The sequence below is a fragment of the Macaca nemestrina genome, chromosome 4 (genome assembly GCF_043159975.1).
Source record: "Macaca nemestrina isolate mMacNem1 chromosome 4, mMacNem.hap1, whole genome shotgun sequence".
Classification (NCBI taxonomy): domain Eukaryota; kingdom Metazoa; phylum Chordata; class Mammalia; order Primates; family Cercopithecidae; genus Macaca; species Macaca nemestrina.
In genome coordinates, this window is record NC_092128.1 from 127,233,844 (window position 1) to 127,374,579 (window position 140,736).

Sequence of the window (140,736 nt, forward strand, 5' to 3'; positions counted from 1 at the left end):
AGAGTATCCAGGGGTAACTTTGTCTCTAGTGTTGAACTAGAGGTGGGAGGAAGATTTAATTCCACCACATGCCCTTTGGTGCCTTTTGAATTCAGAACAATTTCCATTATTTATTAAAAATAAAATATCAGCCGGGCGCGGCAGCTCACGCCTGTAATCCCAACACTTTGGGTGACAGAGTGAGACTCTGTCTAAGAAAAACAAAACAGAACAAAACATAATATTTGACTTCACAGGGCTGCTATGAGGATTAAATAAGGTAATGTATCAGGAACTAGTATATAAAGTATCAAATGATATTAAAATCTCGGTTATGAGTTGTTGATGGTATTATTTGGGGAAATGAAACCAACCTATTGAGCACACACCTAGGCTAAAAGATGGTGCCCATACTACAGGGATAAGGCATTGTTAAAAGTTTTAAAAGGTTTTTAGTTCCTTATTCATAACTTTTCTTGGGTTTGCATAAAGTCAGTTGATACAACAAGATTGAATTTGTTTTTATTATTTAATTTTTATCTTGTAATGAGAGTTGTTTTTGTGTAATTCCTGTTTTAAATCTTATGTAGTTCTAAATCAGCTGTTTTTATTTTATTTTATTTATTTACTTTGTAGAGATTTCAACCTCACTATGTTTCCCAGGCTGGTCTCAAACCTCTGTGCTCAAGCGATTTTCCTGCCTCAGCCTCCCAAAGTGCTGGGATTATAGGATAAATCAGCCGTCTAAAACAAAAGTATGGTCTGGCGCCATACAAAAATTAGCCAGGCGTGTTGGTGGGCACCTGTAATCCCAGCTACTCAGGAGGCTGAGGCAGGAGGATCGCTTGAACCCAGGCAGCAGAGGTTGCAGTGAGCCGAGATCGAGCCACTGCACTTCAGCAGGAGCAACAGAGACCCTGTCTCAAAAAAGAAAAAAAAAAAAAAAAAAAGAATATCACTATCAGTCACTCCTTGATGTAACTGGAGATCTGAGATAATATAACAGCTGTGGCACGGCTATGGACCAGAAAGGGGACAGGAGGCTTCCCCAAGGGTAGCTGTAGTTCAGTAATCCGTTAACAAAAGTCTCCCTTCTAAAGTCTCTGTCTTTTTTTTTTTTTTTTTAAAGACAGAGTCTCACTCTGTCACCCAGGGTGTAAGTGCAGTAGCGTGATCTCGGCTTATTGCAACCTCCACCTCCCAACTTCAAGTGATTCTCCTGCCTCAGCCTCCCAAGTAGTTGGGACTACAGGCATGTGCCACCATGCCCAGTAATTTTTTTTTTTTTTTTTTTTTTTAGCAGAGTTGGGGCTTCACCACTTTGACCAGGGTGGTCTCAAACTCCTGACCTCAAGTGATACCCCTGCCTCAGGCTCCCAAAGTGCTGGGATTACAGGCATGAGCCACCGTGCCCAGCCAAAAGTCTCCTTCTTGAGTCTAAATTGCTTCAAATGCATAGAAGCTCCCATAAAATTGAAATACAACATATAGCAAAGTAAGTCATAGGGGCGATGTAGGAATTAATGTTTCACGAAATGCAGACATTTATGTACAGACAGGTGATGTTATAGATAATAAAGCTAGGACAGGTGATGACCTAAGTCTATTTTGCTGAGCAAAGGGTACCAAAGGGCAAAATACTTCAATTAAGAGAACCATTCATCTCAATATTAACTCTGATGTGACTGTTTAAGTTGCATTCCAACAGACATTACCCAGAATACTGAATAATGGAACTGCTAAGAAAGGGAACATGTTACAATTAACATCTTAATGTAGAATTTCAGCCTATTGGCAAATACATTGGTTCCTGGGATATTGAGCTTTGAAGCAACATGTTCTACAATACTCCTAAAGCCACCAGATATTAGGAAAAGCTGAACATTTTGCTCCTGTAGGCGACTTACCAGTTCCCTGAAAAAATAAAATACAACCAAACACTGAGTAATACAAAAGGGAAAAAAAATGAAACACAAAGAGGAAACTAAGATACATTTTCTTCTCCTGAATGCATTTGCCTGAGGTATATTTGACAAGGTATATTGCCTGGGGTGTTAATGTTTTATATATGTTTTTCTCTTTCTTTTCTTTTGAGACAGATTTTCACTCTTGTCACCCAGGCTGGAGTGAAAGGGTGCGATCTCGGCTCACTGCAACCTCCACCTCCCGGGTTCAAGTGATTCTCCTGCCTCAGACTCCTGAGTATTACAAGCCCGTACCACAATGCCCGGTTAATTTTTTTTTTTTTTTTGAGATGGAGTCTCGCTCTGTCACCCTAGCTGGAGCGCACTGGCGTGATCTTGGCTCACAGCAACCTCTGCCTCCCAGGTTCCGGTGATTTTCCTCCCTCAGCCTCCCAGGTAGCTGGGATTATAGGCGCCCACCACCATGCCCAGCTACTTTTTTGTATTTTTAGTAGAGACTGGGTTTCACCATGTTGGCCAGGCTGGTCTCGAACTCCTGACCTCAGGTGATCCACCCATCTCGGCCTCCCAAAGTGCTGGGATTACAGGCGTGAGCCACCGTGCCCAACCTAATTTTTGTATTTTTAGTAGAGACGGGGTTTCATCATATTGGTTAGGCTGGTCTCAAACTCCTGACCTAGTGATTCATCTGCCTTGGCCTCGGAAAGTGCTGGGATTACAGGCGTGAGCCACTATGCCCAGCCTTACATGTGTTTTTCTAAATGCACTTAGAAATCAATGGGTAGGGCTTGGCTGCTTTAGCACGCCGTCCCAGAATTCTACTGTGCCCATGGACCCAGAAAAACACAAGATGAGGACAAACAAGGAAAGCTTAGGTTTTCCCTGGAGAAAGAGGAAAGGCAGAAACAGACAGGACCACACAACTGGCCAGAAAGACCACCTGTAAGTGCCAAAAGAACCACACAGGCCACACCTTTAATTTCAGCACTTTGGGAAGCCAAGGTAGAAAATCACTTGAGGCCAGTAGGTTGAGAACAGCCTGGGCAACATAGCAAGACCCCATCTCTACAAGAAATTTTTTAAAGGCTGGGTATAGTGGCTCAAACCTATAATTCCAACACTTTGGGAGGCTGAGGTGGGAAAATTGGTCACTTGAGCCCACAAGTTCAAGACCAGCCTGGGCAACGTAGTGAGACCCTGTGTCTATAAAAAAAATAAAAAATAAAAAAATCCGGCATGGTGGCCTATGTCTGTAGTCCCAGCTACTTAGGAAGCGGAGGCAGGAGGATCCCTTGAGCCCAGAAGGTTGATGCTGCAGTGAGCTGTGTTCATGCCACTGGACTTCAGCCTGGGTGACAAAGCAAGACCCTCACACACACACACACAAAAATTTCTTTTAATTAGCTGGGCATGGTGGCATGCACTTGTAGTCCTTACTACTAAGGACGTTAAGGTGGGAGGGCCACCTGACCCCAGGAGTTCAAGGCTGCAGTGGGACATGATTATACCACTGTACTCTAACCTGGGCAACAGAATGAGACTCTGACTCTAAAAAAAAAAATAATAGGCCGGGTGTGGTGGCTCACACCTGTAATCCCAGCACAGTGGGAGGCCGAGGCAGGCAGATCACTTGAGGTGAAGAGTTCGAGACCAGCCTGGCCAACATGGTGAAACCCATCTCTACTAAAAATACAAAAATTAGCCAGGTGTGGTGGCGGGTGCCTGTAATCCCAGCTACTCCTGAGGCTGAGGCAGGAGAATCCCAGCAGTTTGGGAGTCCAAGGCGGGCGGATCACCTGAGGTCAGGAGTTTGAGACCAGCCTAACCAACATGGTGAAATCCTGTCTCTACTAAAAATACAAAAACTAGCCTGGCATGGTGGGTGCCTGAAACCCCAACCACTCGGGAGGCTGAGGCAGGAGAATCACTTGAACCAGGGAGGCAGAAGTTTCAGTGAGCCGAGATTGTACCACTGCACTCCAGTCTGGGCGACAGAGCGAGACTCTGCCTCAAAAAATAAAATAAATAAATACATAAATAAAATTTTTAAAAAATGAAAATAAATAAACCACCCAGAGGGCGCTCTAAAGCAATAGTTAGATGCTCTCAGGAGGACTTGCCCTCCCCTCCCACACTGGTGCTGAAATACACCTGGAGCAGGGGCTCCTCTTACCTTATGCTGGGGGTCAGGTGTAGGGGGTGCTCTGCTATGAGTCTCTGCACCTGCTCCCTGGAGGTCTGGATGAGGGCTAAGCGCTCCGTGAGAGCAGATTTGAAAGGCACTGCCCCGCCCATGGCTCGCCGTGTCCTAGGAGGGAGACCCAAAAGTCAGGCCAGCCAGGTCCGCTGTCCTTGAGGTTAACATGCCTTACTGCCCCGGGTCTGCACAACATCCACCAACAGGAAGATGCTACCAAGAATCCCACTGTGCAACAGACAGGCTTTGCTGCTATGAGAGCAAGGCCCTGGAATAAACTTTTGAAGTTTTGCTTGAAAATAACATTAACAAGCTGGGCGCAATGACTCACGCCTATAATGCCAAAACTTTGGGAAGCTGAGGTGGGCAAATCACCTGAAGCCAGGAGTTCAAGACCAGCCTGGACAACATGACGAAACCCCATCTCTACTAAAAAAAATGCTAAAGTCAGCCAGGTGTGGTGGTGCACACCTGTAATCCCAGCTACTTGGGAGGCTGAGGCAGGAGAGTTGCTGGAACCTGGGAGGTGGAGGCTGCAGTGAGACAAGATCGTGCCACTGCACCCCAGCCTGGACGACAGAGACTCTATCTCAAAAAAAAAAAAAAAAAAAAGTTACACAGTCTATTCATAGGTAGTTTTCTTGAAAGCTGTGAGCTGTCATAAATCAAGAAAGAGACCAAAGGCTAACCGTTCTTCCATGAAAGGAAGTGAAAAATAAAATGGTGGCTAGGCGTGGTAGCTCATGCCTGTGATCCCAGCACTTTGGGAGGCCGAGGCGGGCAGATCACGAGGTTAGGAGTTCAAGACCAGGCTGGCCAACATGGTGAAACACCATCTCCACTAAAAATACAAAATTTAGCCGGGCGTGGTGGTGCGCGCCTGTAATTCCAGCTACTTGGGAGGCTGAGACAGGAGAATTGCTTGAACCCAGGAGGTGGAGGTTGCAGTAAGCCGAGATTGCACCATTGCACTCCAGCCTGGTGACAGAGCAAGACACTGTCTTGAAAAAAAAAAAAGAAAGAAAATGACATGGTGCATTACTGGGGGACTGGGGCTGCAGAGGGTGGTGCCCAGCTGCAGGACGGGAGGCGGGAGGGCAGGAGGGAGGGAGGGAGGGAGGGGCTCTGACCCAGGATCCACCAAGAGGCTCTGAACCTTTCTAGGGAACCACCAAGGCCACACTTTCAACTATGACACAAAGCCGCTGGACACTTGGACCCCACCTCCCAGGCCATCTTCTTTGGTTAGTGATGGTTGTCATTTCCCTGATCGAGCTAAGAACATGTCTTATCCATATTTGTTTGCCATAAATATTTATATAAATGAATGAATATATCAAATTTAGCTCTAAGGAATGAAAGAAAAAGCCTAGTACTCATGTTCCATAGCCAGGGTCTAGCACTTCATCCAAAACAGCCACTCTTTAGAAAGTCTTTATCATTTCATGGTTGGGTGCGGTGGCTCACGCCTGTAATCCCAGCACTTTGGGAGGCCGAGGCGGGTGGATCCCGAGGTCAGGAGTTTGAGACCACCTGACCAACAAGGTGAAACTCCGTCTCTACTAAAAATACAAAAATTAGCCGGGCATGGTTGCACACGCCTGTAATCCTAGCTACTCAGGAGGCTGAGGCAGGATAATCGCTTGAACCCGGGAGGTGGAGGTTGCAGTGAGCCAAGACTGTGCCATTGCACTCTAGTCTGGGCAAGAGAGTGAGACTCTGTCTCAAAAAAAAAAAAAAAAAACCAGAAAAGAAATTCTTTATCATTTCGTAAAGTGAATAAATGCTATCCCTACATTTCTGACACCACATCCTCTACACCACAGATTTTGGCTAGCTCACCAATTCCTTCTTCTCTGATGACCATGCTGTCAACATCAAAACATACAGCATTTGCTGAGTAGGAAAGCTTCCTCAGCTCTGAGTGGGAGACCATCCTTGGAAGAATTTTCCTCCTACAAGAAAAAAAGATAAATGTATTTTAGACATCAAATAAAATTATGAAAAGATCCCACCTTGCCTACTAAGCCAGCCTAATTTGTGTCAAAGTCAGTGCAGGCCCCATAAGAGTGTATTCATTAATTCAATCATTTCTTTTTCCTTTTTTTTTTTTTTGCTTCCCACACTATACCAATTTCTTCTTTCTTTCTGTTTTATTATTACTATTTTTTTTAGATGGAGTTTTACTCTGTTGCCCAGGCTGGAGGGCAGTGGCATGATCTTGGCTTACGGCAAACTCCACCTCCCTGGTTTAAGTGATTTTCGTGCCTCAGCCTCCTGAGTAGCTGGGATTACAGGCATGTGCCACTACACCCGGCTAATTGTTTATTTGTTTATTTTTTTATTTTTATTAGAGATGGGGTTTCACCATGTTGGCCAGGCTGGTCTTGAACTCCTGACCTCAGGTGATCTGCCCACCTCGGCCTGCCAAAGTGCTGGGATTACAGGTGTGAGCCACTGCGCCTGGCTGGTACCAACTTTTAAATATATTTGATGTTGAGACTGGGTGTGGTGGGTCACTCCTGTAATCCCAGCACTTTGGGAGGCCAAGGCTGGCAGATCACCTGAGGTCAGGAGTTTGAGACCAGCCTGGACAACATGGTGAAATCTACTAAAAAAAAAAAAAAAATTAGCTGGGCATGGTGGTGAGCACCCATAATCCCAGCTACCCAGGAGGCTGAGGCAGGAGAATCACTGGAACCTGGGAGGCAGAGGCTGCAGTGAGCCAAGATGGCACCACTGCACTCCAGCCTGTTAGACAAAGCAAGACTGTCTGAAAAAAAAAAATATATATATATATATGTAAATATAAAAAAGGTAACTACATAAACAAATATAAATATAAATATAAATATATATATGATGTTGAACCAATATTCATTTATTTTTGACCTAATTGAAGAAAGAAAGCAAGCATTAAAGTAGAGGTGTGCATAAGGCTCTATGCGCACATAGGAAAAATGTTTAGCCTTATCTATGAAACAGGGCTTCACACTGGGCACAGTGGCTCATGCCTGTAATTCCAGCACTTTGGGAGGCTAAAGCAGGAAGATCGCTGAAGGCCAGGAGTTCGAGACCAGCCTGGGGAACACAGAGAGACTGAGTCTCTACTAAAAATAAGAATACAAAAAATTAGCTGGGCATGGTGGTGCACACCTGTAATCCCAGCTACTTGGGAGGCTGAGGCAGGAGAATCACTTGAACCTGGGAGGTGGAGGCTGCAGTGAGCTGAGATTGTGTCACTGTACTCCAGTATGGGCAACAGAGCAAGATCCTGACTCTAACTAAAGGAAAAGAAAAGAAAGAAGGTTTCAAGGAGGCACAGGTATTTCAGCTGAATCTGACAGGTAAGTGGCCCTCTGAGTGGCTTGTCAAAGGGCAGGGTATCAATTTGGTGTGTGCTGGGAGGAGAGGAAGGGAGGTAGAGGCAAGGAGAGAGGCTTGTGATGGCAGAGGGAGGAGTGTGAGCAAAGACAAGGAGGAGGAAGCAGATGACCTGCTGGAAGCTACCCCATGGCTTGGTCCAGGGGCCTGGCAGTGCATCAGGAGTTCAAACTAAGCAGGTCCTAGGGCCAGGCTAAGGAGTTTAGACATTAGGCTTCAGGTACTGGAAAAGACTTTAAGCCTCAGAAGAAAGGTCAGAGCTAAATATAAGGGCTAAATATACACGTCGCCAATGTAGAGGTGCTAGTTGAAGACGTGATCTGATTAAAGGCCAGGGAGAGGCTGGGCGTAGTGGCTCATGCCTGTAATCCTAGCACTCTGGGAGGCTGAGGCGGGAAGTTCACTTAAGGCCAGGAGTTCAAGACCAGTCTGGCCAACATGACAAAATCCCATCTCTACTAAAAATACAAAAATCAGCTGGGCAGGGTGGGGTACACTAGTAGTCCCAGCTACTTGGGAGGTTGAGGCAGGAGAATCACTTGAACCTGGGAGGTGGAGATTGTAGTAAGCCAAGATCACACCACTGCCCTCCAGCATGGGGCCACAGAGTGAGACCCTGTCTCAAGAAAATAAAAAATAACAAAAATAAAGTCCATGGAGAACAGAAAGAGGGAGAAGAGAAGAGCGCTAAGGATAGAGCCTACAGGACCACCACCTTTATGTCCTGACTTGAGCCTGGGAAGAAGGAAAATGGTGAAGGTACAGGAAGAAACTTTGGGAGGCACACTGCTACAGAAGCTGCAGAGGACAGAGATTCATAAAGAATTTTTTTTTTTTTTTTTTGAGACAAGTTCTCACTCTGTCACCCAGGCTGGAGTGCAGTGGTACAATTGTGGCTCACTGCAGCCTCCAATCCCTGGGCTCAAGCGATCCTCCTGCCTCAGTCTCCCAAGTAGCAGAGACTACAGGCACGTGCCACTATGCCTGGCTAATTAAAAAAACAATTTTTTTTGTACAGATGGGGGTCTTGCTATGGTGCCCAGACTGGTCTTGAACTCCTGGATTCAAGCAATCTTCCCACCTAGATCTCCCAAAGTGGTGGGATTACAGGCATGAGGCCCCCATACCTGGCATTTATTTGTTAGAAAATCTTTGGACTAGAATTAGGGTGAAAGGGATCCTCAACGTTGCCTAGACCAGCCTCCCATCAGAGACTAATATGTCAAATACAAGGCTACACAGATGATGTAAATAATCTATATTTAGAATAGACTGTGGTTAAAAACAGACTCAAAGCAGATGAGCAACCCACTGTTCAGCTGATTTTTAACCAATGCAGTTGGCAGAATAATGCCATTTAAAGTTGACCTGGAAAAAAAAATCTTTTAAGTCAGGGGTCAGCAAACTATGGCTTGTAGGCCAAATCCACCCTGCCACCTGGTTTTGTATGGCTCACAAGTAAGAACGATTTTTACATTTTATCTTACTTTATTTTTTTTGAGACAGGATCTCATTCTATCACCTAGGCTGGAGTGCAGTGTTGCCATCATAGCTCGCTGCAGCTTCAAACTCCTGGACTCAAGTGATTCTTCCATCTTGGGCTCTCGAGTGGCTGGGACTACAGGTGTGAGCCACCATGCCTGGCTGATTTTTACATTTTAAACAGTTGAAAAAAAATCAAATAGAAGAATAGTATTTTTTGACATGTAAAAATTAATGAAATTCAAATTTCAGGCTGGCTACAGTGGCTCACGCCTGCTAATCCTAGCACTTTGGGAGGCTGAGACAGGAGGATTACTTGAAGCCAGGAGTTCAACATCAATCTGGGCAACATAGCAAGACCCCATCTCTACAAATGTATTTTTAAAATTAGCCAGGTGTGATGACACACACCTACAGACCTAGCTACTCAGGAGGCTGAGGCAGAAGGATTGCTTGAGCACAGGAGTTTGAGGCTGCACTGAGCTACGACCATGACATTGCACTGCAGCCTGGGTGACAGAATGAGAGCCTGTCTCAAAAGTAATAATAATAAATAAAAATGAAATGCAAATTTCAGTGTCTATTAATAATTCTTTTTTTTTTTTTTTTAAGGAGTCTCACTCTGTCACGCAGGCTGGAGTGCAGTGGCGCAATCTTGACTCACTACAATCTCTGCCTCCCAGGTTTAAGCAATTCTCCTGCCCCAGCCTCCCGAGTAGCTGGGATTACAGGCACATGCCACCACGCCCAGCTAATTTTTGTATTTTAGTAGAGATGGGGTTTCACCATGGTGGCCAGGCTGGTCTCAAACTCCTGTCCTCAGTAGAGATGGGATTTCACCATGGTGGCCAGGCTGGTCTCAAACTCCTGTCCTCAAGTGATCCACCTGCCTCAGCCTCCCAAAATGCTGTGATTACAGACCAGCCTAGCCAACATGGTGAAACCCTGTCTCTATAAGAAAAGATAAAAAATAAAAAGAAAAAGTAAAAAGAAACCAGTCATTTGGCTTCAGTCCAGCAGGAATCAAGCTAATTCATACTACATGCCCAGGTAGGCTCACTGTAAAGGTGTCGAAGTCAGCAGGTCTTTCAGCAGAGAAACAGCACTTAAGGTAATGCAATTCCACTAAGTATGGAGAATGAAGCATAAGTGAGTGAATAGGAAGCCAGAAACAGACAAATAGTGTAAAAGCAGCTACAATGAGATAAGTGGGACAAGCTAAAGAACTTTTTAAGAAGATGCAAGAGAAGGCTGAGTGTGGTGGCTCACGCCTGTAATCCCAGAACTTTGGGAGGCTGAGGAGGGCAGATCACCTGAGGTTGGGAGTTTGAGACCAGCCTGACTAACACGGAGAAAACCCATCTCTAGTAAAAATACAAAATTAGCTGGGCATGGTGGTGCACGCCTGTAATCACAGCTATTCAGGAGGCTGAAGCAGGAGAATCGCTTGAACCCGGGAATTGGAGTTTGCGGTGAGCCGAGATGGCACCATCGCACTCCAGCCTGGGCAACAAGAATGAAACTCCATCTCAAAAAAAAAAAAAAAAAAAAAAAAAAGAAGGTACATGAGGCAACACAACAGAACTAAGAATGGGCAATGCTCCTGAGAACGACTGATGGGCACCAGAACCTCAAAGCCAGTCCCCAAGGACCCGGACACAAGACCCGAGAGAGGAATGCATGGGCGCCATCTTCAAGAGGCTTCCAGTGTTGTTGAGATGATCAGACAAATAATTACTGGCCATGTTTGAAAAACCAGGTGCTTTGGCCGCGAGCGATGATCATGCCTGTAATCCCAGCACTTTGGGAGGCCGAGGTGGGCGGATCACCTGAGGTCAGGAGTTTGAGACCAGCCAGGCCAACACAGTGAAACCCCATCTGTACTGGAAGTACAAAAACTAGCCAGGTGCTTGTAATCCCAGCTACTCAGGAGGCTGAGGCAGGAGAATCACTTGAACCCGGGAGGCGGAGGTTGCAGTGAGCTGAGATAGTGCCAGTGCACTCCAGCTTGGGTGACAAGAGCGAAACTCTGTCTCAAAAAAAAAAAAAAGACAAACCAGGTACTTGAACCTCTTTCCAACCACTGACACTAGCAATAGCTTCAATGAGACTGGCCGGGTGCAGTGGCTCACACTTGTAATAATTCCAGCACTTTGGGAGGCTGAGACAGCAGGATCCCTTGAGCTCAGGAGTTTGAGACCAGCCTGGGGAATATAGTGAGATTACTTCTCTAAAAGAATAATAAAAAAAAATTGGTGGGGCATGGTGGTGCACGCCTGTGGTCCCAGGTATTCAAGAGCCTGAGGTGGTAGGATGGCTGGAGCCCAGGAGTTCAAGGGTGCAGTGAGCCGAGATCAGGCCATAGCACTCCAGCCTGGGTGACAGAGTGAGACACCGTCTCGAAAAAAAAAAAAAAAAAAAGCAAGACCATCAGCCTTGAGTTTGAAAGGAAATTTACATTTCCTCCACTAAAAGTTAGAACTGATTTACACATCCCCAGCTGACCACTAGGCCTAATATACAGCTCAGAATTGTTGACACCTGCCTTCTGGGTTGTAATGTGGTCCCAAGGAGAAAACAGAGTATTTTTGGCTCTTTTTTTAGAGACAAGGTCTCACTCTGTCGCCCACACTGGAGTGCCAATGGTGTAATCATAGCTCACTGTGGCCTCAACCTCCTGGGCTGAAGTGATCCTCCTGCCTCAGCCTCCTGAGTAGCAGAGACTACAGGCACACACCACCACACCCAGCTAAGTTATTATTATTATTATTATTATTATTATTATTGCAGAGATGAGGTCTCACTATATTACCCAGGCTGGTCTTGAATTCCTGGCCTCAAATGATCCTCCCATCTTGCCTCCCAAAGTGCTGGGATTATAAGCTTGAGCCACAGTGCTGGCCAAAATAGAACATTAGAGACACACTTTACATTGAATTTACTTGGAAGGCTGATTCTTTTTCCACACCCTCCCTAGGAGAGCGAGCTGGATTTTAGGACCTTAACTCTGCCCATGAAATGGACCGGCCAGGGGAGATGGCCTTTACCCGTTGGGTTACAAGAGTATCATCTCCCTCCCTGCTTGATTGAGCAGCTGAGCAAACTCGGCCACAGCTCCTTTGAGGTCTTTCCATCCTGCTCTGCAAAATGCTGTACTTCTGATTTCCTCCTTTTTTATTTTTATTTTTATTTTTGAGATGGGGTCTCACTCTGTTGCCCAGGCTGGAGTGCAATGATGTGATCTCGGCTCACTGCAACCTCCGCCTCCCGGGTTCAAGCAATTCTCCTGCCTCCCGAGTAGCTGGGATTGTCACCCCACCATGCCTGGCTAATTCTTTTGTATTTTTAGTAGAGACAGAGTTTCACCATGTTGGCCAGGCCGGTCTCAAACTCCTGACCTCAAGTGATCCACCTGCCTTCACCTCCCAAAGTGCTAGGATGACAGGTGTGAGCCACCACGCCTGGCCGATTTCCTCCTGTTTTCATTGTCTCTACCAGGAGTGACTCACAATCCATGCATGTTTAAAATTCTTGTGGCTATAGGGGAAAAAAAGTCTGCCTAGTAAGTTCAGTTGCTTCAAAGTAAATTGTGTACATCAGAATTCCACACACAGAAAAATCATTGCCGGAGAATGGACTCTGGATTCTTCATATTTGGCTCTAACAGGGAGGGAGAGGGCAGGGCCAGGGGTAGAAGACACGCCGGTGGGAAGGTCTATTCTCAGATTCTCAGACACAGAGGCTCCCAGGCCCCATCCGGACCACTGCCTTCTGCAGCTCAGAACAGAACTTCTGCCTGGCTGGCCCCAGCTACTTCATCTGGGGCAAGCAAAGGACCAACTGATTAAAAAAAAAAAAAAAAAAGCCACTGCTGACAAGGCCTTCTTGCCAATAGTTCCAAAGTACAAAAGCAAGTTTTCCTGCAGGGCCAGCCTTTGGAGGCCTGATTTTGGATAAGAGGAAAAAAGTTCCTTGCCCAAACAAACGCTTTCCCAACTTCTCAATCTCTGCATCTTTCAAGAGACTTCTAAGATCACCTTGCTTCCTTCACCTTTTGTTAGGACTGACCTCTTATCTTCACCTGTGTAAGGAAAAAATAAAAGCCAGTGTGGAGGTTGTGAAGGTCACGCATAGTTGTGAGAACTAAGCTTACTTGCTTTGGTAGTAGGGACAAATTTGTTCAGGCCCCCAGGCATTGAAAGAGTACACAGCAGATTCTGAAAAGGTTCTGAATCAGAGGACAGTCAAAGAGGCTCCCTGTAACAAGGGCTGGAAGTCCCCAGCCCATGCCCTTACACTCTATTTTATTTTATCCTTTTTTTTTTAGATAGTCTTGCTCTGTCACCCAGGCTGGAGTGCAGTGGTACGATCTTGGCTCACTGCAATCTCTGCCTCCCGGGTTCAAGCGATTCTCACGTCTCAGCCTCCCGAATAGCTGGGATCAGAAGCATGCGCCGCCACAAGTGGCTAATTTTTGTATTTTCAGTAGAGATGGGGTTTCACTATGTTGGCCAGGCTGGTCTTGAACTCCTGACCTCAGGTGATCTGCGCACTTCAGCCTCCCAAAATGCTGGGATTACAGGTGTGAGCCACCACACCTGGCCTTATGCTATATTTTATGATTAAAAAAAAAAAAAAAGCCAGCACAGCCATAAAAAAGAATGAAATTATGTCCTTTGCTACAACATGAATGCAGCTAGAGGCCATTATCCTAAGTGAATTAGCGCAGAAACAGAAAACCAAATACCACATGTTCTTACTTACAAGTGGGAGCTAAACACTGGGTACACATGGATACAAAGACGGGAAAAACACACACTGTTGGCCAGGCACGGTGACTAACACCTGTAATCCCAGCACTTTGGGAGGCTGAGGTGGGCGAATCACCTGAGATCAGGAGTTCGAGACCTGCCTGGCTAACATGGTGAAACTCCATCTCTACTAAAAATACAAAAATTAGTGGGGCATGGTGGCAGGCACCTGTAATCCCAGCTACTCAGGAGGCTGAGGCAGGAGAATCGCTTGAACCCGGGAGGCGGAGGTTGTAGTGAGCTGAGATCACACCATTGTGCTCCAGCCTCGGCGACAGAGTGAGACTTTGTGAAACAACAACAACAAAACCAGAACCAGATACTGAGGACTACAAGAAGGCAGCGGAAGGAGGGCAAGGACTGAGAAACGACCTACTGGGTACTGCGCTCAAACCCTGGGTGATGGGATCAATTGTACCCCAAACCTCAGCATTATGTGATATACCCATGTAACAAACCTGCACATGTACTCCTTGAAGCTAAAATAAAAGTTGAAATGATATGTAATATAACCAGCTATTCTGGGAAGCTGAGATCTTCTGCATGCCACATAGTTGACATCAATTTTTAAAATTCAGGTGAGGAGTAAACTGCAGGTTGGGTGTGGTGGCTCACACCTGTAATCCCAGCACTTTGGGAGGCTGAGACGGATGGATGACCTGAGGTTGAGAGTTCAAGACCAGCCTGGCCAACATAGTGAAATCCTGTCTCTACTAAACATACAAAAATTAATCAGGTGTGGTGGCCCGCACCTGTAATCCCAGCTACTCAGGAGGCTGAGGCAGGAGAATCACTTGAACTCAGGAGGTAGAGGTTGCAGTAAGCCAAGATTGCGCCACTGCACTCCAGCCTGGGTGACAGAGCACAACTCTGTCTCAAAAAAAGGAGTAAACTGCTGGCAGACAAACATTTAACAGTCCAATGCATAAAAACATTACAATGACAGCAAACAAACAAAACAAAACCGAAAAAAGACAAATCAGACTCACGTGTCTCCAGCGCTAGATTTCTAGACCACACTATTCTGTTCCTTCCCAAGATAAAAATGCAGCACAAAGTTCTGACTACACATTTCTTCAAGAAAGACTGTTGGATTCTGCAAGAGCAAGAGCCTAGAAAGAGAGAATGAGGAAATGAACATCGTAGTCCACACACAAAACAGGAAAGAGGGAGACTGTCTGGCTTCACTCTCTCTCCTGGTGGGACTAGCACAAAAACGGGTCAGGCAAAATTTCCTAAGACTGCTTGCTTCCTCTGAGAAACGCTTTACTCCTATCCCCTTCAATCACTGTAGAGTCAACATACTCTTTTCTATGGCTTCAATCCTGCAAGGTTCAGGTCTGACAGGAAATCACATATGCCTGATTAGCAGGGTACAAAGGCAAGGGAGAGGGAGAGGGAGAGGGAAAGAGAATCTCTTGGGAGAACTAAATGCATAGACAAAGAAGCAGACTGGAGCGGGTGCGGTGGCTGATGCCTGTAATCCCAGCACTTTGGGAGGCTGAGGTAGGAGAATCGCTTGAACCCAAGGGGCAGAGGTTGCAGTGAGCTGAGATCGCACCATTGCACTCCAGCCTGGGTGACAGAGTGAGACTGTCAAAAAAACAAAAACAAAATCAAAAACAAAAAAATTCACCAAGTGAGGTGGCACATGGCTGTGGTCCCAGCTACTCGAGAGACTGAGGCAGGAGAATTGCTTGAACCCCGGAAGCGGAGTTTGCAGTGAGCCAAGATCGTGCCTCTGCACTCTAGCCTGGGTGATAGAGCAAGACTCTATCTCAAAAAATAAAATAAAATAAAATAAAAATAAAATAAATAAATAAATAAAATGAGGGGACAGAGACAACAGCATCCCAAGATGAATCAGAGGAAGAATCTGCTGCCCAGCTACAAGGGAGCAAAGACAACTGCTGTGTGTGTGTGTGTGTGTGTGTGTGTGTGTGTGTGTCTGAGACAGGGTCTTGCTCTGTCACCCAGGCTGGAGTGCAGCAGTGCAATCACAGCTCATTGCAGCCTAGAACCCCTGGGCTTAAGCAATCCTCCTGCCTCGGCCTCCTGAATATTAGGGACTACAGATGACCACCACCATGCCCAGCTAATTTTTTATTTTTTGTAGAAACAGGGTCTTGCTATGTTGCCCAGGCTGACCTTGAACTCATGGCCTCAAGGGATCCTCCCACATCGGCCTCCTAAAGTGCTGAGATGACAGCTGTGAGCCACCACACTGGGCCTGCAGTTTCTTATAAATATATACTCACCATAAGACCCAGCAAGGCCAGGCGCGGTGGTTCATGCCTATAATCCCAGCACTTTGGGAGGCTGAGGCAAGCAGATCACCTGAGGTCAGGAGTTTGAAACTGGCCTGACCAACATGGTAAAATCCCGTCTCTACTAAAAATACTAAATTAGCCAGGTGTGGTGGCGCATGCCTGTAATCCCAGCTACTAGAGAGGCTGAGGCAGGAGAATTGCTTGAATCCGGAAGGCAGAGGTTGCAGTGAGCCGAGATCACGCCATTGCACTCCAGCCTGGGTAACAAGAACGAAACTCTGTCTCACAAAAAAAAAAAAAAAAAAAAGACCCAGCAATTGCAATCTTGGAGTTTTATCCAAGAGAAACGAACATATATTCATAGCAGCTTTCTGACTACCCAACACTAGAAAAAACCCAAATGTTCATTAACAGATAAATAGCTAAACAAATTGTAGTATATCACTACAATGGAACACTACTCAGTAATAAAAAGAAATGAATTACCGATACATGCTACAACATGGATAAATATTTGAAAAATCATACTAATGGGGCCAGATGCGGTGGCTGACGCCTGTAATCCCACAAGGCAGGTGGATCACGAGGTCAGGAGTTCAAGACCAGCCTGGTCAACACGGCAAAACCCTGTCTCTACTAAAAATACAAAAATTAGCCGGGCGTGGTGGCATGGCATGTACCTGTAATCCCACCTACTTGGGAGGCTGAGGCAGGAGAATCACTTGAACCTGGGAGACGGAGGTTGCAGTGAGGCAAGATCACACCATTGCACTCCAGCCTTGGTGACAGAGTGAGATACTAGTCTCAAAAAATAAATAAATAAAAAATAAAATAAAATTTAAAAATTAAAAAAAAGAAGAGTACACGGGATGGGAGAACTTATTGCAGCTACCTTGGAAAATATAATCTGCCACAGAGGGCAAGTAGAAAGAATGTTGGAGCTTAAGATTTCAGAAATCTAGCTGTCCAAAAGGATCACAAGAGCCGTTCCTGTGGCGGCTTAAGGGGAGTGGAAGCAAAGATCATCAGAGCTGAAGAAGATGTGGGATGGTGATTTCAGGTGAATTCATGCTCATCCATGTGGAACGCTGACATGCTCAGGAAAGTAGAAGGATTTCAGAGAACAGAGGGCAAAACACGATTTCATTATTTTTTTTTTTTAGAAACAGGATCTTTCTTTGTCTCCTAGGCTGGAGTGCAGTGGCGTGATCATAGCTCACTGTATGTAGCCTTGAACTCCTGGGCTAGATCCTTATGCCTCAGTCTCCTGAATAGCTACGGCTACAGTGTGTGCCACCATGGCTGGCTAATTTTGTATTTTCATTTTTTGTAGAGATGGGTTCTTGCTATGTTGCCTAGGCTGGTTTGTAACTCCTGGCCTCAACTGATCCTCCCACATTGGCCTCTCAAAGCATTGGGATTACAGGCATGAGCCACTGTGCTCCACCACAAAACACTTTTTTTCTTTGAGACGGGAGTTTTGAGACGGGAGTTTCACTCTTGTTGCCCAGGCTGGAGTGCAATGGCGCGATCTTGGCTCACCGCAAACTCCACCTCCTGGGTTTAAGCGATTCTCCTGCCTCAGCCTCCTGAGTAGCTGGGGTTACAGGCATGCACCACCACGTCCGGCTAATTTTGTACTTTTAGTAGAGATGGGAGTTTCTCCATGTTGGTCAGGCTGGTCTTGAACTCCCGACCTCAGGTGATCTGCCTGCCTCAGCCTCCCAAAGTGCTGGGATTACAGGTATGAGCCACAATGCCGGGCCCACAAAACACTCTTTTAAAAGCTTTTGTCTATTTTTCTGGAGTGGTGAAATTATCTCTGTGGTGAGGACTTCCTTTTTATTTGGGAAAAGATATTTGCTGTGGGCCTATTGTTTGTGCAAAGATACTAACAGCTAATATTTTTTGAGTGTCCATTCATTCATTCAAAATATATGTACCGGGGCCAGGCGTGATGGCTCACGCCTGTAATCCCAACACTTTGGGAGGCAGAGGCAGGTGGATCACTTGAGGTCAGGAGTTCGAGACCAGCCTGGCCAACATGCTAGAACCCTGTATCTACTAAAAATACAAAAATTAGCCAGGTATGGTGGCGTGCGCCTGTACTTGAGAGGCTGAGGCAGGACAATGGCTTGAACCCAGGAGGCAGAGGTTGTAGTGAGCTGAGATCACACCACTGCACTCCAGCTTGGCGACAAAGCGAGACTCTGTCTCAGGAAAAACAAACAAACAAACAAAACCAAACCAAAACAGCAAAAAAATTTAAAAAGTTCTAGTATCTAAAATGAGCAAAATCGTCGGGCGCGGTGGATCACACCTATAATGCAGGCCCATCGTTTCCATTTTTAAAAAGATGTTTTCTTCGTTTCCTAGCCCCGTCTACCCCGCTACGAAGTTTCAAAGGCTTAATGCTATTACAACCGGCCGTCAGAGGTCAAGCTCGGGGATGCAGCTCCCTAATACGTGGCAGCCTCAGAGGGGCCGACCCTGCCCAGGATGAGCGGCGCCAAGTGGCGGGAGACTCTCCCGGGGTCCCCGAGCCCTGGCTGGGGAAGGTGTTGTGGGACGCACGTGGCCTCAGGTGAGGCCAATGCGCCGCCAGGGCTGCAGCTGGCGCTGGCCATTGAGGAGCTTCTGCGCTACCTCGCGATCGTGCCCGGCACTTCCAGCAGGCCGGGAAGTGGTAAAGCTCCTCCTAGTAGCTTATGGGCGGAGGCGGCCGGGCAAAAGCCCGCGGACAATGATCGGCAAGTTCAGATGATGCCAGTCTGGCAGCTTGTGGCCACCCGCCCGCGAATGCGCGCTCCTGGAAGATCCAGCAACCCCACCTCGAGTTCCGATTGGGTCCGCGTGAGAGGCGGGCCTCTGCGCCGTCACAGGGGCGCGCCTCCGTTGACGTCACAGGGGCGGGCCTTCGGTGACTTTATGAAGGTGGTCCTTCGGCTTCGTTACAGGCTGGCGTTCGGCGTTGTCACCTGGGCGGTACGGTGCTTAGAGTTAGGTAGTCTTCTCAGAGTGGAGCGACCTCCCCGCCAGGTCCTGTGTGTTGCTGGCTGGAAAAGGGTGGCTGACAAACTCCGACCCATTCACAGTGTTTATGTGGTCAAAAATAGAAAACTATGTCCGGGCGCGGCCAGCGGGAGGAGCCCTTCAGGCCAAGAGCGGCATGGCGCGACCCCATCTCTGTAGTCCTACCTCAGCTCCCCAGCTACTTGAACCCCATGGTTCAAGGCTTCAGTGAGCTATGATCCCACCACAGCATTGTAGCCTGCGAGACTGAGGTAAACCCTGTCTAAAAAAATAAAAAAGAAAACTAACCAAGTGCGCACTGCTTAAAGAAAACATGAGGCTGGCTGGGCCCTGTAATCCCAGCATTTTGGGAGGCCGAAGCAGAAGGATGGATGGCTTGGGCGCAGGAGTTCGAGACCGGCCTGGGCAACATGACAAAACCCCCGTCTCTACAAAAGATACACAAATTAGCCCAGCGTGGTGTGCGCCTGGCTTAGCTTTTGTATCTTTTGTAGAGCTGGGGCGGGGGGGGGGGGGTCTCGCTGTGTTGCCCAGGCCGGTTTCGAACTCCTGGGTTCAAGTGGTCTTCTTACCTTGGCCATCCGAGTTTTCGGGATTACAGGCTTGAGCCACCGCGCCTCACCTGGGTTAGGCTATTTAATAGCATAAGAAAGTGTTAAGTGGCTCAGGCCTGTAATCCCAGCACTTTGGGAGGCCAAGGCGGGTGGATCACCTGAGATCAGGAGTTCGAGACCAGCCTGGCCAACATGGTGAAACCCAGTCTCTACAAAAAATACAAAAATTAACCGGGTGTGGTAGAGCATTCCTGTAGTCCCAGCTACTCGGGAGGCTGATACAGGAGAATCACTTGAACCCAGGAGGCGGAAGTTGCAGTGAGCCGACATCCCACCACTGTACCCCATCCTGGGCTACGCAGCGAGACTCCAAAGTTTGACACCAGCCTGGGCAATGTAGTGAAACCCTGTCGCTACAAAACAAAAGACCCAGGTGTAACTGTGTCCACCTGTGGCCCCAGCTACTTAGGAGGCAGGAGAATCACTTGAGGCCAGGAGCTTAAGTCTGCAGTGAGCTATGATCATCTCAACTGCTTTCCATCCTGAGCAACAGAATGAAACCATGTCTCTGGATAGCTAGCTAGCTAGATAATCGATACGTAGTTTTCTATCATAGTTTTTTCCCCTAGATTTGAACATGTTTTTCTAAAGTAGCATTCAACACATCAGCATTTTACAGTGTTATTGTTAATATTATGTTTTTCTGAAATACAGTATCCTTCACAAAAGCAGTTTTGTCTTTCAAAGCACATAGATAGGACCTCAAGTGAATTTGTCTGATGTTGGCGACCTTGGTACCCTTTTGTCCACTTCATTGGAGCAGTCAGTCAATAATTTCAGGTTACTATTGGTCTTAGAAGAAGAGCCCAAAGGCAACAAGCAAGGGTGCTGGTGTCCAGTTACCTTCTAGAAGCATTTTCACCTTCCCCTAAAGTTTCCCTTGATGAACATAGAAGTAGTGTATGTAGAATTGACCCAGTGCTGCCCTGGCAACTTTGTATATTAGGCCAAATTTACATTTTTTACCTTTGTGAGAGGCACCCTGGTAGGCTAGTGGAGTTACACACACAGTCTGATCTCAGCTGCACTGTCCAGAGATGCAACACGGTCCAATCAAATAACATTCTCTGAGCCCGTTTCTTTAGCTGTAAAGTAAGAATAACAATTATACTCATCTAAAAAGACAGCTTATTGTATTTGAGTGGTCTTTTATTTTCTATGAAACTGTCTTTAACACAGTAATTATTTTCATTTCCATACCACATTTGTTTTTTGTTTTGTTTTTGATTTTTTTTGAGATGGAGTCTGTTTTTGTTTTTGTTTTTTTTTTTGAGATGAAGTTTTGCGTTGTTGCCCAGGCTAGAGTGCAGTGGCATGATCTCCACTCACTGCCACCTCCGCCTCCCAGATTCAAGAGATTCTCCTGCCTCAGCCTCCTGAGAAGCTGGGACTACAGGTGCCCACCACCACACCCAGCTAATTTTTTTAAATTATTATTTTTAGTAGAGATGGGATTACATCATGTTGCCCAGGCTGTTCTCAAACTACTGACCTGAAGTGATTCACCTGCCTTGGCCTCCCAAAGTACTGAAATTATAGGCGTGAGCCACTGAGCCTGGCCTTTTTTTAAAATAAGGATTTCTTGGCCAGGCGTGGTGGCTCACACCTGTAATTCCAGCACTTTGGGAGGCCAAGGTGGGTGATCACCTGAAGTCGGGAGTTCAAGACCAGCCTGACCAACATGGAGAAACCCTGCCTCTTCTAAAAATACAAAATTAAACAGACATGGTGGTGCATGCCTGTAATCCCAGCTACTCGGGAGGCTGAGGCAGCAGAATTGCTTGAACCCAGGAGGCGGAGGTTGCAGTGAGCTGAGAACAGGCCGTTGCATTCCAGCTTGGGCAACAAGAGTGAAACTCCATCTCAAAATTAAAAAAAAAAAAAATTCCTAAAATGATATTTTCAGTATTTTATAGATGATGTGTGTGCAGCAATCTTAATAGGACGTTACCTGACACTTTGCAGGACTAGAAGATGATGGTGGCAGCTGATTTGATCCATTTGTCTCTAATTCTCTCTTTTTTTTTTGAGATGGAGCCTTGCTCTGTCGCCCAGGCTGGAGTGCAGTGGCATAATCTCGGCTCACTGCAACCTCTACCTCCTGGGTTCAAGGGATTCTCCTGCCTCAGGCTCCTGAGTAGCTGGGATTACAGGCACGTGCCACCACACCTGGCTAATTTTTGTATTTTTTTGATAGAGATGGTGTTTCACCATGTTGGCCGGTCTGGCCTGGAACTCCTGACCTCAGGTGATGTGTCTGCCTCGGCCTCCCAAAGTGTTGGTATTTCAGGTGTGAGCCATCGCACCTGGCCCAGATGTCTCTAATGCTAATGTGAAATGTATTGCAGGATCATAGCAGAGTGAGTTGCTGGTATATCCACAAGGAAATGAGCATGGAACTCTCACAACAGCTGCCCTGAGTAGAGTGTGTGTGCTGTGCTTGAATACCTCACTGCTCATTTATACACAGGCTTTCTGGTAACTGAGTCAACAGTATCTGTTTCATAAGTAATGTATCCCTATTTTCTCTCCTTCCTTCCTTCCTTCCTTCCTTCCTTCCTTCCTTCCTTCCTTCCTTCCTTCCTTCCTTCCTTCCTTCCTTCCTTTTCTTTCTTCTTTTCTTCTTTCTTTTCTTTTTTGTTGAGACAGGGTCTTGCTCTGTTACCCAGGCTTGAGTACAGTTATGTGATCTCGGCTAACCACAACTTCTGCCTCCCGGTTTCAAGCGATTCTCCTGCCTCAGCTTCCCAAGTAGCTGGGATTACATGTGCCACCACTCCTGGCTAATTTTTGTTGTCTTTTGAGACGGAGTTTCACTCTTGTTGCCCAGGCTGGAGTGCAATGGCACGATCTCGTCTCACTGCAACCTTTGCCTTTTGGGTTCAAGCGATTCTCCTGCCTCAGTGCCCTGAGTAGCTGGGTTTACAGGCATGCGCCACCGCACCTGGCTAATATTGTATTTTTAGTAGAGACGGGATTTCTCTATTTTGGTCAGGCTGGTCTCTAAACTCCCGACCTCAGGTGATCTAGCCTTCTTGGCCTCCCAAAGTGCTGGGATCACAGGCATGAGCCACCGCGCCCAGCCTAATTTTTGTATTTTTAGTAGAGATGGGGTTTCACCGTGTAGGCCAGGCTGGTCTCGAATTCCTGACCTCAAGTGCTCTGCCTGCCTTGGCCTCCCAAAGTGTTGGAATTACAGGCGTGAGCCACCATACCTGGCCAGCTCTATTTCTTTAACCCTACACATTTTGCACATATTAAAAGTATTTGAACATACAATTATCCAGCTTCCCTTGTTTATGTATGCTTGAATTTTGTATAATCTTGAATTTTTTTCCAATCTAAGCTTTATTTTATCCCCTTCTATATTCGTATAGTTTTAGGTGGCTGTCTTCATTGAAAGATTTTTCTCAAAAGCCTTAAAATAGAATACAGTTCTTGGCAACAATTTGAAAGTTATTTGAGGAGAAGGGAAGATTTATAATGATGACTCAAATGAAGCAAACTCAAAAGTAATGAAGCAAGACGGAGGAAAAAGCAGTATTCACTTGAGCACGTCCCAAAAGAATAACATTTCAAATGTAACTAGAAAAAAGTGTGCTGAAGGTCACAATAGAGAAATAATTATTAATACTCAAAATACCTTTAAACCTCCACTCAACTTTTGAATGTTGTTGACCAGGAGGTGGCTGTAACTCTACAATGGTTCCTTCAATAATGACCATTTTCTTTTTCAAGATGATGATGATTCTCCACCTTCTAAGAGACCAAAGACCAACGAGCCACTATAGCCACCACTCTTGGAACCCGCCAATGCTGGGCAACGGAAAGTGAAGGAGTTCAACTCTGGTAAGTTCTCAGCGAAATCTACAACCTTTTCCTTCATCTTCTGGACTCTCAATGTGACTAATGAAAGTTACAACATGCTTTGCAGGGGGAAACGCTTTAGCATGTATTACTGCATTGTAATCTCATCTTTGTAAGGCCAGGAGCATTTTGAAAGTCACATTACAGACAGTGTTTAAATATAGTTTGAATTTACCAAAGCATAGGACATTGTATTATCTCATATTAATTAGTTGGCTTAAAATTAGTGCTAATGACTTAGTAATTCAATGATTTCTCTTAGCTTTAAAACCTTCTTTATTTCAGAACCATTTCACCTCTTGGTTTTCATTTTTGCTGTGTGTCACTGCCTACCAGCTGCTAATTTATTAACTCCCAGTGGTTCATGTGTCCTGTGAAGGGACTGCATGAGATTTTAGTAGCAAATTATGTTGATGATTTGTATTTTAAATAAATAGTTTGAATGAATAGAATATTAAGCTTGTAAAAATTTTAAAATAGTATTTTAATATTCTACTGTGTCATAGTCACAATGATTGGATGTATATTGAATTTATACATACATTAACTTGTTATATGTTTATATTCTTTAGCATTCTGACTTGCAACTATATATCTGTCAAGTCTTTTTTTTTTTTCCCCCCAAGAAGATTAGACTCTTGATTTATTGAGGCATCTGTTAAGTGGCCCAGGCTCTGTGTAGGCGGTGAGGTTAAAACAGGAAGAAGGGTGGTGAGAGGCAGGGGTGCCAGGATTAGATTGGAATACTTGGGGGTGCTCTGAGGCTTCTCAAGTTTCCCTGGTCCTGGCTGGCTGTGCTGCTGGCCTGGGCATCTGATGAGCCTGCAAGGGTGAATCCCGAGAGGTGGGTGGTCCAGGGGCTAGGGCAGGGACTTTGGAGTCACGCTATTGGCTTTGAATTTAGACTCCTACACTTAGTAGCTGTGAACTCTCCGTGCCTCAGGGACCTGCAGAACTGTGCTCTGTCTGAGCCAGGTCCCATTCAGGCACTGGAGATCCATCCAGAGGGAAACCACTATCCACTGTCTTCTCAAGCAGAGCCTTGTCTCCTTCTAGGCCCTCACAATCCAGTGGAGGAGGTGAAACTCATCTGCCTCCGTCCCTCTGGTCGCGCCTCATGCCAAGTGCATCAGTGGACATGGGCCATGCTCCTGGGCTTCCGAAGTTGGAGAAGGTTGCCAGGCTCAGGTAGGTACATTAGAGCAGCTGCTGCCCTCTGGACACAGTGACAAAAGAATACTCTGGGCCTGGAGCCCTGGTCTGGGGCATCGGGCAAGGCTCTTGCACTTCTCGGAGCCCATTTCCCCATCTGGATAGTGTGCTGATTCTATCTCCCTGTGGGCACTGAGGGCTCAGTGTTAGAGAGTCAGCTTCCGGGGTTTGGGCTGTAATTCCCCTTCAGCCCCGTAGCTGGGGGTAGCCAGGGACTTTGTCAGGATTAACCTAGGTGTCATTCTAGCTTCCTGCCCCTGGCTTGGGCTCAGCATCTGAAGTAGTCTAGGCGGCAGGTGGTCCTGGTGGGGGTTGGGGATTTTCCCCACTCTGAGGTCACACCCAGAGCCAGAAATGTTGGTGCCTGCTCTGGGCAAAGGTGCCAGCCTGTGCGAGAAGAGCGAAACTCCGTCTCAAAAAAAAAAAAAAAACTTCCACTATTTCAAGGGGCTCACATCTCTCTAAGGGCCCGGTAATTGGCCTGATCTGGCCTGCACTTGGCCCCCAGGGTGCGGGTAACACCCCACCTTACCTGGCTTCTTTCTGCCAGGGCCAATCTTCAGACCTCAGGACTTTCCAGCCTATCCCACCTCCCTCTCTGGCCAGCCTTGAGCCCTTGTGGGTCCAGCACATTTTCCAGGCTGTCTCCTGGTTGTCCTTCTGCCTCAAGGTCTGGATCATGCTGCTCCCCCTCCCACTCACCAAGACCCACAAGGACCACTCCACACCCAGCTCAGCCCCATCCCCTTGGATAGTCCTTTCTCTTTCCTCAGGTGGCCAGGTGCATATCTTGGTGTCAGGACCTTCACTGCACCTGGGAATGCCTACTGGTCACCTCGGTGACAGAGACCAAGGCATTTACTTGATATGACTGCCCTGGTTCAACTGTCTACATGGCCAGGGAAGAAGTCAGTAATAGGCTTTTGACTTGCTGAAAGGATCAGTTCTCCTGGCCCCATGGTCTAGGGATGGAGGATGCTGCAGGAGATGTACCCCTCGCTTCCCAGCTGAGGACTGTGGGTCATCTCAGGGCAATTTCACAGTCCCCACATGCCCCACCCCCTCAGCTCTGCAAATACCAAGCAGTGCAGCCTGCCTAGGGGACAGTGGGCTCGGGTGCCCAGGTAGTCGCTAGAATGCCCTTGGCAGGCCCCTCACCTAGGTGCTCCCACAGCTCTGTAGCAAGAGTTCTAACCTTTTTTGACTGTGGAGCCTGCTGAGAATAAGCTGTGGACTGTTTTCCAGAAAGGCATGTACATGCTCTCCATGCAAAACCTTGCATTGTGGCCAAGCGCAGTGGTCACGCCTGTAATCCCAGAACTTTGGGAGGCCGAGCTGGTCGGATCACCTGAGGTCAGGAGTTCGAGACCAGCGTGCCCAACATGGCGAAACCTCATCTCTACTAAAAATGCAAAAAATTAGGCGTGGTGGCGGCCACCTTACAGGTGGCCTTACACCTTATAGCCTACTCTGGAGGCTGAGGCAGGAGATTCACTTGAACCCGGGGGGCAGAGGTTGCAGTGAGGTGAGATTGCACCACTGCACTCCAGCCTTGGTGACAAGAGCGAAACTCCATCTCCAAAAAAAAAAAAACAAAAACAAAAACAAAAAACCTTGCATCCTTTCGGGGGGCTCATCACACCTCCCTAAGGGCCCGGTAGTTGAATCCCTTGGACCTGAGGGTGAGAAACCTTGCTTCAGTTCTTCCCTGGGTGATCAGCCCAGGGTAAAGAAGGAGAAGCCAAAAAGGAGGACCCATGAGAAGGGCCCCCTCCTGGAGTTTGAGGCCCACTCCCTCCTCCCCTGCCTGTCCTCTGTCCACGACTCCTCCCTGCTGTGCCCCACTCCTGGGGCCATAACCATTTGGTGCTGTGTTTTTCTACAGGCTCCTGGGCACAAAGTGGGCAGGCTCACCTGGAGGGGATCAGAGTAACATGGGAGGAAATGAGGGGGAAAGCTGCCCTAGAACCGCGCCTCTCTTCCCCCTCATGTCACTGGGGTGCACTCCTCCCTCACCTCACTCAGGCAGTGACATGGGTTCCATGTGAGTGCTGTCCTGCTTCCTCTGCTGCCTGTTTTTTTCCTTAGGGCTATCATAAAACTTTCTGTTTCCCAGCTCTGCCAATCTGGTGGGACATTGGGCTTCCCTCTCACAGAGTCCTGGGGACAGGCCCATCCTGTATCATACCTGCAGAGAGACCCTGTTTTTCTCCACGGCTTGAGGAGCAGCCAGGTTCCATGAGTGAAACGCAGATCTGAACCATACCAAGCTGGGGTTGGGGTCCACACTCTCCTCTACTGAGAAGGAGCTAGGGATTCCAGCTAGGTGAGAGGGAGAGTGGGCAGAGCCAGACCAGACCAGGACTGATCCCCTGGAAAAAGCCTGCCATCAAAGGCCTTGGCGAGTGCTGGGTGCGGTGGCTCACTCCTGTAATCCCAGCAGTTTGGGAGGCTGAGACAGGTGGATCACTTGAGGTAAGGTGTTCAAGTCTAGCCTGGGCAACATGGCAAAACCCCATCTCTACTAAAAATAAAAAAATTAGCTAGGCGTGCTATGTTCCTGTAATTCCAGCTACTCAGGAGGCTGAGGCAGGAGAATTGCTTAAACTGGGGAGGCAGAGGTCGAAGTGAGCCAAGATTGTGCCACTGCACTCCAGTCTGGGAGACAGAGTGAAACTGTGTCTCAAAACAAAAACAAAAACAAAAAACACCATAATATGGCTTTGGCAGAGAGCCTGGCCAGGCAGTGCCTTCCCTTGGGTTTCTCCTGGGTAGGCCTCTGCCACGAGGAGGTGCTTCCTTTTGCCTGTCCATGGCCCACAGCAATGGAATGTCTGCTTCCGAGGGTTGGGTGGGGGACTGCTGGCAGAACTGGAAACTTCTTCAGGTGGGTTTTTTAGTTTGTTTTGTTTTTGTTTTCGAGATAGAGCCTCGCTCTTGTCACCCAGGCGGGAGTGCAGTGGTGCAATCTCAGCTCATTGCAGCCTCCACCCCCCAACCCCAGGTGCAAACAATTCTCATGTCTCAGCCTCCTGAGTAGCTGAGATTACAGGTATGTGCCACCATGCCCGGCTAATTTTTGTATTTTTTGTAGAGATGGCACTTCGCCACGTTGGCCAGGCTGGTCTTGAACTCCTGACCTCAAGTGATCTCTCCTCCTCGGTCTCCCAAAGTGCTGGGATTACAGACATGAGCCACCGAGCCCAGCCCCTTCAGATGGGTTTTGAGGCTTTACTACTAGGTTCCCGTGGCTGCTGCAACAAATTACCACACACTTAGTGACTTAAAACAACACAAATTTATTCCCTTACAGTTCTGAAGACCAGAATTCTAAAGTAAGTCCCACTGAAGCAAGGTGGCAGCAGGGTTGTTGCCTTCCGAGGCTCTGCGGGAGAATCTGTCTCCTGGCCCTGGAGGCGGCCTGCACTTCTCAGCTTGTGCTGCACGTCCTGAATGACTGGAGTTTCCTGCTTCCGTCACTACACCTCCCACCCTCTCCATCACCTTCTCTGCTCTTATAAGGATCCGGGTGAGTACATTAACCCCGCCAGTACAAGCCAGCCAAAGACCCTTAACTTCATTATATCTGCAAAGCCCCTTTTGCCATACAAGGTCATGTTCACCAGTTCCCGGGATTAGGATATGGGCATCTTGGGGGCATCAGCCTGCTACAGCTAGGCTGCAAAACTGTTACACCCTCCTGGTGTTTCAAAGATTGAGAGAAAAAGGGTTGGCATTTTTTGCTTAGGGGTCCCTCTTAAACTTGTACCTTTAAGGTCTGGGGTCCCCTTTAACCTTGTTTTTGTTTTTGTTTTTTCTTTTTTGAGGTGGAGTGTTGCTCTGTCATCCAGGCTGGCAGTAGCATGGTCTCGGCTCACTGCAATGTCTGCTTCCTGGGTTCAAGTGATTCTCTTGCCTCAGCCTCCTGAGTAGATGGGACTATAGGCACCCACCACCATGCCTGGCTGTTTTGTATTTTTGGTAGAGATGGGTGGGGGTGGGGAGGGGAGTTTTTTGGCTATGTTACCCTGAGCTCAAAGCCATCCGCCTGCCTCTGCTGCCGAAGTGCTAGGATTACAGGCCTGCACCACCACACCCAGCTGCTGTAAAGTCTTATTTCCACACAGCTGAGACATGTTTTAGGAAGTTTCCTAAAAGACCCCTGGAGACCTCCTCATTGTGGCCTCCCTGTTACCGTGTTTAATTTGATTGAACTTTTCTGCCCTCCTGCTTTTCAGCTTCTCTAATAGTCTCTCATTAAACCAATTCTAAGAACCGCCAAAGAAGGGAAATTTTTTTTTGAAAGCAGTAAAATGATGTGGACTGTTAGAATGTAAAATATATGAAATAAGTTCTTATATGTTAGTGCTGCTCTGACATAGGGATGTATTATTGAGAATCAGCTTTTGCTCAGTTTTCAGAGAAATGGAATAATCGTATTGCTGATCTACATAAGCAAGTTGAAGAATTGTCTGAAAGAAAATATGGTATGTCTAAACTGGAAAAGTCCTGTAATCCTGTGTTCATGAGCATTTACACAGTGGAGTTACTCTTCATCATGGGGGTACCGTGGACAGGCCCAGGGCTGCCGGTGAGTCATGCCTCCTTACACGTTTCTCCTTGTCAGGTGCTTCGTAGTGTCTAAATATTGGAAACACTCTCTGTTTCTAAATTGCTGCAAAGCTAAGGAAAAGTTGTGTTTCTTTAATTATTAGCATTTCTTTTAAACTTTCAGCATGGAGATTGGGAATTTATTTACATATTTATTGCAAAGCCCTGGATCTTAGGGATTTCACTGAATTATTATTATTATTTTTTGAGACAGAGCCTCACTCTGTCACCCAGGCTGGAGTGCAGTGGTGTGATCTCTGCTCATTGCAACCTCTGCCTCCTGGGTTGAAGCAGTTCTCTGCCTCAGCCTCCTGAGCAGCTGGGTTTACAGGCGCCAGCCACCACGTCTGGCTGATTTTTGTATTTTTGAGAGATGGTATCATGATCTTGGCCAGGCTGGTCTTGAACTGCTGACCCACCTGCCTCAGCCTCCCAAAGTGCTGGGATTACAGGTGTGAGCCACCATGCCTGGCCAAATGTTATTTTTTAAAATGAATTGTTTCTCTTAGTCTGCTTCGTTAAATTTGGAATTCGTCCGGGCATGGTGGCTCACGCCTGTAATCCCAGCACTTTGAGAGGTCGAGACAGGCAGATACTTGAGGTCGGGCGTTCAAGACCAGCCTGACCAATGTGGAGAAACCCCATCTCTACTAAAAATACAAAATTAGATGGGCACATGTCTGTAATCCCTGCTACTTGGGAGGCTGAGGCAGGAGGATCGCTTGAACCCGTGAGGCAGAGGTTGTGGTGAGCCGAGATTGCACCATTGCACTCTAGCCTGGGCAAAAGGAGCAAAACTCCATCTCAAAATAAATAAATAAATAAATAAAAAGTCAGTACTCACCAAGGTGCCCCTATTGTCTCTACTTTTATCTTGCTGCATCACTGAGTTGACATTAGATTTCAAATTCGTCATTGCACTTACACTATTCTGTCCGGAAGCCACCTTTGCATAATGATGAAAGAAATTAGCAATTTGTTATTATCCTCTGTCTGTTGGTATATATCAAGTGCTTACCTAAAAAGAGCAATAACCAGTGGAAAACATCATGTGTTTTACTGTTTTTACTTGGATGACTATTTACTTGTAACCTACTAGCAAACTATAAAATTGTATGAGATGCAGAATTTTAACTGAATTGCTTTAAGTGAACGTTTAAACATGATAAACCATATTGATGGTATTTATGTTAATATACTTAAAGTGAACATTTTTTTCTTTATCATGAGCAATATAACCTACTCCTCAATGAAAATCTAGAATTAAATTTGCTAATGAATTCAGTAACATTTCCATAATATTTTTAGTTACGTGCTTAAGGTTCTCTTAGTGTTTCTCCCACTTTTTAATAGCTTATGCCTTTTTTGCCTTTGGTTTTTTTTGGTTCATTTTAAAGTAAAAATCTCACAACATGTGATACCTGGAAGCAGTGTAACGGTCTCACCTGGTGGTAAGACTGTAGGCTCTGGGGACACAGGCTGGCCATGTCTCTTCTCCTGTCTGAGCTTTAGTGTCCTCTTTTGTGGTCATGAGAACTGAAGATCTATCCTGAAGATTTGATAAGACAGTAAAGTGCTTCACATAATACCAGGCATATACATGCACAGTAAATGCTTCCTTCTTACATTTTTATTGATTGATTGAGACAGAATCTTGCTGTTTCACCCAGGCTGGAATGCAGTGGTGTGATCGTGGTTTCTGCAACATCCACCTCCTGGGTTCAGGCAATTCTCCTGCCTCAGCCTCCTGAGTAGCTGGGATTACAGGTGCCTGCCACCATGCGTGGTTAATGTTTGTATTTTTAGTAGAGACAGGGTTTCACCATGTTGGCCCGGCTGGCCTCGAACTCCTGACCTCGTGATCTGCCTGCCTTAGCGTTCCAAAGTGCTGGGATTAAAGGCGTCAGCCGCTGTGCCCAGCCTGTCTTTTCTTATCACAACCACCCTTGGTGATGAAATGTTAAATAAGTACTAGTGGATATTATTTTGCTTAATGTTGCCTAGTGAATATTAAGTATTCTTACCTTTCAGACATGAACTTATGAATTCAACAGGTGAAGATTTACAACTTGATTAAACAGCTTCAGGAGGTAGGTCTTCAATCTTAAGTCAGATTAGAAGATTATGTGAAATAATTATTTAAGATTTAACATTGAATTCTTTTAATGGTACCCTCCACATGAAATAATATGCCTCTAAGTATTAATTATGTGCCAGGACAAGAGAATTCATGTTGTCAAAATTCTCATACTCTCTAGAACAGTGAACTCATTTTCTTTTTATTAACCCATTAGAAATACATGTAAATATTGCATTTACGGGTAGACAGAACTGGAAGAACAGTATTTGTCCTACTTTTGAGATGCAAGATTTATCTGGCGTAATGCATTGAACAGATTATTATTGAAGTCTACACCGGTCAACTGAACAAGCATTCGTCAAATGTCCATGATACATAGGACAGAATTTTCTTTTAGAGTGTGGAGCCATGCATATTATCTTTTAATTAGATTTAGTTAGATATGTTTTTAAAGAAATAGAAATATAATTGATTTTCTTGTTTTGGCTCTGGAGTGGGGATGAAACAGAATGGGATGACACTGTTTAGATTTACTAAAATGGAAGGATAGCCAGTGAGATCATATCCCGTTTCCCTGGACCTTTGGCTTTTACAGGTTGAGCTATAAGAACAATTAGAAAAAGGGATATCATTTAAACACAATATGTTGAAAATAATAATTTCTACATATTGTGAATAATTGCACCTGCTAGCAGTTCTTTTTTTTTTTAGATGGAGTTTTGTTTTGTTGCCCTTGCAGTGCAGTAGTGTGATCTCAGCTCATGGCAAGCTCTACCTTCTGGGTTTAAGCAATTCTACTTGCCTCAGCCTCCCAAGTAGCTGGGATTACAGGCACCTGCCACCATGCCTTCCTAATTTTTGTAATCGTAGTAGAGTTGAGGTTTCACCATGTTGGCCAGGCTGGTCTTGAACTCCTGACCTCATGTGATTTATCCACATTGGCCTCACAAAGCGCTGGGATTACAGGCATGAGCCATTGGGCTTGGCCATAATTTTTTTAATAATGTTGTTTTATTTTAGAAAAGTAAATACAATGAGAGGACTTAGCTCCAGTTTTCTCTTACTGTTTTTTGTTTGTTTGTTTTGTTTTGTTTTGAGATAGAGTTTAGCTCTTGTTGCCTGGGCTGGAGTGCAATTCTGTGATCTTGGCTCACTGCAGCCTCCGCCTCCCGGGTTTAAGCGATTCTCCTTCTTCAGCCTCCTGAGTAGCTGGGATTACAGGCGCCCTCCCCAATGTCTGGCTACTTTTTGTATTTTTAGTAGAGATGGGGTTTCACTGTGTTGGCCAGGCTGGTCTCCAACTCCTGACCTCAGGTGATTCACCCGCCTCGGCCTCTCAAACTGCTGGGATTACGGGTGTGAGTCACTACAACCGGTTTTAATGGGATATTTCACTGCAGACTTTGATAAACAGAATATTAGCATTTTTGCTGTTGTTTTTATTTCACTCATTATTTAAGGTTTAACATTGAATTCTTTTAATGGTACCCTCCACATGAAATAATATGCCTCTAAGTATTAATTATGTGCCAGAACAAGAGAATTCATGTTGTCAAAATTTTCATACTCTCTAGAACAATGAACTCATTTTCTTTTTAATAACCCATTAGAAATACATGTAAATATTGCATTTACGGGTAGACAGAACTGGAAGAACAGTATTTGTCCTACTTTTGAGATGCAAGATTTATCTGGCATAATGCGTTGAACAGATTATTATTGTTCAATTTTTTGAACAATAATATTTTTATTTTATTGCTATTTTTCTTTAGACTCAATTATATTAACAGAAATAAAGATAAAAGTATAAAAGTTAAAGACCAGTACAGATTTAATAGTTATTCTATTCTACATAATTGTGTTTAAATGATATCCCTTTTTCTTTTTGTCCTTATAACTCAAGCTGTAAAAGCCAAAGGTCCAGTGATGATCCCATACCCTTTTTTCCAGTGTCATGTTGAAGATCTTTATGTAGAAGGCCGTTCCAAAGGAACTTTTTTTTGTGGTGGGGGATGGGGTTTCATTCTTCTTGCTCAGGCTGGAGTGCAATGGTGTGATCTTGGCTCACTGCAACCTCTGCCTCTTGGGTTCATGTGATTCTCCTACCTCAGCCTCCCAAGTAGGTGGGATTACAGGCGCCCACCATCATGCCAGCCTGATTTTTGTATTTTTAGTAGAGACGGGGTTTCACCATGTTGGCCAGGCTGGTCTTGAACTCCTGACCTCAGATGATCCTTCTGCCTCAGCCTCCCAACGTGCTGGGATTACAGATGTGAACCACTATGCCTGGCCAGGAATTTTTTGTAAGAAGGCTGTCTACTAATGGAATTCCTGACCTGGAGAGGATATTGCTGTCAAAGGAATGGATTCATTTTTTTATTAAAAGGTAAGACTCTTGGATTCTTATTGGACTCTCCTCTCTGTTCTGAGTAATAAATTTTTTTTATCGTTGACAAATATTTATTCACCACCAGGGTTATATTTAATTAAGTCTGAGTTATTTTATGGTTTTGTTTTGTTTTTTTTTGAGATGGAGTTTTGCTGTCCTTGCCCAGGCTGGAATGCAATGGTGCGATCTCGACTCAATGCCATGTCCGCCTCCTGGGTTCAAGCGATTCTCCTGCCTCAACCTCCTGAGGAGCTGGGATTACAGGCATGTGCCACTATGCCTGTCTAATTTTGTATTTTTAGTAGAGTTGGGGTTTGTCTATGTTTGTCAGACTGGTCTCGAACTCCCGACCTCGGGTGATCTGCCTGCCTCGGCCTCCCAAAGTGCTGGGATTACAGGCATGAGCACCTGGCCTATTTTAGGTATTTTTATCTTCCACTTTTTAATTTATCTGGGTCCAACATTGAGTAAGTCATGCCAGTGTTAGCTTTTAAAACGTGAAGACTGCCCTCATATGACTGGCACGCAATTGACATTTTCTTTCACAGTTTTCTGCTACTTTTGCTAAAGAAAATAGTATCCATGTCTTGTTTTTAAACCTGAGATTTTAAAGCCTATGGGGGAATAAATGATTGTTTTTATAGATGTGTAGAGGAAGATAGTCTTGAATGCAATGTGATATTAAAGGATCCCATTTAAGATTATTGTAATATGTTTCAAAGACCTGTGGGTTGCAAAGATACCAGTTTACTTGTGAGGACACATCCTCCACGAAGCACCTGATGAGACCATTTGCAATTATTATTTTGTTTGGTTACTGTATAGAAACCTCAAAAGAAGATTTAGTTGTGCTCTAGCATCCCAATTGTCTTGTCTTTTCTTAATTAATTAATTAATTAATTATTGATTTTTTTTCCCTCCTGAGATAGAGACTTGATCTTTCACTTAGGCTTAGAGTACAGTGGCATGAGGTTGGCTCCCTGCAATCTCTGCCTCCTGGGTTCAGGCAATTCTCCTGCCTCAGCCTCCTGAGTAGCTGGGATTACAGGCACCTGCCACCACACTTAGCTAATTTTTGTATTTTTAGTAGAGACGGGGTTTGACCATGTTGGTCAGACTGGTCTTGAACTCCTGACCTCAAGATCTGCCTACCTTGGCCTCCCAAAGTGTTGGGATTACAGGCGTGAGCCACTGTGCCCAGTCTGTCTTTTCTTTTCACACCCACCCTTGGTGATGAAATATTAAATATATACTGGTGGATATTACTTTGCTGAATATTGCCTAGTGAATATTAAGTATTTATTCTTACCTTTCAGAGATGAACTTATGAATTCAACAGGTGAAGATTTACAACTTGATAAATCAGCTTCGTGAGGTAGGTCTTCAGTCTTAAGTCAGGTTAGAAGATTATGTGAAGTAATGTTTAACATTAATTTCTTTTAATGGTAGCTTCTACATGAAATAATATGCCTCTAAGTATTAACTATGTGCCAGGACAGGAGAATTCACGTTTTCAAAATTCTCATACTCTCTAGAACAAACTCATTTTCTTTTTATTAACCCATTTTTAAATACGTGTAAATACTACATTTTGGCTAGACAAAACTGAAAGAACAGTATTTGTCCTACTTTTGAGATGCAAGATTAATGTGGCATAATGCATCGAACAGGTTATTATTGAAGTCTACACCAGTCAACTGAACAAGCATTCATCAAATGTCCATGATACTCAGGACATAAGAAGTTGTTTTTACTAGTATGGAGCCGTGCATATTATCTTTTAATTAGATGATTTAGTTAGATATGTTTTTAAAGAAATAGAAATATAATTGATTTTCTTATTTTGGCTCTGGAGTGGAGTGGGGATGAAACAGAATGGAATCACACTGTTTGCAATTACTAAAATGGAAGGACTGCAGCAAGATCATATCCCTAGTCTCCCCATAGCAAATGTCACATGCTAGCCTTTTTTTTTTTTTTTTTTTTAAGATGGAGTTTTGTTCTGTCGCCCATGCTGAAGTGCAGTGGTATGATCTCAGCTCATGGCAAGCTCACCTCCTGGGTTCAAGCAGTTCTCCCTGCCTTAGCCTCCTGAGTAGCTGGGATTATAGACCCCTGCCACCACGCCTGCCTAATTTTTGTATTTGTAGTAGAGTTGGGGTTTCACCATGTTGACCAGGCTGACCTTGGACACCTGACCTCAGGAGATTCACCCGCCTCAGCCTCCCAAAGTTCTGGGATTATGGGTGTGAGTCACTGCACTTGGATTTAATGGGATATTTCACTGCAGACTTTGATAAACAGAATATTAGCATTTATGGTGTTCTTTTTATTTTACTCATACTATTTTTCTTTGGACTCAGTAACAAGAACAGAATTAAAGATCAAAGTATAAAAGTTAAAGACCAATACAGATTCAATAATTATGCTTTTCTACATATTGTGTTTAAATGACATACTTTTTTCTTTTTGTTCTTATAGCTCCAACTGTAAAAGCCAAAGGTCCGGGGATGATCCCATACCGTTTTTTCCAATCTCGTGTTGGAGATTTTTATGTAGAAGTTCTTCCCAAAGGAATTTTTTTTTTTTTGAGACAGTTTTCACTCTTGTCACCCAGGCTGGAGTGCAATGGCGCGACCTTGGCTCACTGCAACCTCTGCCTCCTGGGTTCAAGCGATTCTTCTGCCTTTAGCTTCCCGAGTTGCTGGGATTACAGGTGCCCAGCACCACGCCAGGCTAATTTTTGTATTTTTAGTGGAGATGGGGTTTCGCCATGTTGGCCAGGCCGGTCTTGAACTCCTGACCTCAGGTGATCTTCCTGCCTCAGCCTCCCAAAGTGCTGGGATTAGAGGCGTGAACCCATGCCCGGCCAGAAATGTTTTTTTTAAAAAGGCTGTCTACTAATGGAGTTCCTGGCCTGAGAGGATATTACTTTCCAAGGAAAGAATTTCCTTCATTATTTAAGGGTAAGATTCCTGGATTCTTACTGGACTCTTAATCTCTGTTCTGAGTAATCCATCTTTTTTATTGTTGACCAGTAGTCATTCACCACTAGGGTTGTATTTAATGAAATCTGAGTTATTTTATGGCTTTTTTTTTTCTTTTGAGACCGAGTTTTGCTCTCATTGCCCTGGCTTGAGGGCAATGATGTGATCTCAGGTCATCACATTCTCTACGTTCCGGGTTCAAGCTGTTCTCCTGCTCGGCCTCCCGAGTAGCTGGGTTTACAGGCATGCGCCACCATGCCCAGCTAATTTTTTGTGTTTTTAGTAGAGATGGTGTTTCACCAGGTTGACCAGGCTGGTCTCGAACTCCTGACCTGGGGTGATCCACCCGCCTCGGCCTCCCAAAGTGCTAGGATTACAGCACTTTAATCCTATCACCGTGCCCGTCCTGGGCCTGCTTCTTTCATTCTCTTTTTCTTTTCTTTTTCATTAGCAGGTTAAAATTGGTGACTTACTCAGACACAAGCAAAAGAATATTAGCCCAGCTTTGGAAATAGGTGTGAGCCCATGTATGATTTTCCTAGTTTCTCCTTCCCCTTCGCTTTTTGCTCTCTTGTTAGTATGTTAATTGTTTTCTCTCTCTCAATCTTTTTTCCCCATTTCTTTGGCAGACATTTTTACTTGTCTTGGAAGAGTAGGTGAAGAGCTCTTTTTAGGACTCTTTGAAAGGGTACAATATGGATGACAGTCTTGGCTAATGGTAACCAGATCCAGGGAGCCGGGGTCAGTGTGAGCTGGAATCAGTTCAAATTAGCAAAACTATGGTACTCAGTGGCAGGAATACAAGTGACCGCAAATTATTCAACACATCTGGAAAGGGATACTGACATCATCCTCAGAATCTGTGGGGAATACACATAGCCCGTAAGACACATTCCTGTTTGACCCTAAAAAGATTCTTTGAAGAATAATACCCTTAGCAATTTTCTAGCCAGCTTGCCTGCTTATTTATCTTTGAGGACAACATGCCTCGTGGAGCTCCACAGTCCCCAGAGGATTCTACATTTGAAAGTGCTGAAGCTGAGAAACTCGGTCTTGGTGGACCCCAAGAGGTCTGCTTTTCCTTTACTCATTGTTCCTTTTTCTCCCCAGCAACTGGCATTGCTGTTTAAATGGGTTGTTCTTTGCCGTTTAATTTGTTTGGTAGTGGTGTGTAGGATTTGGGTTTTCTGAATACTTTCCCAGCTGGTGACTTGAGTGGTGGTTAGGGAGGAGCTGTTTTAGGGCTCTTCTGGAGCTATTGAGTTAGGTGTATGGATACTCACAGCTCGTCTGTTGAGGAGAATGCTGTTCTCATTGTGCTGCCTTTGGTGGTGCTGTGTGTGGCCCTTTAGATGTGGGTGGAGGTGAGTTGGGGCAGTTAATGAGATCTTTTTTAGGTGCTTTTGATAAAGTAGCCTGCACTACAGGATTCACTCTGACTTTTTTCCTTAACCTGCGCGTATTTCTCTGCTAGCCTTTTGCTGTCTTTCTCATGCCTTTGATTTTCCCAGCTCCTCGTGGTTGAATTTACGTAAGTGCTCTGCTGTGGTTTAAGTGTGTCCCCCAAAGTTTATGTGCTGGAAACTCAATCCTCAATGCAACAGTTGGGATGTGGGGCCTAATAAGAGAGCCCTCATGAATGAGTTAATGTTGTTATTATGGTAATAGATAAGTAATCACAGAGTGGTCTTATTATAAAAGAGAGTTCAGCCCCTTTTGCCCTCTTGCTGTCTTGCACTCTGTTGTCCTGCCTTCTGTCGTGGGATGATGCAGCAAGAAGATCCCTACTAGATGCAGGCCCCTCAACCTTGGATTTCATAGCACCCAGAACTACAAGAAATAAAGTTTCTTCCTTTCACCTTTTCCTTTCCTTTCCTTTCCGTTCCGTTCCTTTCCGTTCCCTTCGCTTCCCTTCCCTTCCCTGTTCTTCCGTTCTCTTCCTTTCCCCTCCCTTCCTCTCTCTCCCCCTCCCTCCTTCCCTCCCTTCCTCCTTCCCTCTTTCCCTCTTTCCCTTCCTTCCCTTCCCTTCCTTCCCTTCCTTGCCTTCCTCCCCTTCCTCCTTCCTGCCTTCCCTTTTTCCCTCCTTCCCTCCCTTCCTTCCCTTCCCTTCCCTTCCCTTTCCTTCCTTCCTTCCTTCCTTCCTTCCTTCCTTCCTTCCTTCCTTCCTTCCTTCCTTCCTTCCTTCCTTCCTTCTCATAAATTATGCAGTCTGTGGCATTCTTTTATAGCAGCATGAAATGGACAAAGACCGACTCCATTTTCAAGAGCAAGCCCTTTTGTAGTTTCTGAGCGAATTACGACTGCAAAGGAAGTTCTGTAGGTAGCCTCAGATCCACCACCTAGGAAGCATGCTACCAAGCAGTCCTAGTATCTAGGATTTGATCAAGTGCTGGGCAGCATGATACCTCTGCAATTTAGCACCTCCCTATGTACCTCCAGTTGGCTCAGCCCATCAGGGCTAAAACTACCCGTCATATCCTAGTGTCTCTTGTAGGCAGAAGCCTTGCCTGAACCCCAAGCTGCTTGGCTCACATTCTGTCTTGTGCTTTTTTTGTAGGGGGTTCAAACATACACAAAAGAAATAGGATGAACCTCCACGTACCCAACCCTCCGATTAAGCAGTTACCTCCATTTTTCCAGATTTGTTTCATCTGCTTTAATCTCCCTAAAAATTTATGTTTGTAAGGGAAAAACTGAATAAATAGCTAATTCTCCACCCTACCTCTCATTTTAAGTCACTTTTCAGAGTAGTAAGTTAGTGACCTAGTAACCTTCCCTCTAGTGACCAATAGTTTTTTTTTTCTGAATACCATCATGAACTCATAGATTATTGTTTGCATTTGATGTATTTCAGGCCATTGCAGTCTTTATTGTTTTGGATGCTTACATTGTCTCATTGAGGTTAATAATTATCTCTTCAAGTTGACGCTCCTGTCTTTTTGATGTGATCCTGTTGGACTTTGATGACTTCCTTGCTTTCTGGCAAAAAAGATGTTCCAGGATCAATATACTGTACCATACATGGAGTCAGCCATTTCTCTAGGTGGCCTTGATTCCTTTTAGTAGAGAACACAGTTTGGGGTCTTGGACTGAATGACTTTTGTGAACCTCCTCTTCTGAGACCACAGCCTGCATCCCTGCATATAGCCCATTTGGAACTCTCGCTGGGCACCAGCAGATCTCCTGAAACTGCTATATAGTTCTGCCTCACTCTTACAAAGATTCATCTCTTGAGAGTTTTGTGCTGTGTCCCCAGATGTGGTCTTTCTGGTTCTGAAGCTTTTGTTTCAGTCACCCTGAATTCCACCAGCCCTATACATGCCATACTTTGGATTGCTAACCCAACCCCAGTGGAGCCTCTTTGGTTAGAATAGTTGCCACACCCCATGCCTAATACTCTAGTAAACAAGGTTCGGGCTTAGGTTAACTTTTGCTCCTTTGGGCCCTGTGTTCTACCAGCATTTCATTTATCTGAAACTCCCCCCTCACCTCCAGACCTTATCTGTTCTTTAATGGTTTACTGCTGCTTCCTGGGTTTGCAAGAACCCAGTTCAGGAGTTTCTGTTTTAGTTTGAGATCTTGTAGGCCTGACTCATCAGGTTGGTGTCAGCCCAGCTAGGATTAGGCAGAATTGGGTGGGGGTTGTAGTGCATTTTTGGCCCAGCATGTACCTGTCTGACTAATTATGTGTCTTTTCTTTCCTGTTGCAATTCATGGGCCTTAGCATCTTCTGAATGGTGTTTAGTAGGTCATCCTGTTGATTTCCTACTAGGGAGTAGCATACTCTGGCACTGTACCATTGGCCAAGGGACTTAAGGATAGATGACAGGCTGCAGTTTTGTTAAATGGAACAATATGAAGAGATGGCATTTTGGCAGCAGGGCCCATTTGAATGGTTGGTCCTTTGTCCCTGTGTTGATATAGGCAGATCCTTGACGGGAATTTGGAATGATCCCAAATATTGTAGATCACTGGTACATCAAGTTATCCTCAAGGCTGTCTTTCTAACAGTCTTGAATGATATTTTGTGAATCTTTGGAGATTCTCTGTGTAGGGTTTAATCATTTAGTTTTTTTAGTCGAGCCTGTTTAGTTTCTTTGCAAATAAATAAGAAATCTGAAAGAGATGGCAGGCATTAGGGAAAAAAGCCAGGAGCCTTGTTTCCCCACCCTCTACTTAGGTTCTGGAACTGTACTCATAGGTGAGTAGTGAGGAGCTGGGCCCAAGCACATTAATCCTAGATCTAGCTCTGCTTTGCACTCGCTCCAGTACTTGAATCAAATTCACTTCAAGTCACCCAGAGTAGTATGTAGAGGAGTCATTCAGGAGCGTGCTTATACTTTATGATATCAAATGGGAGATCCAGTAATTTATAGCCTGTTATTTCTGGAGTCTGGAGATGGCTCTGCATAAGCTTTGCTGAAGCAGATTTTATTACATTAGAAGAGAACCTAGCTGGCTGCATCCTATGCTGGAAGCTTTTAGATGCTAATAAGGAGGTCACAGAAGGTAAAGGTCACAAAATGACTCTGGAATCCATTCCCTGCCAAGAAAGAATAATGACGCTCTAGGTTGGCCTCTTTTCGTTTCCCTTTGATTTTGAGTAATAAATTATCTCCTCACTTCCCAGCTGAACAGTTTGGGAGTCTCTATTCCCTAGAAAGACTCTGATCACATGCCCATCAGATTAAATTAGGTGACAACTCTTTGACCTTAATGAATGTTGAAGGATTTCAAAGGGCTAATGGAAATTCTAGAAGTAATTGCAACCTCCGCCTTCTGGGTTCAAGTGATTTTCCTGCCTCAGCCTCTGGAGTAGCTGGGATTACAGGCGTCCACCACCATGCCCAGCTAATTTTTGTAGTTTTAGTAGAGGCGGGGTTTCACCATGTTGGCCAGGTTTGACCTCAGATGATCCATCCGCCTCAGCCTCCCAAAGTACTGGGATTACAGGCGTGAGCCACCGCGCCTGGTTAAACTCCAGTTTTTCATGTTTCCTGCATAGGTCAAGGTCTTAGGGAGTGATTCATTCTAGCAGAACTCCCTGGATTTTAAGGCAGGTGTTCCATTTATTAATTGACAAAGGAGGCATATTTCTCCCCTGGTAACCTAAAGATTTAGGTTGTTTTCCCAGGGACTCTGTTTTCACTGTGAGGGTTCTTGGAAACTAAGCAGAGGATGAGGAAAAGGCTGTGAACAAGCTTGCTGGTCTTTCCCTGTCCTATAAAAGAGCATACCTCTTCTGTAACCAGAAGACCCTTTTGATTAGTTAAGGCTGGGCAGACTGAGATGAGGGTGTGTGTGTGTGTGTGTGTGTGTGTGTGTGTGTGTGTGTGTGTGTGTGTGTGTTGAGACAGGGTCTCACTCTGTCACCCAGGCTGGAGTTCTGTGGTGAGATCAGAGCTCACTACAGCTTCTACTTCCTGGGCTCAAGCGATCCTCCTATTTCAGCCTCCAGAGTAGCTCGGAGTATAGGAATGTGTTACCACACCCAGCTCATTTTCTAATTTTTTGTAGAGATGAGGTTTCACTGTGTTGCCCAAGAGATTTCACTGGTCTTCAACTCCTGGCCTCATGGGATCCTCCTGCTTTTGTCTCTCAGTGGCTGGCATTATAGGTATGAGCCACCTCACCTGACCTGCAATGATTTTTCAACAGTATACTTTCTCTTTTACAGAGCCACCTAAGCTAAAGATTCCCTTGAGAACAAGTACTGTCCTGTGGTTTCATGGCCTTTCTTCCATTTGTGGTTCTTGCCAAGTGGAATTTCAATGACATCTTATCAAGATGGATAAACCCAAGTTTCCTGGTGCTGGAATAGAGAAAATGGATGCACAAGTAAGTCCCACTCAGCACCCATAGCCCAGGCATAGGGACCTCAACACACCTGAGCCCCAGACGTCACCTTTCATTGTGAGTAGCTCTGAGATGACACTTCTGGTTAGTAAATGCCTACTGGCAATAGTTTATATAACAGCAAGTGAAGGAATAAATAGTCACCAAAACATTTTCTGTCCCCAACTCCAGCATTAATTGCATTAGGTAGTTACTTTATGAAGAATTTTCCTATGCCACAGTCCTGACCATATCTTCAAGTGAACAGAAAAATTCTATTAAAAAGTGAACCTTCTGTCTCACTCTGTTGCCCAGACTGGACTGCAGTGGTGCAATTATGGCTCACTGCAGCCTCAACCTCCTGGGTTCAAGCAGTCCTCCTGCCTCAACCTCACAGGTAGCTGGGACTACAGGTGCTTGTCACCACACCTCACTAATTTTTCCATTTTTTAAATATTTGGATTCCACAGGACTGACTTTGAAAACTTGAGTATGCATGGATTTTGGTATACACAGAAATGGGGTTGCTGGAACTAATCTCCCCATATACCAAGGGACAAATTGTATCTGTTTTTACAATTATACTGTAGGGTACAGTATGTTCCATGACAATGGTAATTTTTAATGACAATTTTTAATTGAGTGAAATTACCATAAAAATAATAATTTGCTGAGCTGTTACTAGGTGCCTATAAGTACTATAGATTTTTTAAATTCCCCATATCTCTTCCTTATTTCACTTAACCACTCTATCTTAAATTACTCATGCTTGCTTCAGTAGCACATGTACTTAAGTTGGAACAATAGAGAATTTGGCATGGCCTCTGTGAAAGAATGACATGCAAATTTGTGAAGCATTCCATATTTTTTAAAAAATGAGAAAAAAATTACTTCTAGATTTTCACCGTGTTTGTGCATATCACCTTTTGTTTAGGTTGAATTATATCCAAAGATGATATTTCCGGAAGTGAGATTACTGTGAGTGACGGTATGTGCATTCTTATTACCCTTGATGTAAATTGCCAAGCTTTCAGGCATGGTGGCTGTCAGCCTGTAATTCCAGCACTTTGGGAGGCTGAGGTGGGAGGATTGCTTGAGGCCAGGAGTTGGAGGAGGCAGTATAATGAGTCACTGTCTGTATTATTTTAAAAAAATTTCCAAGCTTTATCCTGGAAGGTTTGTATACAATTTAAACAGCACTGATAGTACAAGAAAATGGCCATTTCACTGCACCTTCACTGGCACAGGTATTATAATTTAACAAGTTATTTTCTGTGTGATAAATAAAAGACTTCATATTACTTTGTCACCTTTTTTTTTTTTTTTTTTTTTTTTGAGACACAGTCTCGCTCTGTCACCCAGGCTATAGTGCAGTGGTATGATCTTGGCTCACTGCAACCTCTGCCTCCAAGGTTCAAGCAATTCTGCCTCAGCCTCCTGAGTAGCTGAGATTACAGGCACACACCACTACGCCTGGCTAATTTTTGTATTTTTAGTAGAGATGGGGTTTCACCGTATTGATCAGGCTGGTCTCAAACTCCTGACCTCGTGATCTACCCGCCTCGGCCTCCCAAAGTGCTGGATTAGAGGTGTGAGCCACGTACCTGGCCTGTTTGTCACATGTTTTATCTTTCGTTGTGTTAGCTTATTAGCTTTGTTTCTTTATTGTCCTTTTTTTTTTTTCTTTTTTTGAGATGAAGTCTCGCTCTGTCTCCCAGGCTTGAGTGTAGTGGCACAGTCTCAACTCACTGCAGTCTTGACCTCCTGGTCTCAGGTGATCCTTCCACCTCAGTAGTTGGGTTTATGGGCACATGCCACTATGCCTGGCCAATTTTTTTTTTAATTTTTAGTAGAGACAAGGTCTTCCTTTGTTTCTTAGGCTGGTCGGGGACTCCTGGCCTCCAGCAATCCCCCCACCAACCCCTCCCAAAATACTAGTATTATAAGGGTGAGCCACCATGCCTGGGCTGTCCGTGTCTTTTCCATTTGTTTATAGAATTAATTTGTCTTTTACTAATGCGATGATTTGTTTAATCTTTTACTAAATTATAAAAATAGTAAATACTTTTAAATAAATAAGTGAAAAATTTCCTTCAGTCTTTAGACCCATAATCTTATCTCAGGAAATAATTGCTATTGAGAAAATGGGCCATGTCCGTCAAGATACATACATGGTAATTGAACATCACTTCACATTTTCATATTTCGTGGACATTTGTGCCAATACCTATTGATCTATCTTAATCCTTTTCATGGTTGCATAATATTTTGTTATGTAGATGTATCACAGTTTACTCATCAGCTGCTGTAGGCATTTAGGCTCCTTCTAATATTTCCTTTGAGCTCTTTATATAATTAAAAGTTAACCCCCTCAGCCAGGTGTGAGGTCACACCTGTGTGGTGTTATAGGCAGGTCAACCTGTAATCCCAGCACTTTGGAAAGTTGAGGTGGGAGGACTGCCTGAGTGTGGGAGATCACCACCAGCCTGGTCAACATAGCGACACTTTGTCTCTACTAAAAATTAAAAAAAAATTGAGCTACACATTGCACTGTACACCTATAGTCCCAGGTACTGGGGAGGCTAAGACTGGAGGATCACTTGAGCCTAGAAGGTTGAGGCTGCAGTAAGCTATGATCACACCACTGCACTTTAGCTTTGGTAAGAGCAAGACTGTGTTTCTTAAATAAAATAAAAATTAGATGGGAATATTGCTCGAGCCCTGGAGGTTGAGGCTTCAGTTAACTGTGATTGCACCACTGCAGCCCAGCCTAGGCGATAGAGCAAGACCCTTTTTCTAAAAATAAAATAAAATAAAAAGTAACCTTCTGTTATATTTCCTAGTAACACTTTCCCTCCTACATTTCTGCTGGAAGCCCTTGCATTTTGTTTGTTTTTCACATACCATTTAAAACTTTTAAGTACTGATGTCTGTCTGTGTCATCCCTCTTTTTTATTTTCTTGTTTTTTTTTTTTCAAGGAATGTATTTTTGTCACTCCAGCTGGATCTACCATGAAAGACTTCTGAATCCAGGAAGAGAGACTGACTGGGCAACATGTTATTCAGGTACAAAAAGACTTGGACTATAACTCAAAAATGATCAAATAATAGTGCATGCATCAAGTGCAATGGGAAGCTCTTCTGGAGGGTGAGAGAAGCTTCCAGTTAAGGTGACATTAAAGCCAGGTTCTGAAAGATGAGGAAGAGTTGTATGAGAGTGGGGAGGGAAGGAGGAGGTGGAGGGATGAGGAATGGGCTGGGATGGGATGGAGTGAGCTGCTCAGGCAAGGAAACCAGCACTGTACAGACCTGGACAATGAAGATGTCACATTTTGTTCAGGGAATGTTGAATGAAGTGTGGCAGGAATGCTTTGTAGAGACAGTATATGGGGTTTTGCCCAAGACCTCATTACAGTTTCTAAGTTTTTGATGTTATCATGCCTCACTGTACTTGTCAAACAGTATGATGATCACAATAACATCGAGCATAGTATATCATTAATTCTCACAAAAACAGGTAGGTGCCACAGTTTTCCCCATTTTATGCACGAAATGATGAAGACTTGGGGTTAATGAACGATTTGCCCAAGCTTGCCTGGATATTAAGACTGAGTCAAATGTTAGGTCTGGTCTGACTTTAATGCTTGCCTTGTTCATGAGCACCGTGCACTGTCTCTCCTATGCAGTTAAGCAGGTAGACAGGTAAGAGAAGAACTCATGTTTCTCTCTTCTCACACTCTAACCAAATATGTGTGTGGAGTTTCTACACCAATTCTCCAACTCTCTGGACACCAACTGTGTATTCCACAATTCCATTTTGACACTACCTGGGGTTAGTGCAGACCTCACAGGTAAGGGGCTCAGTCCCACGAGACCACCCTTACTTCAGATGCCAATTGCAAGTCCTAGGTTGTCACCTGTATTTCGACCAACCAGTTAGATATCAGGGTTTCCCATGACTCTCTTCTTAGTTAGTTATTTCTTCTTAGTTTAGTTATTTGCTAGAACAGCTCACAGAACTTAGAAAAACGAGTTTTTCCTTTTCTTTCTTTCTTTTTTTTTTTTTTTTTTAAAGACAGGGCCTCGTTCTCTTGTCCAGGCTGGCGTGCAGTGGTGCAATCGTATCTCATTGAAGCCTCAACCTCCAGGGCTCAAGTGATTCTCCTGCCTCAGCCTCTCAAGTAGCTGGAATTACAGGGTTCCCACCACCACATCTGGCTAATTTCTTTTATTTTTTGTATAGATGGGGTCTTGTTATGTTGCCCAAGCTGGTCTCAAATTCCTAGACTCAAGTGATTTCCCCCCACCTCTGCCTCCCAAAGTGCTAGGATTACAGGCATGAGCCACCTCATCTGGCCAGCTTATTTTCTGTTACTGGCTCAATGTAAAGGCTCCATCTCAGGAACAGCCAGTGAAAGAGGTGCACAGGGCAAGGTAAGTGGGGAGGGGCACAGAGCTTCCATGCCTTCTGTTGGGCACGCTACCCTCCCAGCACCTCCTTGTGTTCAGCGACACAGAAGTTCTCCAAACCCTGTTGTTTGGGTTTTTATGGAGGCATGATTGATTGACCATTGGTAGCTAAGTCAATCTCCAGTCCCTTTTGCCTCCTGGAGTTCGGCAGGTGAGGCTGAAAGTTCCAAGCCTCAAGAAATGTGGTTGGGGCTGGGCGCAGTGGCTCATGCCTGTAATCCTAGCACTTTGGGAGGCTGAGGCATGTGGATCACTCGAGGTCAGGCTTTTGAAACCAGCTTGACCAACATGGTGAAACCCCATCTCTACTAAAAATACAAAAATTAGCTGGGCATTGTGGCACATCCCTATAATTCCACCTACTCAGGAGGCCGAGGTAGGAGAATTGCTTGAACCTGGGAGGCGGAGGTTGCAGTGAGCTGAGATTGTGCCATTGCACTCCAGCCTGGACTACAAGAGCCAAACTCCGTTTAAAAAAATAAATGTGGTTGGTTCCTCTGGCAGCCAGCCCTCCTCCTGAAGCAGTCTGGGAGCTTGCAGCCACTCTGTCAGCTCAACAGCATCCCACATGCATTCTTACCATGCTGCAGATCTGAAAGACCTTAGAGGCCCTTGTGTCAGGAAACTGGGACTAAGACTAAATATTAAAACAGGAAATGCTCCTGTTACCTCGGTCACTAAGGACTCTATAACAGCTTTAGAAGCTCTATGCCAGGAACCAGGGGCAGAGACCAAATGTATATTTCTTTTCTTATATTTGAGATAGAGTCTCGCTCTGCCACTGAGGCTGGAGTATGGTGATGTGATCATAGCTCACTGCAGCCTTGACCTCCTAGGCTAAAGCGATCCTCCACCTTAGCCTGTCCAGTAGCTGGAACTACAGGCGTGCATCACCATGTCCAGCTGATTTTAATTTTAATTTTGTAAAGGCAGGGGGGGTCTTCCTATGTTCCCCAGACTGGTCTCAAACTCTTGGCCTCAAGCATTCCTTTCTCTTTGGCCTCCCAAAGTGTTGGGATTACAGATGGGAGCCCCCATGCCCACCAATCACAAGGATCTTTATAAGAGAAAGAAGGAGGTAGGAGAGTCAGAGTTAGAGAAGGAGATGTGGTGATGGAAGAAGAGGTCAGAGAGGGAGATTTGAAGATGCTGCACTTCTGGCCTTGAATATGGAGTCAGGGGCCATCTTCAAGATGAGTCAAGGAATGGGGGTGGCTTCTAGAAGCTGGAAAAGGCAAGGGAGCACATTCTCTCTAGAGCCTCCAGAAGGAATGCAGCCCCTTTGACACCTGACTTTAGCCTTAATATATCTAGTTGGGCTTCTGGACCCCAGAACTGTAAGGTGGTAGATTTGTGGTGTTTCAAACCACTAAATATAGGGTAGTTTGTTGTAGCAGCAAGAAAAAATGAACATGAAGCTGGGGCTTTATGTTACAGTTGCTCATGCCTGTAATCCCAGCACTTTGGGAGGCTGAGGTAGGAGGATCGCTTGAGCCCAGGAGCTTAAGACCAGCCTGGGCAATATAATGAGACTTCATGTCTAAAAAAGTTTTTTTAAAAAGGCCGGGCGCGGTGTCTCACATTTGTGATCCCAGCACTTTTAGGAGGCCGAGGGGGTTGGATCACAAGGTCAGAAGTTCAAGACCAGCCTGGCCAATATGGTGAAACCCCATCTCTACTAAAAATACGAAAATTAGCCAGGTGTGGTGCCTGTAATCCCAGCTACTCAGGAAGCTGAGGCAGAGAATCACTTGAACCTGAAAGGCAGACTTTGCAGCAAGCCGAGATCGCACTGTTACACTTCAGCCTGGATGACTGAGACTCTGTCTCAAAAAAAAAAAAAAAAAAAAAAAAATTAGATAGGTGTTGTTGCATGCAGCTGTAGTCTCAGTTCCTAGGGAGGCTGAGGCGGGAGGATTGTTTAAGCCCAGGAGGTTGAGGTTGCTGTGAGCTATGATTGCACCACTGTACTCCAGCCTGGGCAATAGAGCAAGACTTTGTTTCAAAAAGAAAGAAAGAAATGAGCATGGTGGGAATGGGGACAAATGGCAATGTTGAGTAGAGTGGTCAGGGTTGGCCTCATAAGTGAATATTGAGCAAAAGTTTGAAGCAGATGATGGAGCTGGCCAAGGTGCTGAAGGAAGAGCATCGTAGCCTGAGTCAACAGGATAAAGGCATTAGGAGGAAACTCCCTGGTGTGTCTGAAGCTCTGGAAGGAGGTCAGTGGAGCAAAGAGAAAGAGGGAGCAAAGTTGGCGAGGAGGCCAGGGAGTTGCTGGGCTGGGATTGGTACAGATCGCGTAAGCCCTGGGATGCTATTGCTGGAGCTTTGGTTTTACTCTGACTAAAACGGGAACCACCGAGGGGTTCTGAGCAGAGAGGCGACATGATCTGTCTCCTGATTTAAAGCACGCCCTGGCTGCCAAGTTGAGAAAGACTCTGGGAAGATTTGTGTAGAAGCATGGGGGCCAAGCTGTGGCAACATCCCAATGCGAGATGATAGTGGTCCTGACCTGGTGCACAGTGGTGGTGAGAGATGGTCAGAGCATGGATTCATGTTGAAGTCAGTCAATAGGATTTCCTGACAGACTGGATGTGAGCTGCGAGAGAAAGCAGGGGTCAAGGTTGAGTTTGATTCTAATTAAATTATTGATTAAAAAAACCCTACTGCCTTTTGCAATCCTACCAAGTAAAGGAATGTAGATTTAAAAAATCCCAAGTCAGGCCAGGGGCAGTGGCTCACACCTATAGTTCCAACAGTTTGAGAGGCAGAGATGGGAGTGTGTTTTAAGGCCATGAGTTTGAGAGCAGCCTGGGCAACATAGCAAGGCCTCCTCTCTACAAAAATAAAAGAAAGAAATTTAATAAAATAAAATAAATATAGCCGGGAATGGTGGTGTGTACCTACTCAGGAGGCTGAGGTGGGCAGATCTCTTGAGGCTAGGAGTTTGAGGCCAGCTTGGGCCACATATTAAGACTTCTCTCTCTAAAAAAATTAATAATAATTTTTAAAAGCCTGACATGGTGGTACTTGCCTGTATTTCCAGGTATTGGGGCAGCTGAAGCAGGAGCATCTCTTGAGCCCAGTTGGTCAAGGCTGCAGTGAGCTATGATTATACCACTGCACTCCATCCTGGGTGACACAGTGGGACCCTGTCTCAAAATATAAATACAAATGAAATGAAATCCCAAGTCAGACCAGTCCCTTCTAGGCTATGTAGGCCTTGCAACCACATAGTGGCATGATCGGGTTTGTGTGGCTGTGGATAGGAGACCCCTGCCCAATTGTTGTTGGCTTTATAATCAGTTTATTTTTCAGTATAGTAATCAAATATATTTCATCATACTTGATGGTCTCAGATATGTGTGGGTTTTGGAATTCCCCTTGGAACAGGTTGTAACATCTTATTTGCTCCATCATTCCATTATTTTTAAAATCTGATCCGTGTTTAATAAGATCAGAATTGACATTAGACTACCTCGTCAGTTTTGATTATTGAGAAAATGAAATTATGTTGTTTGCACTTTATCCAAGATTGGTGTCATATTGGGTAATTCTAATCAATACTTGAACAAATGCAAAATTAGAGCTTTATCATGAAAAACTATGTCATTCTTGAAGAAGATGCCATTTCTTTTTTTCTTTTTTTTTTTGTTTTAGAGTCTTGCTCTTGTCGCCCAGGCTGGAGTGCAATGGTGCGATTTTAGCTCACTGTAACCCTTGCCTTCTGGGTTCAAGCAGTTCTCCTGCCTCAGCCTCCCGAGTAGCTGGGATTATGGGTGCCCGCCACCACACCCAGCTAATTTTTGTATTTGTAGTAGAGACGGGGTTTCACCATGTTGGCCAGGCTCGTCTCTCGGACTCCTGACCTCAGTTGATCTGCCTGCCTCAGCCTCCCAAAGTGCAGGGATTGCAGATGTGAACCACCATGGCCGGCCTCCATTTCTTTTTCATAGTCTTTAGCAAACAGCTGCTATTGTTGCAGACTTGCTGTTTAGGTACTTAGGAACTTTTCACTAGAAGGCATGTAAAGAAAGATCATGGGTATTTGTAATGAATTTAGCATTCATTCTTTGCATGACTGTCCCCAGAGCTGTAACTTTACTAATGAATTCTTTAGAAACCACTTAACTAGCAACCAAGCCTAACCAGCCACTCACCCTCCTTATTCAGTGCTCTTTTGTTCTTGTCTATTTCTCCTCCAACTTGGCTACACTCACAAAGGGATACAAACTTGCATTTGTTTTCTTTCCTTTTTAGAGACAGAGTCTTGCTCTGTTGCTCAGGCTGCAGTACAGTGACGTGGTCATGGTTCACTGTAGCCTCAAACTCCTGGGCTCAAGCAGTTCTCCCACTTCAGTCTCCCAAGTAGCTGGGACTACAGACGTGTGCCAATTTTTTCATTTTTTATTGTAGAGATGGGATCTTGCCAGGTTGCTCAGACTGGGCTCAAAACTCCTGACCTCAAGTGATCCTCCTGCCTCAGCCTCCCAAAATGCTGGGATTACAGGCAGGCATGACTACCTGTGCCCAGCCCCCTATTATTATTATTTTAAATAATAGCTTTGTTAAAATATTATTCACATGCCATTCACTTTATTTATTGAAATCTGCAATTCAGTAGGTTTTAGAATATTCAGAGCTGTGCATCGATCACCATAGTCACTTTTAGAACCTTTTATTACCCTATAGAGAAATCCATACCCCTTAGCCACTACCTCCTACTCCCCCAACCTGCCTTGGCTCCCAGCCTTAGGCAACCATTGATTCATTTTTTTGTCGCTATAGATTTGCCTAATTTGGACAAATAGAATTGTACAATATGTGATCTTTTGTGGCTTTTTTTCCCTCTTAGCACAATGTTTTCAAAGTTCCTTTATGTCATAGTGTGTATCAATATTTCATCCTCCTATGGCTGAGTAATATTCCATGATAGAGACACGCTGCATTTTGTTTATCTGTTCATCAGTTAGTGGACATTTGGGTTGTTTCCATGTTTTGGCCATTATGAATAATGCTGCTATGAAGATTGTTGTACAATATATATTTGTGTGGATATATATTTTTATTTCTCTGGGATATATGCCTAGGAGTGAAATTGTTGCATTATATGCTGACTGTACTTTTTGAGAAACTGCCAGACTGTTTTCTTAAGTGGCTACACCAGTTGGGTGTGATGGCTCACACCTGTAATCCCAGCTACTCAGGAGGCTCTGATGGGAGGAATTGAGCCCATGAATTCAAGACCAGCCTGGGCAAGATAGTGAAACCCTGTCTTGATTTAAAAAAAAAAAAAATCTAATTAAAATGACAGGAAAAGAAATACCCAAACAAAGTGTTTACACGATTTTATGTTCCCACCAGTAATGTATGTGGGTTCCAATTCCTCCACATCTTCCACATCTTCACTGCCATTATTTTTTTTTCTAGATAGGGGCTTCTCTGTCTTTCAGGCTGCAGCCCAAGGACACCATCACAGTCACTGCAGCCTTGACCTCCCAGGCACAAGTGATTCTCTCATCTCAACGCCTGGCTAATTTTTATATATTTTTGGAGTGATCGGATTTTACCATGTCACCCAGGCTGGTCTCATACTCCTGGCCTTGAGTGATCTGCCCACCTCAGCCTCCCAAAGTTCTGGAATTACAGGCTGAGCCACCATGCCTGGCCTTCACCAACATTTGTCATTATGTTTTTTTTTTTCCTTTTATACCTTAAAGCAGTATAAGAACAAGTGTCTTCAATTATAGGAAACAACATAATCCCAGGGCATTTGGAGGCTAAGACAGGAAGATGTGTTGATGCCAGGAGTTTGTTTTCTGTTTTTTTTTCAGACAGAGTCTCACTCTGTTGCCTAGGGTGGAGTGCAGTGGTACGATCTTGGCCCACCGCAACCTCCGCCTCCCAGGTTCAAGTGATTCTTCTGACTCAGCCTCCCAAGTAGCTGAGACTACAGGTACACGCCACTACTGCCCGGCTAATTTTTGTATTTTTAGTAGAGTCGGAGTCACCATGTTGGCCAGGCTGGTCTCAAACTCCTGACTTCAGGTGATTTGCCTGCCTCAGCCTTCTAAAGTGCTGGGATTACAAGCATCAGCCACCATGCCCAGCCTGATACCAGAAGTTTTAGACCAGCCTGGGCAACCTAGCAAGACCTTGTCTCTACAGAATATTTAAAAATTAGCCAAATGTGGTGGTGCCTGCCTATAGTCTCTCTCTCTCTCTCTTTTTTTTTTTACTTTTTGAGACATGGTCTGGCTCTGTCTGAAACTCCTGGGGTCAAGTAATCAGTCCTCCCACCTCATCCTACCAAGTACTAGGGACCACAGGTGCATGCCACCCAGGTCTTGCTATGTTGCCCAGGCTGGTCTTGAGCTCCTGGCCTCAAGCAATCCTCTCACCTTGGCCTCCCACAGTACAAGGATTACAGGTATGAGCCACCATGCCTGGACCCTATCCTGCCTATTGAGAACCAAAAGAAGGATCCAAATTCTCCTTAGCTCAACTCGAGCCATTTCCTGATTGCATCATCAGCAAGGAGCTGGTTATTGGGCTGTCCAGACCTCCCAAGTGGCACAGAAATGAAGTGAGGGAGTTTTCCTGCTGCTCCACTCTGTGAGGAGTTGGAGGATGATGTTTACTCGTTTGCAGAGAGAGATGCCTTGTAGGCACCTTAGGATGAAGGGGACCCTGATTCCAATGTCGTTTTTTTCTTTAGAAACAGGACCTTGCCCTGTCACTCAGGATGGAGTTCAGTGGTCCAATCATGGCTCACTGTAGCCTCAAACTCCCAGGGTCAAGCAATCCTACCACATCAGCCTTCCCAGTATCTGGGACTACAGGTGAGCACCATGACACTCAGTGAATCTTGTTGTGATTTTTTTGTAGAGATGGGGCCTCAAGTGTGTTGCCAGAGCTGACCTTGAACTCCTGCACTCAAGGGATTTTCCTGCCTTGGCCTCCCAAAGTATTGGTATTACAGGCATGAGCCATTGTGCCCACTGTCTCTGGTTCTTAACCTTCTGCCTCCCTCTTCCACTTTTAAAGAATGCTTGTAATTACATGGACTCTTCTAGATATTCCAGGATAATCTTGTTTTAAGGTCAGGTGATTTTCAACATTAATTTTATCTGCACTCTTAATTCCCCCTTCCTATGTAATTGTGCTGTGTAACATAGGACATGAACAATTGGTGGGGGTGGGGGTTATTACTTTGGCTACCACAGTAACTGTTTTGTGCTAGGTACTGAGCTAAGCACTGGTGAATTAAGCATGAATAACACACTCTCCCTAATCTCCATCCATTCACGGGAGGAGCATCTCACCTGCCATGCTCCTGAGAATCTGGGGAGTCAAGGAAGTCTTCCGTGAGGAGGTGATGCCAAAGCGGACAAGTGACAGAGGAGCTGAAGCTAGCCAGGAAGAGAGTAGAGGTTTAAGGGGAAGCGTATTATAAGCAGAGGGCATCACCCACTTCAGAGAGTCCCAGAGGAGAAAGATGAGGCTCAGCTGGACTCCATAGTAGGTGAAATGGAGAGGGGCAAGCAGTGAGGCTGCCTTGCAAGGCAGGGCAGAGCAGGGGCTGTTAAGGAGTCTGGACTTAATCCCGGAGGCAAGGAGAAGTGATGTAAATGGGGGAGTAACGTGATGAGATTCACGGATTAGAGACATGGTTCAGGCTGCTGTAGTGAAGGCACCAGGAGGAGCAGATGGCTCAGTGGGTGTGCAGGAGACCTCTCACTGAGTTTAGGAAGAGGTTTTTAAAATAGAAGAAGTTTGAGTAATTTAAATGATGGTGGGAAGGAGCTAAAAGTGGGGGATAGGTTAAAGATACAGGAAAGTGGGAGGAAGAACTGACAAGTGAGGTTCCTGAGAGGGCAGGAGAAGAGGAGATTCCCATAGGGGGATTAATACTTTCTTTTCTTTTTCTAAGACAGGGTCTTACTCTGTCACCTAGGCTGGAGTTCAGTGGCATGATCTTGGCTCACTGTAGTGTAGACTTCCCAGGCTCAAGGGATCCTCCCACCCCAGACTCCCAAGTAGCTGGAACTACAGGTGTACACCACCACCACACCTGGCTAATATTGTTCTTTTTTTTGGGTAGACACAGCGTCTCACTGTGTTGCTCTGACTGGTCTCCAACTCCTGGCCTCAAGCGATCCTGCTGTCTAGGCTTCCGAAATTGCTGGGATTACAGGCATGAGCCATAATGCCTGACCTCTGCTAGTTCTGTATTCTCTAGAGATGTCTTTACTTCGTGCTAGTGTGTCCCTCATTATGCTGATCCTCTGTTAAAATTAATACCTTTTTTTCTTTTGAGATGGAGTTTCACTCTTGTTGCCCAGGCTGGAGTGCAATGGCGCTATCTCGACTCACCGCAATCTCCGCCTGCCGGGTTCAAGTGATTCTCCTGCCTCAGCCTCCTGAGTAACTGGGATGACAGCCATGTGCCACCATGCCCAGCTAATTTTGTATTTTTGGTAGAGACTGGGTTTCTCCGCGTTGGTCAGGCTGGTCTCGAACTCCTGACTTCAGGTGATCTGCCTGCCTTGGCCTCCCAAAGTGCTGGGATTACAGGCATGAGCCATTTCGCCTGGCCAAAATCAATACTTTTATATTAAATTGACATATATGTATTTTTTTCTTTTTGATACCGGGTCTCACGCTGTCACCCAGGCTGGAGTGCAGTGGCACAACCTCTGCTCATCGCAGCCTCCACCTGCCAAGCTCAAGCAATTCTCCTGCCTCAGCCTCCCACGTTGCTGGGATTACAGGTAAGTCCCACCACGTAGCTAATTTTTGTGTTTTTTGTAGAGATGGGATTTCACCATATTTCCCAGACTGGTCTCAAACTCCTGAGCTCAAGGCAATCCACCCACCTTGGCCTTCCAAAGTGCTGAGATTACAGGTGTGATCCACCTTGCTCATTCCAGTTTAAACTTTTGAGTTGTTTGTGTCTCCTGATTGGACTCCTACAAATACAGAATTGATGCTAGGAAGGGTACCAGGAGATAGACCCACACAGATAGGATTTGGGAATAGGTTTGGTTATCCAAGGAGCAGTGCTGAACTCCTTCCTAATGGGATATAGGATGCTGGTGATTTCCAGGAAGTGACCTCACAATGACTCAAGCTACCACTTACTATTGATTGTGGTGAAATGCCAGGTGAAGCGTATGCCCTGTGAGCTTAGGGGTGCTACAGTTGACCACTGCCACAGTAAAGATGACTCTGAAGAATGGCATGGGATGGATCCTTTCGAATGCACTTGAGCAGCGGTCTCCAACCAAAGGGCCATAGAACCGGAGGTGAGCAGCAGGCGAGTGAGGGGAAACTTCATCTGTATTTCTAGCCCCTCCTATCGCTTGTATGACCACCTGAGCTCCGTGTCCTGTCAGATGAGCAGCAGCATTCGATTCTCATAGAAGCACGAACCCTGTTGTGAAGCATGCATGCGAGGGATCTAGGTTGTGCACTCCTTATGAGAATCTAATGCCTGATGTTCTGTCACTGTCTCCCATCACCCTAGATGGACAGTGTCGTTGCAGGAAAACAAGCTCAGAGATCCCACTGAGTCTACATTATAGTGAGTTGTAGAATTATTTCATTATATATTATAATGTAGTAATAATAGAAATAAAGTGCACAGTATATGTAATGCATTTGAATCATCCTGAAATTATTCCCTCCACTCCCAGTCTGTGGAAAAATTGTCTTCCACACATTCACTCTGTTTTTTGGTAGAGACAGGGTCTTAATATATTGCTCAGGCTGATCTCAAATTCCTGGCCTCAAGTAATATACCTCTCGGCCTCCCAAAGTGCTGAGATTACAGGCGTAAGCCACCACCCTCAACCAAGACTTATTCCTTAAACCAAATAAAAATTAAGTGAGATGACTTGAGACCAGGTGGTCGAGGCTGCAGCGAGCCCTAATTGCACCACTGCACTCCAGCCTAGGTGACAGAAAATAAAAAATAAAATAAAAATAATGTCTCAAAAAATAAAATAAAATACAAATTACCCTTTTATGACATTCCCAGTAACTTTCCCTCCTAAATGTTCCCCACAAGTCTTTGAATTTTGTTTAATTTTCACACGCATACCATTTAAGACGTTTAAAACTTCCGTCTATCTGTGTCATCCCTTTATTTCAAAAGAATGTCTTTTTGTCACTTCCAGCTGGATCTACCATGAAAGACTTCTGAATCCAGGAAGAGAGACTGACTGGGCAACATGTTATTCAGGTACAAAAATACTTGCACTGTAACTCAAAAATGATCAAATAATAGTGCATGCATCAAGTGCAGTGGGAAGCTCTTCTGGACAGTGAGAGAAGCTTCCAATTAAGGTGACCCTTGAAGCCAAGTCCTGAAAGATGAGGAAGAGTTGTATGAGAGTGGGGAGGGAAGGGGGAGGTGGAGGGATGAAGAATGGGCTGGGATGGGATGAAGTGAGCTGCTGAGGCAGGAAGACCAGCACTGTACAGACCTGGACAATGAAGATGTCACATTTTGTTCAGGGAATGATGAATTAAGTGTGGCAGGAATGCTTTGTAGAGACAGTAGTCTGCTTGTATGGAATTTTGCCTGAGAGACCTGACTACAGTTTCTAATTTTTTGATGTTATCATCCATCACAGTCCTTGTCAGATAGTTTGGAATAGGTATAATGATCACAATAACACCAAGCATAGTATTTCAGTAATTCTCACAGAATCACAGGTAGGTGCCACAGTTATCCCCATTTTATGAATGAAGTGATCAAGACGTAGGAATAATAAGTGATTTGCTCAAGCTCACCTGGATATTAAGACTGAGTCAAATGTTGGGTCTGGTCGGACTTTAATGCTTGCTTTGTTCATGAGCACCACATATTGCCTCTCCTATGCAGTTAAGCAGGTAGACAGGTGACAGAAAAGCCCGTGTTTGTCTCTACTCACACACTTCCGACTGAGCGTATGTATGGAGTTTCTACACCAAATTCTCCAGTGCTCTGGATATTAACTGGCTATCCCATGATTTTATTCTGATACTACCTGGACTTCCACAAATTAGGGGCTCAGTCCCACGAGACTGTCCTCACTTGAGATGCCAGTGGCAAGTCCTAGGTTGTCACCTGTACTTTTGACCAACCTGTTACAAATCAGGGGTTCCCATAACTCTCTTCTTGGGTTTAATAATTTGCTAGAACAGTTTACAGAACTCAGAGAAACAGTTTATTTTCTTTTTTTCTGAGAGAGACGGTCTTATTTTGTTGCCCAGGCTGGTGTGCTATATTTCTTTTCTTTTTTTTTTGAGACAGAATCTCCCTGTGTCATCCAGGCTGGGGTGCGATGATGTATCATAGCTTATTATAGCTTTGACCTCCTGAGATCAAGCGATTCTCCCATCTCAGCCTCCGAAGTAGCTGGGACTACACATGCATGTCACCCATGCCTAGCTCATTTTTGTAGTCGGTGTTTCACCATGTTGGCCAGATGGGGTCTTGTTGTGTTGCCCAGGCTGGCCACAAATTCCTGGGCTCAAGTGATCCTCCCACCTCATCCTTGTAGAGATGGGATTTACTTTATGTCGCCCAGGCTGATGTCAAACTCCTGGGCTAAATCGATTGTCTCACCTCAGCTTATCAAGTAGCTGGGACTACAGGCACACACCACCATGTCGGGCTAATATTTATTTTTATTTTTTTCTAGAGGTGGGTCTCACTATGTTGTTCATGCTAGTTTCAAACTTCGGGCCTCAAGTGTTCCTCCTGCCTTGACCTCCCAAAGTGTTGGGATTATGGGTGGTAGCCACCATGCCCAGCAATCGCAGGGTCTTTATGAAAGAAAGAGGGTAGGAGATTCAGAAGTGGAGCAGGAGATGTGGTGATGGAAGCAGAGGTAAGAGAGGGAGATTTGAAGATGCTTCACTTCTGGCTTTGAAGATGGAGTCGGGGCCATGATCCAAGGAATGGGAGTGGCTTCTAGAAGGTGAAAAAGCCAAGGGAGCACTTCAGAGTCTCCAGAAGGAATGCAGCCCTGCTGACACCTTGACTTTAGCCTTAATAGACCTAGTTTATGTTTCTGGCCCCCAGAACTGTAAGATGGTACATTTGTGGTGTTTTAAGCCACTGAATGTAGAAAACTGCAAACTATATTGCAGCAGCAAGAAGAAATGAACATGAAGCCAGGCATGATGGCTCATGCCAGTAATCCCAGCACTTTAGGAATTTAGGCAGGAGGATTACTTGAGGCCAGGAGTTCAAGACCAGCCTGGGCAACATAGTAAGACCCTGTCTCTACAAAAAATGAAAAAATTGGCCAGGCATGGTGGCTCACGCCTGTAATTCCAGCACTTTGGGAGACCGAAGTGGGCAGATCACCTGAGGTCAGGAGTTCGAGAGCAGCCTGGCCACATTGCGAAACCCTGTCTCTACTAAAAATACACAAATTAGCTGGGCATGGTGGCACGCACCTGTAATCCCAGCTACTTGGGAGGCTGAGGCAGGAGAATCACGTGAATTTGGGAGGTGGAGGTGGCAGTGAGCTGGGATTCCACCATTGCACTCCAGCCTGGGCAAGAAGAGTGAAACTCTGTCTCAAAATAAAATAAAATAAAATAAAATAAAATAAAATAAAATAAAATAAAATAAAATACTAAAAGAATTAGCCAGGCATGATGGCATGAACCTGTAGTCTCAGCTACTCGGGAGGCTGAGGTGGGAGGATTGCTTGAGCCTGGAAATTTGAGGTTGCAGTGAGCTGTGATTGTGTCAGTGCACTCCAACCTTGGTGACAGTGAGATCTTGAAAAAAAGAAGGCAGAAAGTAAAGAAGAAATGAGCATGGTGGGCATGGGGACAGATGGCAATGTTAAATATTACGGTCAGGGGTGGCCTTCTAAATGAAAATTGAGCAAAGACTTGGAGGGGAAGGAGCTGGCCAAGGTGCTGAGGGAAGAGGATTGTAGGCAGAAACAACAGAATAAAGTGTCCGAGGTGTGTCTGAGGCTCTGGAAGGAGGCCAGTGGAGCAGAAGGAGAGAGGGAGAGAATTAGGGGACGGGGCCAGGGAGTTGCTGGGTGGGGATCAGTACAGATCACGTAAGCCCTGGGAAGTTATTGCTGGGGCTTTGGCTTTGACTCTGACTCAGATGGGAACTGCAGGAGGGTTCTAAGCAGAGAGGCGACATGATCTGTCTCCCAGTTTAAAAGCATTCTCTGGCTGCTGAGTTGAGAAAGACTGTGGGAAGATTTGGGTAGAAGCATGGGGGCCAAGTTATGGCAACATCCAGGTGGGAGATGATTTTGGTCCTGACCAGGGTCATGGTGGTGTAGAGAGATGGTCAGAGGGGAGAAGTAGGGGAGGAGGCCAGGGAGTTGCTGGGTGGGGATCTTTAGTGTGTGTTGAAGACAGTCAACAGGATTTCCTGACAGACTGGATGTGAGAGAAGGCAGAGGTCAAGGTTGAGTTTGATTCTTACTGAATTATTAAGTAATTAAAAAAAACACTACTGCCTTTCCCAATCCTAGCAAGTACGGGATGCTAGATTAAAGAAATCTCTTCAAGTTCATTGCAGTGGCTCATGTCTGTAGTCCCAGCTGTTTGGGAAGCAGAGATGGGAGTATCTTTGAAGGGCAGGAGTTCAAGACCAGCCTGGGCAACACAGCAAGATCTGCTCTTTACAAAAATATTTTTCAAAATTAAATAAATGTAGCTAGTCATGGTGATGTGTACTTGTAGTTTCAGCTACTCAGGAGGCTGAGGTGGGCAGATCTCTTGAGGTCAGGAGTTTGAGGCCAGCTTGGGCAACATAACAAGACCCTCACTCTACAACAAAATTAAAAAAATAGCCAGGCATGGTGGCACTCAACTGTAGTACCAGCTGCTGGGGAGCTGAGGCAGGGAGATGGCTTGAAGCCAGGAGGTTGAGGCTGCAGTGAGCTGTAAGTGCACAGCTGCACTCTAGTCTGGGTGACAGAGCAGAACCTGTATCACAGTACAAATAAAAAAATGAAATCTCAAGTCAGAGCCTTTCAGCTCTACAACCCTTGCAAACCCTGAGCCATGCAGTAGGGTTTGCATCGCTGGGAATGAGGAGACCCTTGCCCAGTGTTGTTGCCTGACTAATCAGTGTTTTAAGCATTTATTAATCAGGGTGGGCGCGGTGGCTCACGCCTGTAATCCCAGCACTTCAGGAGACCCAGGCGGGTGGATCACCTGAGGTCAGGAGTTCAAGACCAGCCTTGCCAACATGGCTAAACCCTGTCTCTACTGACAAAATACAATAATTAGCCGGGCATGGTAGTGGGCGCCTGTAATCCCAGCTACTTGGGAGGCTGAGGTAGGAGAATCGCTTGAGCCTGGGAGGCGGAGGTTGCAGTGAGCTGAGATTACGCCACTTCACTCCAGCCTGGGTGAAAGAGCGAGTATTATATCAACATGTAATGGTTTTATTATTAATATGTAATGAATGTTAAATATTTTAAGAATCTTGTATTGTATCAACATGTAATGGCTTTATATGTGAATATTTTTAAAATTCTGTCTTATTTTCTAGTTTTAATATACTTATTTATATAAAGAAATAGTCTTAGAGGTCTTTAATAAAGTTAAAAAATGTAAAGACATCCTAGACCCCAAAAGATTGAGAACTTCTAGTTTAGAAATATTCAGAGTAAGCCACATACAACTTGCTACTTGAACTATTTTTTTTCTTTGTTTTTTATTTTAGGAGATGAGGTCTCACCCTGTCACCCAGGCTGGAGTACAGTAGTACTATCACAACTCACTGCAGTCTTGAGCTCCTGGGCTAAGGATCCTCCTGCCTGAGCCTCCTGAGTAGCTGGGACTATAGGTATACATGACGACACTTGGCTAATTTTTAAATTGTTTTGTGGACGTGGGGTCTCACTTTGTTGGCCTGGCTAGTGTCAAACTTCTGGCCTTAAGTAACCCTTTCACCCCTGCCTCCCATCCTAGAGGTATGAGCTGCCACAACGAGCACTTGTTCAATTTTCTAAACAAATAAAACATTTCTAAAGTAAGGCTGTAGGATGATGGCAGGAAGATAAAAATAGAAAAACAGAAGAATGAGTTCAGATGACTTACACATATTCTTTTGACAGCAAGAAGAACTTTTAGTATATACATTCCTTGCAAACAAACATAAGGCAAATAAACAGTGTTGTATAGGAACGTCAACACACACTACAATATTCCCACTTTGCTGACATGAGTTATGGAAATTTTGTGGTTTACTTGAGTATCGCTATCAGTATTTTGCTTCTCTGATCATTTTTATGAACTTCCTCATCTGTTAACTTCTCTCCAAGGTATGTCATATCGTGACATACTGCTGCTGCACAAACATGGCCAGTGTCTTCCTCTTAAACATGTTGAATGCTTTCTTAATTTCTTTTACCCTCTGTCTCTGTGTTTTGCATTTTTCTTACCTTTATTGTCAGAAACTCGAGAAAGTCAGTCATACTAATTTATCGCCATTTGCTTTATTAATTTATACTTTTCTTATACGGAATTTTGCCCAACAGGCCTCATTACAATTTCTAACCTGTTTTGTTTTATTTTGTTTTTTTCTGAGGCAGAGTCTCATTCTGTTGTCCAGTCTGGAGTGTAGTAGTGCTATCACAGTTGACTGCAGCCTCAACCTCCCAGGCTCAAGCAATCCTCCCGTCTCAGCCTCCCACGTGGCTGAGACTATAGGTGCTTGCCACTATGCCCAACTAATATTTGGAATTTTCCTATACGTGGGTTCCAGAGGGGTGACGGCGAAACGTGAGTAAGCATGGATTTTGGTATATGCAGAGATGGGGGGCTGGAACTAATTCTGTCTGTATACCGAGGGACGACTGTATATGTTTTTACAATTATGCTGTAGGACACATAGTATTACGTAGCCTTGAAAATAATAATTTTTAACTGAGTGGAGTAATGATAATATTGATAAAAGTAGCAGCTGGCCAGGTGTGGTGGCTTAACACCAGTAATCACAACACTTTGGGAGGCTGAGGCAGGAGGATGGCTTGAGGCCAAGAGTTTGAGACAGGCCTTGGAAACAAAGGGAGTCACCATCCCTACAGAAAAATACATGAATTAACCTAGTGTGGTGGCATGTTCCTGTAGTCCCAGCTACTTGGGAGGCTGAGGTGGGAGGATCGCTTGAGCCCAGGGAGGCTGAGACTGCAGTGAGTCATGATCAGGCCTCTGCACTCCAGCCTGGGTGACAGAGTGAGATACTGTCTCAAAACAACAAAAAAGTAGCAGCTAACATCAACTGAGCTTTTACCAGTTGCCTGTTAATACCATGGTTTAATTTCTTATAACTGTTTCTTATTTCACTTAACCACTCTGTCTTCCGTTACTCCCAGATTTTCAGTGTGTTTGTACAGATGACCTTTGTTTAGATTGAATTGTCTCCCCAAGGTATTTGCAGAAGTAAGATTACTGTGAGTCATGGTGAATGGACATTCTCATTACCCTTGATGTAAATTGACAAGGTTTTGGGTGCCTCCCAGCTATAATCTCAGCACTTTGGGAGGCTAAGACAGGAGGATTGCTTGATGCCAAGAGTTGGAGGAGGCAGTTTGGCAGTATGGTGAGACCCTGTCTCTATTATTTTAAAAAATTGTCAAGCTTTACCCTGGAAGGCTTATATACAATTTAAACACCCCTCATAGTATAAGAAAGTGCCCATTTCACTGCATCTTTGCCAGCACAGGGTATTAAAATTTAATGTCATTTTTTGTTTTTTTAAATTGGTAAAAGACCTCATATTACTTTACTTGTCACATTTCTACATCTTTCCTTAGCTTATTAGCTCTATTTCTTTTCTGTCTGTAAATGGTTGTTGTTGTTTTGTTCTTTGAGACAGGGTCTTGCTCTGTCACCCAGGCTTGACTGTAGTGGCATAATCATGACTCACTGCAGCCTTGATCTCCCAGGATCAAACTTCAGCTTCCTGAGTAGCTGAGACTACAAGTGTGCACCACCACTCCCAGCTAATTTTTTTCTTTTTTTGAATAGAGACAGGGTCTCACTGTGTTGTCCAGACCGGTCTCTAGCTCCTGGCCTTAAGCAGTCCTCCTGTGTTAGCTTCTCAAATTGCTGGAATTTTGGGTATGAGCCACCATGCCTGGCCTGGGCTAGTCCTGATTTCTCTAGAGTTCTCTTTACTTTGTGCTAGCCAATCTCTCATTATGCTGTTCCCCTGTTACAATGAATAATTCTCTGGATTAAATTTTACCACTTTAAACTTTTGAGTGGTTTATGTCTCCTGATTGGACTCTGACTAATATGCTCGGAAGGGTCCCAGGAGAGAAACTCACACAGATGGGATTTGGGCATAGGTTTGATTTTCCAAGGGACAGTGCTGAGTTCCTTGCCAATGGGAAATGGGATGCTGGTGATTTCCGGTAAGTGACCTCACAGTGACTCAAGCTACCACTTACTGTTGATTGTGATGAAATGCCAACTGAGGCACATGCCTTGGGAGCTAAGTGGTTGCTGCAGTTGACCGCTATGAAGACTGGTGTGGGAAGGGTCCTTTTGGATGCACTTGAGCGGGGGTCCCCAACCCCTGAGCCATGGAGCTGTAAGGAGCCACACAACAGGAGGTGAGTGGTAGTGAGTGAGGGAAGCTTCATCTGTATTTACAGCCACTCCCCTTTGCTCACATTCCCGCCTGAGCTCCACCTTCTCTCAGGTCAGCAGCAGCATTAGATTCTGATAGGAGCACGCACCCTGTTGTGAACCGTGCATGCGAGGCATCTAGGTTTTGCTGTCCCTATGAGAATCTAATGCCTAATGATCTGTCACTTTCTCCCGTCACGCTCAGATGGGACCATCTAGTCGCAGGAAAACAAGCTTAACATGCCCACTGATTCTACATTATGGTGAGTTCTATAATTACTTTCCTATATATCACAATTTAATAATGGAAATAAAGTACCTAATAAATGTAACATACTTGAATCTTTTGGCCCAGGTCTTGCCTCCCGGCAGCCTCTGCAGCCTCTCCAGGCCCCAAACTTTCTCCAGTCGGCCTCTACAGACCAAGCTCATGACTCACAGTGGTCTATTTAGGCCCGTACCCTACCTCACAGCGGTCTCCGCGGATAAGGCTACTGCCTCACAACAGCCTCCACAGGCCCAGCTCCATCGTTACCACGGCCTCTTTAGAGCCAGCTCCTGCCTCCCAGTCTTCTCTCCAGGCCCAGAACTTTCTCAAGTCGACCTCACCAGACCTAGCTCCTGCCTCTCATTGCCCTCCCAAGGGCCAGCTTTTGCCTCAGGGCCACCTTCCGAGATCCAGCTCCTGTTTTACAGTGGCCTCATGAGGCCCATCTTCTGACTCCCGGCAGCCTGTACAGGCCCAGCTCCTGCCTTACAATGGCCTCTTTAGTCCCAGCTCCTGCCTCTTTGCAGGAGGCCCAAATGTCCTCAACCCCAGGCCACAAAATCCAGGCCCAAAATGTCCACAAGTCGGCCTCTGAAGGCCCTGCTCCTGCCTTTCGTTGGCCTCTCCAGGCCCAGCTGCTGTCCCCAGGTGACCTCTACAGGCTGCGCTTTTACTTCTGGCTGTGCCTGGAGGCCCAACTCCTGCCTCAGAACAACCTCTTTTGGCTCAGCTCCTGCCCAGTTCCTGGTGGCCTTTGAAGGCCCAAAAGTGCCTCAAGTCAAGCTTTTCAGGCCCACCGTCTGCCTCCCAATGGCCTGGACAGGCCCAGCTCCTACGTAACAATGGCCTCTCCAGGCCCAGCTTTTGCCTCACGGACATGTTCTCCAAACAAGCTCCTACCTGCCTCCCGGCCAGCTCGATGGGCCCAGATCCTGCCTCACACTAACCTCGTTAGGCCCAGCTCATGCCTCACTGTGGCCTGTCCAGGCCCAGGTCCTGCCCCCCGACAGGCTGTCCGTGCCCAAAACTTCCTCAAGTCAGCCTCTCCAGTCACAGCTCCTGCCCAACATTGGCCTCTTTAGGCAGGACTCATGCCTTGATGGCCTCTCCAGGCCTCTCCAGGCCCAGCTCCTGCATCCTGGCAGCTTCTCTAGACCAAGAACTTTCTCAGGTCTGCCATTCCAGGCCCAACTCCTGCTTCCCGTCAGCCTCCATAGGCTCAACCTCTGCCTCACAGGAGACTTTCCTGGCCACCTAGGCCAAGCTCCTGCCTTTCAGCAGCCTCTACAGGCCCAGCTCCTGCCTCTCAATGACCTCTCTAGAGCAAGCTCATGCCTCACAGCGGCCATTCTGGCTCGACTTTTGCCTGTCGGCAGCATCTCCAGGCCCAGAACTTCCTCAAGTGGGCCTCTTCAGGCTCAGCTCTTCCTCCTGACTGCATCTCCAGGCCCGTCTCCTACGTCACAACAACCTCTTTCAGCTCAGCTCTTGCCCAGCTCCTGGCAGCCTTTATAGGCCCAAAGCTTTCTCACATCAGGTTCTCTAGCACAACCTGCCTCCCAGCAGCTTAAATAGGTCCAGCTCCTGCGTGACCATGGCCTCTCCAGGCTCAGCTCTTGCTTAACGGGGTCCGTCCTTGGCCAAGTTCCTGCCTGCCTCCCAGCAGGCTCGAAAGGCCCAGCTCCTGCCCCCGACAGTCTCTCCAGACCAAAATCTTCCTCAAGTCAGCCTCTACAGGCTGGTCTCTTGCCTCACACTGGCCTCTCCAGGCCCAGCTCCTGCATCTTGGCAGCCTCTCCAGGCCCAGCTCTTGCCTCGTGGCAGCTGCCCCAGGCCAAGTTTCTGACTGCCTGCCAGCAGCCTCAACAGGCACAGCTCCTCCCTCACACTGGCCTGTTTAGGTCCAACTCCTGACTGTCAGGCCCTATCCAGGCCCAGTGCCTGCCTTCTGACTGACTCTTGAAGCCCAAAACTTCCTCAAATCAGCCTTTTTAGGCCCACCTTCTGTCTACTGTCGGACTCTACAGGCCAGCCTCTGCCTCACAGTGGACCCTGCAGACCCAGATCATGTCTTACTGTGGCATCCTCAGGTGAAGATCCTGCCCTTTGGCAGCTTCTACAGGGCCATCTCCTGCCTTGCAATGGCCTCTTTAGGCCAAGCTCATGCCCCATGGTGACTTTTCCAGGCACAGATTTTGCTTTTTGCAGCCTGTCCAGGCCCAGAATATCCTGAACTTGGCATCTCTGGGACGAGCTCATTCTCCCGGCTGCACCTACAGGCCCATTTCCTGCCTCAAAACAACTTCCTTTGGCCCAACTCCTGCCGAGCTGCTGGCAGCCTCTGTAGGCCACAGACTTCTTAATGTAAAGCTTTCCAGGCCCACCTTCGGCCTCCCGGCAGCCTCAGCAATCAAGCTATTCCCTCATGGCAGCTACAAAAAGCCAAGTTTCTCCCTGCCTCACGGAATCCTCCAAAAACAGCATTTGCCTCACGGCAGCCTCCTCAGGCCACAAATCTGCCTGTCTCCCAGCAGTCTTGACAAGTCCAGCTGCTGCCTCACAATGGCCCCTTTAGGCCCATCTCATGCCAAAAGGTGGACTCTCCAGGCATAGCTCTTGCCTCCTGGCAGCCTCTGCAGGCCCCAATTCTCTAAAAGTTGCCCTCTCCCAACCCAGCTCCTACCTCACGAGGTCAGCCTACAGAGGCCCAAACTCTACCACACAGTGGCCCTTCCAGGCCCACCAGATCATGGCCTCCTCAGGTGAAACTCCTGCCTCACAATGGCCTCTGTAGGCCAAGCTCACATCTCCCGGTGGCCTTTCCTAGCTTAACTTTTGCTTTTTGACGCATACTCCAGGCCCAAAACTTCCTCCATTCAGCCTGTCCAGGCCAAGGTCTTCCTCCCAAAGGCCTCTGCAGTCCCAAATCGTCCTGAAGTCAGCCTCTGCAGGCCCAGGTCCTGCCTCCCAGTGCTGTGTAGGTCAAGCTAATGCCTCACAGCAGACTTTCCAGGCCAAGCGTTTGCTTTTGTGCATCGTCTCCATGCCCTTAAATTACTCCAGTCAGTCTTTCCAGGCCCAGCTCTTCCTCCCAGCAGCCAAATTGTCCTCAATTTGCCCTCTCCAGGACCAACTCCTGTCTTCTGGTGGCTTCTGCAGGCTAAAATTGACCTCACGTCAGCCTCTCTAGGCCCGGCTCTTGCCTCTAAGTAGACTCTCCCAGGTGCACAACTGCCTGAAGTTAGCCTCTCCAGGCCCAACTCCTGCCTCCCAGTGGACTCTTCAGGACCAGCTCATTCTACATAATGGATTTTACAGGCCCAGTTTTTCCCTGTTGATGGCTTCCCAAGGCCCAGAACGTCCTCAAATCGGACTCTCCAGACCCATTTGCTGCCACACGGTGGTCTCTCCTGGCCCAGATCTTCTTCCCGGCTGTGTTTATACGCTCAATCCAACCAGACAACAACCTCTGTGGATGTCCCTTTTGCCAAGCTCCTGACGGCCTATATAGGCCCAAAACTTCCTCAACGCAAGCTCACTAGGACAAATTCCACCCACATGGGGGACTCTGCAGGCCCAAACCATCCTGAAGTTGGATCGTCCAGGTCTAGCTACTGCCTCCTGACGACCTTTGCAGGCCCAGACTCTGTTTCATGGCAACCTCGACAGGCCAAGGTCTTCCACCAGCTGCATATACAGGCCCAACTCCTGCCTCTGAAAACACAACTTTTGTCTCAGCTCCTGCATATATCCTGCCAGCGTCTTTAGGCCAGATACTGTTTCCAGTCAAGCTCTTTCGGCCTCCGCAGTCCAGAGGTGCTCCTGACTTGCGGCAGTTTCGACAGGCACCACTCCTGCCTTCCAGTGGCCGCTTTAGGCCCCGCTCATTCCTCTCGGGGAATGGCCTTTCCAGGCCCACTCTTTGCCTTCTGGCGGCCTCTCCAGGCCTGAAACTTCCTCAGGCCGGCCTCTCCAGGCCAAGTTGTGGCCTCCCGGCCTCCCGTCCAGGCCCAGCTCCTCCTGCTCCCGGCTGCGGTCGCAGGCCCAGCCCCGGCCTCACAACAACCTCTTTGGACTCGGCTCCTGACCAGCTCCCGCTCCGCGGCCTTTGTAGGCCCTAAACGTCCTGAAGCCGGGCCCCACGGTGGCCTGTCCGGGCCGGGCTCCTGCCTTCCGACGGCGTCTCCACGCCCCAGACTTCCTCCAGCCAGCCTCTCCAGGCCCAGCTCCTCCTCCCGGCGGCCTCTGCAGGCCCATGCTGGCCTCGAGTCGGCCTCTCCAGGGCTCGCTCCTGCTCCCGGCGGCCCCTGCGGGCCCAACTCGTCGCCCAGTCGGCCTCCACCGGCCCAGATCCTGGCTCTCCGCGGCCTCTCCAGCTGCCAGACTTCCTCAGGTCAGCCTCTCCAGGCCCAGCTCCTCCTGCCTGCTACTGGCGTCTTGAGGCCCAGCCCCGCTCAAGCCTCTGGGCACCCTCCTCAGGCCCAGGACTTGACCTCCAGTGGGCCTCTTCAGGCCCAGTCTCCTGCCTCCCGAAGGCCTGCAGAGGCCCAGCCTCTGCCTCGAGCGGACTCTCCACGCCCAGCTCTCGCCTGACAGCGGCCTCCCCAGGCCAGAGCTCCTCCTCCATTTCGGCAGCTCCGCTGGGCCCCGCTCCTGCCTCCCAGTGGCCGCACTAGGCCCCACGCGTTCGTCACGGGGAACGGCCTTTCCAGGCCCAGCCTTTGCCTTTTGGCGGCCTCTCCAGGCCCCGAACTTCCACAGGTCGGCCTCTCCAGGTCACGTTGCGGCCTCCCGGCCTCCCGTCCAGGCCCAGCTCTTGCTGGTTCCTGCTGCGGCCGCAGGCCGAGCCCCAGCCTCACGACAACCTCTTTGGTCTCGTCTCTGGTCCAGCTCTCACTCCGCGGCCTTTGTAGGATGCAAACGTCCTGAAGCCGGGCCCCACGGTGGTCTTTCCGGACTCGGCTCCTGCTGTCCGACGGCATCTCCACGGCCCAGACATCCTCCAGCCAGCCTCTCCAGGCCCAGCTCCTCCTCCCTGCGCCCTCTGCAGGACCACGCTTGCCTCGAGTCGGCCTCTCCAGGGCTCGCTCATGATCCCGGCAGCCCCTGCTGGCCCAACTCGTCGCCCAGTCGGCCCCCGCCTGCCCAGCTCCTGCCTCTCTGTGGCCTCTCCAGCTGCCAGACTTCTTCAGGTCAGCCTCTCCAGGCCCAGCTTTTGCCTTTTGGCGGCCTCTCCAAGCCCCGAACTTCCTCAGGCCGGCCTGTCCAGGCCCCGTTGCGGCCTCCCGGCCTCCCGTCCTCCCGTCCAGGCCCAGCTTCTCCTGCTCTCGGCTGCAGCCGCGAGTCCAGCCCCGGCCTCACGACAACCTCTTGGGACTCGGCTCCGGCTCAGCTCCCGCTGCGCGGCCTTTGTAGGCCACAAATGTCTTGAAGCCAGGCCCCACGGTGGCCTGTCCGGGCCCGGATCCTTCCTTCCGACGGCGTCTCCACGCCGCAGACTTCCTCCAGCTAGCCTCTCCAGGCCCAGCTCCTCCTCCCGGCGGCCCCCGCAGGCCCACGCTGGCCTCCAGTCGGCCTCTCCAGGGCTCGCTCCCGCTCCCGACGGCCCCTGCCGGCCAAACTCGTCGCCCAATCGGCCTCCGCCGGCCCAGCTTCTGCCTCTCCACAGCCTCTCCAGCTGCCAGACTTCCTCAGGTCAGCCTCTCCAGGCCCAGCTCCTCCTGCCTGCCACTGGCCTCTTGAGGCCCAGCCCCGCTCACGCCTCTGGGTGGCCTCCTCAGGCCCAGGACTTGACCTCCAGTGTGCCTCGCCAGGCCCAGCCTCTTGCCTCCCGAAGGTCTGCGCAGGCAGAGCCTCTACCTCCCAGCAGACTCTCCACGCAAGCTCTCGCCTGACTGCGGCCTCCCAAGACCAGAGCTCCTCCTGCCTTTCGGCAGCTCCGCCAGGCCCCATTCCTGCCTCCCAGTGGCCTCACTAGGCCCCGCGCATTTGTCACGGTGAACGGCCCTTCCAGGCCCAGACTTTGCCTTTTGGCGGACTCTGCAGGCCCCGAACTTCCTCAGACCGGCCTCTCTAGGCCCCGTTGCGGCATCCCGGTCTCCCGTCCAGGCCCAGCTTCTCCTGCTCACGGCTGCGGCCGCGAGCCCAGCCCCGGCCTCAAGACATCCTCTTTGGACTCGGCTCCGGCCCAACTCCCGCTCCGCGGCCTTTGTAGGTCCCAAATGTCCTGGAGCCGGGCCCCACGGTGGCCTCTCCCCGCCCGGCTCCTGCCCTCCGACGGCGTCTCCATGCCCCAGACTTCCTCCACCCAGCCTCTCCAGGCCCAGGTCCTCCTCCCGGCGGCCTCTGCAGGGCAACGCTGGCCATGAGTCGGCCTGTCCAGGCTGGCTCCTGCTCCCGGCGACCACTACGCGCCTAACTCGTCGCCCAGTCGGCCTCCGCCGGCCCAGCTCCTGCCTCTCTATGGCATCTCCAGCTGCCAGACTTCCTCAGGTCAGCCTCTCCAGGCCCAGTTCTTCCTGCCTGCCACTGCCCTCTTAAGTCCCAGCCCCGCTCACGCCTCTGGGCGATCTCCTCAAGCCCAGCACTTGATCTAGAGTGGGCCTCGCCAGGTCCAGCCTCCTGCCTCCCGAAGGCCTGCACAGGCCCAGCCTCTGCCTCCCAGCGGACTCTCCACGCCCAGCTCTCGCCTGACTGCGGCCTCCCCAGGCCAGAGCTCCTCCTGCCTTTCGGCAGCTCCGCCGGGCCCCGCTCCTGCCTCCCAGTGGCCTCACTAGGCCCCGCGCATTCGTCACGGTGAACGGCCTTTCCAGGCCCAGCCTTTCCTTTTGGCGGACTCTGCAGGCCCCGAACTTCCTCAGACCGGCCTCTCCAGGCCCCGTTGTGGCATCCCGGTCTCCCTTCCAGGCCCAGCTTCTCCTGTACCCGGCTGCGGCTGCGGGCCCAGACCCGGCTTCGGCCTCACGACAACCTCATTTGACTCGGCTCCGGCCCAGCTCCCGCTCCGCGGCCTATGTAGTCCCCAAATTTCCTGAAGCCGGGCCCCACGGTGGCCTCTCCGGGGTCGGCTCCTGCCCTCCTTCGTCGTCTCCACGCACCAGACTTCCTCCAGCCAGCCTCTCCAGGCCCAGCTCCTCCTCCCGACGGCCTCTGCAGGCCCACGCTGGCCTCGAGTCGGCTTCTCCAGGGCTCGCTCCTGCTCCTGGCGGCCCCTACTGGCCCAACTCGTCGCCCAGTCGGCCTCTGTCAGCCGAGCTCCTGCCTCTCCGCGGCCTCTAAAGCTCCCAGACTTCCTCAGTTCAGCCTCTCCAGGCCCAGCTCCTCCTACCTGCCACTGGCCTCTTGATGCCCAGCCCCGCTCACACCTCTGGGCGGCCTACTCAGGCCCAGGACTTGATCTCCAGTCGGCCTCGCCAGACCCAGCCTCCTGCCTCCCGAAGGCCTGCACAGGCCCAGCCTCTGCCTCCCAGCGGACTCTCCACACCCAGCTCTCGCCTGACTGCGGCCTCCCCAGGCCAGAGCTCCTCCTGCCTTTCGGCAGCTTCTCCGGACCCCGCTCCTGCCTCCCAGTGGCCTCACTAGGCCCCATGCATTCGTCACGGTGAACGGCCTTTCCAGGCCCAGCCTTTGCCTTTTGGCGGTCTCTCCAGGCCCCGAACTTCCTCAGGCCGGCCTCTCGAGGCCCCGTTGCGGCCTCCCGGCCTCCCGTCCAGGCCCAGCTCCTCCTGCTCCCGGCTGCGGGTGTGAGCCCAGCCCCGGCCTCACGACAACCTCTTTGGACTCGGCTCTGGCCCAGCTCCCGCTCCGCGGCCTTTGTAGGCTCCAAACGTCCTGAAGTCGGGCCCCACGGTGGCCCGGCTCCTGCCCTCCGACGGCGTCTCCACGCCCCAGACTTCCTCCAGCAAGCCTCTTCAGGCTCAGCTCCTCCTCCCGCGGCCTCTGCAATCCCACGGTAGCCTCGAGTTGGCCTCTCCAGGGCTCGCTCCTGCTCCCGGCGGCCCCTGCGGGCCCAACTCGTCGCCCAGTCGGTCTCCGCCGGCCCAGCTCCTACCTCTCTGCGGTCTCTCCAGCTGCCAGACTTCCTCAGGTCAGCCTCTCCAGGCCCACCTACTCCTGCCTGCCACTGGCCTCTTGAGGCCCAGCCCCGCTCACGACTCTGGGCGGCCTCCTCAGGCCCAGCACTTGACCTCCAGTGGGCCTCGCCAGGCCCAGCCTCCTGCCACCCGAAGGCCTGCACAGGCCCAGCCTCTGCCTCCCAGCGGACTCTCCATGCCCAGCTCTTGCCTGACTGCGGCCTCCCTAGGCCTGAGCTCCTCCTGCCTTTCGGCAGCTCCGCCGGGCCCCGCTCCTGCCGCCCAGTGACCTCCTTAGGCCTGGCTCATTCGTCTCTGGGAATGGCCTTCCCAGGCCCAGCCTTTCCCTTTTTGCGGACTCCTCAGGCCCCGACCTTCCTCAGGCCGGCCTCTCCAGGCCCAGTTGCGGCCTCCCAGCCTCCCGTCCCAGGGGAGGGGGCCTCCTAGCCTCCCTAGGCCCAGCTCCTCCTGCTCCCGGCTGCGGGCGTGGGCCCAGTCCCGGCCTCACGACAACCTCCTTAGACTCGGCTCCAGCCCAGCTCGCGCTCCGTGGCCTTTGTAGGCCCCAAACGTCCTGAAGCGGGGCCCCACGGTGGCCTCTCCGGGCCCGGCTCCTGCCCGCCGACGGCGTCTCCACGCCCCAGACTTCCTCTAGCCAGCCTATCCAGGCCCAGCTCCTCCTCCCGGCAGCCTCTGAAGGCCCACGCTGGCCTCGAGTCGGCCTCTCCAGGGCTGGCTCATGCTCCCGGCAGCACCTGCGGGCCCAACTCGTCGCCCAGTCGGAACCCGCCGGCCCAGCTCCTGTCTCTCCGCGGCCTCTCCAGCTGCCAGACTTCTTCAGGTCAGCCTCTCCAGGCCCAGCTCCGCCTGCCTGCCACTGGCCTTTTGAAGCCCATCCCCGCTCACGCCTCTGTACGGCCTCCTCGGTCTCAGGACTTGACCTCCAGTGAACCTCGCCAGGCCTCGCCTCCTGCCTCCCGAAGGCCTGCACGGGCCCAGCCTCTGCCTCCCAGCGGACTCTCCATGCCCAGCTCTCGCCAGACTGCGGCTTCCCCAGCCCAGAGCTCCTCCTGCGTTTCGGCAGCTCCGCCGGGCCCCGCTCCTGCCTCCCAGTGGCCTCAATAGGTCCCGCGCATTCGTCATGGTGAACGGCCTTTCCAGGCCAAGCCTTTGCCTTTTGGCGGCCTCTGCAGGCCCCGAACTTCCTCAGACCGGCCTCTCCAGGCCCCGTTGTGGCATCCCGGTCTCCCGTCCAGGACCAGGTTCTCCTGTACTTGGCTGCGGCCACGGGCCCGGCCCCGGCCTCGGCCTCACGACAACCTCTTTCGACTCGGCTCCGGCCCAGCTCCCACTCCGCGGCCTTTGTAGGCCCCAAACGTCCTGAAGCCGGGCCCCACGGTGGCCTCTCCGGGCCCGGCTCCTGCCGTCCTTCGTTGTCTCCACGCCCCAGACTTCCTCCAGCCAGCCTCTCCAGGCCCAGCTCCTCGTCCCGGCGGCCTCTGCAGGCCCACGCTGGCCTCGAGTCGGCCTCTCCAGGGTTCGCTCCTGCTCCCGGCGGCCCCTACTGGCCCAACTCGTCGCCCAGTCGGCCTCCGGCAGCCCATCTCCTGCCTCTCCACGGCCTCTCCAGCTGCCAGACTTCCTCAGGTCAGCCTCTCCAGGCCCAGCTCCTCCTGCCTGCCACTGGCCTCTTGAAGCCCGGACCCGCTCACGCCTCTGGGCGGTCTCCTCAGGCCCAGCACTTGATCTCCAGTGGGCCTCGCCAGGCCCAGCCTCCTGCCTCCCGAAGGCCTGCACAGGCCCAGTCTCTGCCTCCCAGCGGACTCTCCACGCCCAGCTCTCGCCTGACTGTGGCCTCCAGAGGCCAGAGTTCCTCCTGCCTTTCAGCAGCTCCGCCGGGCCCCGCTCCTGCCTCCCAGTGGCCACACTATGCCCCGCACATTCGTCATGGTGAACAGCCTTTCCAGGCCCAGCCTTTGCCTTTTGACGGCCTCTCCAGGCTCCGAACTTCCTCACGTCGGACTCTCCAGGCCTCGTTGTGGCCTTCCGGCCTCCTGTCCAGACCCAGCTCCTCCTGCTGCCGGCTGCGGCCGCAGGCCCAGCCGTGGCCTCACGACAACCTCTTTGGATTCGGCTCCGCCCCAGATCCTGCTCCGCGGCCTTTGTAGGCCCCAAACGTCCTGAAGCCGCACCCGACGGTGGCCTCTCCGGGCCTGGCTCCTGCCCTCCGACGGCGTCTCCACGCCCCAGACTTCGTCCAGCCAGCCTCTCCAGGCCCAGCTCCTCCTCCTGGCGGCATCTGCAGGCCCACGCTGGCCACGAGTCGGCCTCTCCAGGGCTGGCTCCTGCTCCCGGCGGCCCCTACTGGCCCAACTCGTCGCCCAGTCGGCCTCCGCCAGCCGAGCTCCTGCCTCTCCGCGGGCTCTACATTTGCCAGACTTCCTCAGATCAGCCTCTCCAGGCCCAACTCCTCCTGCCTGCCACTGGCCTCTTGAGGCCCAGCCCGGCTCACGCCTCTGGGCGACCTCCTCAGGCCCAGGACTTGACCTCCAGTCGGCCTCGCCAGGCCCAGCCTCCTGCCTCCCGAAGGCCTGCACAGGCCCAGTCTCTGCCTCCCAGCGGACTCTCCACGCCCAGCTCTCGCCTGACTTCGGCCTCCCCAGGCCAGAGTTCTTCCTGCATTTCATCAGCTTTGCCAGATCCCGCTCCTGCCTCCCAGTGGACTCACTAGCCCCGCGCATTCGTCACGCTGAACTTCCTTTCCAGGCCCAGCCTTTGCCTTTTGGCGGCCTCTCCAGGCCCCATTGCAGCCTCCCGGATTCCCGTAAAGGCCCAGCTCCTCCTGCTACCGGCTGCGGCCGCGGGCCCAGCCCCGGCCTCACAACAACCTCTTTGGAGTCGGCTCCGGCCCAGCCCCCGCTCCGCGGCCTTTGTAGGCCCCAAACGGCCTGAAGCCCGGCCCCAGAGTGGCCTCTCCGGGCCCGGCTCCTGCCTTCGGATGGCGTCTCCTCGCCCCCGAACTTGCTCCAGCCAGCCTCTGCAGGCCCAGCTCCTCCTGCCTGCGGCCTCTGCAGGTCTACGCTGGCCTCGATTCGGCCTCTCCAGGGCTCGCTCCTGCTCCCGGCGGCCCCTGCGGGCCCAACTCGTCACCCAGTTGGCCTCCGCCGTTACAGCTCATGCCTCTCCGCGGCCTCTCCAGCGGCCAGACTTCCTCAGGTCAGCCTCTCCATGCCCAGCTCCTCCTGCCTGCCACTGGCCTCTTGAGGCCTACCCGCTCACGCCTCAGGGCAGCCTCCTGAGTCCCAGGACTTGACCTCCAGTGGGCCTCGCCAGGCCCAGCCTCCTGCCTCCCGAAGGCCTGCACAGGCCCAGCCTCCTCCTCCCAGCGGACCCTCTGCGCGCAGCTCTCACCTGACTGCGACCTCCCCAGACAAGAGCTTCTCCTGCCTTTCGGCAGCTCCGCCGGGCCACCCTCCTGCCTCCTAGTGGCCTCACTAGGCCCCGCGCATTCGTCACGGGGAACGGCCTTTCCAGGCCCAGCCTCTGCCTTTTGGCGGCCTCTCCAGGCCCTGAACTTCCTCAGGCCGGCCTCTCCAGGCCCCATTGTGGCCTCCCAGCCTCCCGTCGAGACCCAGCTCCTACTGTTCCCGGCTGCGGCCGCAGGCCCAGCTCCGGCCTCATGACAACCTCTTTGGACTCGGCTCCGAGCCAGTTGCCGCTCCGCGGCCTTTGTAGGCCCCAAACGTCCTGAAGCCGGGCCCCAAGTTGGCCCGGCTCCTGCCCTCCGACGGCGTCTCCACGCCCCAGACTTCCTCCAGCCAGCCTTTCCAGGCCCAGCTCCTCCTCCCGGCAGCCTCTGCAGGCCCACGCTGGCCTCGAGTCGGCCTCTCCAGGGCTCGCTCCTGCTCCCGGCGCGCCCTGCCGGCCCAACTCTTCGCCCAGTCGGCCTCCGCCGGCCCAGCTCCTGCCTCTCCGTGGCCTCTCCAGCTGCCAGACTTCCTCAGGTCAGCCTCACCAGGCCCAGTTCCTCCTGCCTGCCACTTGCCTCTTGAGGCCCAGCCCCGCTCACGCCTCTGGGCGATCTCCTCAAGCCCAGTACTTGATCTAGAGTGGGCCTCGCCAGGCCCAGCCTCCTGCCTCCCGAAGGCCTGCACAGGCCCAGCCTCTGCCTCCCAGCGGACTCTCCACGCCCAGCTCTCGCCAGACTGCGGTCTCCCCAGGCCAGAGCTCCTCCTGCGTTTCGGCAGCTCCGCCGGGCCCCGCTCCTGCCTCCCAGTGGCCTCACTAGGCCCCGCGCATTCGTCACGGTGAACGGCCTTTCCAGGCCCAGCCTTTGCCTTTTGGCGGCCTCTACAGGCCCCGAACTTCCTCAGGCCGGCCTCTCCAGGCTCCGTTGCGGCCTCCCAGCCTCCCGTTCTCCCGTCCAGGCAAAGCTTCTCCTGCTCTTGGCTGCGGCCGCGAGCCCAGCCCCGGCCTCACGACAACCTCTTTGGACTCGACTCCGGCCCAGCTCCGCTGCGCGGCCTTTGTAGGCCCCAAATGTCCTGAAGCTGGGTCCCACGGTGGCCTGTCCAAGCCCGGCTCCTGCCCTCCGACGGCGTCTCCACGCCCCAGACTTCCTCCAGCCAGCCTCTCCAGGCCCAGCTCCTCCTCCCGGCAGCCTCTGAAGGCCCACGCTGGCCTCGCATCGGCCTCTCCAGGGCTCGATCCTGCTCGCAGCAGCCCCTTGGGCCCAACTCGACGCCCAGTCGGCCTCCTGCCTGCCACTGGCCTCTTGAGGCCCAGCCCCGCTCACGCCTCTGGGCGGCCTCCAGAGGCCGAGGACTAAACCTCCAGTGGGCCTCGCCAGGCACAGCCTCCTGCCTCCCGATGGCCTTTACGGGCCCGGCCTCTGCCTCCCAGCGGACTCTCCACGCCCAGCTCTCGCCTGACTGCGGCCTCCCCGGCCAGAGCTCCTCCTGCCTTTCGAGAGCTCCGCCGGGCCCCGCTCCTGCCTCCCAGTGGCCTCACTAGGCCCCGCGCATTCGCCATGGGGAACGGCCTTTCCAGGCCCAGCCTTTGCCTTTTGGCGGCCACTCCAGGCCCCGAACTTCCTCAGGTCGGGCTCTCCAGGTCCTGTTGTGGCCTCCCGGCCTCCAGTCCGGGCCCAGCTCCTCCTGCTCTCGGCTGCGGACGTGGGCTCTACACCGGCCTCACGACAACCTCTTTGGACTCTGCTCCAGCCCAGCTCCCGCTCCGCGGCTTTTGTAGGCCCCAAACGTCCTGAAGCCGGGCCCCACGGTGGCCTCTCCGGGCCCGGCTCCTGCCTTCCGCCGGCGTCTCCACGCCCCAGACTTCCTCCAGCCAGTCTCTCCAGGCCCAGCGCCTCCTCCCTGCGGCCTCTGCAGGCCCATGCTGGTCATGAGTCGGCCTCTCCAGGATGGCTCCTGCTCCCGGCGGCAACTACGGTCCCAACTCGTCGCCCAGTCGGCCTCTGCCGCCCCATCTCCTACCTCTCTGCGGCCTCTCCAGCTGCCAGACTTCCTCAGGTCAGCCTCTCCAGGCCAAGCTCCTCCTGCCTGCGACTGCCTTCTTGAGTCCCAGCCCCGCACTCGCCTCTGGGTGGCCTCCTCAGGCCCAGCACTTGATCTCCAGTGGGCCTCGCCAGGCCCAGCCTCCTGCCTCCCGAAGGCCTGCACAGGCCCAGCCTCTCCCTCCCAGCGGACTCTCCACGCCCAGCTCTCGCCTGACTGCGGCCTCCCCAGGCCAGAGCTCCTCCTGCCTTTCGGCAGCTCCGCCGGGCCCCACTCCTGCCTCCCAGTGGCCTCACTAGGTCCCGCGCATTCATCACGGTGAATGGCCTTTCCAGGCCCAGCCTTTGCGTTTTGGCGGCCTTTCCAGGCCCCGAACTTCCTCAGGCCGGCCTCTCCAGGTGCCGTTGCTGCCTCCGGGCATCCCGTCCAATCCCTGTTCCTCCTGCGGCCGGCTGCAGCCTCAGGCTCAGCCGTGGCCTCACGACAACCTCTTTGGACTCGGCTCCATCCCAGCTCCCACTCCGCGGCCTTTGTAGGCCCCAAACGTCCTGAAGCCGGGCCCCACCGTGGCCTCTCCGGGCCCGGCTCCTGCCCTCCAACGGCGTCTCCACGCCGTAGACTTCCTGCAGCCAGCCTCTCCAGGTCCAACTCCTCCTCCCAGCGGCCTCTGCAGGCCCACGCTGACCTCCAGTCGGCCTCTCCAGGGCTCGCTCCTGCTCCCGGCGACCCCTGCGGACCCAACTCGTCGCCCACTCGGCCTCCGCCGGCCCAGCTCCTGCCTCTCCGCGGCCTCTCTAGCTGCCAGACTTCCTCAGGTCAGCCTCCTCAGGCCCAGCTCCTCCTGCCTGCCACTGGCCTCTTGAGGCCTAGCCCCGCTTACGCCTCTGAGAGGCCTCCTCACGCCCAGGACTTGACCTCCAGTGGGCCTCGCCAGGCCCAGCCTCCTGCCTCCCGAAGGCCTGCACAGGCCCAGCCTCTGCCTCCCAGCGGACTCTCCACGCCCAGCTCTCGCCTGACTGCGGCCTCCCCAGGCCAGAGCTCCTCCTGCCTTTCGGCAGCTGCGCCGAGCCCTGCTACTGCCTCCCAGTGGTCTCCTTAGGCCCGGCTCATTCGTCACGGGGAACGGCCTTTCCAGGCCCAGCCTTTGCCTTTTGGCGGCCTCCCCAAGCCCCGACCTTCCGCAGGCCGGTCCCCACTCCTCCTTCCCTGTGGCCTCCTAAGGCCCGGCTTATTCGTCACGGGGAACGGTCTTCCAGGGCCATCCTTTGCCTTTTGGCAGCCTCCCAAGGCCCCGACCTTCCTCAGGCCAGCCTCTCCAGGCCCAGATGTGGCCTCCTGGCCTCCTGTCCAGGCCCAGCTCCTCCTGCTCCCGGCTGCGGCTGCCGGCCCAGCCCCGGTCTCACGACAACCTCTTTGGACGGCTCCGGCACAGCTCCCACTCCGTGGCCTTTGTAGGCCCCAAACGTCCCGAAGCCGGGCCCCACGGTGGCCTCTCCGGGACCGACTCCTTCCGTCCGACGGCGTCTCCATGCCCCAAACTTCCTCTAGCAAGCCTCTCCAGGCCAGGTTCTTCCTCCCTGCGGCCTCTGCAGGCCCACGCTGGCCTCGAGTCGGCCTCTCCAGGGCTTGCTCCTGCTCCAGACGGTCCCTGCGGGCCCAAATCAACGCCCAGTCGGCCTCCGCCAGCCCAGCTCCTGCCTCTCCACAGCCTCTCCAACTGCCAGACTTCCTCAGGTCAGCCTCTCCAGGCCCAGCTCCTCCTGCCTGGCACTGGCCTCTTGAGCCCCAGCCCCGCTTACGCCTCTGGGCGGCCTCCTCAGGCCCAGGACTTGACCTCCAGTCGGCCTCGCCAGGCCCAGCCTCCTGCCTCCCGAAAGCCTGCACAGGCGCAGCCTCTGCCTCCCAGCGGACTCTCCACGCCCAGCTCTCGCCTGACTGCAGCCTCCCCAGGCCAGAGCTCCTCCTGTCTTTCGGTAGCTCCGCCGCTTCCCGCTCCCGCCTCCCAGTGGGCTCACTAGGACCCGCGCATTCGTCACGGGTAACGGCCTTTCCAGGCCCCGCCTTTGCCTTTTGGGGGCCCCTCCAGGCCCCGAACTTCCTCAGGCCGTCCTCTGCAGGCCCCGTTGCGGCCTCCCGACCTCCCGTCCAGGCCCAGCTCCTCCTGCTGCCGGCTGCGGCCGCAGGCCCAGCCGTGGCCTCACGACAACCTCTTTGGACTCGGCTCCGGCCCAGGTGCCGCTCCGCAACCTTTGTAAGCCCCAAACGTCCTGATGTCGGGCACCACGGAGGCCCGGCTCCTGCCCTCCGATGGCGTCTCCACGCCCCAGAGTTCCTCCACCCAGCCTCTGCAGGCCCACCTTCTCCTCCCGGCGGCCTCTACAGGCCCACGCTGACCTCCAGTTGGACTCTCCAGGGCTCGCTGCTGCTCCCGGCGGCCCCTTCAGGCCCAACTCATCGCCCAATCGGCCTCCGCCAGCCTAGCTTCTGCCTCTCCGCGGCCTCTCCAGCTGTCACACATCCTCAGGTCACCCTCTCCAGGCCCAGCTCCTCCTGCCTGCCACTGGCCTCTTGAAGCCCGGACCCGCTCACGTCTCTGGGCGGTCTCCTCAGGCCGAGGACTTGACCTCCAGTGGGCCTCGCCAGGCCCAGCCTCCTGCCTCCCGAAGGCCGGCACAGGCCCAGTCTCTGCCTCCCAGCAGACTCTCCACGCCCAGCTCTCGCCTGACTGCGGCCTCCCCAGGCCAGAGCTCCTCCTGCCTTTCGGCAGCTCCGCCGGGCCCCGGTCCTGCCTCCCAGTGGCCTCAGTAGGCCCCGCGCATTCGTCACGGTGAACGGCCTTTCCAGGCCCAGCCTCTGCCTTTTGGCGGCCTCTCCAGACCCCGAACTTCCTCAGGTCGGGCTCTCCAGGTCCCGTTGCGGCCTCCCGGCATCCTGTCCAGGCCCAGCTCCTCCTGGTTCTGTCTGTGGCCGCAGACCCAGCCGTGGCCTCACGACAACCTCTTTGGACTCGGCTCCGGCCCAGCTCCCGCTCCGCGGCCTTTGTAGGCCCCAAACGTTCTGAAGCCGGGCCCCACAGTGGCCTCTCCGGGTCCAGCTCCTGCCCTCCGACGGTGTCTTCACGCCCCAGACTTCCTCCAGCCAGCCACTCCAGGCCCAGCTTCTCCTCCCGGCGGCCTCTGCAGGCCCACGCTGGCTTCGAGTCGGCCTCTCCACGGCTCGCTCCTGCTCCCGGCGGCCCCTGCGGGCCCAACTCGTCGCCCAGTGGGTCTCCGCCGGCCCAGCTCCTTCCTCTCCGCGGCCTCTCCAGCTGCCAGACTTCCTCAGGTCAGCCTCTCCAGGCCCAGCTCCTCCTGCCTGCCACTGGCCTCTTGAGGCCTAGCCCGCTCACGCCTCTGGGCGGCCTCCTCAGGCCCAGGACTTGACCTCCAGTCAGCCTCGCCAGGCCCAGCCTCCTGCCTCCCGAAGTCCTGCACAAGCGCAGCCTCTGCCTCCCAGCAGACTCTCCACGCCCAGTTCTCGCCTGACTGCGGCCTCCCCAGGCCAGAGCTCCTCCTGCCTTTCTGTAGCTCTGCCGGTTCCCGCTCCTGCCTCCCAGTGGCCTCACTAGGACCCGCGCATTCGTCACGGGGAACGGCCTTTCCAGCCACCCCCTTTGCCTTTTGGCGGCCTCTCCAGGCCCTGAAGTTCCTCAGGCCAGCCTCTCCAGGCCCCGTTGCGGCCTCCCGGCCTCCCGTCCAGGCCCAGCTCCTCCTGCTATCGGCTGCGGCCGCTGGCCCAGCCTCGGCCTCACGACAACCTCTTTGGACTCGGCTCCGGCACAGCTCCCCCTCCGTGGCCTTTGTAGGCCCCAAACGTCCTGAAGCTAGGCACCACGGTGGCCTCTCCGGGCCCGGCCCCTGCCATCCGACGGCGTCTCCATGCCCCAGACTTCCTCCAGCCAGCCTCTCCAGGCCCAGCTCCTCCTTCCGCGGCCTCTGCAGGCCCACGCTGGCCTCCAGTCGGCCTCTCCAGGGCTCGCTCCTGCTCCTGGCGGCCCCTGCGGGCCCAACTCGTCGCCCAGACGGCCTCCACCGGCCCAGTTCCTGCCTCTCCGCGGCCTCTCCAGCGGCCAGACTTCCACCGGTCAGCCTCTCCAGGCCCACCTCCTCCTGCCTGCCACTGGCCTTTTGAGGCCCAGCCCCGCTCACACATCTGGGCGGCCTCCTCAGGCCCAGGACTTGACCTCCAGTAGGCCTCGCCAGGCCCAGCCTCCTGCCTCCCGAAGGCCTGCACGGGCCCAGCCTCTGCCTCCCAGCGGACTGTCCACGCCCAGCTCTCGCCTGACTGCGGCCTCCCCAGGCCAGAGCTCCTCCTGCCTTTCGGCAGCTCCACTGGGCCCCGCTCCTGCCTCCCAGTGGCCTCCTTAGGCCCGGCTCATTTGTCACGGGGAACGGCCTTTCCCGGCCCAGCCTTTGCCTTTTGGCGGCCTCCCCAGGCCCCGACCTTCCTCAGGCCGCTCTCTCCAGGCCCAGTTGCGGCCTCCCGGCCTCCCGTCCAGGCCCACCACCTCCTGCTCCCAGCTGAGGCCGCCGGCCCAGCCCCAGCCTCACGACAACCTCTTTGGACTCGGCTCCGGCCCAGCTCCTGCTCCGCGGCCTTTGTAGGCCCCAAACGTCCTGAAGCCGGGCCCCACGGTGGCCTCTCCGGGCCCGGCTCCTGCCCTCCGACGGCGTCTCCACGCCCCAGACTTCCTGCAGCTAGCCCCTCCAGGCCCAGCTCCTCCTCCCGTCAGCCTCTGCAGGCCCACGCTGTCCTCCAGTCGGCCTCTCCAGGGCTCCCTCCTGCTCCCGGCGGCCCTTGCGGGCCCAACTCTTTGCCCAGTCGGCCTCCGCCGGCCCAGCTCCTGCCTCTCTGCGGCCTCTCCAGCTGCCAGACTTCCTCAGGTTAGCCTCTCCAGGCCCAGCTCCTCCTGCCTGCCACTCCCTCAGGAGGTCCAGCCCCGCTCACGCCTCTGGGCGGTCTCCTCAGGCCCAGGACTTGACCTCCAGTCGGCCTCGCCAAGCCCAGCCTCCTGCCTCCAGAAGGCCTGCACAGGCGCAGCCTCTGCGTCCTGGCGGACTCTCCACACCCAGCTCTCGCCAGACTGCGGCCTCCCCAGGCCAGAGCTCCTCCTGCCTTTCGGCAGCTGCGACGGGTCCCGCTCCTGCTTCCCAGTGGCCTCACTAGGACTCGTGCATTCGTTACGTGGAACGGCCTTTCCAGGCCCCGCCTTTGCCTTTTGCGGCCGTTCCAAGCCCCGAACTTCCTCAGGCCGGCCTCTCCAGCCCCCGTTGCGGCCTCCCGGCCTCCTGCCCAGGCCCAGCTTCTCCTGCTCCCGGCTGCGGCTGCGGGCCCAGCACCGGCCTCACGACAACCTCTTTGGACTCGGCTCCGGCCCAGGTCCTGTTTCGCCTCCTTTGTAGGCCACAAAAGTCCTGAAGCGGGCCCCACGGTGGCCTCTCCCGGCCCGGTTCCTGCCCTCCGACGGCGTCTCCACGCCCCAGAGTTCCTCCAACCAGCCTCCCAAGGCTCAGCTCCTCCTCGCGGCAGACTCCGCAGGCCCACACTGGCCTCGAGTCGGCCTCTCCAGGGCTCGCTCCTGCACCCGGAGGCCCCAGCGGGCCCAAGCCGTCGCCCAGGCGGCCTCCGCCGGCCCTGCTCCTGCCTCTCCACGGCCTCTCCGGCTGCCAGGCTTCCTCAGGTAAGCCTCTCCAGGCCCAGCTCCTCCTGCCTGCCACTGGCCTCTTGAGGCCCAGCCCCGCTCACGCCTCTGCACGGCCTCCTCAGGCCCTGGACTTGACCTCCAGTGGGCCTTGCCAGGTCCAGCCTCCTGCCTCCCGAAGGCCTGCACGGGCCCAGCCTCTGCCTCCCAGCGGACTCTCGACGCCCAGCTCTCGCCTGACTTTGACCTCCCCAGGCCAGAGCTCCTCCTGCGTTTCGGCAGCTCCGCCGGGCCCCGCTCCTTCCTCACAGTGGCCTCACTAGACCCCGCGCATTCGTCACGGGGAACGGCCTTTCCAGGCCCAGCCTTTGCCTTTGGCGGCCTCCCCAGGCCCCGACCTTCCTCAGGACGGCGTCTCCAGGCCCAGATGCGGCTTCCCGGCCTCCCGTCCAGGCCCAGCTCCTGCTCCCGGCTGCTGCCGCCAGCCCAGGCCCGGCCTCACGACAACCTCTTTGGACTCGGCTCCGGCCCAGCTCCCGCTCCGTGGCCTTTGTAGGCCCCAAACGTCCTGAAGCCGGGCCCCACGGTGGCCTCTCAGGGCCCGGCTCCTGCACTCCGACAGCGTCTCCACGCCCCAGTCTTCCTCCAGCCAGCCTCTCCAGGCCAGGATCCTCCTCCCTGCGGCCTCTGCAGGCCCACGCTGGCCTCGAGTCGGTCTCTCTAGGGCTCACTCCTGCTCCCGGCGGCCCCTGCGGGCCCAACTCGTTGCCTAGTCGGCCTCCGCCGTCCCAGCTCCTGCCGCTCCGCGACCTCTCCAGTGGCCAGACTTCCTCCGGTCAACCTCTCCAGGCCCAGCTCCTCCTGCCTGCCACTGGCCTCTTGTGGCCCAGCCCCGCTCACGCCTCTGGGCTGCATCCTCAGGCCCAGGACTTGACGTCCAGTCGACCTCACCAGGCCCAGCCTCCTGCCTCCCGAAGGCCTGCACGGGCCCAGCCTCTGCCTCCCAGCGGACTCTCCACATCCAGCTCTCTCCTGACTTCGGCCTCCCCAGGCCAGAGCTCCGCCTGCCTTTCGGCAGCTCCGCCAGGCCCCGCTCCTGCCTCCCAGTGGCCTCCTTAGGCCCGGCTCACTTATCACAGGGAATGGCCTTTCCCGGCCTAGCCTTTGCCTTTTGGCGGCCTCCCCAGGCCCCGACCTTCCTCAGGCCGGCCTCTCCAGGTCCAGTTGCGGCCTCCCGGCCTCCCGTCCAGGCCCAGCTCCTCCTGCTCCCGGCTGCATCCGCCGGCCCGGCCCCGGCCTCACGGCAACCTCATTGGACTCGGCTCCAGCCCAGCTCCCGCTCCGCGGCCTTTGTAGGCCCCAAACATCTTGAAGCCGAACCCCACGGTGGCCTCTCCGGACCCGTCTCCTGCCCTCCGACGGCGTCTCCACGCCCCAGACTTCCTCCAGCCAGCCTCTCCAGGCCCTGCTCCTCCTCCCGGCAGCCTCTGCAGGCCCACGCTGGCCTCCAGTCGGCCTCTCCAGGGCTCGCTCCTGCTCCCGGCGGCCCCTGCAGTCCAACTCCTCGCCCAGTCGGCCTCCACCAGCCCAGCTCCTGCCTCTCTGCGGCCTCTCCAACTGCCAGACTTCCTCAGGTCAGCCTCTCCAGGCCCACCTCCTCCTGCCTGCCACTGGCCTCTTGAGACCCAGCCCCGCTCACGCCTCTGGGCGGCCTCCTCAGGCCCAGGACTTGACCTCCAGTCGGCCTCGCCAGGCCCAGCCTCCTGCCTCCCGAAGGCCTGCACAAGCACAGCCTCTGCCTCCCAGCGGACTCTCCACGCCCAGCTCTCGCCTGAGTGATGCCTCCCCAGGCCAGAACTCCTCCTGCCTTTCGGTAGCTCCGCTGGTTCCCGCTCCTGCCTCCCAGTGGTCTCACTAGGACTCGAGCAATCGTCACGGGGAACGGCCTTTCCAGGCCCTGCCTTTGCCTTTTGGCGGCCTCTCCAGGCCGCGAACTTCCTCAGGCCAGGCTCTCCAAGCCCCGTAGCAGCCTTCCGGATTCCCGTCCAGGCGCAGCTCCTCCAGCTCCCAGCTTCGGCCGTGGGCTCAGCCCCGGCCTCGCAACAACCTCTTTGGACTCGGCTCCGTCCCAGCTCCCGCTCTGCGGCCTTTGTAGGCCCCAAACGTCCTGAAGTCGGGCCCCATGGTGGCCCGGCTCCTGCCCTCCGATGGCGTCTCCACGCCCCAGACTTCCTACAGCCAGCCTCTCCAGGCCCAGCTCCTCCTCCTGGCGGCCTCTGCAGGCCCACGTTAGCCTCGAATTGGCCTCTACAGGGCTCGCTCCTGCTCCCGGGGGCCCCTGCGGACCCAACTCATTGCCCAGTCGGCCTCCGCCGGCCCAGCTCCTGCCCTCTGCGGCCTCTCCAGCTGCCAGACTTCCTCAGGTGAGCCTCTCCAGGCCCAGCTCCTCCTGCCTGCCACTGGCCTCTTGAGACCCAGCCCCGCTCAAGCCTCTGGGCGGCTTCCTCAGTCCCAGGACTTGACCTCCAGTCGGCTTCGCCAGGCCCAGCCTCCTGCCTCCCGAAGGCCTGCACGTGCCCAGCCTCTGCCTCCCAGCGGACTCTCCACGCCCAGCTCTCGCCTGACTGCGGCCTCCCCAGGCCAGAGCTCCTCCTGACCTTCGGCAGCTCTGCCGGGTCCCGCTCCTGCCTCCCAGTGGCCTCACTAGGCGCCGCGCATTCGTCACAGGGAACGGCCTTTCCAGGCCCAGCCTTTGCCTTTTGGCGGCCTCCCCAGGACCCGACCTTCCGCAGGCCGGGCCCCGCTCCTGCCTCCCAGTGGCCTCCTTAGGCCCGGCTCATTCGTCACGGGGAACGGCCTTCCAGGGCCAGCCTTTGTCTTTTGGCGGCCTCCCCAGGCCCCGACCTTCCTCAGGCCGGCCTCTCCAGGCCCAGTTGCGGCCTCCCGGCCTCCTGTCCAGGCCCAGCTCCTCCTGCTCCTGGCTGCGGCCGCAGGCCCAGTCCCAACCTCACGACAACCTCTTTGGACTCGGCTCCGGCACAGCTCCCACTCGCGGCCTTTGTAGGCCCCAAACGTCCTGAAGCCGGGCCCCACGGTGGCCTCTCCGGGCTCGGCTCCTGCCCTCCGACGGCGTCTTCACACCCCAGACTTCCTCCAGCAAGCCTCTCCAGGCCAGGCTCCTCCTCCCTGCGGCCTCTGCAGGCCCACGCTGGCCTCAAGTCGACCTCTCCAGGGCTCGCTCCTGCTCCCGGCGGCCCCTGCGGGCCCAACTCGTCGCCCAGTCGGCCTCCGCCGCCCCAGCTCCTGCCTCTCCGCGGCCTCTCCAGTGGCCAGACTTCCTCCGGTCAGCCTCTCCAGGCCCAGCCCCTCCTGCCTGCCACTGGCCTCTTCAGGCAAATCCCCGCTCACGCCTCTGGGCGCCCTCCTCAGGCCCAGGACTTGACCTCCAGTCGGCCTCGCCAGGCCCAGCCTCCTGCCTCCCGAAGGCCTGCACGGGCCCAGCCTCTGCCTCCCAACGGACTCTCCACACCCAGCTCTCGCCTGACTGCGGTCTCCCCAGGCCAGATCTCCTCCTGCATTTCGGCAGCTCTGCCGGGCCCCGCTCCTGCCTCCCAGGGGCCTCCTTAGGCCCGGCTCACTCGTCAGGGGGCACGGACTTCCCAGGCGAAGCCTTTGCATTTGGCGGCCTCAGCAGGCCCCGACCTTCCTCAGGCTGGCCTCTCCAGTCCCAGTTGCGGCCTCCCGGCCTCCCGTCCAGGCCCAGCTCCTCCTGCTCCCGGCTGCGGCCGTGGGCCCTACCCCGGCCTCACGACAACCTCTTTGGACTCGGCTCCGGCCCAGCTCCCGCTCCGCGGCCTTTGTAGGCCCCCAACGTCCTGAAGCCGGGCCCCACGGTGGCCTGTCCGGGCCCGGCTCCTGCCCTCTGACGGCGTCTCCACGGCCCAGACTTCCTCCAGCCAGCCTCTCCAGGCCCAGCTCCTCCTCCCGGCGGCCTCTGCAGGCCCATGCTGACCCTGAGTCGACCTCTCCAGCGCTCGCTCCTGCTCCCGGCGGCCCCTGCGGGCCCAACTCTTCGCCCAGTCGGCCCCCGCCAGCCCAGCTCCTGCCTCTCCGTGGCGTCTCCAGCTGCCGGACTTCCTCAGGTCAGCCGCTCCAGGCCCAGCTCCTCCTTCCTGCCACTGGCCTCTTGAGGCCCAGCCTCGCTCACGCCTCTGGGCGGTCTCCTCAGGCCCAGCACTTGATCTCCAGTGCGCTTCGCCAGGCCCAGCCTCCTGCCTCCCGAAGGCCTGCACAGGCGCAGCTTCTGCCTCCCATGGACTCTCCACGCCCAGCTCTCGCCTGACTGCGGCCTCCCCAGGCCACAGCTCCTCCTGCCTTTCGGCAGCTCCGCCGGGTCCTGCTCCTGCCTCCCAGTGGCCTCCTTAGGTCCGGCTCATTTGTCATGGGGATCGGACTTTCCAGGACCAGCCTTTGCCTTTTGGCGGCCTCCCCCGGCCCCGACCTCCCTCAGGCCGGCCTCTCCAGGCCCAGTTGCGGCCTCCAGGCCTCCCGTCCAGGCCCATCTCTTCCTGGTCCCAGTTGCGGCCGCCGGCCAGGCCCCAGCCTCACGACAACCTCTTTGGACTCGGCTCCGGGCCATCTCCCGCTGCGCGGCCTTTTTAGGCCCCAAACGTCCTGAATCCGCGCCCCACGGTGGCCTCTCCGGGACCGGCTCCTGCCCTCCGACGGTGTCTCCACGCCCCAGACTTCCTCCAGGAGCATCACCAGGCCCAGCTCCTGCTCCCTGCGGCCTCTGGAGGCCCACGCTGGCCTCGAGTAGGCCTCTCCAGGGCTCGCTCCTGCTCCCGGCGGCCCTTGCGGGCCCAACTCGTCGCCCAGACGGCCTCCGCCGGCCCAGCTCCTGCCTCTTCGCGGCATCTCCGGCGGCCAGACTTCCTCCGGTCACCCTCTCCAGGCCCATCTCCTCCTGCCTGCCACTGGCCTCTTGAGGCCCAGCCCCGCTCACGCCTCTGGGCCGCCTCCTCAGGCCCAGGATTTGACCTCCAGTCGGCCTCGCCAGGCCCAGCCTCCTGCCTCCAGAAGGCCTTCACGGGACCAGCCACTTCCTCCCAGCGGATTCTCCATGCCCAGCTCTCACCTGACTGCGGCCTCCCCAGGCCAGAGCTCCTCCTGCCTTTCGGCAGCTCGGCCGAGCCCCGCTCCTGCCTCCCAGTGGCCTCCTTAGGCCCGGCTCATTCGTCACGGGGAACGGCCTTCCAGGGCCAGCCTTTGCCTTTTGGCGGCCTCCCCAGACCCTGACCTTCCTTAGGCCGGCCTCTCCAGGCCCAGATGCGGCCTCCCGGCCTCCCGTCCAGGCCCAGCTTCTCCTGTACCAGGCTGGGGCCACGGGCCCGGCCCCGGCCTCGGCCTCACGACAACCTGTTTGGGCTCGGCTCAGGTCCAGTTCCCGCTCCGCGGCCTTTGTAGGCCCCAAATGTCCTGAAGCCTGGTCCCACGGTGGCCTCTCCGGGCCCGGCTCCTGCCCTCCTTCGTCGTCTCCACTCACCAGACTTCCTCCAGCCAGCCTCTCCAGGCCCAGCTCCTCCTTCCAGCGGCCTCTGCAGGCCCACACTGGCCTCCAGTTGGCCTCTCCAGGGCTCGCTCCTGCTCCCGGCGGCCCCTACTGGCTCAACTCGTCGCCCAGTCGGCCTCCGCCAGCCCAGCTCCTGCCTCTCCGCGGCCTCTCCAACTGCCAGACTTCCTCAGTTCAGCCTCTCCAGGCCCAGCTCCTCCTGCCTGCCACTGGACTCTTGAGGCCCAGCCCCGCTCACGACTCTGGGTGGCCTCCTCAGACCCAGGACTTGACCTCCAGTCGGCCTCGCCAGACCCAGCCTCCTGCCTCCCGAAGGCCTGCACAGGCGCAGCCTCTGCCTCCCAGCGGACTCTCCACGCCCAGCTCACTACAGACTGCGGCCTCCCCAGGCCAGAGCTCCTCCTGCCTTTCGGTTGCTCCGCCGGTTCCCGCTCCTGCCTCCCAGTGGCCTCACTAGGACTCGTGCATTCGTCACGTGGAACGGACTTTCCAGGCCCCGCCTTTGCCTTTTGGCGGCCTTTCTAGGCCCCGAACTTCCTCAGGCCGGCCTCTCCAGCCCCCGTTGCGGCCTCCCGGCCTCCTGTCCAGGCCCAGCTCCTCCTGCTCCCGGCTGCGGCCGCGGGCCCAGCACCGGCCTCACGACAACCTCTTTGGACTTGGCTCCGGCCCAGGTCCCGTTTCGCCTCCTTTGTAGGCCGCAAAAGTCCTGAAACGGGCCCCACGGTGGCCTCTCCTGGCCCGGTTCCTGCCCTCCGACGGGGTCTCCACGCCCCAGAGTTCCTCCAACCAGCCTCCCCAGGCCCAGCTCCTCCTCGCGGCGGACTCCGCAGGCCCACACTGGCCTCGAGTCGGCCTCTCCAGGGCTCGCTCCTGCACCCGGAGGCCCCAGCGGGCCCAAGCCTTCGCCCAGTCGGCCTCCGCCGGCCCTGCTCCTGCCTCTCCACGGCCTCTGCGGCTGCCAGGCTTCCTCAGGTGAGGCTCTCCAGGCCCAGCTCCTCCTGCCTGCCACTGGCCTCTTGAGGCCCAGCCCCGCTCACGCCTCTGTGCGGCCTCCTCAGGCCCAGGACTGGACCTCCAGTGGGCCTCGCCAGGTCCAGCCTCCTGCCTCTCGAAGGCCTGCACGGGACCAGCCTCTGCCTCCCAGCGGACTCTCGACGCCCAGCTCTCGCCTGACTTCGACCTCCCCAGGCCAGAGCTCCTCCTGCCTTTCGGCAGCTCCGCCGGGCCCCGCTCCTTCCTCACAGTGGCCTCCTTACGCCCGGCTCATTCGTCATGGGGAATGGCCTTCCCAGGCCCAGCCTTTCCTTTTGGCGGCCTCCCCAGGCCACGACCTTCCTCAGGCCGGCCTCTCCAGGCCCAGTTGCGGCTTCCCGGGCTCCCGTCCAGGCCCAGCTCCTCCTGCTCCCGGCTGCGGCCGCCGGCCCAGCCCCGGCCTCAGGACAACCTCTTTGGACTCGGCTCCGGCCCAGCTCCCGCTCCGTGGCCTTTGTAGGCCCCAAACGTCCTGAAGCCGGGCGCCACGGTGGCCTCTCAGGGCCTGGCACCTGCCCTCCGACGGCGTGTCCACGCCCCAGACTTCCTCTAGCCAGCCTCTCTGGGCCCAGCTCCTCCTCCCGGCGGCCTCTGCAGGCCCACGCTGTCCTCGAGTCGGCCTCTCTAGGGCTCGCTCCTGCTCCCGGCGGCCCCTACTGTCCCAACGCCTCGCCCAGTCAGACTCCGCCAGCCCAGCTCCTGCCTCTCCACGGCCTCTCCAGCTGCCAGACTTCCTCAGGTCAGCCTCTCCAGGCCCAGCTCCTCCTGCCTGCCACTGGCCTCTTGAGGCCTAGCCCCGCTCACGCCTCTGGGCGGCCTCCTGAGGCCGAGGACTTGACCTCCAGTGGGCCTCGCCAGGCCCAGCCTCCTGCCTCCCGAAGGCCTGCACAGGCCCGGCCTCTGCCTCCCAGCGGACTCTCCACGCCCAGCTCTCGCCTGACTGCGGCCTCCCCAGCCAGACCTCCTCCTGCCTTTCGGCATCTCCACTGGGCCCCACTCCTGCCTCCTAGTGGCTTCACGAGGCCCCGCGCATTTGTCACGGGGAACGGCCTTTCCAGGCCCAGCCTCTTCCTTTTGGCGGCCTCTCCAGGCCCCGAACTTCCTCAGGTAGGCCGCTCCAGGCCCCGTTGCGGCCTCCCGGCCTCCCGTCCAGACCCAGCTCCTCCTGCTCCCGGCTGCGGCCGCGGGCCCAGCCCCGGCCTCACGATAACCTCTTTGGACTCGGCTCCGGCACAGCTCCCGCTGCGCGGCCTTTATAGGCCCAAACGTCCTTAAGCCGGGCCCCATGGTGGCCTCTCCGGGCCAGGCTCCTGCCCTCCGACGGCGTCTCCACGCCTCAGACTTCTTCCAGCCAGCCCCTCCAGGCCAATCTCCTCCTCGCGGCGGCCTCTGCAGAGCCACGCTGGCCTCGAGTCGGCCTCTCCAGGGCTCGCTCCTGCTCCCGGCGTCCCCTGCGGGCCCAACTCGTCGCCCAGTCGGCCCCCGCCAGCCCAGCTCCTGTCTCTCCGCGGCCTCTCCAGCTGCCAGACTTCCTCAGTTCAGCCTCTCCAGGCCCAGCTCCTCCTGCCTGCCACTGGCCTCTTGAGGCCCAGTCCGTCTCACGCCTCTGGGCGGCCTCCTCAAGCCCAGGACATGACCTCCAGTGGGCCTCTCCAGGCCCAGCCTCCTGCCTCCCGAAGGCCTGCACGGGCCCAGCCTCTGCCTCCCAGCGGACTCTCCACGCCCAGCTCTCGCCTGACTGCGGCCTCCCCAGGCCAGAGCTCCTCCTGCGTTTTGGCTGCTCTGCCGGGTCCCGCTCCTGCCTCCCAGTGGACTCACTAGCCCCGCGCATTTGTCACGCTGAACGGCCTTTCCAGGCCCAGTCTTTGCTTTTTGGCGGCCTCTCCAGGCCCCGAACGTCCTCATGGCGGCCTCTCCAGGCCCCGAACTTCCTCAGGGCGGCCTCTCCAGGCCCCGTTGCAGCCTCCCGGATTCCGTCCAGGCCCAGCTCCTCCTGCTACCGGCTGCGGACGCGGGCCCAGCCCCGGCCTCACGACAACCTCTTTGGACTCAGCTCCGGCCCAGCTCCCGCTCCGCGGCCTCTGTAGGCCCCAAACGTCCTGAAGCCGGGCCCCACGGTGGCCTCACCGGGCCCGGCTCCTGCCCTCCAACGGCGTCTCCTCGCCCCCGAACTTGCTTCCGCCAGCCTCTGCAGGCCCAGCTCCTCCTGCCCGCGGCTTCTGCAGGCCTACGCTGGCCTCGCATCAGCCTCTACAGGGCTCGCTACTGCTCCCGACAGCCCCTGCGGGCCCAACTCGTCGCCTAGTCGGCCTCCGCCGGCCCAGCTCCTGCCTCTCCATGGCCTCTCCAGCTGCCAGACTTCCTCAGGTCAGCCTCTCCAGACCCAGCTCCTCCTGCCTGCCACTGGTCTCTTGAGGCCTAGCCCGCTCACGCCTTTGGTCGGCTTCCTCAGGCCTGGACTTGACCTACAGTGGGCCTCGCCACGCCAAGCCACCTGCCTCCCGAAGGCCTGCACAGGCGCAGCCTCTGCCTCCCAGCGGACTCTCCACGCCTAACTCTCGCCTGACTGCGGCCTCCCCAGGCCAGAGCTCCTCCTGCCTTTCGGCAGCTCTGCCGGACCCCGCTCCTGCCTCCCAGTGGCCTCACTAGGCCCCGCGCATTCGTCACTGGGAATGGTCTTTCCAGGCCCAGCCTTTGCCTTTTGGCGGCCTCTCCAGTCCCCGAACTTCCTCAGGCCGACCACTCCAGGCCCCGTTGCGGCCTCCCGGCCTCCCGGCCTCCCGTCCAAACCCAGCTCCTCCTGCTCCCGGCTGCGGCCGCGGGCCCAGCCCCGGCCTCACGACAACCTCTTTGGACTCGGCTCCGGCCCAGCTGCCGCTCCACGGCCTTTGTAGGCCCCAAACGTCCTGAAGTCCGGCCCCACGGTGGCCCGGCTCCTGCCCACCGACGGCGTCTCCACGCCCCAGATTTCCTCCAGCCAGCCTCTCCAGGCCCAGCTCCTGCTCCCGACGGCCTCTGCAGGCCCCGAACTTCCTCAGGTCGTCCTCTCCAGGTCCCGTTGCAGCCTCCCGGCCTCCCGTTCAGGCCCAGCTCCTCCTGGTTCCGGCTGCGACCGCAGGCCCAGCCCCAGCCTCACGACAACCTCTTTGGACTCGGCTCCCGTCCAGCTCCCGCTCTGAGGCCTTTGTAGGACCCAAATGTCCTGAAGCCGGGCCCCACGGTGGCCTTTCCGGGCCCGGCTCCTGCCCTCCGACGGCGTCTCCACGTCCCAGAGTTCCTCCAGGCAGCCTCTGCAGGCCCACCTTCTCCTCCTGGCGGCCTCTGCAGGCCCACGCTGACCTCCAGTAGGCCTCTTCAGGGCTCGCGCCTGCTCCCGGCGGCCCCTGCGGGCCCAACTCGTCGCCCAGTCGGCCTCCGCCGTCCTAGCTGCTGCCTCTCCGCGGCCTCTCCAGCTGCCACACTTCCTCAGGTCACCCTCTCCAGGCCCAGCTCCTCCTGCCTGCCACTGGCCTCTTGAAGCCCGGACCCGCTCACGCCTCTGGGCGGTCTCCTCAGGCCGAGGACTTGACCTCCAATGGGCCTCGCCAGGCCCAGCCTCCTGCCTCCCGTAGCCCGGCACAGGCCCAGTCTCTGCCTCCCAGCAGACTCTCCACGCCCAGCTCTCACCTGACTGCGGCCTCCCCAGGCCAGAGCTCCTCCTGCCTTTTGGTAGCTCCGCCGGGCCCCGCTTCTGCCTCCCAGTGGCCTCACTAGGCCCCGCGCATTCGTCACAGCTAACGGCCTTTCTAGGCCAAGCCTTTGCCTTTTGGCGGCCTCTCAGGGCCCCGAACTTCCTCAGGCCGGCCTCTCCAGGCCCCGTTGCGGCCTCCCGGCCTCCCGTCCAGGCCCAGCTACTCCTGCTGCCGGCTGCGGCCGCAGGCCCAGCCGTAGCCTCACGTCAACCTCTTTGGACTCGGCTCCGGCCCAGCTCCCGCTTCGCGGCCTTTGTAGGCCCCAAACGTCCTGAAGCCGGGCCCCACGGTGGCCTCTCCGGGCCTGGCTCCTGCCCTCCGACGGCGTCTCCACGCCCCAGACTTCCTCCAGCCAGCGTCTCCAGGCCCAGCTCCTCCTCCCGGCGTCCTCTGCAGGTCCACGCTGGTCATGAGTCGGCCTCTCCAGGCTGGCTCCTGCTCCCGGCGGCAACTACTGTCCCAATTCGTCGCCCAGTCGGCCTCCGCCGCCCCATCTCTTACCTCTCTGTGGCCTCTCCAGCTGCCAGACTTCCTCAGGTCAGCCTCTCCAGGCCCAGCTCTTCCTGCCTGCCACTGCCTTCTTGATTCCCAGCCCCGCACTCGCCTCTGGGTGGCCTCCTCAGGCCCAGCACTTGATCTCCAGTGGGCCTCACCAGGCCCAGCCTCCTGCCTCCCGAAGGCCTGCAAAGGCCCGGCCTCTGCCTCCCAGCGGACTCTCCACGCCCACCTCTCGCCTGACTGCGGCCTCCCCATGCCAGAGCTCCTCCTGCCTTTCGGCAGCTCTGCTGGGCACCGCTCCTGCCTCCAAGTGGACTCACTAGCCCCGCGCATTCGTCACGCTGAACGGCCTTTCCAGGCCCAGCCTTTGCCTTTTGGCGGCCTCTCCAGGACCCGAACTTCCTCAGGCCGGCCTCTCCAGGCCCCGTTGCTGCCTCCAGGCCTCCCGTCCAGGCCCAGCTCCTCCTGCTCCCGGCTGCGGCCGCGGGCCTCACGAAAACCTCTTTGGACTCGGCTCCGGCCCATCTCCCGCTCCGCGGCCTTTGTAGGCCCCAAACTTCCTGAAGCTGGGCCCCACTGTGGCCTCTCCGGGCCTGGCTTCTGCCCTCCGGCGGCGTCTCCACGGTGCAGACTTCCTCCAGCCAGCCTCTCCAGGCCCAGCTCCTCTTCCCGGCGGCTTCTGCAGGCCCACAATGGCGACGAGTCGGCCTCTCCAGGACTCGCTCCTGCTCCCGGCGGCCCCTACTGGCCCAACTCGTTGCCCAGTCGGCCTACGCCAGCCCAGCTCCTGCCTCTCTGCGGCCTCTCCAGCTGCCAGACTTCCTCAGTTCAGCCTCTCCAGGCCCAGCTCGTCCTGCCTGCCACTGGCCTCTTGAGACACAGCCCCGCTCACGCCTCTGGGCCGCCTCCTCAGGCCCAGGACTTGACCTCCAGTCGGCCTCCCCAGGCCCAGCCTCCTGCCTCCCGAAGGCCTGCACAGGCCCAGTCTCTGCCTCCCAGTGGACTCTCCACGCCCAGCTCTCGTCTGACTGCGTCCTCCCCAGGCCAGAGCTCCTCCTGCCTTTCGGTAGCTCTGCCGGGCCCCGCTCCTGCCTCCCAGTGGACTCACTAGCCCCGTGCCTTCGTCACGCTGAACGGCCTTTGCAGGTCCAGCCTTTGCCTTTTGGCGGCCTCTCCAGGCCCCGAACTTCCTCAGGGCGGCCTCTCCAGGCCCCGTTGCAGCCTCCCGGATTCCCGTCCAGGCCCAGTTCCTCCTGCTCCCGGCTGCGGCCGCGGGCCCAGCCCCGGCTTCACAACAACCTGTTTGGACTCGGCTCCGGCCCAGCTCCTGCTCCGCGGCCTTTGTAGGCCCAAAACGGCTTGAAGCCGGGCCCCACGGTGTCCTCTCCGGGCCCGGCTCCTGCCCTCCGACGATGTCTCCTCGCCCCCGAACTTGCTCCAGCCAGCCTCTCCAGGCCCAGCTCCTCCTCCCTGCGGCCCCTGCAGGCCTACGCTGGCCTCGAATCGGCCTCTCCAGGGCTTGCTCCTGCTGCCGGCGGCCCCTGCCGGCCCAACTCATCTCCCAGTCGGCCTCCGCCGGCCCAGCTCCTGTCGCTCCGCCGCCTCTCCTGTTGCCAAACTTCCTCAGGTCAGCCTTTCCAGGCCCAGCTCCTCTTGCCTGCCACTGGCCTCTTGAGGCCCAGCCCGGCTCACGCCTCTGGGCGGCCTCCTCAGGCCCTGGACTTGACCTCCAGTGGGCCTCGCCAGCCCCAGCCTCCTGCCTCCCGAAGGCCTGCACAGGCAGAGCCTCTACCTTCCAGCGGACTCTCCACGCAAGCTGTCGCCTGATTGTGGCCTCCCCAGGCGAGAGCTCCTCCTGCCTTTCGGCAGCTCCGCCGGGCCCCGCTCCAGCCTCCCAGTGGCCTCAATAGGCCCCGCGCATTCATCTCGGGGAACGTCCTTTCCAGGCCCAGCCTTTGCCTTTTCGGCATCTCCAGGCCCCGAACTTCCTCAGGGAGGCCTTTAAAGGCCCCATTGCGGCCTCACGTCCTGCTGTCCAAGCCCAGCTCCTTCTGCTCCTGGCTGCGGCCACAGGCCCAGCCCCGGCACACGACAACCTCTTTGGACTCGGCTTCGGTCCATCTCCCGCTCCGCGGCCTTTGTAGGCCCCAAACGTCCTGAAGCCGGGCCCCACGGTGGCCCGGCTCCTGCCCTCCGACGGTGTCTCCACGCCCCAGACTTCCTCCAGCCAGCCTCTCCAGGCCCAGCTCCTCCTCCCCGCGGGCTCTGCAGGCCCACGCTGGCCTCCAGTCGGACCTTCCAGGGCTCGCTCCTGCTCCCAGCGACCCCTGTGGGCCCAACTCGTCGCCCAGTCGGTGTCCGCCGGCCCAGCTCCTGCCTCTCTGCGGTCTCTCCAGCTGCCAGACTTCCTCAGGTCAGCCTCTTCAGGCCCAGCTCCTCCTGTCTGCCACTGGCCTCTTGAGGCCCAGCCCCGCTCACGCCTGTGGGCGGCCTCCTCAGGCCCAGGACTTGACATCCAGTGGGCCTCGCCAGGCCCAGCCTCCTGCCACCCGAAGACCTGCACAGGCCCAGCCTCTGCCTCCCAGCAGACTCTCCACGTCCAGCTCTCGCCTGACTGCGGCCTCACCAGGCCAGAGCACCTCCTGCCTTTGGCAGCTCCGCCGGGCCGCGCTCCTGCCTCCCGGTGGCCTCACTAGGCCCCGTGCATTCGTCACGGGGAGCGGCCATTCCAGGCCCAGCCTTTGCCTTTTGGCGGCCTCTCCAGGCCCCGAACTTCCTCAGGCCGGCCTCTCCAGGCCCCGAACTTCCTCAGGTCGTGCTCTCCAGGTCCTGTTGTGGACTCCCGGCCTCCCGTACGGGCCCAGCTCCTCCTGCTCTCAGCTGCGGCCGCGGGTCCTACACTGGTCTCACGACAACCTCTTTGGACTCGGCTCCGGCCCAGCTCCCGCTCTGCTGCCTTTGTAGGCCCGAAACGTCCTGAAGCCGGGCCCCACGGTGGCCTCTCCGGGCCCGGCTCCTGCCCTCCGACGGCGTCTCCACGCCCCAGACTTCCTCCAGCCAGCCTCTCCAGGCCCAGCTCCTCCGCACGGCGACCTCTGCAGGCCCACACTGGTCGTGAGTCGGCCTCTCCAGGCTGGCTCCTGCTCTCGGCGGCAACTACGGTCCCAACTCGACGCCCAGTCGGCCTCCGCCGCCCCAGCTCCTACCTCTCTGCGGCCTCTCCAGCTGCCAGACTTCCTCAGGTCAGCCTCTCCAGGCCCAGCTACTCCTGCCTGCCACTGCCTTCTTGAGTCCCAGCCCCGCACTCGCCTCTGGGTGGCCTCCTCAGGCCCAGCACTTGATCTCCAGTGGGCCTCGCCAGGCCCAGCTTCCTGCCTCCCGAAGGCCTGCACAGGCCCAGTCTCTCCCTCCCAGCGGACTCTCCACGCCCAGCTCTCGCCTGACTGCGGCCTCCCCAGGCCAGAGCTCCTCCTGCCTTTCGGCAGCTCCGCTGGGCCCCATTCCTGCCTCCCAGTGGCCTCACTAGGCCCCGCGCATTCGTCACGGGGTATGGCCTTTCCAGGCCTAGCCTTTGCCTTTTGGCCGCCTCTCCAGGCCCCGAACTTGCTCAGGGCGGCCTTTCCAAGCCCCGTTGCAGCCTCCCGGATTCCCGTCCAGGCCCAGCTCCTCCTGCTCCCGGCTGCGGCCGCGGGCCCAGCCCCGGCCTCACAACAACCTCTTTGGACGTGGCTCCGGCCCAGCTCCCGCTCCGCGGCCTTTGTAGGCCCCAAATGTCCTGAAGCCGGGCCCCACGGTGGCCTCTCCGGGCCCGGCTCCTGCCCTCCGACGGCGTCTCCACGCCCCAGACTTCCTCCAGCCAGCCTCTCCAGGCCAGGCTCCTCCTCTCTGCGGCCTCTGCAGGCCCACGCTGGCCTCGAGTCGGAATCTCCAGGGCTCGCTCCTGCTCCCGGCGGCCCCTGCGGGCCCAACTCGTCGCCCAGTCGGCCTTCGCCGCCCCAGCTCCTGCCTCTCCGCGGCCTCTCCAGCGGCCAGACTTCCTCCGGTCAGCCTCTCCAGGCCCAGCTCCTCCTGCCTACCACTGGACTCTTCAAGCCCATCCCCGCTCACGCCTCTGGGCGCCCTCCTGAGGCCCAGGACTAGACCTCCAGTGGGCCTTGCCAGGCCCAGCCTCCTGCCTCCTGAAGGCCGGCACAGGCCCGGCCTCTGCCTCCCAGCAGACTCTCCACGACCAGCTCTCGCCTGAGTGCGGCCTCCCCAGCCAGAGCTCCTCCTGCCTTTCGGCAGCTCCGCCGGGCCCCGCTCCTGCCTCCCAGTGGCCTCACTAGGCCCTGCACATTCGCCACGGGGAACGGCATTTCCAGGCCCAGCCTTTGCCTTTTGGCGGCCTCCCCCGGCCCCGACCTTTCTCAGGCCGCCCTCTCCAGACCCAGTTGCGGCCTCCCGGCCTCCCGTCCAGGCCCAGTTCCTCCTGTTCCCGGCTGCGGCCGCGGGCCCTACACCGGTCTCATGACAACCTCTTTGGACTCGGCTCCAGCCCAGCTCCCACTCCGCGGCCTTTTTAGGCCCCAAACGGCCTGAAGCCGGGCCCCAGGGTGGCCTCTCCGGGCCAGGCTCCTGGCCTCCGACGGTGTCTCCTCACCCCCGAACGTGCCCCAGCCAGTCTCTCCAGGCCCAGCTCCTCCTCCCGGCGGCCTCTGCAGGCCCACGCTGGCCTCCAGTCGGCCTCTCCAGGGCTCGCTCCTGCTCCCGGCGGCCCATTGGGACCCAACTCGTCGCCCAATCGGCCTCCGTCGGCCCAGCTCCTGCCTCTCCACGGCCTCTCCAGCTGCCAGACTTCCTCAGGTCAGCCTCTCCAGGCCCAGCTCCTCCTGCCTGCCACTGGACTCTTGAGGCCCAGCCCCGCTCACGCCTCTGGGCGGCCTCCTCAGGCCCAGGACTTGACCTCCAGTGGGCCTCGCAAGGCCCAGCCTCCTGCCTCCCGAAGGCCTGCACAGGCCCGGCCTCTGCCTCCCAGCGGATTCTCCACGCCCAGCTCTCGCCTGACTGCGGCCTCCCCAGGCCAGAGCTCCTCCTGCCTTTCGGCAGCTCCGCCGGGCCCAGCTCCTGTCTGCCAGTGGCCTCACTAGGCTCCGCGCATTCGTCACGGGGAACGGCCTTTCCAGGCCCATCCTTTGCCTTTTGGCGGCCTCTCCAGGCCCCGAACTTCCTCAGGCCGGCCTCTCCAGGCCCCGTTGCGGCCTCCCGGCCTCCCGTCCAGGCCCAGCTCCTCCTGCTCCCAGCTGCGGCCACGGGCCCGGCCCCGGCCTCACGAAAACCTCTTTGGACTCGGCTCTGGCCCAGCTCCCGCTCCGCGGCCTTTGTAGGCCGCAAAAGTCCTGAAGGCGGGCCCCACGGTGGCCTCTCCGGGCCCGGCTCCTGCCCTCCGACGGCGTCTCCACGCCCCATACTTCCTCCAGCCAGCCTTTCCAGGCCCTGCTCCTCCTCCCGGCGGCCTCTGCAGGCCCACGCTGGCTTCGAGTCGGCCTCTCCAGGGCTCGCTCCCGCTCCCGGCGGCCCCTGCGGGCCCAACTCATCGCCCAATGGGCCTCCGCCGGCCCAGCTTCTGCCTCTCCGCGTCGTCTCCAGCTGCCAGACTTCCTCAGGTCAGCCTCTCCAGGCCCAGCTCCTCCTGCCTGCCACTGGCCTCTTGAAGCCCGGACCCGCTCACGCCTCTGGGCGGTTTCCTCAGGCCCAGGATTTGACCTCCAGTGGGCCTCGCCAGGCCCAGCCTCCTGCCTCCCGAAGGCCTGCACAGGCCCAGTCTCTGCCTCCCAGCGGACTCTCCATGCCCAGCTCTCGCCTGACTGTTGCCTCCCCAGGCCAGAGCTCCTCCTGCCTTTCGGCAGCTCCGCCGGGCCCCGCTCCTGCCTCCCAGTGGCCACACTAGGCCCCGCGCATTCGTTACGGCTAACGGCCTTTCCAGGCCCAGCCTTTGCCTTTTGGCGGCCTATCAGGGCCCCGAACTTCCTCAGGCCGGCCTCTCCAGGCCCCGTTGCGGCCTCCCGGCCTCCCGTCCAGGCCCAGCTCCTCTTGCTGCCAGCTGCGGCCGCAGGCCCAGCCGTAGCCTCACGTCAACCTCTTTGGACTCGGCTCCGGCCCAGCTCCCGCTCCGCGGCCTTTGTAGGCCCCAAACATTCTGAAGCCGGGCCCCACGGTGGCCTCTCCGGGCCTGGCTCCTGCCCTCCGACGGCATCTCCACACGCCAGACTTCCTCCAGCCAGCGTCTCCAGGCCCAGCTCCTCCTCCCGGCGGCCTCTGCAGGCCCATGCTGGCATCGAGTCGGCCTCTCCAGGGCTCGCTCCTGCTGCCGGCGGCCTCTGCAGGCCCGACTCGTCGCCCAGTCGGCCTCCGCCGGCCCAGCTCCTGCCTCTCCGCGGCCTCTCCAGCTGCCAGGCCTCCTCAGGTCAGCCTCTCCAGGCCCAGCTCCTCCTGCCTGCCACTGGCCTCTTGAGGCCCAGCCCCGCTCACGCCTCTGGGCAGTCTCCTCAGGCCCAGCAGTTGATCTCCAGTGGGCCTCGCCAGGCCCAGCCTCCTGCCTCGTGAAGGCCTGCACAGGCCCAACCTCTCCCTCCCAGCGGAGTCTCCACGCCCAGCTCTCGCCTGACTGCGGCCTCCCCAGGCCAGAGCTCCTCCTGCCTTTCGGCAGCTCCGCCGGGCCCCACTCCTGCCTCCCAGTGGCCTCACTAGGCCCCGCTCATTCGTCACGGGGATCGGCCTTTCCAGGCCTAGCCTTTGCCTTTTGGCGGCCTCTCCAGGCCCCGAACTTACTCAGGGCGGCCTTTCCAGGCCCCGTTGCGGCCTCCCGGCCTCCCGTCCAGGCCCAGCTCCTCCTGCTCCCGGCTGCGGCTGCGGGCCCGGCCCCGGCCTCACGAAAACCACTTTGGACTCGGCTCCGGCCCAGCCTCCGCTCCGCGGTCTTTGTAGGCCCCAAACGTCCTGAAGCCGGGCCCCACGGTGGCCTCTCCGGGTCCGGCTCCTGCCCTCCGACGGCGTCTCCACGCCCCAGACTTCCTCCAGCCAGCGTCTCCAGGCCCAGCTCCTCCTCCCGGCGGCCTCTGCAGGCCCACGCTGGCCTCGATTAGGCCTCTCCAGGGCTCGCTCCTGCTCCCGGCGGCCCCTGCGAACCCAACTCGTCGCCCAGTCGGCCTCCGCCGGCCCAGCTCCTGCCTCTCCGCGGCCTCTCCAACTGCCAGACTTCCTCAGGTCAGCCTCTCCAGGCCCAGCTCCTCCTGCCTGCCACTGGCCTCTTGAGGCCTAGCCCGCTCACGCCTCTGTGCGACCTCCTCAGGCCCAGGACTTGACCTCCAGTCGGCCTCACCAGGCCCAGCCTCCAGCCTCCCAAAGGCCTGCACGGGCCCAGTCTCTGCCTCCCAGCGGACTCTCCACACCCAGCTCTCGCCTGACTGCGGCCTCCCCAGGCCAGAGCTCCTCCTGCCTTTCGGCAGCTCTGCCGGATCCCGCTCCTACCTCCCAGTGGACTCAGTAGCCCCGCGCATTCGTCACGCTGAACGGCCTTTCCAGGCCCAGCCTTTGCCTTTTGGCGGCCTCTCCAGGCCCCGAACTTCCTCAGGCCGGCCTCTCCAGGCCCCGTTGCGGCCTCCCGGCCTCCCGTCCGGGCCCAGCTCCTCCTGCTCCCGGCTGCGGCCGTGGGCCCGGCCCCAGCCTCACGAAAACCACTTTGGACTCGGCTCCGGCCCAGCTCCCGCTCCACGGCCTTTGTAGGCCCCAAATGTCCTGAAGCCGGGCCCCACGGTTGCCTCTCCGGGCCCGGCTCCTGCCCTCCTTCGTCGTCTCCACGCACCAGATTTCCTGCAGCCAGCCTCTCCAGTCCCAGCTCCTCCTCCCGGCGACCTCTGCCGGCCCACGCTGGCCTCGAGTCAGCCTCTCCAGGGCTCGCTCCTGCTCCCGGCGGCCCCTACTGGACCAACTCGTCGACCAGTCGGACTCCGCCGGCCCAGTTCCTGCCTCCCCGCGGCCTCTCCAGCTGCCAGACTTCCTCAGGTCAGCCTCTCCAGGCCCAGCTCCCCCTGCTTGCCACTGGCCTCTTGAGGCCCAGCCTCGCTCACGCCTCTGGGCGGTCTCCTCAGGCCCAACACTTGATCTCCAGTGGGCCTCGCCAGGCCCAGCCTCCTGCCCCCAAAGACCTGCTCCTGCCCAGCCTCTGCCTCCCAGCCGACTCTCCATGCCCACCTCTCGCCTGATTTCGGCCTCCCCAGGCCAGAGCTCCTCCTGCCTTTCGGCAGCTCCGCCGGGCCCCGCTCCTGCCTCCCAGTGGCCTCACTAGGCCCCGCGCATTCGTTCTGGGAACGGCCTTTCCAGGCCCAGTCTTTGCCTTTTGGCGGCCTCTCCAGGTCCCGAACTTCCTCAGGCCGGCCTCTCCAGGCCCCGTTGCGGCCTCCCGGCCTCCCGTCCAGGCCAAGCTCCTCCTGCTCCCGGCTGCGGCCGTGGGCCCGGCCCCGGCCTCACGAAACCTCTTTGGAGTCGGCTCCGGCCCAGCCTCCGCTCCGCGGCCTTTGTAGGCCCTAAACGTCCTGAAGCCAGGACCCACGGTTGCCTCTCCGGGCCCGGCTCCTGCCCACCGACGGCATCACCACGTCCCAGACTTCCTCCAGCCAGCCCCTCCAGGCCCAGCTCCTCCTCCCGGCAGCCTCTGCAGGCCCACGCTGGCCTCGAGTCGGCCTCTCCAGGGCTCGCTCCTGCTGCCGGCGGCCTCTGCGGGCCCGACTCGTCGCCCAGTCGGCCTCCGCCGGCCCAGCTCCTGCCTCTCCGCGGCCTCTCCAGCTGCCAGGCCTCCTCAGGTCAGCCTCTCCAGGCCCAGCTCCTCCTGCCTGCTACTGGCCTCTTGAGGCCCAGCCCCGCTCACGCCTCTGTGCGGTCTCCTCAGGCCCAGCAGTTGATCTCCAGTGGGCCTCGCCAGGACCAGCCTCCTGCCTCCCAAAGGCCTACTCAGGCCCAGCCTCTGCCTCCCAGCGGACTCTTCATGCCCAGCTCTCGCCTGACTTCGGCCTCCCCAGCCCAGACCTCCTCCTGCCTTTCGGTAGCTCCGCCGGGCCCCGCTCCAGCCTCCCAGTGGCGTCACTAGGCCCTGCGCACTCGTCACGGGTAACGGCCTTTCTAGGCCCAGCCTTTGCCTTTTGGTGGCCTCTCCAGGCCCCGAACTTCCTCAGGCCGACCTCTCCAGGCCCTGTTGCGGCCTCCCGCCCTCCCGACCAGACCCAGCTCCTCCTGATCCCGGCTGCGGCCGTGGGCCCAGCCCCGGCCTCACGACAACCTCTTTGGACTCAGCTCCGGCCCAGCTCCCGCTCCACGGCCTTTGTAGGCCAAAAACGTCCTTAACCCAGGCACCACGGTGGCCTCTCCGGGCCTGGCTCCTGCCCTCCGACGGCGTCTCCACGTCCCAGAGTTCCTCCAGGCAGCCTCTCCAGGCCCAGCTCCTCCTCCCTGCGGTCTCTGCATGACCACGCTGGCCTCCATTCGGCCTCTCCAGGGCTCGCTCCTGCTCCCGGCAGCCCCTGCGGGCCCAACTCGTCGCCCAGTCGGCCTCCGCCATCCCAGCTTCTGCCTCTCCACAACCTCTCCAGCTGCCAGACTTTCTCAGGTCAGCCTCTCCAGGCCCAGCTCCTCCTGCCTGCCACTGGCCTCTTGAGGCCCATCCCCGCTCACGCCTCTGTAAAGCCTCCTCAGGCCCAGGACTTGACCTCCAGTGGGCCTCGCCAGGCCTAGCCTCCTGCCTCCCGAAGGCCTGCACGGGTCCAGCCTCTGCCTCCCAGCGGACTCTCCAGGCCCAGCTCTCGCCTGACTGCGGCCTCCCCAGGCCAGAGCTCCTCCTGCGTTTCGGCAGCTCCGCCGGGCCCCGCTCCTGCCTCCCAGTGGCCTCACTAGGCCCCGCGCATTCGTCACGGTGAACGGCCTTTCCAGGCCCAGCCTTTGCCTTTTGGCGGACCCTGCAGGCCCCGAACTTCCTCAGACCGGCCTCTCCAGGCCCCGTTGTGGCATCCCGGTCTCCCGTCCAGGCCCAGCTTCACCTGTACCCGGTTGCGGCCGCTGGCCCGACCCCGGCCTCGGCCTCACGACAACCTCTTTGGACTGGGCTGCCGCCCAGCTCCCGCTCCGCGGCCTTTGTAGGCCCCAAACGTCCTGAAGCCGGGTCCCACGGTGGCCTCTCCGGGCCCGGCTCCTGCCCTCCGACGGCGACTCCACGCCCCAGACTTCCTCCAGCCAGCCTCTCCAGGCCAGGCTCCTCCTCCCTGCGGCCTCTGCAGGCCCACGCTGGCCTCGAGTCGGAATCTCCAGGGCTCGCTCCTGCTCCCGGCGGCCCCTGCGGGCCCAACTCGTCGCCCAGTCGGCCTCCGCCGGCCCAGCTCCTGCCTCTCCGCGGCCTCTCCAGCGGCCAGACTTCCTCCGGTCAGCCTCTCCAGGCCCAGCTCCTCCTGCCTACCACTGGACTCTTCAAGCCCATCCCCGCTCATGCCTCTGGGCGCCCTCCTGAGGCCCAGGACTAGACCTCCAGTGGGCCTCGCCAGGCCCAGCCTCCTGCCTCCTGAAGGCCGGCACAGGCCCGGCCTCTGCCTCCCAGCAGACTCTCCACACCCAGCTCTCGCCTGACTGCGGCCTCCCCAGGCCAGAGCTCCTCCTGCCTTTCAGCAGCTCCGCCGGGCCCAGCTCCTGTCTGCCAGTGGCCTCACTAGGCTCCGCGCATTCGTCACGGGGAACGGCCTTTCCAGGCCCATCCTTTGCCTTTTGGCGGCCTCTCCAGGCCCCGAACTTCCTCAGGCCAGCCTCTCCAGGCCCCGTTGCGGCCTCCCGGCCTCCCGTCCAGGCCCAGCTCCTCCTGCTCCCAGCTGCGGCCACGGGCCCGGCCCCGGCCTCACGAAAACCTCTTTGGACTCGGCTCCGGCCCAGCTCCTGCTCCGCGGCCTTTGTAGGTCGCAAAAGTCCTGAAGGCGGGCCCCACGGTGGCCTCTCCGGGCCCGGCTCCTGCCCTCCGACGGCGTCTCCACGCCCCATACTTCCTCCAGCCAGCCTTTCCAGGCCCTGCTCCTCCTCCCGGCGGCCTCTGCAGGCCCACGCTGGCTTCGAGTCGGCCTCTCCAGGGCTCGCTCCCGCTCCCGGCGGCCCCTGCAGGCCCAACTCATCGCCCAATGGGCCTCCGCCGGCCCAGCTTCTGCCTCTCCGCGTCGTCTCCAGCTGCCAGACTTCCTCAGGTCAGCCTCTCCAGGCCCAGCTCCTCCTGCCTGCCACTGGCCTCTTGAAGCCCGGACCCGCTCACGCCTCTGGGCGGTCTCCTCAGGCCCAGGATTTGACCTCCAGTGGGCCTCGCCAGGCCCAGCCTCCTGCCTCCCGAAGGCCTGCACAGGCCCAGTCTCTGCCTCCCAGCGGACTCTCCATGCCCAGCTCTCGCCTGACTGTTGCCTCCCCAGGCCAGAGCTCCTCCTGCCTTTCGGCAGCTCCGCCGGGCCCCGCTCCTGCCTCCCAGTGGCCACACTAGGCCCCGCGCATTCGTTACGGCTAACGGCCTTTCCAGGCCCAGCCTTTGCCTTTTGGCGGCCTATCAGGGCCCCGAACTTCCTCAGGCCGGCCTCTCCAGGCCCCGTTGCGGCCTCCCGGCCTCCCGTCCAGGCCCAGCTCCTCTTGCTGCCAGCTGCGGCCGCAGGCCCAGCCGTAGCCTCACGTCAACCTCTTTGGACTCGGCTCCGGCCCAGCTCCCGCTCCGCGGCCTTTGTAGGCCCCAAACATTCTGAAGCCGGGCCCCACGGTGGCCTCTCCGGGCCTGGCTCCTGCCCTCCGACGGCATCTCCACACGCCAGACTTCCTCCAGCCAGCGTCTCCAGGCCCAGCTCCTCCTCCCGGCGGCCTCTGCAGGCCCATGCTGGCATCGAGTCGGCCTCTCCAGGGCTCGCTCCTGCTGCCGGCGGCCTCTGCGGGCCCGACTCGTCGCCCAGTCGGCCTCCGCCGGCCCAGCTCCTGCCTCTCCGCGGCCTCTCCAGCTGCCAGACTTCCTCAGGTCAGCCTCTCCAGGCCCAGCTCATCCTGCCTGCCACTGGCCTCTTGAGACCTACCCGCTCACGCCTCTGGGCAGCCTCCTCAGGCCCAGGACTTGACCTCCAGTGGGCCTCGGCAGGCCCAGCCTCCTGGCTCCCGAAGGCCTGCACAGGCCCAGCCTCTTCCTCCCAGCGGACTCTCCACGCCCAGCTGTCACCTGACTTCGTCCTCCCCAGACCAGTGCTCCTCCTGCCTTTCGGCAGCTCCGCCGGGCCCCGCTCCTGCCTCCCAGTGGCCTCACTAGGCCCCGCGCATTCGTCACGGGGAACGGCCTTTCCAGGCCCAGCCTCTGCCTCTTTGCGGCCTCTCCAGGCCCCGAACTTACTCAGGCCGGCCTCTCCAGGACCCGTTGCGGCCTCCCGGCTTCCCGTCCAGGCCCAGGTTCTCCTGCTCCCGGCTGCGGCCGCGGGCCCAGCCCCGGCCTCACGACAACCTCTGTGGACTCGGCTCCGGCCCAGCTGCCGCTCCGCGGCCTTTATAGGCCTCAAACGTCCTGAAGTCGGGCCCCACGGTGGCCCGGCTCCTGCCCTCCGACGGCGTCTCGTCGCCCCAGACTTCCTCCAGCCAGCCTCTCCAGGCCCAGCTCCTCCTCCCGGCGGCCTATGCACGCCCACGCTAGCCTCGATTTGGCCTCTCCAGGGCTCGCTCCTGCTCCTGGCGGCCCCTGCGGGCCCAGCTGGTCGCCCACTCGGCCTCCGCCGGCCCAGCTGCTGCCTGTCCTCCACCTCTCCAGCTGCCAGACTTCCTCAGGTCAGCCTCTCCAGGCCCAGCTCCTCCTGCCTGCCACTGGCCTCTTGAGGCCCAACTCCGCTCACGCCTCTGGGCGGCCACCTCAGGCCCAGGACTTGAACTCCAGTGGGCCTCGCCAGGCCCAGCCTCCTGCCTCCAGAAGGCCTGCACAGACCCGGCCTCTACCTCCCAGTGGACTTTCCACGCCCAGCTCTCGCCTGACTGCGGCCTCCCCAGGCCAGAGCTCCTCCTGCATTTCGGCAGTTCTGCCGGGCCCTGCTCCTGCCTCTCAGTGGCCTCACTATGCCCCGCGTATTCGTCACGGGGAACATCCTTTCCAGGCCCAGCCTTTGACTTTTCGGCATCTCCAGGCCCCGAACTTCCTCAGGGAGGCCTCTCCAGGCCCCATTGGGGCCTCCCGTCCTCCTGTCCAGGCCCAGCTCCTCCTGCTCCCAGCTGCGGCCGCAGGCCCAGCCCCGGCAACACGACAACCTCTTTGGACTCGGCTTCCCTCCAGCTCCCGCTCCGCGGCCTTTGTAGACCCCAAACGTCCTGAAGCCGGGCCCCACCGTGGCCTCTCCGGGCCCAGCTCCTGCCCTCCGACGGCATCTCCACGCCCCAGAGTTCCTCCAGCAAGTCTCTCCAGGCCCAGCTCCTCCTCCCGGCGGCCTCTGCAGGCCCATGCTGGCCTTGAGTCGGCCTCTCCAGGGCTCGCTCCTGCTCCCGGCGGCCCCTGCGGACGCAACTCGTCACCCAGTCGGCCTTTGCCGGCCCAGCTCGTGCCTCTCCGCGACCTCTCCAGCTGCCAGACTTCCTCAGGTCAGCCTCTCCAGGCCCAGCTCCTCCTGCCTGCCACTGGCCTCTTGAGGCCCAGCCCCGCTCACGCCTGTGGGCGGCCTCCTCAGGCCCAGGACTTGACATCCAGTGGGCCTCGCCAGGCCCAGCCTCCTGCCTCCCGAAGGCCTGCACAGGGCCAGCCTCTGCCTCCCAGCAGACTCTCCACGCCCAGCTCTCGCCTGACTGCGGCCTCCCCAGGCCAGAGCTCCTCCTGCCTTTTGGCATCTCCGCCCGGCCCTGCTCCTGCCTCCCAGTGGCCTCACTAGGCCCCGCACATTCGTCACGGGGAACGGCCTTTCCAGGCCCAGCCTTTGCCTTTTGGCGGCCTCTCCAGGCCCCGAATTTCCTCAGGTCGGCCTCTCCAGGTCCCGTTGCGGCCTCCCGGCCTCCCGTCCAGGCCCAGCTCCTCCTGGTCCTGGCTGCGGCCGCAGGCCCAGCCCCAGCCTCACGACAACCTCTTTGGACTCGGCTACGTCCCAGCTCCCGCTCCGCGGCGTTTGTAGGACCCAAACGTCCTGAAGCCGGGCCCCACAGTGGCCTTTCCGGGCCCGGCTCCTGCTCTCCGACGGTGTCTCCACGTCCCAGAGTTCCTCCAGCCAACCCCTCCAGGCCCAGCTCCTCCTCCCGGCGGCCTCTGCAGGCCCACGCTGGCCTCGAGTCGGCCTCTCCAAGACTCGCTCCTGCTCCCGGCGGCCCCTGCGGGCCCAACTCGTCGCCCAGCTCCTGCCTGTCTGTGGCCTCTCCAGCTGCCAGACTTCCTCAGGTCAGCCTCTCCAGGACCAGCTATTCCTGCCTCTCACTGGCCTCTTGAGGCCCAGCCCCGCTCACGCCTCTGGGTGGCCTCCTCAGGCCCAGGACTTCACTTCCAGTCCGCCTCACCAGGCCCAGCTTCCTGCCTCCTGAAGGCCTGCACAGACCCGGCCTCTGCCTCCCAGTGGGCTCTCCACGCCCAGCTCTCGCCTGACTGCGGCCTGCCCAGGCCAGAGCTCCTCCAGCCTTTTGGCATCTCCGCCAGGCCCCGCTCCTGCCTCCCAGTGGCCTCATTAGGCCCAGCTCATTCTTCACGGGGAACCGCCTTTCCAGGCCCAGCCTTTGCCTTTTGTGGCCTCTCCAGGCCCAGAACTTTCTCAGGCCGGCCTCTCCAGGCCCAGTTACGGCCTCCCAGCTTCCTGTCCAGGCCCAGCTCCTCATGCTCTCGGCTGCGGCCGCAGGCCCTGCTCCGGACTCCCAACAACTTCTTTGGAATCGGCTGCAGCCCAGCTCATGCTCAGCGGCCTTTTTAGGCCCCAAACGTCCTGAAGCCGGGCCCCATGGTGGCCTCTCCAGGCCCGGCTCCTGCCATCCGATGATGTTTCCATGCCCCAGACTTCCTCCAGCCAGCCTCTCCAGACCCATCTCTTCCTCCTGTCAGCCTGTGCTGGCCCGTACTGTCCTCGAGTCGGCCTCTCCGGGGCTCGCTCCTACCCCTGGCAGGCCCAACTCGTCCTCCAGTCGGCCTCCGACGGCCCAGCTCCTGCCTCTCCATGCCCTCTCCAGCTGCTGGACTTCCTCAGGTTAGCCTCTCCAGGCCCAGCTCCTCCTGCCTGCCACTGGCCTCTTGAGGCCCAGCCCCGCTCATGCCTCTCGGCAGCCTCCTCCGTCCCTGGACTTGACCTCCAGTCGGCCTCTCCAAGACCAGCCTCCTGCCTCCCGAAGGGCTGCACAGGCCCAGCCTCTGTCTCCCAGCGGACTCTCCACCCCTAGCTCTCTCCTCACTGCGGCCACCACAGGCCAGAGCGCCTCCTGCATCTCCGCTGCTCCGACCGGCCCTGCTCCTGCCTCCCAGTGGCCTCTTTTTACCGAGCTCATTTTTCACGGGGAATAGCCTCTCCAGCCCCCGTCTTTGCCTTTTGGTGGCCTCTCCAGGGCCAGACGTTTTTTAAGCCAGCCTCTCCAGACCCAGTTGCTGCGTCTCATCATCCCCTTCTTGCCCAGGTCTTCCTCCCAGTTTTGGCTGGTGCTTAAATTTTTCCTCACCACAATCTGTTTGGACTCAACTCCTGTCCAGCTCCTCGTGGCCATTTAGACCAAGAAGTTTCTCAAGTCCAGCCCTCCAATTTCACTACCTTACTTGTGACAGCATGAGCTGTCACAGCTTTTGCCTATTTCTTCTCCAAGCTGCCTTAGCATTCTCACATTGATGTTTCTAGACCCAGATGCTGCATTTTGCTTTTTTCACATTGCCCGTCTCTTTCCTTGTGCCTGCCTCCCAAGTCCCAGCTCCTGTCTTATTGTGTTGTGTGTTATACTAGCTCCTGTCTCACGATGGCCTCTTCTGGCCCACCTTCGGCGTTATAGTGGACAGTCAAGCCCATCCTCTGCCTCTTCGTGGCCTTTTCTCCCTTTCCTCTTGCCCCACAGTCACCTCTTCTGGATCCATCTTTTTAATCTTTGGTGGTCCAGAGTATCAAGGAACCTAAAGCTTCTCTGGACTCTTATTTATTGGTAACTTTAAAGCAGAGTGCTTTAGCAAAACACCTGCCTCTTCTTTTAACCTTGACAATGGATTTGTGACAAATTTATAATAAATTCTACCTGCGTGGTTTCATACTGAGTTTTGTTTTATTTAGTGTCTCATCATTTTTCTTTTCTTTTTTTGGTGGGAATGGGAATGAGCCTCTTCTCGGGCCCTTTTTCTTCACTCTGGACATGGTAGCTTCTCACTTCATGTCTTCTGTATTTATGTTGTTTACAGTTACGTTTTTTTTAGGGTCTTGCTCTGTCACCCAGGCTGGAGTGGAGTCGTGTGATCATGGCTCACTGCAGCCTTGGCCTTTTGGCCTGAAGTAATTCTCTCAACTCAGCATCTTGAGTAGCTGATACTACAGGCACATGCCACCATGCCTGGCTAATTTCTGATTTTTTCTGAGAGATTGGTTCTCACTATGTTGCTCGGGCTGTTCCCAGACTTTTGGACACAAGCAATCCTTTTGCCTGAGCCTCCCAAAGTGCTGAGATTACAAGCATAAACTACCATACCTGGCTTGCTATTTGCTTGTCATGAACTATTAAGAGTTTGCTTTTTGATTAATATACTATTTCTGTATAGATTTATGTAGATATAGACAGTTTAAATTTTTCATGGATACCAATTTTTTCCCTTTCTTTGAGGCAAAGTACCACTTTTCCTTCAGGATTTAGTGCAGTGGTATAATCCCGGCTTACCACAACCTCTTCTTTCTTGGCTTAAGTGATCCTCCCCCATCAGCCTGCTGAGTAGCTGGGATCCCAGGTTCGAGCTGCCATAGCCAGGTAATTTGTATATTTCTTGTAGAGAGGGGGTCTCACCGTGTTTCCCAGGCTGGTTTCAAACTCCTGGACTCAAGCGATCCTCCCCCCTCAGCCTCTTACAGTGCTGGGATCACAGGTGGGAGCCACCACTCCTGGCCTACCATTTTCTTTTCATGGATCATTAAGAATTTACTTTATGCCAGCACAGTGACTCACGCCTATAATCCCAGCACCTTAGGAGGATGAGGTGTGTAGATTACGAGGTCAGGAGTTCAAGACCAGCCTGTCCAAGGTGGTGAAACCCCATCTCTACCAAAAGTTAGCCAGGTGTGGTGGCAGGTGCCTATAATCCCAGCTACTCCAGAGGGTGAGGCAGGAGAATTGCTTGAATCTGGGATGCGGAGGTGGCAGTGAGCTGAGATTATGCCACTGCACTCCAGCCTGGGTGACAGAGTGAGACTCTATCTCAAAAAAAAAAAAAAAATTACTTTTTTTTAGTATAATGTAAATATATAAATATGTGTGTGTATGTATTCGTATGTGAATATATGTGTGTATATATTTTCATAGCATACACACACGCACATATACAGTGTGAAATAGATATTTGAATACCTAGAAATTGATAAGCTTCTTCCTGGTTTTGAAACCACCTTTAGCACAAACACGAAAGAAGTACAAACTATCATTATTAATGACAATGGACCAAGATGACCGTGAGTCAATAGTACTTTGCACCTCAACCACCTTCCAGCGAGCATCTCAAAGGGCTGGGTATATCTGAAAATCACACCCTTTCACATAGACTAGGATGATTTGTAATTCTAACTTATTTTAAGACCTCATTGTGATCCTTGTCAGAATGAAATCAAACCATTTCTCAAATCACAGAGATACTGAATAACAGGTTTGGTCAGGAAATAGGTATTGCATTTGGTTTGTCATGACAAGCTCCTGGCCTAGGCAGATGGAATATAGCAGAAATGTGTGTGTGTGAACATTCTTGCTCACAGATGTGGCTGAGGAAGTGGGGGGTAGAATTTGATAAAACCAGCAGGGAGCAGGCTTCTGGGAAGAGGGCACTTGTTTTGGCAGCAGCTGTGTAACTCTAGAATGAACAAAGGCTTGTAATCCACAGTTTTTCCCCCTGGAAAATAAAGATTATAATTCTTGCCTTGATATGTGGACTATGTGATTTGCTATATGCAAAATATCTAGTATATAATAGGTGCTGAATTAATATTACTTTCTGTGGCTCATTCTTAATCACTGCTTAATTTTAAAAAGTTTAGAATGACTATTGCTTTTGTAAAAATTGTTTGTAGTTATTATATAAAATCTAAGTCCTATAGAAAAGTACAAAGCAGGTCGGGTGCTATACCTTACACCTGTCATCCCAACACTTTTGAAAGGCAGGGTAGAAGGATTGCTCAAGCCCAGGAGTATGAGACCAGCATGAGGAACATAGCAAGATCTCATCTCTAAAAAATTAAAACCCAGTTATAATATGCACCTGTAGTCTCAGGTACTCGGGAGGCTGAGGCATGTGGATCACTAGAACCCAGGAGTTTGAGACTGCAGCCTACGTAACAGAGTGAGACCCTGTCAGAGAAAGGGAGGGGGAGAGAGAGAGAAGAGAGAGAGAGAAAAAAAAAAAAAAGTACAAAGAAGCCAGTAATAAATCATGAAATTTTCAGCCACCAAGAAATAACTCAACATTAAGTGATATTGCCAGGCCTGGTAGCCCATGCCTGGCTGAGGCACAAGAATCACTTGAGCCTCGGAGGCAGAGGTTGCAGTGAGTCAAGATTACATCATTCCACTCCAGCCTGGGCAACAGAGACAGACTCTGTCTCGGAAAAAAAAAAAAAAAAAGTTGATAATTTATACCCCTTTTTTTGCAAATAGGTAGTTAGGTAAGTTGATATATTAATGCATTAAAAATAACTTTGCCTGGTGTGGTGGCTCAGGCCTGTAATCTCAGCACTTTGGGAGGCCAAGGTGGCAGATCATGAGGTCAGGAGTTAGAGATAATCCTGGCCAACATAGTGAAACACTGACTCTACTAAAAATACAAAAATTAGCTGGACATGGTGATGGGTGCCTGTAATCCCATCTTCTTGGGAGGGTGAGGCAAGAGAATCGCTTGAACCTGGGAGGCGTAGGTTAGATTGAGCTGAGATCACACCACTACACTCCAGCCTGGCAACAGAGCGACACTCTAAAAAAAAACAAATAACTTTACGTATTTTGTATGTGTTTTAGTTCAAATATATATAACTTTCATTTTGCTTGATACAACAGAAGCTGAAGAAACTAAAGTAAGAAGCTGAAGAAACTAAAGTAAGGTGGGAGAAATTCTGAACTTCAGATAAATGCCTATGTGAAAGTGATATCTTTTTATTCAACATTCATTAAAATTATGAAAAAAGATAATAAAAGTATCATGATTCTTTTTAATCTGCAGTTTCTATTTTTACCTACAGCTGCTGTATTTTTTGAATTGGTGCATGTTTGAGAGTTTCTGTTTAATGCGTTTGTACTTGGATAGCTATTTCTTTTTATTTTTATTATTTATTTATTTATTTATTTATTTTTTGAGACAGAATCTTGCTCTGTCGCCCAGGCTGGAGTGCACTGGGGTGATCTCGTCTCAGTGTAACCTCCGCCTCCCGGGTTCAAGCGATTCTCCTGCCTCAGCCTCCTGAGTAGCTGGGATTACAGGTGCACGCTACCACGCTTGGAAATTTTTGTTTTTTAGTAGAGATGGTGCTTCACCATCTTGACCAGGCTGGTCTCGAACTCCTGACCTCAGGTGATCTGCCCGCCTCGGCCTCTCAAAGTGCTGGGATTGCAGGCGTCAGCCATCGCGCCTGGCCTGGGAGAATATTCTTGATTCATTTTCCTTTTCTTCAGTTTTTCCTTTAACTTCTGACTTTATTGTCATCTAGCTTTGGCTGGGGTTATGGGAAGCTCTGAGGCTGGCTGGAGGTTCTTCCCACATGTACTTATGTTTTCCTGCCCAAAGGCCACTGGAATACTTTCTTTATCATTGAAATTCAATAGTTTAGCCAGGGTTGGCTCCAGGCCAGTCATTCTGTACTAGTTTTTCCAGGTATACGGTTTGCCCTTTGATTACTATGTACTTCTCTATCTCTGCACACAATCTTCTCTTTCTTTCTTTCTTTCTTTTTCTCTTTTCCTTCCTTCCTTCCTTTCTTTCTTTCTCTTTCTTTTCTTTCTTTCTCCTTCTTTCCTTTTCCTTCCTTCCTTCCTTCTTTTCTTTCTTTCATTGTTTTTTTCTCTCTCAACAGGAAAAAAAAAATCTAATAATCTGATTTTAAAATGGACAAAAGATCAGAATAGACATTTCTCAAAAGAAGACATACAAATGACAAATGGGTATTTGAAAATGTGCTCAACATCATTGATCATCAGAGAAACAGAAATCAAAACTACAATGAGCTATCATCCCACCCCAGTTAAAAATGCTTTATATCCAAAAGACAGGCAATAACAAATTCTATTGAGTATGTGGAGAAAAGGGAACCCTGGTACACTGTTGGTGGGAATGTACATTAGTACAACCACTACAGAGAACGGTTTGGAGGGTCCTCAAAAGGCTAAAAGTAGAGCTACTTTATAATCCAGTAATCCTACTGCTAAGTATATATCCCAAAGAAAGAAAATCAGTATATTGAAGAAATATCTGCATTTCTGTATTTATTGCAACACTATTCACAATAGCTAAGACTGGAAGCAATCTAAGTGTATATCAACAGGTAAATGGATAGAGAAGATGTGTTACATACACACAATGGAGTATTATTCAGCCATGAGAAAGAATAGAATCCTGTTATTTGCGGCAACGTGGGTAGAACTGAAGATCATTATGTTAATTAAAATAAGCCAGACACAGAAATGCAAATTTTGCATGTTCCCAGTCATTTGTGGGTGCTACAAATTAAAACAATTGAACTCAAAAATAGAGGGTAGAATGATGATTACCAGAATCTGGGAAGGGTAGTGGGCTGGAGGGGGTGCACAGGAATCATTAATGGGTACAAAAATACAGTTAGAATGAATAATATGTAGTATTTGGTAGTAAAACAGGGCGACTGTAGTAAACAATAATTTATTGCATATTTAAAAATAGCTAAAAGAGGTCAGATGTGGTGGCTTATGTTTGTAATCCCAGCACTTTGGGACGCCAAGGCAGGGGGATCACCTGAGGTCAGGAGTTTGAGACCAGCGTGACCAACATGGCAAAACCCAGTCTCCACTAAAAATACAAAAATTGGCCAAGTGTGATGGCACACACCTGTAGTCCCAGCTACGCAGGAGGCTGAGGCAGGAGAATCGCTTAAACCTGGATGAGGGGGGTGGAGGTTGCAGTGAGCCAAGATCGCACCACTGCACTCCAACGCAGGTGACAGAGATAGACTCCATCTCAAAACAAAACAAACAAAACAAAGCAAAAAAGCGATAAGAGCATAATTGGATTGTTTGTAAAGCAAAGAAAGGACAAACGCTTAAGGTGATGGGTATCCCAGTAACCCTCCTGTGATTATTACACATTACATGCCTGTATCAAAACATCTCATGCACCCCATAAATATATATACCTACTAAGTACCCACAAAAATTAAAAGTAAAGCATTTAAAACTCCCTATCTTGGCCAGATGTGGGACATCCACCTGTAATGTCAGTGTTTTTTGGGGCCAGGATGGGATGATCACTTGAGTCTGGGAGTTTGAGACCGAGACCCACCTAGGCAACATAACAAGACTCCTGTCTCTAATAATAAAAAACTTAGCCAGGCATGGTGGGGCTCATGCCAGTAGTCCCAGCTCCTTGGAAGGCTGAGACAACAGGATCCCTTGAACCCGGGAGGTTGAGGCTGCAGTGAGCTATGATTGCCCCACTGCACTCCAGCCTGGGTGATAGAGCGAGACCATGTCTCTTAAAAAAACAAACCAATCCTAGCATGATCTGACCCTGCCTGCCACTCTCTATTCTTTTCCTCTTGCTCATTGTGCAGCAGGCATCTGGGCTGCTTTTCTGCTCCTGTAAATGCCAAGTGGTTTCCCTCTTCAGGACCTTTGCACATGCTCTCCCCTGCCCGAAATGGACTTCCCATACCTCCTGCTGAAGCTGGATTTTTCTCATATTTCAGACCTCAGCTCCCACATCACCTTGGCAGAGAAATCCTCCCTCATCCTGTGGAGGGGGAATCATCCTGCTTTTCATTGCCTCCTCCTGCCGGGTTTTCCCAAAGCAGATATCACACTCAAAATTCAGCTTGCTATTTATTGAATTGCTTGTCTGTATGTCCTCCTCCCAAACTCACACCAAATCAGAACAGAGGCTCCCTGCGGCAGGAGTCCCATCTTATTCACTCTCAGAACCTAATACAGTACTTGGCACATAGTAGGCACACAATAAATGTCATTAGAATGAATAAGTATCAAGGGGCCGGCTGTAGTGGTTCATGCCTGTAACCCCAGCATTTTGAGAGGCCGAGGCAGGTGGATCACCTCGGGTTAGGAGTTCGAGACCAGCCTGGCCAACATGGTGAAACCTCGTCTCTGCTAAAAATACAAAAATTAGCTGGGCATGGTGGTGCACACCTGTAATCCCAACTACTGGGGAGGCGGAGGCAGGAGAACCACTTGAATCTGGGAGGTGGATATTGCAGTGAGCTAAGATCGTGTAACTACACTCCAGCCTGAGTGACAGAGTGAGACTCCATCTCAAAAAATAAATAAATAAAAAGAACAAAAAAAGAATGAATAAGTATCAAGGAAGGAAGATTTTGTGATTTGCCATCTTTACATGGAAATCCTGCTTAACATTGACATTTTCTATTTGATGGTATTTCTATAATAAGAAATTGAAACTGAGCTAATTGAAAGAGAATGAGTTTGGGCACGGTGACTCATGCCTCGATTTCTAGCACTTTGGGAGGCTGAAGGGGTAGGATCATGTGAGGGTAACATTTCGAGACCAGCCTGGGCAACGTACAGAGAACCCTGTCTCTGCAAAAATAACATTTAAAAACTGAACCAGGTGTGCCAGGTGCAGTGGCTCATGCCTGTAATCCCAGCACTTTGGGAGGTTGAGGCTGGTGGATCACCTGAGGTCAGGAGTTCAAGACCAGTCAGGCCAACATAGTGAAACCCCATCCCTACTTAAAATACAAAAATTAGCCAGTGTGATGGCAAATGCCTGTATTTCCAGCTACTTGGGAGGCTGAGACAGGAGAATTGCTTGAACCTGGGAGGCAGAATTTGTAGTGAGCTGAGATCAGGCCATTGCACTCCAGCCTGGATAGCAAGAGAAAAACTTCATCAGATGTGGTGGCACGAGCCTGTAGTGCCAGTTCTCAGGAGGCTGAGAGGGGAGAATCACTTGAGCCCAGGAGATAGAGGCTGCAGTGAGCCATGGTTGCTCCACTGCACTCCAGCCTGAGGGACAGAACTAGACCTTATAGCAAAAAACAAAAAACAAAATAATCAAATGAAAAAAACCAGGCACGGTGGCTCATGCCTGTAATTCCAGGACTTTGGGAGGCCAAGGCGGGTGAATCACCTGAGGTAAGGAGTTCAAGTCCAGCCTGGCCAACATGGTGAAACACTGGATGTCTCCAGCCCACAGCCAGAGAGAACCTGAGGCCTGCCAGCAGCTGCGGAAGGGGGTTTGAAAGAGGATTCTGAAGCCTTGAGAGAGCTGCAGCCCTGGCTGACAGCTCGATTGTATCCTGGTGAGAGCCTGAGCCAGAGGACACAGCTAACCTCACCCAGATTCCTAGCCCATGGAAACTGTGAGAAAAAAAAAGTTTATTGTTTATTAAGCTGCTGAATTGGGAGCAATTTTTACCCAACAAGAGATAACGATTACAAGGATATTGCTTATTACTCAAAATCACTATATAAAGCCCCTGAAAAATTGAAAGCTGCAACCAGGGAAACACTGAAAATCTCCAAGAACACTGTGTTTCTTCTTGAAGACAGTGAGAAAGCATATACATTTGTTTCCCTTTTAGTTTTGGCCACCAGGAAGCTCAGAGCCAAATTTACGACGCAATTTTAATAATTTTGTAAGCCCCTATAGCCTGCTTATCTGTGTTCTGATTCCTGGCCTTTCATTTTATTCTGACTTTTGGTTTTCTTTGTCCTGATTGTATTAGCTCATCTTTATATTTTTCTATATTATTTGAATTATGGCAAACCACCTCAAATTCAGCTTATAGAGAAGCAAGGCATTCGTAAGTTGTTGTTGTTGTTGTTGAGTCTTTCACTCTATCACCCAGACTGGAGTGTAGTGGCACGATCTCTGCCTCCTGGGTTGCAGCAATTCTCATGCCTCAGCCTCCCGAGTAGCTGGGATTACAGGCACCCACCACTACACTCGGCTTTTTTTTTTATTTTTTATTTTTTTTATTAGAGATGGGGGTTTCACTATGTAGACCAGGCTGGTCTCGAACTCCTGACCTCAAGTGATCCACCTGCCTCGGCCTCCCAAAGCGTTGGGATTACAGGCTGTGAGCCACCCCGCCAGCCCATAAATCATTTTGTAAAAACAGTTTTTTAATTCAAAACATACTTTTGCACATTGAAAAAAAAAAGTTTTGCACAGGTTGAACACAGAGTGCCCAGAGTTGGTAGTGGGAAGATGAGGTCATAGGAGTGTGGCTCTAAATTTCCGAGCATTGCCAGGGTTGATTTGGATTGGGTCAGAAATATCAACTGATAACGACGAAAAAGGGAAAAAGGATGGCAATCCAGAGGGAGGGGCCGAGGCCTCCCCCAGTCACCCACAGTAGCATCCTTGCAATGTGTTCCTTGCACCGGTCCCCTAAGTCCCTCCCGCGCTAGCCGCCCGGTCCCGCCCGGCCCCGCCCCTCCTGGGCCCTGCCCCTCCTGGGCCCTGCCCCTCCAGACCCCGCCCTTCTCCGCCCCGCCCCTCTCTCGCCCGGGCCCCACCCCTTCCCGGGCCCCTCTCCTGGAGCGCACCTTTCCAGCGCCCGCCTCAGTCTTTGCCGGCCATCCGGCCTCCCGGCGGTTGCGTGCTCCGCCCGCTCCCTCCGCGACGGCGCTCGCCTTCCCCGCCCCGCAGGCCTCACTCGGTTCAGGGCGGTTGGCCGCAGGCCTGTTGGGGCGGGGCTGGAGCGGGCGACCGAGCCAATGGGGCGCGGCGGCGGCGGCGGTGGCTGTTGCGGTGGCTGTTGCGGTGGCGGCTGTGTGGGACCCAGACGGGCTGAGATGGAGGCAGAGGGAGGCGGAGGAAGGCGGCGTCGGCGGCAGCGGCGGAGGGAGGAAGGTGGCGGCGCCCGTCCTGCTGAGAGTGTCGGTGCGGCGGTGGGAGAGAGTAACCGACATGCAGTGTGCCTCGCCGCCGGGATCCTGCTCTCCATCTGCGCCTACCATGTGGAGCTGGAGAAGAAGCGGGACCACGGGCCCTCTGCGACCTGGGACCGTGGATGAAGTGCTCCGCTGCGCTTGCCTCCAGGTAGCCGGCGTTGGGGAGTGGGGCCGGGAGCGGCCGAGCGGGGCGAGCGCGGAGGCCGAGGCCGGGGAGCGCGCGGCTGGAGCTCGGGACTGGAGGCCGCGGGGACCGGGCCGCGCGGGGGACTGACGTGGTCGGGCCGGGCGGGGGGCCACCCGAGCCCAGGTCGCAGGGAGGAGGTGGCGGTGCCGCGAGGCAGCCGGGGAGGAATGAGGTGGCAGAGTGCAGCCGGGAGGCCGGGGCAGAAGGGGAGCTGTCGGGCGGGCTGGGGCCGGGCTGGGCAGGAGCGCGAGGGGGCTGCGGAGGGTGGGTCTCGGCCGGCTTGACAGGTTTCCTGGTTCTCGGGAGGCGGCCGGGGGTGTGGGACCCTGTCCGCCGCACCCGCGAGACCAGCGGCCACCTCTTGTCCCCACCATCGCTGCAGCCGATGCTCTGGGGCGGGCTCCGACCCAAGGAGGGTTGCATTTCCCACTGTCTTCGTGATGCTAGGTCAGGTGTTTCCGTGGTCAGGCCTCTTTGTACTCCAGCGCTGGTGAGAATTTGCAGACTTACTGGGACGGTGACATTTGCGGATAAACACGAATTTGACCCTATTCTGGAAGAAGTTTCCGGCACTTAACATATCTGATTTCTTGGATTCCCCATCGTATATTTCAGTGTGCCAGGAAGGGGGAAATGGTCTGAGTTCGAGTCTAGTTTAAGCTTCATTGGAGTAAAGGACAAGTATGTTATGTTTATGGCGGTGTTTTAGGCATTGGGATGACTTTTAAACATTGTTGCTTATTAATATAATAGGATACCCATAACGGATTAAAAACACACGCTTTGCTATACTGGAGCTATTGGTTTGGTTACTGATCATTTTAGTTTTTTTTTTTTTTTTAATGTTGTAATTGGTTTGTCTGTTAGGTTTTATTTTAATGCATTAAATTTCCCTAGGCAACTTACTTTGAAAAAGGGGGGAATTTACATTTTAAAAGAGGCTGCTTTTTTTTGTTTTATGGGGTGATTAAAAACATAACAAAAGTCGAAGGAATGATTTCAAAATTGGTAGGTTAGGATTTTAATAGAGACTATGTCTGATATTTAGATGTTTGTTAACAGTAGTCACATTTGAGCGATTTCTTCCCCTCCTGTTGATTGGTAAATTGGTATGTATCAGAAATGTATAGCTCACTAGTTTATTTCGACTCACATATTGTTGATTACATAACAAGGTAGCATTGGTGTCTTGTTATTGGTTACAAACTTTAGGGAGCTGATCTTTCTACTTAGCTTTTTTCATAGACCAGATACTCTCTCGTTTGCTCTTAAACAAAAATCGTGTCGCTTTTTACAGGGGAAATAATTATCATAGGGCCAAATGAAACATTTTAAAAATGCATTTAAAATGTAGGTATCAGGTTACAGGGGAAAATACACGGATGTGACAAAAAGCTCACATTTGTTGTTGGTTATTTAGACCAAGGTTAATAGGCTGATTAGACTCTCAGATACTCTTTGAGAACCATTGAGTGTATTTTATGCAAATATTTTTATGTTATTTCCACTGTCAGGACTTTTAAACTTGTAAGTACCTTACACCCAAAGTTAGTTGAATGAATAAATACATAAGAAAGAAATGTAGCAGCACATTTCAAGTATTTAAGAAAGAAGAGCTAAAAATAACTTTTGATCCTAGTTTAATATGGAATTTAAGCAGAATTTTTACCAATTTTTGATTTTTTTTTTGAAACAAGTAGTCTATAATGAATGGACCTTTTAACATTGGGGCATGGAAAGAGTACTTTACTGTATGCTTAAGTTGTTTTATTTTTTGAGACGGAGTCTTGCTGTTGTTGCCCAGGCTGGAGTGCAATGGCGCGATCTTGGCTCGCTGCAACCTCCGGCTCCGGATTCAAGCGATTCTCCTACCTCAGCCTCCCCAATAGCTGGGATTACAGACTCCCGCCATCATGCCAGGCTAATTTTTGTATTTTTAGTATAGAGGGGGTTTCTCCATGTCGGCCAGGGTGTCTCAAACTCCTGACCTCGGTTGATCCGCCTGCCTCGGCCTCCCAAAGTGTGGAATTACCACCGTGAGCCACTGCGTGAGCCTTAAGAATTTTAAGTTCTTAAAATTGCCGTTTCTTGGCTGGGCACGGTGGCTCACGCCACAATCCCTGCCCTCTGGGAGGCTGAGGCAGGCGGATCAACTGAGGTCAGGAGTTTGAGACAGTCTTGGCCAACATAGTGAAACCCCATCTCTACTAAAAAATACAAAAATTAGCCGGGCGTGGTGGCGCATGTCTGTAGTCCCAGCTTCTCGGTAGGCTAAGGCAGGAGAATATCTTGAACCCAGGAGGCAGAGGTTGCAGTGAGCCGGGATCGCGCCGTTGCACTGCAGCCTGGGCGACAAGAGTGACTCCATCTCAAAAAATAAAAAATAAATAAAAAAAATAAGAATGAACTTTTCTTTAAAAAAGAGAGTTTCGAACCATTTAATCAGCATACACTCTAAGTATTCTCATAGTTATATATCCTGCAAGAGCTCTGTGTTTGTGCACCATAAAACATCAAGTAGTATATTAAAAGTATATATAAGTACATGTAAGACTAAAGGTAACTGGATCTCTTCATAGTTTTCAATGTGAATTTAATATGTTGTGACTGAAAGTGATGTTTCGTTGTATAGCTGTGGACATAAAATAGTTTAACTTAGATGCTTGCTAAAGGAGGACGGGTAAAAATAAGATACGCTAATAAGAAGAGTAAATAACTTATTTGCCAGCTATACAGTGAAATTATTTTAAGAAATTTGTTCAATTTGATGAGCCTGTTTATAAACTACTTGCAAAAATCAAGTAGTTTATAAACTAATGATTTCATAAATGAATTTACAAATCAACTTGTTTTTCAAGTAGTTTATAAACAGGCTGATCAAAATCACATGTGTGTATATACATATATAATCACATATATTTGTACATGTATAGACTCATTTTCTTTTGGAAGTTGGTAGACAAAATATTGAAAGTTTTTATTTTGTCAACCTGAAAGAGACTTTAGATGAAAGCTGATTATTGGAGACCTCAAGTTAGTTTATTATGATAGTGATTGCCATGTAGCAGTACTATTCCAAATGTGACTGTTTTAGGAAAAGACAGTTTGAGCCCAGAGGAAAGTTAACAGATGAAAAAGATTCCGAAGAAAGTAATCTTCGAGGATCCAGAGTCAGCACGTGGTTTTGGATTGCTTAAACTCACTTTATTCTCACTTCACAATCCCTAAATGTCTTTTTTTTTTTTTTTTTTTTTTTTTTTGAGACGGAGTCTCGCTCTGTCCCCCAGGCTGGAGTGCAGTGGCCAGATCTCAGCTCACTGCAAGCTCCGCCTCCCGGGTTCACGCCATTCTCCTGCCTCAGCCTCCCGAGTAGTTGGGACTACAGGCGCCCGCCACCGCGTCCGGCTAGTTTTCTGTATTTTTTAGTAGAGACGGGGTTTCACCGTGTTAGCCAGGATGGTCTCGATCTCCTGACCTCGTGATCCGCCCGTCTCGGCCTCCCAAAGTGCTGGGATTACAGGCTTGAGCCACCGCGCCCGGCCGACAATCCCTAAATGTCTTAACCCAAACAGAATAAGGTAGAGATTAATGAGAGAATCTTGAGGGGCATCTGTGTTTTAAGTAAAGTCCTCTATTATTCTGGGGAGGCATAATGATGGGAAGTTCCAGACTTTTAGATTTCTAAAGAAATATTTTCCCCAAATTAGGAGGCTACAATAGAAATGCTGATTTTTTAATTCTACCAGGTACAGCCAATAAAAAGAGTAACACACCACTATCTCCTATCACCATCATTTCATTTAACAAGAGGATATTTCCATTCAAACAATTTGAAAGAACAGAATCTCTCAGAATAAAAGATCTTTAAATGGGGAATCATTTAGCTCTATGGAAAAGTTTACTTTCAGACCAGCCTGGCCAACATGCTGAAAGCCCGTCTCTAGTAAAAATACAAAATTATCTGAGCGTGGTGGCATACACCTGTAATCCCAGCTACTCCAGAGGCTGAGGCAGGAGAATCACTGAAACCCTGGAGGCCGAAGTTGCGGTAAGCTGAGATCGCACCATTGCACGCCACCCTGCGTGACACAGCGAGACTCGGTCTCAAAAAAAAAAAAAAATTTACTTTCACGTTCTTACTATTTCCCATAAATCATTGAAAACTCTGCTGCAAACCTGCACCAGCCTGCCAGCTAACATTAAGTTAGCACTCCCTGCCCCCTTGGTTTGGTACACTGCGCTCAAATCTAAGGAATCTGTGTGGGCTTCCAGCCCTCCCAGTTCTTAGACTTGTAGCCTTATCTTCATGATGCCTCAGTTTCTTATCTTAATTAGGGATTTTAACATCTACTTAGGGCCTGGTGCAGTGGTTCACACCCATAATCCCAGCACTTTGGGAGGCTGACACCTGGCAGACCTCTTGAGCTTAGGTTTCAGACCAGCCTGGGCAACAGGGCAAAACCCTGCCTGTGCAAAAAATACAAAAGTTAACCAGACATGGTGGCGCATGCCTGTATTTCCAGCTTCTTGGGAGGCTGAGGTGTGAGGATCACTTGAGCGTGGGAGGCCGAGGTCCATAGTGAGCGGTGATGGTGCCACTGCACTCCTGCCTGGTTGGTAGAGAGAGACCCTGTCTCAAAAAAGAAACAAATAAACCAAAAAAACCTACTTTGCTAGATGAGTGTTAGGATGAAAAGTGATACATGTATGTTCCTGAAATAAAGTTTGTCCTCAGTTGTAGCTGTCACCATTGATTGGAGATGTTCCTTTTTTTTTCAGTGTTTGATAATAAGTGCCTTTAAGTATAATAAGTTTCTTGTATATACTTGTTTATATATTTGGATGTTAATTGTTTTAATGTAGCATATTGCTGACATAAAGACGTGTTCATTTAAAACAATTTTGAAGTTGTTTTTGAAGAGAGAGTAATATGCGGAATTTTTTTTTTTTTTAGATGGAATCTTGCTCTGTCACCCAGGCTGGAGTGCAGTGGTACGATCTCAGTTCACCTCAACCTCTGCCTCGTGCATTCAAGTGATTCTCCCATCTCAGCCTCCCGAGTAGCTGGGATTTCAGGCACCTGCCACTATGCTTGGGTAAGTTTTGTATTTTCAGTGGAGACAGGGTCTCGCCATGTTGGCCAGGCTGGTCTTGAACTCCCGACCTCAGGTGATCCACCTGCCTCAGCCTCCCAAAGTGCTGAGATTACAAGCGGCATCCACTGTGCCCGGTTTTAATATGCAAAATATTCTATGTAAGTATTTCCTGTATATTAGACTCCCTCTATGAAGGGTTTCTATGTAAGCATAGTACAAATGATCTGGAAAGGCTCATAGACTTGGCAAATCTATGTTTCTTAAAACTATAAAAATAGTCTGGTTGTCCTATGGTATATGTATAGGACATATACTATAGGGGATTGGTTCCAGGACCCCTGTTTTTACCAAAATCCTGGCATAGTCAAGCCCCCACTGTGGGCCCTGCAGAACCTGGGTATATGAATAGTTGGGCCTCCATATATGCAGGTTTCATTCTGCATTTGGTTGAAAAAGATCCACATGTAAGTGGGCCCACACGGCTTAAACCCGTGTTGTTCAAGGGTGTACTGCATTTGAAAATCAAGTCCACAAAAAACTTGCCATGTTTTACAAAATGTTGAATTTTACTACCTCCCCCATATCAAAATGTTGGATTATTACCTCTCCTGTATCTTAAAGTGCAATCTATTTACTACCCCATTGAGATAATGAGACTTTTAGAATTAGAATAGAACCTTGAGCCGGACATGTTGGTTCACACCTGTAATCCCAGCTGATGTGGGTGGGTCACTTGAGTTTAGGAGTTTGAGACCAGCCTGGCCAACACAGTGAAACCCTCTCTCTACTAAAATTGCAAAGAAATTAGCTGGGTATGGTGGTGGGTGCCTGTAATCCCAGCTACTCAGGAGGCTGAGGCAGGAGAATCACTTGAACCTAGGAGACAGAGGTTGCAGCGAGCTGAGATCACACCACTACACTCTAGCCTGGGCAACAAGAGCCTTAAAATAAAAAAGCCAGGTATGGTGGCAGGCACCTGTAATGCCAGACAGGAAAATCACTTGAACCTGGGAGGAAGAGGCTGCAGTTAGCCGAGATCGCGCGATTGGACTCTAGCCTGGGCAACAAGAGAAAACTCCATCTCCAGAAAAAAGAACGTAGAAGTATTTACTGCTCCTTGCTTTGTCTGAGATTCACAGGTTAAGTGACTTGCCCAACACAGGTTGTTGTTATCTTGGGCAGGATATCTTGGACAAATTGGGATTTGACACCTGGCTTCCAGAGTCCCCTTTGCACCCTACTGCCTGAGCCTGGAAGTTCTAGATGAGTTTGAACAACATAGTGAGGCCCTGTCTCTACAAAAAATAGCCAGGCATGGTAGCATGTACTTGTAGTTCTAGCTACTCAGGAGGCTGAGGTGGGAGGATCGCTTCAGCCTGGGAGGTTGAGGCTGCAGTGAGTTGTGATCATGCTACCGCACTGCAGAGAGGGCCACAGAGCAAGACCCTCTCTCTCTCAAAAAAAAGAAAGGGTTAAAAGTATGTCTTCTTTTTAAAAAATAGAAGGCCAATAGAGATATAACAGAAATTGTCATATTGTCAGATTCTTTTCTGTACTCAGCCCTAACAAAACATGCTGTCTTCAACTTTACTTAGTTGAAGACAACTTTAGTTGAAGACAGAAAAGGTTCTAATTTGGGTTCCCTTTATCCAAGGAGTCTCCACTTTTGCTGTGTATTGTTCAAACTGAAAAGAGACTTTGTATTTAATCTCAGATGTCATTAAGTACTTGAAATAAATTAGATTTCTAGTTAAATTAAGAGCTGCTTCAGGTTCTTAATTAGTAGTACATTCAATAGTCAGGAATACACACCGTTGTTGAGACGAAGTTTCGCTCTTGTTGCCCAGGCTGGAGTGCAGTGGCATGAACAAGGCTCACAGCAGCCTCGACCTTTCAGGCTCGAGGGATCCTCCCACCTCAGCCTGAAGTTTCTGGGACCACAGGTGTGTGTGGCCACACGCCTGGCTCATTTTTAGTTGTTTTTTTTTTTTTTTTTTTTGAGACGGAGTCTCGCTCTGTCGCCCAGGCTGGAGTGCAGTGGCCGGATCTCAGCTCACTGCAAGCTCCGCCTCCCGGGTTCACGCCATTCTCCTGCCTCAGCCTCCCGAGTAGCTGGGACTATAGGCGCCCGCCACCTCGCCCGGCTAGTTTTTTGTAGTTTTTAGTAGAGATGGGGTTTCACCGTGTTAGCCAGGATGGTCTCGATCTCCTGACCTCGTGATCCACCCGTCTCGGCCTCCCAAAGTGCTGGGATTACAGGCTTGAGCCACCGCGCCCGGCCATCATTTTTAGTTTTTTGTAGAGACGGGGGTCTTGCCATATTATCTGGATGGGTCCGGAACTCCTGGGCTCAAGTAATCTGCTGGCCTCAGCCTTCTAAAGTGCTGGGATTAAAGGCATAAGCCACCGTGCCCTGCTTGTCTTCTTTTTCAAGTTGGTCAGTTCTCCTTGCAATGAATGCCTTTCCCCTTAAATTTGAAAACCTGAGGAATTACTGACATAGAAAATTTCCATTTCTTTCTCTCTCTCTCTCTTTTTTTTTTTCCTGAGATGGAGTCTCACTCTGTCACCCAGGCTGAAGTGCAGTGGCTCGATCTCAGCTCACTGCCACCTCGGCCTCCTGGGTTCAAGCGATTCTCCTTCCTCAGTCTTCCGAGTAGCTGGGACTACAGGTGCCCACCACCATGCCCAGCTAATTTTTGTATTTTTTAGTAGAAACAGGGTTTTCACCATATTGGCCAGGCTGATCTCGAACTCTTGACCTCAGGTGATCCACCCGCCTCGGCCTCCCAAAGTGCTGGGATTATAGACTATGAGCCACCGCGCCCGGCCTGTCCATGGATATTTTAAAAAATGTGCTTTGAGCAATCTAAAACGAAAGCAGTCTGCCTAAAATTTATATTCATATATTTCTACTATATTACAGATATTGATTTTGTGGAGCTATGATTTCATAAGATATTTTAACAGTAATGAAACATTTTATAATTTTGTATATTGTTATTTTCTAAAAAGTTTAGTTATTTAAGTGCAAATGCAAAGGACAGGAGTGATCATATTGAAGCACTAGGAGAAGACTGTGGGTAAAAATTCAACCTCAAATATGCAAATATTTAACTTCCTATGTGAAAATAATGTCGTTTTACAAAAGAAAAATGAACATATTTGTTTGCAAGGTGTTCTTATACACACACACACACATATACACACACACACACGTGCGCGCCTTTAGAAATGGTAACCAGGCCAGGTGCAGCGGCTCACGCCCGTAATCCTAGCACTTTGGGAGGCCAAGGTGGGTGGATCACCTGAGGTTAGGAGTTTGAGACCAGCCTGGCCAACATTGTGAAACCCTGTCTCTACTAAAAATACAGAAATCAGCTGGGTGTGGTGGCATGCGCCTGTAATCCCAGCTACTCGGGAGGCTGAGACAGGAAATTGCTTGAACCTGGGAGGCAGAGGTTGCAGTGAACCTAGATTGCACCATTCTACTCCAGCCTGGGCCACAGAGCAAGATTCTATCTCAAAAAAAAAAAAAAAAAAAAAAAAGAATATGGTAACCAATCTATATTCTTTTTAGGTGATCTTTGAAAAACAAAAGCAAAGCAAATCTATCTGCAAACACATCTAGGTGGGGCAAGAGTGTGTGAAAATGGGACATTAATTAAGACTGATTGATGGAATAAGTGATGTAGAAAGCAGACAAAGTCCCTTCCACAATTTTGATGAAAGTTCTTTCAATTTGTCTCATCACTCAGCTTAATAAGAAATAAAATCGAAAATAATTTACATTGTCCTACTATTTACATTTTACTAACTCCGTATCTGTAGAGGTATAAGGGATTTTTAGAAGAGAAACAAGGTTGAGACTTTTAAATGTGAATTTGGATAAAAGATGAATCTTCAAAAGTATTGATAATTTTGGAAAATAATTTTTAAGAAAGGCATGACAGCCAGTGATTATCTAGTTAGGCAATTTGTTGCCAGGGATTGTGAAGCTTTACTATAAAAACTGTAGGATGAACAATGAATCCTTGATGCTGAGATTTTATTTGTCTTCTTTTTTAATAGGTGGACATTATACCACTGATTACCAAAGCAGACACAATTTCTAAACATGATTTACAGATGTTTAAGAGTAAGATAATGAGTGAATTGATTAGCAGTGGCATCCAGATATATCAGCTCCCAACAGATGAAGAAACTGCTGCTCAAGCAAACTCCTCAATTAATGTAAGTTTCAGTAACAATATCTGACAAAGAGGCTATAAATGAGTGTTTATTTTATCCAGAATCTAGTGTGAGAATTTTTACATTTTCTTCATTTTGAAAAGTGTCTGCTGAGAATTGATTCTTTGTAAGCAGATTTATTTAGATTTAATTCAAACACCGTGTTCCTCAAGGATACTGGCCTATAATTTTCTTCTTGGAAGTATATTTTCTTGCTTTGATATCAAGGGGATGCTGCCTCATAAAATGACTCTGAAGGTGTTACCTCTTTTTTCTATTTTTTCAAAGAATTTGAGGATGTTTTATATTAAAATTTCTTTGAGTGTTTGGTAGAATTTACCCATGAAGTAATCTGGTCCTACGCTATATTTTGGAGTTTTGAAAAATTACTTCTTTAGGTTCTCTATTTGTTATTGGTCTCTTTAAGCTCTCTATTTATTCTCCATTCAGTCTTGGTAGGTTATATGTTTCTAGTCATTTCACCATTTCTTCCAAGTTGTCAAATTGGTTGATTTATAATTGTTCATGATAGTCCCTTATAATTCTGTTTATTTCTGTAAGAAATAAATTTCTGTAATAAGTTGTAATATCTTCTCTTTCATTTCTTATTTTATTAACATGTTCTCTATTTTTGCCCTTAGTCAAAGTAAGGGCTTTGATTTTGATTTTTTTTCCCCAAAATCAACTCTTAGCTTAATTGATTAATGTTTTTGTTTTATTTTTTGAGACAGAGTCTCACTCTGTTGCCCAGGCTGTAGTGCAGTGGCACAATCTTGGCTCACTGTAACCTCCATCTCCCGGATTCAAGCGATTCTCCTGCTTCAGCCTCCTGAGTAGCTGGGATTACAGGAGCGTACCACCACGCCTGGCTAATTTTTGTATTTTTAGTTCAGACAGGGTTTCACCATGTTGGCTGGGCTGGTCTCGAACTCCTGGCCTCAAGAGATCTCCTAGGATTACAGGCGTGAGCCACTGTGCCTGGCCGATTAAAACTTTTAAAATTCTCTATTTCATTTATTTATGCTCTAATCTTTATTATTTCTTTCCTTCTGCTAATTTTTTTTTTTTTTTTTTTGGTGTAAGGTTAGGTTGTTTATTTGAGATCTTTTTGGTTTTTTTTGAGACAGAGGCTCCCTCTGTCGCCCAGGCTGGAGTGCAGTGATGCAATCTTGGCTCACTGCAATCTCCACCTGCCAGGTTCAAGCAATTCTCCTCCCTCAGCCTCCCGAGTAGCTGGGACTACAGGCATGTACCACCATACCCAGCTAATTTTTTTTGTATTTTTGGTAGAGACGGTGTTTCACCATGTTAGCCAGGCTGGTCTTGAACTCCTGACCTCAGGCAATCCACCTGCCTCGGCCTCCCAAAGTGCTGGAATTACAGGCATGAGCCACCATGCACAGGCGAGATCTTTTTTTAAGAGATGTAGGTGTTTACTACTATAAACTTCTTTTGTTTTTTATTTTAGATTCAGAGGGTGTAAGTGCGTATTTGTCAAATAGATATATTGCATAATGGTGAGGTTTGGCTTCTAGTGTAACTATCCTGAGATAGTAAACTTTGTACCCAACAGATCTTTTTTTTTTTTTTTTTTGAGACATGGTCTCACTCTGTTGTCCCAGCTGGTGTGTAGTGCCTTGATCACATCTCATTACCAGTAGATAATTTTTTGACCATCAACCTCCTTCCAATCTCTGCCTTTTGGAGTCTTGTTATCTGTTGTTTCCATCTTTATGTCCTTGTGTACTCATTGTTTAACTCCTGCTTATGAGAACATGTGGTACTTGATTTTCTGTTTCTGAGTGATTTCACTTAGGATTATGGCCCCCAACTCCATCCATGTTACTGCACAGAGCATGATTTCTTTTTTTTATGGCTGCATAGTATTTCATGGTGTAGATGCACTACATTTAAAAATTCCAGTCAACTGTTAATGGACATTTAGGTTAATTCCATGACTTTACTATTATAAGTAGGAATGTAATACACATATGAGTGAAAGTGACTTTTGTATGTAAGGTTTACTTTCAGGTAGATGCCTAGTATAATCACTGGGTCGAATGGTAGCTCTATTTTTAGTGCTTTGAGAAATCTCTATATTGTTTTTCATAGAGTTTGTGCTAATTTATGGTCCCACCAACAGTGAATAAGCATTCATTATTCTCTGCATCCACACCAACATCTGTTGTGTTTGCAGTAATAGCCATTCTGACTATGTAAGATGATATTGTGTGTGCGTGTGTGTGTGTGTGTGTGTTTGAGTGTTTGAGAGAGTCTCGCTCTGTCACTCAGGCTGGAGTGCAGTGAAATGATTTCAGCTCATTGCAACCTCCGCCTCCTGGGTTCAAGCGATTCTCCTGCCTCAGCTTCCGGGGTAGCTGGGATTACAGGTGCTCACAACCAAGCCCAGCTAATTTTTGTGTTTTTAGTAGAGTTGGAGTTTAACCTTATTGGTCAGGCTGTTCTGAAACTCCTGACCTCAGGTGATCCACTCGCCTTGGCCTCCCAAAGTGCTGGGATTACAGGTGTGAACCACTGTGCCCAGCCTTTATTGTGGATTTAATTTGCATTTCTCTGATGATTGGTGATGTTGAGCAAGTTTTCATATGTTTGGTGGCCACTTGTATGTCTTCTTTTGAGAAATGTCTGTTCATATCCTTTGTGGTCTTTTTAATGGGGTTGTTTATTCTTGGCTGTTGTTGAGTTGTTTGTGTTCTTTGTAGATTCTGTGTATTAGTCCTTTTTCAGATGCAAAGTTTGCAAATATTTTGTTTCTATTGTGTAGATTGTCTGTTTACTCTGTTGATCATTTCTTTTGCTGCACTCTTTAGTTTCAGTCCCATTTGTGTATATTTGGTTTCGTTGCATATGCTTTTCAGGACTAATTTATGAATTATTTGCCTAGGCCAATATCTAGAAGAGTTTTTCCTACATTTTCTTCTAGGATTTTTATAGCATCTGGTGTTTCATTTAAGTCATTAATGCATCTTGGGTTAAAGTTTGCATATGGTAAGAGATGGGGATTCAGTTTCATTCTTTTGCCTATGGGTAGTCAATTTTCCCAGCACGATTTATTAAATAGAATGCCCTTTCCCCATTGTTTATTTTTGCCAACTTTGTCAAAGATCACTTGTATGTAGGCATGTGGCTTTATTACTGGTTGTTTATTTTCTTTTCTTTCACAATTTTTTTCTCCCTTTTTTAGCTGTATCCTTCCTAGCAACGGACTGTTTATTCTGTTCTATTAATCAGTCCGTTTTTGTACCAATGCCATACTGGTTTATTTAGTATTGCATTATAGTATAATTTGAAGTCAGACACATGATGCCTCTGGCTTAGTTCTTTTTCTTAGGATTACTTTGGCTATTTAGATGCATTTTTGGTTCCATATGATATTTAGGATCATTTTTTTCTAATCCTGTAAAAAATGTTATTGGTAATTTGATAGGCATTGTGGTGAATCTTTAGGTTGCTTTAGTTAATATGGTCTCGGTAATGTTATTGATTCTTCCAATCGAAAAATTCCATAAATTTTTGGAATAGTTTCAGTAAGATTGATACCAGCTCTTCATTGTACTTCTGGCAAAATTTGGCTGTAAACCCATTTGTTCTTGTTTTTTTTGTTTGTTTGTTTGTTTGAAATTATTTTATTACTGAATCTATTTCATTACTTGTTATTGGGCTATTTAGGATATCTATTTTTTTCCTGGTTCAGTCTTAAGAGGTTGTATGTTTCCAGGAATTTATCCATTTTCTTTCTTTCTTTTTTTTTTTTTAAGGAATATAAAACCATTATTGACAGCTGTTCACCAGTATTTACAATAAGGTAAACAACATACAGTTGGATAACATTCTCGTTACCACAAAGTTGTTTTTCCTGGCTTTTACTAAACCAGTAAAGCAAATGCTGAAAAGATTGAGTCTACATGTAAGGAATGAGTTGGGGTAAAGAAAAACATGTATGTCTTTTAGTTTACTTTTGTAATTTAAGCCATGAAGAGGCTTTTTTTTTTTTTTTTTTTTTAGACAGAGTCTCGCTTGTTGTCCAGACTGGAGAGCAGTGGTGCCATCTCAGCTCGCTGAAATATCTGCCTCCCGGGTTCAAACAATTCTCTAGAAGAGGCCATTTTTTATTGCAGACTTGAAGAGCTATTATTCACTGGCTCCAAGCTGCTCTGGGTTGAAGGTCTGCGGCATCTCGCCCTGTGTGCCTCCAGCTCGAGCCACATCTGAGCAGGGAGGGATAAATTTAACGATTTTATCTAGGTTTTCTAGTTTGTATGCATAGAGATATTTTATTAGTTTCTGATGATCTTTTGTTTTCTGTGGTATCAGTTGTAATGTCAATTTTATCACTTCTGATTGTGCTTGTGCTTACTTGAATCTTCTCTCTTTTTTCCTGGTTAATCTAGCACCACATCAATTTTCTTTCTTTTCTTTTCTTTTTTTTCTCTGAGACAGAGTTTCACTTTGTTGTCCAGGCTGGGTGCACTGGCATGATCTTGACTCACTACAACCTCTGCCTCCCAGGTTTGAGCAATTCTCATGCCTCAGCCTCCTGAAGCTGGGATTACAGACACCTGCCCCCATGTCCAGCTGATTTTTTGTATTTTAGTAGAGACAGGGTTTCCCCATCTTGCCCAGGCTGGTCTTGAACTTCCTGAGCTCAGGCGATTCACCTGTCTCATCCTCCCGAAGTGGTAAGATTACAGGCATGAGCCACTGTGCCTGGCCTAACACCATATCAATTTTCTTATCTTTTTCAAAAAACAAAACAGGTCTTTTGAACTAACACAGGTAAAAAATAAAGAAAATTTAAATAAATAAGAGGTCAAGAAATAGGAAATTATGTAAAGCAACCCAACTTATGAGTTGTAGGCATTCCTGAGAGAGAAGAGGAGAAGGTAAAAAGATTTGAAACATATTTGAGGGAATAATCAGAAAAACTCTCTTGGCCTTGCTAGAAAGGTACACATTCAGATGCAAGAAGCTCAGAGAATACCTGGAAATACTTTGCAAAATGAACTTCACCAGACTATCTAAAGTCAACTAGAAGGAAAATACTCTGAAAGAAGCAGGAGAGAAATTTCAAATCACCTATAAAGGAAATCACATTAGACTAACTACAGACTTCACAGAAGAAATTTTACAAGCCAGAAGTCAGTGGGATTCTATTTTCTGTCTGTCTTCTGCTTAGTCTAGCCTATTGTTAAAGCTTTCAACTGTAAATCGGTCCTTCAGTGTGTTTTTCATTTCTAGAAATTCCATTCTTTTAATTTATAGATATCTGTATTTAATTCACATTCTACATTGCTTTGATATCTTTGTGATGGTTTTCTTTTTTTTTTTTTTTTGAGACGGAGTCTCGCTCTGTCGCCCAGGCTGGAGTGCAGTGGCGCGATCTCGGCTCACTGCAAGCTCCGCCTCCCGGGTTCACGCCATTCTCCTGCCTCAGCCTCCCGAGTAGCTGGGACTACAGGCGCCCACAACCGCGCCCGGCTAATTTTTTGTATTTTTAGTAGAGACGGGGTTTCACCGTGGTCTCTATCTCCTGACCTTGTGATCCGCCCGCCTCGGCCTCCCAAAGTGCTGGGATTACAGGCGTGAGCCACCGCGCCCGGCCTTTGTGATGATTTTCAATGTTCTCTTGGATCTCATTGAGCTTCCTTATAATCCATATTTTGAATTCATTATCTTTCATTTCAGAATTGTCATTTTGGTCGGTTAGGATCCATTGCCAGAGAGCTAGTGCGTCCTTTGGTAGCGTCAAAACATTCTGCTTTCTTTTTTTTTTTTTTTAAATTCATGATGCCAAAGTTCTTATGATGGTTTCTTCTCATCTGGGAAAGTTGTCACTTCTTGTTTTTGAATTTCCTTTAATTTAGATGGGGCTTTCCCCCCTTGTGGGTGTAACTATAGCATCTATTGGGTAGGGGGCTTTGGCTTTGTTTCTTTAGCCCTGTGCCCTTCTGTCAGTAGACTTTTCATTGGTTTGTGCCCTTTAACCTTCATGCCAGTAAGTGGCACTCATGAGTAAGAGCCAGCTATGGCAGAAGCAGATGGTGTGTGTTTGATCTTTGTTTACTGTGATTTCGTCTCTGTTGTTTCAGGTGATAGGCTGGTCTATGTAATGCCTAGACTCTGAGTTGCCTGTTCAGCCCAGAGGGGAAGACAAAGCTGGGCAGAGCTGGACCACGAAGCTTACCCACCAACATCTCAAGATGAACATGAACAGTAGCCTTTACAGGGGTGGCTGGGGCAGCTCCTGGTGAAATACTCACAGGTCTCTGTAGGGAGGGAGGAGCTGTACCAGCTCTGCCTCCTATGTAGGTAGGAACATGATCTGTTTCCCTATCCTACCCCTGTCCCACAGAGCTCATGACTGTTAGTTCAGACAGACGATGTCATCTACCTCCAGGTCATAATGTAGCCAAGAGCCATTGAAAATGCCTGTCTGATGACTCTTCATAGGAGCAGCCTCAGGGTAGGACCTCTTCCCTCAGCCCAATAGACAGCCCTGTGGCTTGCCTGTTCTCTCATGCAGGAACGCTGCTACTTTGTGTACACAGGGGAAGCAGCTTCACCTTTCAGCACAGGAGGGTGGGTTTCAGCTGCTGTAGTGTCGGCCGGCTGGGTCAGCACAGCCTTAGTCTCCAGAGGGAGTGATCAGGTGCCAGTGGTGGACTGGGCTAGCCATTTTCTTGATTCTCAGATCCCAAATGGTGTTCTGGATGGCATGCATAAGTACTGGAGGGACTGGATCAGAAACAGGCTGGCATATGTGTCCTCAGGTACCCAGGGTTCAGATGCTGGCTGTGAAAGAGAGGGGCAGGCTGGCCCCCACACAACTGGCAGAAAACTTAGGCAGGGGCAGGAAGAATGCTCAGGCAACTGCAGAATGCTAAAGCGACAGCAGTGCCAGGGCTGATTGCAAGTACCTGGGGCTGGGCTCTCAGAAGAGTGCCAGGCCACAGCTGAAATGATCAGATGGGAACATTGTTCTTAATTCTTTTTCTTTGAGACAGAGTTTTACTCTTGGTGCCCAGGCTGGAGTGCAATGATGGGGCCTCAGCTCACTGCAGCCTCTGCCTCCAGGGTTCAAACAATTCTCCTCCCTCAGCCTCCTGAGCAGCTGGCATTACAGGCACCTGCCATCACACCAGCTCATTTTTGTATTTTTAGTAGAGATGGGGTTTTGCCATGTTTGCCAGGCTGGTCTTGAACTCCTGACCTCAGGTGATTTGCCTTCCTCAGCCTCCCAGAGTGCTGGGATTACAGGCGTGAGCCACTGCACCCAGCCTGTCCTTTATTCTTAAAGGACAGTTTTTGGGGGGTAAAGTATTCATTTTGGTCTTTCTCTTTCTTCCAGTACATTGAATCATCCCACTGTTTCTTGACCTGCAAGATTTCTGTGGAGATACCCATTGATAGTCTTATGCAGGCTCCCTTATATGGGACAAGATGTTTTTCTCTTGCTGCTTTCAGAATTCTCTTTGTGATATAGGTCAGAGTATACAAAGATTCAGTTTGCAAAATGAGTAATTTCTTTTTCTTTCTTTTCTTTTTTTTTTTTTTTTTGAGATGTATTCTCACTATGTTGTCCAGGGTGGGGTGCAGTGGCAGTGATCTTGGCTCACTGCAAGCTCTGCCTCGTTCTGAGATTTCTATAATGCGTACATTGGTTTTCTTGATGATTTTCTGTAAGTTCCATATGCTCTCTTCACTTTTTCCATCCTTTTTGTTTTTGTTTATCTAATGATAATTTCAAATACTTTGTTTTAGAGTTCACTCGTTCTTTCTTCTGCTTGATTGAGTCTTGCATTGAAGCTGTCCACTAAAATTCTCAGTGCAATTATTTTACTTTGTAGAGCCAGAATTTTTGTGTTTTTTCTTTCTTTATTGAACTTCTAATTTTGTTCATGTATTGTTTTCCTGATTTCATTTTGTCATTTATCTGTATTTGCTTGAAGCTTATTTAGCTTTTTTTTTTTAGACAATGATTTTGAATTTTGCTGGGTGTGGTGGCTCACACCTGTCATTCCAGCACTTTGGGAAGCCGAGATGGGTGGATCACCTGAGGTCAGGAGTTTGAGGCTAGCCTGGCCAACATGGTGACACCCCGTCTCTACTAAAAGTACAAAAACTAGCTGAGCATGGTGGTGCGTGCCTGTAGTTCCAGCTACTCGGGAGGCTGAGGCAGAATCGCTTGAACTTGGGAAGTGGAGGTTGCAGTGAGTTGAGATCACACCACTGTACTCCAGCCTGGGTGACAGAACGAGACAAACAAACAAACAAACAAACATAATTATTTTGAATTCTTTTCAAGTAGCTTCATGGATCTTCATTATTTTAGGGCCTGTTAATGGCTCCGTATTGGGGATTTTTTTTCTCTTTTTTTTTTTTGTGGGGTCATGTTTGACTTACTCCTCATGATCTTCATAGTCTTGCATTGGTCTTTGCTTATTTAAAGGAGCAATCTTGTCTTCTTGTCTTTAAAGACTCATTTTATTAGGTAAAGACACTCTCATCTTAGGCTCCCAACTGGTGTAACTACCTTAGGGACCATAGTTATGTAGGATTGATCGGGTCCTGGTCTTCTGTGGGTTCTGTAGTCAGTCTGTATGTGGGTGAAGCTCATGGAAGGACTTTGGACAAGGAGCTTCAGTGCTTCGGGCATGTGGGGTTGGAGCCAAGTCCACAGAGAAATGCGGATGCTTATAGGTCTGCTGAGTCTGCACTTAGTGTGTTTGCTACTAAGGTGTGAGCCTGTCTTCTTAAAGCAGCTTTCCTTGGTCTTCAAATGTACTAGAATATCATAATCTGCTATCTGGATCCCAAAGCTCCCACAATGGCACTTTTGTCCATAGATATTGCCAAATTAGCATTTTCTCGGGAGATAAGAACTGGGATCTCCTAGTCTCTTATCTTGCAGATGTCACTCTCCTTTAATTCTTTAATCTTGGCTTCTCTTATATCTGTGGACCTAATTATAATGACTATTAGAAATAAAATATTTTTTGGATAAATCCAACATCTGAACAGTCTCACAGCCAGTTTCTGTTGACCACTTTGTTTCTTTTTTTTTTTTTGAGATGGAGTCTCGCTCTGTCGCCCAGGCTGGAGTGCAGTGGCCGGATCTCAGCTCACTGCAAGCTCTGCCTCTCGGTTTTATGCCATTCTCCTGCCTCAGCCTCCTGAGTAGCTGGGACTACAGGCACCTGCCACCTTGCCCAGCTAGTCCTTTGTATTTTTTCGTAGAGATGGGGTTTCACCGTGTTAGGATGGTCTCGATTTCTTGACCTCGTGATCCACCCGTCTCGGCCTCCCAAAGTGCTGGGATTACAGGCTTGAGCCACCGTGCCCGGCCTGTTTCTTTTTTTAAGGGTATATTTTGTTTTATACATTGCATGTAATATTTTGTTACAAATGGGGTATTTTAGATACTGCATTGTGACAACTTGGGATGTGAGTTCTATCTCTTCCCCTAGAGCTTGTTATGTATTTGTTCAGTAACTGGCAGAATTGTTTGAGTAAAGTCTGTTTCTCCTCCTACAATGTTAAGCTTCTGATGTTGCTCCTCGTTAAGGTGCAGTTTTAGGCAGGCCCATAGACACACTGAATGAAGTGGTTTTGGTTGCCCTCTCTCTTTTCCCATGATTGTACCCAGCTGATAAGCTCCACTAATTGCCAGCTGATTGCTCAATTGTTTGCAGCACTGCCTTGTTAACGATATTGTTCTCTAAATGAATTCTATCAAATTGTCTCCTTTTAAGGAATGATTTCTGAAGTCAGTGTTTGACGTTTATTGCAACCCAAGGATGCCTCCCCCCAGCTTTCTTATTATTTGTTTCTGTCTTGCAAACTAGTTGGACTACAATTTAGCCTTTATTGGAATCTCCTTATAATTTTATTTCACCCCAACCTCCATCCTTCTTTTTTTTTTTTTTTTTTTTGTGTGTGTGTGTGTGATGGAGTCTCATTCTGTTGCCCAGGCTGTAGTGCAGTGGCATGATCTCGGCTCACTGCAACCTCTGCCTCTGAGGTTCAAGCAATTCTCCTGCCTCCGCTTCCTGAGTAGCTGGGATTACAGGCGCCCACCACCACGCCTGGCTAATTTTTGTATTTTTAGTAGAGACAGGGTCTCACCACATTGGCCAAACTGGTCTCAAACTCCTGAGCTCAAATGATCCACCCACCTCGGCCTCCCAAAGTGCTGGGATTACAGGTGTGAGCCACAAGCCCGGCCCCATCCTTCTTTTTAAATGTAAAATATTTTTTTTTTTTTTGAGTAGTTTTACATTTGTAGAAAAATTGAGCAGATAGAACAGAGAGATCTTAAGGCCCTCCCTTGATTTTCTTCTATTATTAACATCCTGCCTGAAGTGTGGTACATTTGTTACACTTAATGAGGCAATACTGGTAAGTTGTAAACTAAAGTTTGTATCTGACAAGTCTTCAGTGTTCGTGTTGAACATTGTATGGGTTTGAACAGATGTCTAGTGACCTCTATCCCATACTACAGTAACATTCACCGTAGTTTCACTGCCCTAAATATCACCTGTACTTGACCTATTCATTTCTGTCTCCTTCTCTTCCCTTTACCCTTGGCAACTATTGATCTTTTTACTCCATAATTTTCCATTTTGGGAATATCATATAGGTGGAATCATAGTTCGTGTAGAACTTTCAGATTGGCTTCACTCTACTTAGAAATAAGTATTTAAGGTTTCTCTGTGTCTTTTTTTGTGGCTTGATAGCTGATTTCTTGTTGTCATTGAATAATATTTCATGTTTAGGTACGC

At 52.2% G+C, this 140,736-nt stretch overlaps 3 long non-coding RNA genes and 1 pseudogene across 9 annotated transcripts; 3 read left to right on the plus strand and 1 right to left on the minus strand.

The window, feature by feature from the left end:
- Positions 1 to 1,467: 1,467 nt before the first annotated feature.
- LOC139362884 (uncharacterized) lies at positions 1,468 to 18,872 on the minus strand. The gene is made up of 5 exons (XR_011622413.1): positions 18,695 to 18,872; positions 14,768 to 14,890; positions 5,944 to 6,056; positions 4,078 to 4,212; positions 1,468 to 1,893 (listed from the first exon to the last, which is right to left on the minus strand). It is a non-coding gene; the product is annotated as an uncharacterized lncRNA (long non-coding RNA).
- Positions 18,873 to 18,884: 12 nt separating this feature from the next.
- LOC112424717 (uncharacterized) lies at positions 18,885 to 32,692 on the plus strand. Of its 2 annotated transcripts, none has more exons than XR_011622414.1 (7): positions 18,885 to 19,332; positions 23,434 to 23,544; positions 24,619 to 24,750; positions 28,088 to 28,303; positions 29,189 to 29,365; positions 31,417 to 31,479; positions 31,711 to 32,691. It is a non-coding gene; the product is annotated as an uncharacterized lncRNA (long non-coding RNA). The 2 variants fall into 2 exon arrangements; XR_011622415.1 differs by lacking the exon at positions 18,885 to 19,332 and adding an exon at positions 21,950 to 22,173 and having other exon boundaries at positions 31,711 to 32,692.
- Positions 32,693 to 33,376: 684 nt separating this feature from the next.
- Positions 33,377 to 63,061, plus strand: LOC105463725 (uncharacterized). Of its 6 annotated transcripts, none has more exons than XR_011622411.1 (12): positions 33,377 to 33,851; positions 35,171 to 35,229; positions 36,336 to 36,820; positions 42,519 to 42,679; positions 43,611 to 43,664; positions 45,656 to 45,742; positions 53,865 to 55,920; positions 56,238 to 56,454; positions 56,676 to 56,732; positions 57,328 to 57,392; positions 61,860 to 61,982; positions 62,731 to 63,061. It is a non-coding gene; the product is annotated as an uncharacterized lncRNA (long non-coding RNA). The 6 variants fall into 6 exon arrangements; XR_011622408.1 differs by lacking the exon at positions 56,676 to 56,732 and having other exon boundaries at positions 53,865 to 53,988; positions 55,823 to 55,920; positions 62,731 to 63,057; XR_011622412.1 differs by lacking the exon at positions 56,676 to 56,732 and having other exon boundaries at positions 53,865 to 53,988; positions 55,823 to 55,920; positions 56,314 to 56,454; positions 62,731 to 63,057.
- Positions 43,446 to 43,545, plus strand: LOC139363044 (U6 spliceosomal RNA; annotated as a pseudogene).
- Positions 63,062 to 140,736: the final 77,675 nt, after the last annotated feature.